Raw genomic sequence first — 144,179 nt, forward strand, 5'->3', positions numbered from 1 at the left:
GGACATGCACACTTTAACCAACCCATCATTTCAGTGACAGGGTCTGCCACACGACTGTGACTGATATGACGGGTTGGTTTGGACCCCCCCCAAAAAAGAAGCAATTAATCTCTCCTTGCACAAACTGGCTCTACAGAGGCAAGATGTCCACCTCATCTTCACCCTCCGATATATCACCGTGTACATCCCCCTCCTCACAGATTATCAATTCGTCCCCACTGGAATCCACCATCTCAGCTCCCTGTGTACTTTGTGGAGGCAATTGCTGCTGGCCAATGTCTCCGCGGAGGAATTGATTATAATTCATTTTAATGAACATCATCTTCTCCACATTTTCTGGATGTAACCTCGTACGCCGATTGCTGACAAGGTGAGCGGCGGCACTAAACACTCTTTCGGAGTACACACTTGTGGGAGGGCAACTTAGGTAGAATAAAGCCAGTTTGTGCAAGGGCCTCCAAATTGCCTCTTTTTCCTGCCAGTATAAGTACGGACTGTGTGACGTGCCTACTTGGATGCGGTCACTCATATAATCCTCCACCATTCTATCAATGTTGAGAGAATCATATGCAGTGACAGTAGACGACATGTCCGTAATCGTTGTCAGGTCCTTCAGTCCGGACCAGATGTCAGCATCAGCAGTCGCTCCAGACTGCCCTGCATCACCGCCAGCGGGTGGGCTCGGAATTCTGAGCCTTTTCCTCGCACCCCCAGTTGCGGGAGAATGTGAAGGAGGAGATGTTGACAGGTCGCGTTCCGCTTGACTTGACAATTTTGTCACCAGCAGGTCTTTCAACCCCAGCAGACCTGTGTCTGCCGGAAAGAGAGATCCAAGGTAGGCTTTAAATCTAGGATCGAGCACGGTGGCCAAAATGTAGTGCTCTGATTTCAACAGATTGACCACCCGTGAATCCTTGTTAAGCGAATTAAGGGCTGCATCCACAAGTCCCACATGCCTAGCGGAATCGCTCCCTTTTAGCTCCTTCTTCAATGCCTCCAGCTTCTTCTGCAAAAGCCTGATGAGGGGAATGACCTGACTCAGGCTGGCAGTGTCTGAACTGACTTCACGTGTGGCAAGTTCAAAGGGCATCAGAACCTTGCACAACGTTGAAATCATTCTCCACTGCACTTGAGACAGGTGCATTCCATCTCCTATATCGTGCTCAATTGTATAGGCTTGAATGGCCTTTTGCTGCTCCTCCAACCTCTGAAGCATATAGAGGGTTGAATTCCACCTCGTTACCACTTCTTGCTTCAGATGATGGCAGGGCAGGTTCAGTAGTTTTTGGTGGTGCTCCAGTCTTCTGTACATGGTGCCTGTACGCCGAAAGTGTCCCGCAATTTTTCTGGCCACCGACAGCATCTCTTGCACGCCCCTGTCGTTTTTTAAAAAATTCTGCACCACCAAATTCAAGGTATGTGCAAAACATGGGACGTGCTGGAATTTGCCCATATTTAATGCACACACAATATTGCTGGCGTTGTCCGATGCCACAAATCCACAGGAGAGTCCAATTGGGGTAAGCCATTCCGCGATGATCTTCCTCAGTTGCCGTAAGAGGTTTTCAGCTGTGTGCGTATTCTGGAAAGCGGTGATACAAAGCGTAGCCTGCCTAGGAAAGAGTTGGCGTTTGCGAGATGCTGCTACTGGTGCCGCCGCTGCTGTTCTTGCGGCGGGAGTCCATACATCTACCCAGTGGGCTGTCACAGTCATATAGTCCTGACCCTGCCCTGCTCCACTTGTCCACATGTCCGTGGTTAAGTGGACATTGGGTACAACTGCATTTTTTAGGAGACTGGTGAGTCTTTTTCTGACGTCCGTGTACATTCTCGGTATCGCCTGCCTAGAGAAGTGGAACCTAGATGGTATTTGGTAACGGGGGCACACTGCCTCAATAAATTGTCTAGTTCCCTGTGAACTAACGGCGGATACCGGACGCACGTCTAACACCAACATAGTTGTCAAGGACTCAGTTATCCGCTTTGCAGTAGGATGACTGCTGTGATATTTCATCTTCCTCGCAAAGGACTGTTGAACAGTCAATTGCTTACTGGAAGTAGTACAAGTGGGCTTACGACTTCCCCTCTGGGATGACCATCGACTCCCAGCGGCAACAACAGCAGCGCCAGCAGCAGTAGGCGTTACACGCAAGGATGCATCGGAGGAATCCCAGGCAGGAGAGGACTCGTCAGACTTGCCAGTGACATGGCCTGCAGGACTATTGGCATTCCTGGGGAAGGAGGAAATTGACACTGAGGGAGTTGGTGGGGTGGTTTGCGTGAGCTTGGTTACAAGAGGAAGGGATTTACTGGTCAGTGGACTGCTTCCGCTGTCACCCAAAGTTTTTGAACTTGTCACTGACTTATTATGAATGCGCTGCAGGTGACGTATAAGGGAGGATGTTCCGAGGTGGTTAACGGCCTTACCCCTACTTATTACAGCTTGACAAAGGGAACACACGGCTTGACACCTGTTGTCCGCATTTCTGGTGAAATACCTCCACACCGAAGAGCTGATTTTTTTGGTATTTTCACCTGGCATGTCAACGGCCATATTCCTCCCACGGACAACAGGTGTCTCCCCGGGTGCCTGACTTAAACAAACCACCTCACCATCAGAATCCTCCTGGTCAATTTCCTCCCCAGCGCCAGCAACACCCATATCCTCCTCATCCTGGTGTACTTCAACACTGACATCTTCAATCTGACTATCAGGAACTGGACTGCGGGTGCTCCTTCCAGCACTTGCAGGGGGCGTGCAAATGGTGGAAGGCGCATGCTCTTCACGTCCAGTGTTGGGAAGGTCAGGCATCGCAACCGACACAATTGGACTCTCCTTGTGGATTTGGGATTTCAAAGAACGCACAGTTCTTTGCGGTGCTTTTGCCAGCTTGAGTCTTTTCAGTTTTCTAGCGAGAGGCTGAGTGCTTCCATCCTCATGTGAAGCTGAACCACTAGCCATGAACATAGGCCAGGGCCTCAGCCGTTCCTTGCCACTCTGTGTGGTAAATGGCATATTGGCAAGTTTACGCTTCTCCTCCGACAATTTTATTTTAGGTTTTGGAGTCCTTTTTTTACTGATATTTGGTGTTTTGGTTTTGACATGCTCTGTACTATGCCATTGGGCATCGGCCTTGGCAGACGACGTTGCTGGCATTTCATCGTCTCGGCCATGACTAGTGGCAGCAGCTTCAGCACGAGGTGGAAGTGGATCTTGATCTTTCCCTAATTTTGGAACCTCAACATTTTTGTTCTCCATATTTTAATAGGCACAACTAAAAGGCACCTCAGGTAAACAAGTGCCGACACAGAGGTAGCCACAGCCGTGAACTACCGCACTGTACTGTGTCTGCTGCTAATATATAGACTGGTTGATAAAGAGATAGTATACTCGTAACTAGTATGTATGTATAAAGAAAAAAAAACCACGGTTAGGTGGTATATACAATTATGGACGGGCTGCCGAGTGCCGACACAGAGGTAGCCACAGCCGTGAACTACCGCACTGTACTGTGTCTGCTGCTAATATATAGACTGGTTGATAAAGAGATAGTATACTCGTAACTAGTATGTATGTATAAAGAAAGAAAAAAAAACCACGGTTAGGTGGTATATACAATTATGGACGGGCTGCCGAGTGCCGACACAGAGGTAGCCACAGCTGTGAACTACCGCACTGTACTGTGTCTGCTGCTAATATATAGACTGGTTGATAAAGAGATAGTATACTCGTAACTAGTATGTATGTATAAAGAAAGAAAAAAAAACCACGGTTAGGTGATATATACAATTATGGACGGGCTGCCGAGTGCCGACACAGAGGTAGCCACAGCCGTGAACTACCGCACTGTACTGTGTCTGCTGCTAATATATAGACTGGTTGATAAAGAGAGAGTATACTCGTAACTAGTATGTATGTATAAAGAAAGAAAAAAAAACCACGGTTAGGTGGTATATACAATTATGGACGGGCTGCCGAGTGCCGACACAGAGGTAGCCACAGCCGTGAACTACCGCACTGTACTGTGTCTGCTGCTAATATATAGACTGGTTGATAAAGAGATAGTATACTCGTAACTAGTATGTATGTATAAAGAAAGAAAAAAAAACCACGGTTAGGTGGTATATACAATTATGGACGGGCTGCCGAGTGCCGACACAGAGGTAGCCACAGCCGTGAACTACCGCACTGTACTGTGTCTGCTGCTAATATATAGACTGGTTGATAAAGAGATAGTATACTCGTAACTAGTATGTATGTATAAAGAAAGAAAAAAAAACCACGGTTAGGTGGTATATACAATTATGGACGGGCTGCCGAGTGCCGACACAGAGGTAGCCACAGCCGTGAACTACCGCACTGTACTGTGTCTGCTGCTAATATATAGACTGGTTGATAAAGAGATAGTATACTCGTAACTAGTATGTATGTATAAAGAAAGAAAAAAAAACCACGGTTAGGTGGTATATACAATTATGGACGGGCTGCCGAGTGCCGACACAGAGGTAGCCACAGCCGTGAACTACCGCACTGTACTGTGTCTGCTGCTAATATATAGACTGGTTGATAAAGAGATAGTATACTCGTAACTAGTATGTATGTATAAAGAAAGAAAAAAAAACCACGGTTAGGTGGTATATACAATTATGGACGGGCTGCCGAGTGCCGACACAGAGGTAGCCACAGCCGTGAACTACCGCACTGTACTGTGTCTGCTGCTAATATAGACTGGTTGATAAAGAGATAGTATACTACTAATATTATATACTGGTGGTCAGGTCACTGGTCACTAGTCACACTGGCAGTGGCACTCCTGCAGCAAAAGTGTGCACTGTTTAATTTTAATATAATATTATGTACTCCTGGCTCCTGCTATAACCTATAACTGGCACTGCAGTAGTGCTCCCCAGTCTCCCCCACAATTATAAGCTGTGTGAGCTGAGCAGTCAGACAGATATATAATATATATAGATGATGCAGCACACTGGCCTGAGCCTGAGCAGTGCACACAGATATGGTATGTGACTGACTGAGTCACTGTGTGTATCGCTTTTTTCAGGCAGAGAACGGATATATTAAATAAACTGCACTGTGTGTCTGGTGGTCACTCACTATATAATATATTATGTACTCCTGGCTCCTGCTATAACCTATAACTGGCACTGCAGTAGTGCTCCCCAGTCTCCCCCACAATTATAAGCTGTGTGAGCTGAGCAGTCAGACAGATATATAATATTATATATAGATAATAGATGATGCAGCACACTGGCCTGAGCCTGAGCAGTGCACACAGATATGGTATGTGACTGAGTCACTGTGTGCTGTGTATCGCTTTTTTCAGGCAGAGAACGGATTATAAATAAAAGTGGTGGTCACTGGTCACTATCAGCAAAACTCTGCACTGTACACTACTGAGTACTCCTAATGCTCCCCAAAATTAGTAAATCAAGTGTCTAAACGGAGAGGACGCCAGCCACGTCCTCTCCCTATCAATCTCAATGCACGTGTGAAAATGGCGGCGACGCGCGGCTCCTTATATAGAATCCGAGTCTCGCGATAGAATCCGAGCCTCGCGAGAATCCGACAGCGTCATGATGACGTTCGGGCGCGCTCGGGTTAACCGAGCAAGGCGGGAAGATCCGAGTCGCTCGGACCCGTGAAAAAAAACATGAAGTTCTGGCGGGTTCGGATTCAGAGAAACCGAACCCGCTCATCTCTAATTTACGTGACAGTGTCAGCTCCTTACAAAAGACGGTTGATGACATGAGACAGCCGACTAATCAGCTGGTCCCTGTCCAGGCGTCTCAAAAACCATCAGGGTCTCTAAAAAGGCCGTTACCTCAGGTGGTGGATACTGACGTCGACACGGATACTGACTCCAGTGTCGACGGTGAGGAGACAAACGTGATTTCCAGTAGGGCCACACGTTACATGATCACGGCAATGAGAGAGGTGTTAAACATTTCTGATACTGCAAGTACCACTAAAAAGGGTATTATGTGGGGTGTGAAAAAACTACCTGTAGTTTTTCCTGAATCAGACGAATTAAATGAGGTGTGTGATGAAGCGTGGGTTTCCCCCGATAAAAAACTGATAATTTCAAAAAAGTTATTGGCATTATACCCTTTCCCGCCAGAGGTTAGGGCGCGTTGGGAAACACCCCCTAGAGTGGATAAAGCGCTCACACGCTTATCAAAACAAGTGGCGTTACCGTCTCCTGATACGGCCGCCCTCAAGGAACCAGGTGACAGAAAACTGGAGAATATCCTTAAAAGTATATACACACATACTGGTGTTATACTGCGACCAGCAATCGCCTCAGCCTGGATGTGCAGCGCTGGGGTGGCTTGGTCGGATTCCCTGACTGAAAATATTGATACCCTGGATAGGGACAGTATATTGTTGACTATAGAGCATTTAAAAGATGCATTTCTATATATGCGAGATGCACAGAGGGATATTTCCACTCTGGCTTCAAGAGTGAGTGCGCTGCCCATTTCTGCCAGAAGAGGATTATGGACGCGACAGTGGTCAGGTGATGCGGACTCTAAACGGCATATGGAAATATTGCCTTATAAAGGGGAGGAGTTATTTGGGGTCGGTCTATCGGACCTGGTGGCCACGGCAACTGCTGGGAAATCCACATTTTTACCCCAGGTAACCTCTCAACATAAGAAGACGCCGTCTTATCCGGCTCAGTCCTTTCGTCCCCATAAGGGCAAGCGGGCAAAAGGTTCCTCTTTTCTGCCCTGGGGCAGAGGAAGGGGAAAAAGACTGCAACAGACAGCCACTTCCCAGGAACAAAAGCCCTCCCCCGCTTCTGCCAAGTCCTCAGCATGACGCTGGGGCCTTACAAGCGGACTCAGGCACGGTGGGGGCCCGTCTCAAGAATTTCAGCGCGCAGTGGGCTCACTCGCAAGTGGACCCCTGGATCCTGCAAGTAGTATCTCAGGGGTACAAATTGGAGTTCGAGACGTCTCCCCCTCGCCGGTTCCTGAAGTCTGCTTTACCAACGTCTCCCTCCGACAGGGAGGCAGTATTGGAGGCAGTTCACAAGCTGTATTCCCAGCAGGTGATAATCAAGGTACCCCTCCTGCAACAAGGGAAGGGGTATTATTCCACGCTGTTTGTGGTACCGAAGCCGGACGGCTCGGTGAGACCAATTTTAAATCTGAAGTCTTTGAACACTTACATACAGAGGTTCAAATTCAAGATGGAGTCACTCAGAGCAGTGATCGCGAACCTGGAAGAGGGGGACTATATGGTGTCTCTGGACATCAAAGATGCCTACCTCCATGTCCCCATTTACCCTTCTCATCAAGGGTACCTCAGGTTTGTAGTACAAAACTGTCACTATCAGTTTCAGACGCTGCCGTTTGGATTATCCACGGCACCTCGGGTCTTTACCAAGGTAATGGCCGAAATGATGATTCTTCTTCGAAGAAAAGGCGTTTTAATTATCCCTTACTTGGACGATCTCCTGATTAGAGCAAGATCCAGAGAACAGTTAGTAGTCGGAGTAGCCCTATCTCAGGTAGTGCTACGGCAGCACGGCTGGATTCTAAATATCCCAAAATCGCAGCTGGTTCCGACAACACGTCTTCTGTTCCTAGGGATGATTCTGGACACAGTCCAGAAAAAGGTGTTTCTTCCGGAGGAGAAAGCCAGGGAGTTATCCGAACTGGTCAGAAACCTCCTGAAACCGGGGCAAGTCTCAGTGCATCAATGCACAAGAGTCTTGGGAAAGATGGTAGCTTCCTACGAAGCGATTCCATTCGGCAGATTCCACGCAAGAACGTTCCAGTGGGATCTGCTGGACAAATGGTCCGGATCGCATCTTCAGATGCATCAGCGGATAACCCTGTCTCCAAGGACAAGGGTGTCTCTTCTGTGGTGGTTGCAGAGGGCTCATCTTCTAGAGGGCCGCAGATTCGGCATTCAGGACTGGGTCCTGGTGACTACGGATGCCAGCCTGAGAGGCTGGGGAGCAGTCACACAAGGAAGAAATTTCCAGGGCTTGTGGTCAAGCCTGGAGACATCACTTCACATAAATATCCTGGAGCTAAGGGCCATCTACAATGCTCTAAGCCTAGCACGACCTCTGCTTCAAGGTCAGCCGGTGCTGATTCAGTCAGACAACATCACGGCAGTCGCCCACGTAAACAGACAGGGCGGCACAAGAAGCAGGAGGGCAATGGCAGAAGTTGCAAGGATTCTTCGCTGGGCGGAAAATCATGTGATAGCACTGTCAGCAGTGTTCATTCCGGGAGTGGACAACTGGGAAGCAGACTTCCTCAGCAGGCACGACCTCCACCCGGGAGAGTGGGGACTTCATCCAGAAGTCTTCCACATGATTGTGAACCGTTGGGAAAAACCAAAGGTGGACATGATGGCGTCACGCCTCAACAAAAAACTAGACAGGTATTGCGCCAGGTCACGGGACCCTCAGGCAATAGCTGTGGACGCTCTGGTAACACCGTGGGTGTACCAGTCAGTGTATGTGTTCCCTCCTCTGCCTCTCATACCCAAGGTACTGAGAATCATAAGAAGGAGAGGAGTAAGGACTATACTCGTGGCTCCGGATTGGCCAAGAAGGACTTGGTACCCGGAACTTCAAGAGATACTCACGGAGGACCCGTGGCCTCTACCTCTACGAAGGGACCTGCTCCAGCAGGGACCCTGTCTGTTCCAAGACTTACCGCGGCTGCGTTTGACGGCATGGCGGTTGAACGCCGGATCCTGAAGGAAAAGGGCATTCCGGATGAGGTCATCCCTATCCTGATAAAAGCCAGGAAGGATGTAACCGTGCAGCATTATCACTGTATTTGGCGTAAATATGTTGCATGGTGCGAGGCCAGGAAGGCCCCTACAGAGGAATTTCAACTGGGTCGTTTCCTGCATTTCCTGCAAACAGGACTGTCTATGGGCCTAAAATTAGGGTCCTTTAAGGTTCAAATTTCGGCCCTGTCGATCTTCTTCCAAAAAGAACTGGCTTCAGTTCCTGAAGTTCAGATGTTTGTCAAAGGGGTGCTGCTTATACAGCCTCCTTTTGTGCCTCCAGTGGCACCTTGGGATCTCAATGTGGTTTTGGGGTTCCTAAAATCACATTGGTTTGAACCACTCACCACTGTGGACTTAAAGTATCTCACATGGAAAGTGGTAATGCTATTGGCCCTGGCTTCAGCCAGGCGCGTGTCAGAAATGGCGGCTTTATCCTATAAAAGCCCTTACCTAATTTTTCATACGGACAGGGCAGAATTGAGGACTCGTCCTCAATTTCTCCCTAAGGTGGTTTCAGCGTTTCACCTGAACCAGCCTATTGTGGTACCTTTGGCTACTAGGGACTTGGAGGACTCCAAGTTACTGGACGTAGTCAGGGCCCTGAAAATATATGTTTCCAGGACGGCTGGAGTCAGAAAATCTGACTCGCTGTTTATCCTGTATGCACCCAACAAGCTGGGTGCTCCTGCTTCTAAGCAGACTATTGCTCGTTGGATTTGTAGTACAATTCAGCTTGCACATTCTGTGGCAGGCCTGCCACAGCCAAAATCTGTAAAAGCCCATTCCACACGGAAAGTGGGCTCATCTTGGGCGGCCGCCCGAGGGGTCTCGGCTTTACAACTTTGCCGAGCAGCTACTTGGTCAGGGGCAAACACGTTTGCTAAATTCTACAAATTTGATACCCTGGCTGAGGAGGACCTGGAGTTCTCTCATTCGGTGCTGCAGAGTCATCCGCACTCTCCCGCCCGTTTGGGAGCTTTGGTATAATCCCCATGGTCCTTACGGAGTTCCCAGCATCCACTAGGACGTCAGAGAAAATAAGAATTTACTTACCGATAATTCTATTTCTCATAGTCCGTAGTGGATGCTGGGCGCCCATCCCAAGTGCGGATTGTCTGCAATACTTGTACATAGTTATTGTTAACTAAATCGGGTTATTGTTGTAGTGAGCCATCTTTTCTAGAGGCTCCTCTGTTTATCATACTGTTAACTGGGTTCAGATCACAAGTTATACGGTGTGATTGGTGTGGCTGGTATGAGTCTTACCCGGGATTCAAAATCCTTCCTTATTGTGTACGCTCGTCCGGGCACAGTATCCTAACTGAGGCTTGGAGGAGGGTCATAGGGGGAGGAGCCAGTGCACACCAGGTAGTACTAAAGCTTTCTATTTGTGCCCAGTCTCCTGCGGAGCCGCTATTCCCCATGGTCCTTACGGAGTGCCCAGCATCCACTACGGACTATGAGAAATAGAATTATCGGTAAGTAAATTCTTATTTTTTCAAACACATGACAGGAGTTGATTGGCTGGGGCACCTTTTAACATTCGTAACGAGTTATAACAAGAATATAACTCGTTAAATCTCCTTAGATTGTAAGATCCAGTGGGGCAGGCACCCTATATAGTGCTGCAGAATATGTATGTGCTATATAAATAACTGTTCATAAATAAAATCACATTAAAGACAAAAAGAAATCTCAGATGACTGTGCAATAACAGCGTTTAATTACACACATAACAAAATAAAAGTGATGACAGTATGCAGGGTGCAGCTTGTTTTATTGTTACTAGTGTATCACAGGTAAGAGTTAACGCCATGTACTGTAGACACAAAAGAACGCAGCCCTAAGGTACTAAAGTCCACACATAATTCCTCAGCCTGGAGAATGAAGCTTTGTGGTGTGTGGCTCACACTCCGCCTTGTTACTCTGCCTCCTATAAACTTGCCAACTTGGTGTGATGTCAGGAATCTGGGAAATGTTGAGAACTCAACTGGTTTCCTGTTGCAAGTGCTCAGGCCGCAGACACCAGCCCCGAAACGTAGTTGCAGAATTCATGTTGCCCTGTGCAAGCAAATCTTCAGAACATGCTGTTACCTGCAGTTACAGCAGCAAAGCTAGAGCCAGGAACCTTGGGTGGGATCCATCCATACAGCAAGTGTAGTATTCTCCTTTCCCTGCTCATAATCACCTGCCCCCTCTACTCTTTCTCCGTCATAGCTGGGAGGAGATAAAGAATTGTTGCAGGCAGCACCACCCATGTTCCTGTCCTCTATGTAGAATTCAGGTGGGCACATTACTGCTGAGCAGACACAGGAAACAAAGGTGAGACACCTTTACTGGGACACTTCTGCTTTGTATACTGTACTTACGTTACCTGCAGTAGCTGCAACACTTATAGGAACATTTCCTGGTTACTTCTAAATAAGATTTATTAACTTTTATTAATGAGGTGCCACAAAGTGTACGCAGCGCTGTACAGGGTAAACATACAATACAGTAATTAATAATAATTATTACTTATAGTACCTCTACTGGTATTTTTTTTCCTAGATCTGGGTCAGCACTACCTGCAAATCACCAATGAGTTCTTTACAATGTCACTTATTCTGTACTTACAGCACAGAGTATTTCAGGGGGTTATACAACTGTTACGAATGTGTTACTGCTTTAGAAATCATTTAATGATCTTATCACCTATTTCATTATCGATTATGATAGAAAGGATCAATTAATTTGCATAAATACAAATGACATGAGTATTCATGACAGTATATATAGACAGACAGATAAAGTAAACGGTTTGTAATGCGTTATCAATTTTGGGTAATACACTTTATAAGGTTATTATAAAGGCAGCACAGAGTTGGGACTCTTGCAATCCTGTGTATGGTACCTTACTGTATTTTACGCCAAGAGGTATATTTTATTTTGTCAAATATCCAATTTACTGCAGCGTTCTCCCGCCTCTTACAGGTGCGTATGCACCACACATATATATTGTACTTTGGGCATTATTTATATTTTTGAATTGGTGTAACTACTGTAGTTTTGGTTTTTAATGGCAGCTGTTACGTGGGTTAGGTCTGAGGGTCCGTTGTGGGGAGAACCTCAATAGAAGAATCCGATTTGTATCAAGGTCCCATCAGTTTTAGCATAATCGTATGGTTATGTTGTTCTGCCATATTGCTGCAGTTGTTAAGGTGTTGCAACCGGTATTTTATTTTGGGCTGCCCAATAAGGGTTGGTATCGTGTGACCGGCAGTTGGGAAATCGCCGGTCACCATACCGACAGCAGGATCCTGGCATTTAGATGCCCGGCAGGGGGGGGTGGGGGTTGGACAACACTGCTACGAGCACGGTGGCGAGCTGCGCTCACCACAGGTTCTATTCCCACAATATGGGTGTCGTGGAATAGTCCCTGCTAGTCGGCATGCCGTCGGTATTGTGAACGGTCACATAACTACATCCCCCCCAATAATTCTAGTACAAGCCAAAACATTTCAGCAACCAATCAATTCAAAGACACACTTGATTTTGTAGGCTTATATGTACTAAAAGAGTAATGCAGTCTACTAAGTAAAATGTTTTTATACGTCATTGTTTTTATGGGAAATAAAAAGCTTTGTGGGTGCTACTTGTAAACACTTAGGGGGGAATGCAATTGGGTGTCAGAATCAGAAAGTGGGAGATTTTGGGAGATTTCTCCTGTTTTTTAAAACTGTCAATTACTTGCACGGCAAAATCAACCTGGTTGTATCATGTAAATAATTGCCACTTTAAAAAAACAGGAGAAATCTCCCAAAATCTCTCACTTTCTGATTCTCACACCCTATTACAATCCCCCCTGTATGTTCAGGAAACGTTTTTGATGGGAAAATGCACCTGTTCCATACATAGCATGTGGCTAGGAGCAGCTCAGCCTTGACCTGATCACTATACATATTGTCATAGGCTCCATACCAAATGTTGGGGTATGTTTTATTTAGTATCACAGTGATACTAATGAAAATGCCATCAGTATTATTAAAAATGGGTGCAGTATGTTAGGTAGATTAGATTTAGGTCAACCACTGTTGGTCGACAGTAAGTAGGTCGACATGGTTCCTAGGTCGACAGGGAATCTGTGTTTTCTCCGTACAGTGACCGGGAACCCCAATTAGTGCACCGTATCCCCTCACAGCTTCGGGCAAGGCGCCTCGCTGCGCTCAGCACAGGTTCCCGTTCCCAATTGTAGTCCATGTGGATCGTATAGTATGAAAAAGTTAAATAAAATGAAAAAAAAAGTGAAAAATTCATGTTGACCTTTTGTCATGTCGACCTAGAACACGTCGACCCATTAACCATGTCTACCTACTTACTGTCGACCAATAGTGGTCAACCTAGACATTGTCGACCGACTTACCGTCGACCTAAAGACCGGATCCCATTAAAAATAACTTACCTCTCCCGCCAGGTCCAGGGATGTCCCCTTCCTTCTCCACTGAGTAACCAACAGTGGGGGTAGTATCGCTCATGGCATCTGTAGATGGAGTAAGCGGTGCGGTCACAAGTCATAACCCCTGCAGTGAGTGCTAAAGGGCTTACGGATATTTCTTACATGGAGCCCTTAGTGCTCTATTTATGTATACTCCATGCTACTTGAAAATCTGTATTGCTGCTTTTGGTAGCACCATTTAGCAATCTGGGACTCAGACGAAAACCATGCACTGCTACCAGCACCCTGTCACAGTGAACTGTGCTTGCCTGGCCTAGGCACACTAGTTTGACTTGGCGGGGAGGAAGTGCAGCCTGCTCGGCTCTGCATGCCCCCATTGCTAGGTATAAATCTTTGCTTCACACCTCTACATAAATTGTACAGACACCGTAGTCCTCACATCAGTATATGGGGATGCAGCAACGTGCTATAATACAGGGGCTGCAAAATAAATCAATGATTTCTCTGTGGTATCCCTGTTGCTAAATATAAGGAAGAAGTGGTCACTGTTTTCTCTGGTAAAACAGACCCCATAACCCGCTAGGGTGAGATATATCTATAAAAAGGTTTTGGTTCTCAATTCCAGTCCTCAAGTACCCCCAACAGGTCATATTTTCAGGATTTCTATATAGAGAAACAGGTGGAATAATTAAATTAACGTCTAGCATACATGAAATGAAATACAGAAAACATAACCTGTTGTGTTTAACTGAGGACTGGAGTAAACTTTATACAGCATGCTGGAGTGCTGGAAGAGAAGGGCAAGTAGGGAGATTATCCCAGGTGCTGTGTGATGTTTGTGACCCCTGTGACCAGACATGTTCAATATACCAGTGCTACAGAAATGAACGTGGGCAATATACCGATACTACAGAAGTGAACGTGAGCAATATACCGATACTACAGAAATGAACGTGGGCAATATACCGATACTACAGAAATGAACGTGGGCAATATACCGGTACTACAGAAATGAACGTGGGCAATATACCGGTACTACAAACATGAACGTTAGGTTAGGTAAGATTATATCACTATTAAACTGCAGGTGGAAGGAGGAGATGATACTTGGAACATAGACGGATGCACAGCAAACTGTATTTACGACAAGGAGTACAGAAATAATACAGTATGTGTTTCTAATATAAACCCGGGTTCTACTTATGTCTAAAAGGGTCAGACCTGGGTTGACAGTCCTGGGTCCATGACCCTGCAATAGACCAGGGTATATGGAAACGGGGCCTGGACTGCACACCCTGGCTTATTATAATGGGATGTGCTACCTTGCTGGGACTAAGTACTGTAGTACTACAACATAGGAACAAAGGGTGCAGGTGCACCATACACCATTAAAATTATTATAACCGTAATATAATATTTGAGGTTCTTGGCATATATTGGCCAGTATATGAGCCTGCCCACCTGCTTCACGGTGACCTCATTGGACAGGCTGTTAATAATAATATAATAATTTTAATGGTGTATGGTGCACCTGCACCCTTTGTTCCTATGTTGTAGTAATAGACCAGGGTAGACTGTCAACCCAGGTAAGTGCCCCAGCTTATGTGTGCAAAGTATGGCCTGGGTCTTGATGACCCGGGTCATGCCTAAAAGCATTTAATTAGCAGCCACAGTTGCGCTTGGAGATTACGTCATTTCCAAGCGTCTACTGCAAGACAGAAGACCTGGGTCACTGGAACACCTGGGTCCAATGTGAAGAGTGACGACCCAGGAATATGTGCTGCATGTCCTGTGTCTTTAAATCCCCTACCTGTAGCTCTGTGTTTTCTAATTTTTCACATAATGCCACCATACTGGCTGTACTCATTTATTTGCCTCTATTGTTTTCCTTATGGCACAAAGTCCCTAATTATCCCTAAAATTGAAAATAAAAATGTGTTTGCTTCTGCAACAAATGTGACCGTATAGTTCTTCTTATAGTTCCTGCGGTTACTGGGATATGTTTTGTTCTTTCTTTCCCCAGAATAATTTATAGCTCCAGGTTCTCCATGTTTCGCTTCTCACTACCAGCAAGCCCAGACTTGCTGCCTAACGAGGCTGAACGTACATTGCTCACCCTCAGGAGAGAGATATTAGGGGTTAGATATAGGAATGCAGATAAACCTGTATATTTGTTGTGTTTCGTTTAGATGTGAAAATCCATATCGCAAAACAATCTTTTTTTTATGTATCGTTAAGAGTAAATAAAATAAAGACACGCAGGCAGAGGGTCCTAATTATCATTGATCGCATATTTAATGTGATTTGGGCGTGATATTAGCGCCTAGGACTGCAATGCAATATGTGATCACTTCGGGTGAATGAACATTATGCACCCTCAGGGACACGGGTTCCGATCGGAGACCGCCCCTGCATTGTGCTACGCATGCTGTCGGGGGTGCTGTGCATGCGCGGTCCTGCTGACCACACACGCACAGCACCAATTTCCGGCAGAGGGTTCCGGGGGGAACTCTCTGGACATACATCCGTGATGTGTAGCATAGGCTACAATGGGCTACCGTAATCTGCAGATGGCGGTAGCTACGGGGGGCCAATTGAGATTGCTAAATCTACCAACATCGCATCTCCCATAGAAATCTATCGGGGATGTGGCTGCCGGTGAGAATGGAGCAGGTATTGGAGATACTTAATATTTGGGGCTAACCCCCGAAAATGGGTGTTTTTTCGGAGAAACTGCCACAAATATTTTTTGATAAATGATCCCCAGAATGCTGTACAAGAAAGAATGGAATATGTTAATTTTTGATAAGAAAAACTTAATGTTGGGCCATCATTGGGTCTGCTTTCTGACAAATATGCAGAACCCCACTACCAATTAGGTTCTCCATGGTCACGCGTAGCTACTGTGTATATTGTAATATTGTACTGTACTGTATATAATATTAAAGTATAATTGCCTACCCCCTAGGAGCACTCTCTCCAGAATATCAGGTGACGCTTACAAAGGCCCAGAAGAGTAGACAAATCTCCTGGAGCCTCCCGCGGCTGATTATGTGATTTGCCCAAAATCCCAATAAAAAAAGCAACTATCTATGTATAGTTGACTGTGTGCAAATCACCACAGGAATCTGGAGAGCTGCATTATGCTGAACAAAGCCTGCGATGCACTTCCTGAATAACAAGTGGAAAGCAGACCACATTAAAGCAAACACAACATCTACAATCTAAGCTCCTATCACTGAAGTGACATTAATTGTAGGTCAGTGAATGAATGCTGAGCTATAATGCCATTCCAGTCATTGGCAGGAACTGTGTTCATTGTGTTAAAGCCTACAGCCAACAAGAGAAGGGGATAGAGGTGTGTCGTGACTAGCAGTGGCTCCTACCTATTTGGAGGAGGGGCTGCCTGCAGGCCGAAGAGGGGATAGCACAAGGCCAGCACTATGGATCTGACATGTGCTGGGACTGGAGCATGTGCACAAGCAGCAGTGGGACTGCGCATTTGCAAAACACCATCTCCTATGGACTCCATCTGCTGCAGCCCATAGAAGCTGGGTAGGGCTGCCGGAGGGCAGGGAATGGCTTCCCACAGGAAGCATGCTCTGTGTTTATTGCAGCTCAGATTGGCTGTCCCAAAAGGAGAAAACATCTCCATGTGGAACTGCCTGTCCTGTGTGTGATTGGCAGGTAGCACTACCAATGGGAAATCACTGCTAGTCACAGTGTAGCCTGTGCAGTCGCGGACTGCAGCTGGTTCAGTAAGGTGGTAGATTTTACTGGGGAGGGGCTGCAGCCCATAGATAAAATCCGCCACTGGTCGTGACCACCCACTATGATTGGTAGGAGAGTGAATCTTGATGAAGTTGACCCTCTAATAAATTAATAATGTATAATTCCAGAGCACAGTGCACAGTCTGGAATCTAACCCCTAGAGGAGGCAGAGGGCCCTCAATCAGTGTTGCCCATCGTTGATTTCCCATGTACTCCTGTTGGAAAGTCCACACCCGCTGTCATAGATCTGATGGTTTTCTGCAATTGATGACTTATGTAGCCCATACACTTGTGAGATATCAGGTACAATCCTTCGATTTCGACCGCAGCTGTGAGATAAATCGAAGGATTGTATGCACATTTTAGGTACCATGTGACGAGATGCGCGGGCACGCCGCTCGAATGTCGCATCTCATGATAGTATGTGCTGCACTTAATATTAATCGCATCGCAGTGCGATCGCATGTGTTTTTTTAACACATGCAATATATCGCACTGCGACGTGTCATGGGCACCCGCCGGGAGCGGCCAGAGGCCACTCCCACTTGGTGGTGACGTGCCCATCATGTGATTACCATGCGATCTATCGCATAATCGCATGGTAATCACTTTGGCAGTTCAGGTGCGATTTCATTGCAAATGAACTGCCGGTGCGATGCCCCGCGATGTTGCGTCGCGGGGCATCACACAAGTGTATGGGCACCATAAAAAGAGGCAGCAGTTGTTCCCTATGTTGCTGTCTGTATATTCTACAAGCTGTAACCTCCATGAGATGATACTGGATTTATTCTATAGGATGTACCCTCCATTAGATAATACTGTGCCCTATGCTGTTGTCTGTAACCTCCATGAGATAATACCATGCCCTATACTGCTGTCTATAACCTCCATAAGATAATACCGTGCCCTATACTGCTGTCTGTAACCTCCATAAGATAATACTGTGCCCTATGCTGCTGTCTGTAACCTCCATGATATAATACTGTGTCCTATGCTGCTGTATGTAACCTCCATAAGATAATAGTGTGCCCTATGCTGCTGTCTGTAACCTCCATAAGATAATACTGAGCCCTATACTGCTGCCTGTAACCTCAATAAGATAACACAGTGCCCTATACTGCTGTCTGTAACCGTCCTCCATGAGATAATACAGTGCCCTATACTGCAGTCTGTAACCTTCATAAGATAATACGGTGCCCTATACTGCTGTCTGTAACCTCCATATGATAATACAGTGCCCTGTACTACTGTCTGTAACCTTCATGAGATAATATGGTGCCCTATACTGCTGTATGTAACCTCCACGGGATATTGCTGTGCCCTATGTTGCTGGCTGTAACCTCCGTGAGATAATACCATGCCCTATACTGCAGTCTGTAACCTCCATGAGATAATACAGTGTCCTATACTGCTGTCTGTAACCTCCATGAGATAATACGGTGCCCTACACTGCTGTCTGTAACCTCCATGAGATAATACGGTGCCCTACACTGCTGTCTGTAAGCTCCATAAGATAACACCATGCCCTATTCTGCTGTCTGTAACCTTCATGAGATAATATGGTGCCCTATACTGCTGTCTGTAACCTCCATGAGATAGTATTGTGGCATATGCTGCTGGCAGTAACCTCCAGAAGATAATACTGTGCCCTATTCTGCTGTCTGTAACCTCCATGAGATAATACCGTGCCATTTTCTGATGTCTGTGACCTCCATGAGATAATACTGTGCCCTATTCTGCTGGCTGTAACCTCCATTACACATAATACCATGTCCTATACTGCTGTCTGTGACCTCCATGAGATAATACCGTGCCCTACTCTGCTGTCTGTAACCTCCATGAGATATTACTGTGCCCTATACTGCTGTCTGTGACCTCCATGAGATAAGACGGTGCCCTATTCTGCTGGCTGTAACCTCCATGAGATATTACTGTGGCTTATGCTGCTGGCTGTATCCTCCATGAGATATTACTGTGCCCTATACTGCTGGCTGTAACCTCCATGAGATATTACTGTGCCCTATACTGCTGGTTGTAACCTCCATGAGATATTACTGTGCCCTATACTGCTGGCTGTAACCTCCATGAGATAAGACGGTGCCCTATTCTGCTGGCTGTAACCTCCATGAGATATTACCGTGGCCTATGCTGCTGGCTGTATCCTCCATGAGAAATTGCTGTGCCCTATACTGCTGGCTGTAACCTCCATGAGATATTACTGTGCCCTATACTGCTGGTTGTAACCTCCATGAGATATTACTGTGCCCTATACTGCTGGCTGTAACCTCCATGAGATAAGACGGTGCCCTATTCTGCTGGCTGTAACGTCCATGAGATATTACCGTGGCCTATGCTGCTGGCTGTATCCTCCATGAGAAATTGCTGTGCCCTATACTGATGTCTGTTAAACATGGAATCTTCTCTGTTCTATTGAATTGTTGATCTCTTTAGAAGGAGATAGAATATTGTATATGTTTCCTATGCTTCAGTCTGCCAACATGTCCTCCATGGACAGTTTGTAATAAGCTCCTGTTGATCTGTTGTACATCACATAATATACTGGTGAGATATTGCCCTGTTACTCTACTACATGTAGGCAGGGTACAACTACTCATAGAGGAGGCAGTGAGAATGGCCATCAGGTCATTGTTCCACACCAGCGGTGACTAAATTAACAAGCAGCCCAGGCTTCTAGAGACTGCATCGGTTGCAGTCCCTAAAACCAGATAAGTTTGCCTCTATAGCGGGATATGGTTTCCCATTGGAAGCGCTCTCTCTGCTAATTGCAGATGTGCCCAGCACAGCCTAGGTCAGAGGTTCATCCAGCAGCTAGGGCACAGCACAGGGCTGCGAACTTTCAGGCTATGGTCTGGGCGACATCCCTATCAGCCATACCTTGAGCAGCCGCTGGCTAATGCCATCTTCAGATAGCATAAATCCATAGGTGTTTCTATAATGGATGCAGTGTGTGCGGTGCACATGGGCCCCTGGGTCAAGGTGGGCCCACACCGAACACCCTGCACCCATATATTATACTTACTCGGAGTCCCAATGCAGCCCTGTAGTGCGGACACAAATCATGTGGAAAATGGTGCCGTGGCCATTTCTGAGTGATTTGCGCAGTATCACGGCCAGATCCCAAGCCTGGAATTAAAGAGGTTGTTGTATTAGCGATCACTTTACCATTATACAATGCAGGGAAGGGCCCAATCTGAGTCCTTGATGCTTGTGAGAACAAGTGTACCAGATCTATAGAATGGCCTTCTATGTGCTTCGTTACTAGGACACAATTAATTATTTATTTACTGGTCAGGTAGCAGGATAATAGTAACAGATTGTTTTCATCCAATAGATTGTAAGCTCTCTAATGAGCAGGGTCCTCCGTACCCTTTGTGGTCATGTCTGCAGTTATTTTGTCTACATTATACAGGTTGAGTTGAGTATCCCATATCCAAATATTCCGAAATACGGAATATTCCGAAATACGGACTTTTTTGAATGAGAGTGAGATAGTGAAAACCTTGTTTTTTGATGGCTCAATGTACACAAACTTTGTTTAATACACAAAGTTATTAAAAATATTGTATTAAATGACCTTCAGGCTGTGTGTATAAGGTGTATATGACACATAAATGAATTGTGTGAATGTACACACACTTTGTTTAATGCACAAAGTTATAAAAAATATTGGCTAAAATTGCCTTCAGGCTGTGTATATAAGGTGTATATGAAACATAAATGCATTCTGTGCTTAGATTTATGTCCCATCACCATGATATCTCATTATGGTATGCGATTATTCCAAAATACGGAAAAATCCGATAACCAAAATACGTCTGGTCCCAAGCATTTTGGATAAGGGATACTCAACCTGTATATACCTGATTTATGTATATTCTGTTCTCCCTACTGTCTGGCACTGTGGCACCTTATAAGACAATGACAGTAATAATACTTAGAATATAGTGACAGTAATATTACTTATAATGCAGTGACAGTAATAATACTTATAATATAGTGACAGTAATAACACTTATAATGTAATGACAGTAAATACTTATAATGCAGTGACAGTAAATACTTATAATACAGTGACAGTAATAATACTTATAATATAGTGACAGTAATAATACTTATAATGCAATGACAGTAATAATACTTATAATGCAATGACAGTAATAATACTTATAATGATGTGACAGTAATTACTTATAATGCAATGACAGTAATAATACTTATAATACAGTGACAGTAATAATATGTATAATACAGTGACAGTAATAATACTTATAATGAAGTAACAGTAATAATACTTATAATACAGTGACAGTAATAATATGTATAATACAGTGACAGTAAATACTTATAATGCAATGACAGTAATAATACTTATAATGAAGTAACAGTAATAATACTTATAATACAGTGACAGTAATAATATGTATAATACAGTGACAGTAATAATACTTATAATACAGTGACAGGCAGTGGCGTAAGTTCGTCCCAGTTGCCCGGAGGCAAGATAAATATTGGTGCCCCCCCATATATAGATAAATACGCAGTACAGCTGCAGATTCTAATTATATGAAGCTACTTAGAACTGTCAATTCAAAAGCATTGTAACTAGGCAGATCTATGTCGTATGCAGCAACACACTACATACAGTAGATCTACTCAGTCTTTCAAAATGCTGATTATTTCTCTAACAATTATTTTATGAGTGTCATACCCAGTGGTGCAAGTAGAAAAAAATGTCTTACGGGTACTGTGCGCGCACAAAAAAATGGGTGTGGCCAAATGTCACATTGGGCGTGGCCAATGAAAATGGGGGCGTGATACACATATGGGCGGAGGGGCAGATACACGTATGACCCCAATAGTGCCAGATACACGTTGCCCCACAGTGCCAGCTATACATTGCCCCACAGTGACAGATATACATTGCCCCAGAGTGCCAGATACACATTGTCTCACTGTGCCAGATACACAAATGCCCCCAGAGTGCCAGATACACAAATGTCCCCAGCGTGCCAGATACACATTGCCTCACAGTGCCAGAAACACATTGCCCCACAGTGCCAGACACACAAATGCCCCCAGAGTGCCAGATACACAAATGTCCCCAGCGTGCCAGATACACATTGCCTCACAGTGCCAGATACACATTGCCCCACAGTGCCAGATACACAAATGTCCCCAGCGTGCCAGATACACATTGCCTCACAGTGCCAGATACACATTGCCCCACAGTGCCAGATACACATTGCCTCACAGTGCCAGATACACATTGCCCCACAGTGCCAGATACAGAAATGCCCCCAGAGTGCCAGATATACATTGCCTCACAGTGCCAGATATACATTGCCTCACAGTGTCAGATACACAAATGCCCCCACTGTGTCAGATATACATTGCCCCCCAGTGCCAGATACAGAAATGCCCCTACAGTGCCAGATATGCCCCCAATGCCAGATACAGAAATGCCCCCAGTGCCAGATACACAAGTATGCCCCCATTGCCAGATATGCCCTCAGTGTCAGATATGCCCCAGTGCCAGATACACATGTCTCCGCAGTGCCAGATATGGCCCCAGTGCCAGATACACATGTCCCGCAGTGCCAGATATGCCCCCAGTGCCAGATATGCCCACAGTGCCAGATATGCCCCCAGAGCCAGATACACAAGTATGCCCCCATTGCCAGATATGCCCCAGTGCCAGATACACATGTCCCCCCAGTGCCAGATATGCCCCCAGTGCCAGATATGCCCCCAGTGCCAGATACACATGTCCTTCCAGTGCCAGATATCCCCCAGTGCCAGATACACAAGTCCCCCCCACTGCCAGATATGCTCCCAGTGCCAGGTATACATGCCCCCCAGTGCCAGATATGCTCCCAGTGCCAGGTATACATGCCCCCCCAGTGCCAGGTATAAATGCCCCCCCCCCAGTGCCAGATATCCCCCAGTGCCAGGTATACATGCCCCCCCAGTGCCAGATATCCCCCAGTGCCAGGTATATATGCCCCCCTGTGCCAGATATGCCCCCAGTGCCAGATATCCCTCAGTGCCAGGTATACATGCCCCCCCAGTGCCAGATATCCCCCTGCGCCAGGTATACATGCCCCCCCCCCCCAGTGCCAGATATCCCCCAGTGCCAGGTATACATGCCCCCCCCCAGTGCCAGATATCCCCCAGTGCCAGGTATAACATGCCCCCCCAGTGCCAGATATCCCCCAGTGTCAGGTATACATGCCCCCCTCCCCTGCTCACCGCTGTCGCTGCCGTCTGTCTGTGTGAGGGGAGGAGAGCGCACCCTGCGCCTCTCCTTCCCCTCAGTCTCCGGCGGGTGTCTCATTTTAATTCAGCGCGAGCTCTGATTGGCTCACGGATCGGCGCTGAATTAAACTGAGACACCCGCCGGAGACTGAGGGGAAGGAGAGGCGCAGGGTGCGCTCTCCTCCCCTCACATCAGCGGCGGTGCGGCGGGGACGGCGGGTGCGGCGGGGAGCAGCAGAGGGAGGGAGGGAAGAGGAGCGGGCGGCCCGTCGGTGTGGGTACGGCGTACCCACGGCTAAATTCTTACGGGTACGCCGTACCCACACACTTGCACCACTGGTCTGGTCATACCCAGGATTAGAACCCACTACCTATTACACTTGTTAGAATTCTCATGCTTCCTATACAGGAGCAAATAGCTCCATCAATAAGGCGCCTATTTTCAGTGTAATAGGTCGTGGTTTCTAATTCTGGGTATGACACTTTTAAAATATGCATCTATAATAAAGAGGGTGTGACTTGTAAGGTGCAGGGACTAGTGGGGAGGGGAGTCGGCCACGGAATATATAGTGACAGCTGTCAATTAACTTAATTAACTTAATTGAATGGTGTCGCTGAACACGGAACGGAAGGAGAGGTGCCCCCTTAAAGGGCAGGAGCCCGGCAGCATCCGACTCCGTTGCCTCCCACAGTTAAGCCTCTTGTGACAGTAATAATACTTATAATGCAGTAACAGTAATAATACTTATAATACAGTGACAGTAATAATACTTACTGTATAATGCAATGACAGTAATAATACTTAGAATGCAGTAAAAGTAATAATACTTATAATGATGAGAAAGTAAATACTTATAATGCAGTAACAGTAATAATACTTGTAATACAGTGACAGTAATAATACTTATATGCATTAACAGTAATAATACTTGTAATGCAGTGACAGTAAATACTTATAATGCAGTGACAGTAATAATACTTACATATAATACAGTGACAGTAATAATACTTATAATGAAGTAGCAGTAATAATACTTATAATACAGTGACAGTAAATACTTATAATGCAGTGACAGTAATAATACTTCTAGTACAGTGACAGTAATAATACTTTTAATGAAGTAACAGTAATAATATTTATAATACAGTGACGGTAATAATACTTATAATGCAGTAACAGTAATAATACTTATAATACAGTGACAGTAATGATACTTATAATGCTGTGACAGTAATAATACTTATAATACAGTGACAGTAGTAATACTTGTAATAAAGTGACAGTAATAATATTATAATGCAGTAACAGTAATAATACTTATAATACAGTGACAGTAGTAATACTTATAATGCAGTAACAGTAATAATACTTATAATACAGTGACAGTAGTAATACTTATAATAAAGTGACAGTAATAATATTATACTGTAGTAACAGTAATAATACTTATAATACAGTGACAGTAGTAATACTTATAATGCAGTAACAGTAATAATACTTATAATATAGTGACAGTAGTAATACTTATAATGCAGTAACAGTAATACTTATAATGCAGTGACAGTAGTAATACTTATAATAAAGTGACAGTAATAATATTATAATGCAGTAACAGTAATAATACTTATAATACAGTGACAGTAGTAATACTTATAATGCAGTAACAGTAATAATACTTATAATACAGTGATAGTAGTAATACTTATAATGCAGTAACAGTAATAATACTTATAATGCAGTGACAGTAGTAATACTTATAATACAGTGACAGTAATAATACTTATAATGCAGTAACAGTAATAATACTTATAATAAAGTGACAGTAATAATATTATAATGCAGTAACAGTAATAATACTTATAATACAGTGACAGTAGTAATACTTATAATGAAGTAACAGTAATAATACTTATAATGCAGTAACAGTAATAATACTTATAATGCAGTGACAGTAATAATACTTATAATGCAGTAACAGTAATAATACTTATAATACAGTGACAGTAGTAATACTTATAATGAAGTAACAGTAATAATACTTATAATGCAGTAACAGTAATAATACTTATAATACAGTGACAGTAATGATACTTAGAATGCAGTAACAGTAATAATACTTATAATACAGTGACAGTAGTAATACTTATAATAAAGTGACAGTAATAATATTATACTGTAGTAACAGTAATAATACTTATAATACAGTGACAGTAGTAATACTTATAATGCAGTAACAGTAATAATACTTATAATATAGTGACAGTAGTAATACTTATAATAAAGTGACAGTAATAATATTATACTGTAGTAACAGTAATAATACTTATAATACAGTGACAGTAATAATACTTATAATGCAGTAACAGTAATAATACTTATAATAAAGTGACAGTAATAATATTATAATGCAGTAACAGTAATAATACTTATAATACAGTGACAGTAGTAATACTTATAATGAAGTAACAGTAATAATACTTATAATGCAGTAACAGTAATAATACTTATAATGCAGTGACAGTAATAATACGTATAATGCAGTAACAGTAATAATACTTATAATACAGTGACAGTAGTAATACTTATAATGAAGTAACAGTAATAATACTTATAATGCAGTAACAGTAATAATACTTATAATACAGTGACAGTAATGATACTTATAATGCAGTAACAGTAATAATACTTATAATACAGTGACAGTAGTAATACTTATAATAAAGTGACAGTAATAATATTATACTGTAGTAACAGTAATAATACTTATAATACAGTGACAGTAGTAATACTTATAATGCAGTAACAGTAATAATACTTATAATATAGTGACAGTAGTAATACTTATAATGCAGTAACAGTAATACTTATAATGCAGTGACAGTAGTAATACTTATAATAAAGTGACAGTAATAATATTATAATGCAGTAACAGTAATAATACTTATAATACAGTGACAGTAGTAATACTTATAATGCAGTAACAGTAATAATACTTATAATGCAGTGACAGTAGTAATACTTATAATAAAGTGACAGTAATAATATTATAATGCAGTAACAGTAATAATACTTATAATACAGTGACAGTAGTAATACTTATAATGAAGTAACAGTAATAATACTTATAATGCAGTAACAGTAATAATACTTATAATGCAGTGACAGTAATAATACTTATAATGCAGTAACAGTAATAATACTTATAATACAGTGACAGTAATAATACTTATAATGCAGTAACAGTAATAATACTTATAATGCAGTAACAGTAATAATACTTATAATGCAGTGACAGTAATAATACTTATAATGCAGTAACAGTAATAATACTTATAATAAAGTGACAGTAATAATATTATAATGCAGTAACAGTAATAATACTTATAATACAGTGACAGTAGTAATACTTATAATGAAGTAACAGTAATAATATTATAATGAAGTAACAGTAATAATACTTATAATGCAGTGACAGTAATAATACTTATAATGCAGTAACAGTAATAATACTTATAATGCAGTGACAGTAATAATACTTATAATACAGTGACAGTAGTAATACTTATAATGAAGTAACAGTAATAATACTTATAATGCAGTAACAGTAATAATACTTATAATACAGTGACAGTAATGATACTTATAATGCAGTGACAATAATAATAATAATAATAATAATAATTTTTGCTTGTCAGAAAGACAAGAATGACATTTTATTGGCTCTTCCACATGGTGCTGTCAGTGATTATCACTGTGTGGAAGAGTTGCTGGACAGTGCTACTGTGCGGTGTCGTATAGTAATCGTATTAGCTATCATCTGTTTATAAACGTTAGCAACAACATAACAAACCATTACTTTGTTTAATCACTTTTCTTTTTCTCCTAGCAGGAGTGTGAGGGTCCCAGAATGACCCACACAGCTGCAGTCGGCCCCGCTTCCTGGGAGCTGTGTGTTACCGTGGATCAACAGAATGAGGCCGAGAACCAAGACGTTATAATTAGAGTGTCTGGAGACCTGCATATTGGTGGAGTAATATTCAGGCTTGTAGAACAAATAGGTAAGTCGGTGTATCACATTATCCAGTACGGGCATGTAACACAGCGGCCATCTGACCCACATTTGTAACCAAGCTGTGGAAATATTAGTATAGGAGCTGAATGGCTGGTACTTTATCTCTCTCCACTTTATTTCTCTCCAAAGTTTAGCACACCTTCCCCTTAGTCTGGTATCGGTTTAGCTGCAGTAAAGGTGTATATATGTGTTCTTTAGTAAGCGCTAAGTGTAACACAACAAAGCAGACATAAAAACAAAGTGAAGCAGAAACACAAACTTTTCTTTAAAAAACTGATCCCAGCAATATTTACTAAGTAATGTTTGCAACTCTTCTAAGGGAGTGTATGGGGGTAATTCTGAGTTGATCGCAGCAGGAACTTTGTTAGCAGTTGGACAAAACCATGGACCTCATTCCGAGTTGTTCGCTCGTTGCCGATTTTCGCTATATTGCGATTAGTCGCTTACTGCGCATGCGCAAGGTTCACAGACAGCATGCGGTTAGTTATTTTACACAAAAGTTAGGTATTTTACTCACGGGCATAACGAGGATTTTTCATCGTTCTGGTGATCGGAGTGTGATTGACAGGAAGTGGGTGTTTCTGGGCGGAAACTGGACGTTTTCTGGGAGTGTGCGAAAAAAACGCTGGCGTTTCTGGGAAAAACGCGGGAGTGTCTGAAGAAACGGGGGAGTGTCTGGGCGAACGCTGGGTGTGTTTGTGACGTCAAACTAGGAACGAAACTGACTGAACTGATCGCAATGTAGGAGTAAGTCTGGAGCTACTCAGAAACTGCTAAGAAATTTCTATTCGCAATTCTGCTAATCTTTCGTTCGCAATTCTGCTAAGCTAAGATACAATCCCAGAGGGCGGCGGCTTAGCGTGTGCAATGCTGCTAAAAGCAGCTAGCGAGCGAACAACTCGGAATGAGGGCCCATGTGCACTGCAGGGGAGGCAGATATAACATGTGCAGAGAGAGATAGATTTGGGTGGGGTGTGTTCAATCTGAAATCTAAATTGCAGTGTAAAAATAAAGCAGCCAGTATTTACCCTGCACAGAAACAAAATAACCCACCCAAATCTAACTCTCTCTGCAAATGTTATATCTGCCCCCCCCCCCCCCACCCCTGCAGTGCACATGGTTTTGCCCAACTGCTAAAAAATGTCCTGCTGCGATCAACTTGGAATTACACCCTATGAGCGGTACAGTCCTGCATGGATGTGATACCTGGGTAGCGTTAATGTCACAATTGAGTGCTTTATAATCCACTATCATTGGTGGTGTAGTGTGATCACTCCAGTCTGCTGTCCCTATCGTACCCTAGTAGCTGTCGTCTCTATCCTTCTCCTGGCCGCCTGCTTTGGTAGGACTGACTTCAGCGGCGTGTTGGAGCTGCGGCACTTGAAGATGACCTCACCAGCAGCATGATGTAAGGAGCTCACCTATTTCCAGTGTAGATCAGTTCTCTATTTTCCATGTAGGCATCCAGGGGTTAAAAAAATAACGCAAAAATCCAGACACATGGGGAGCCATGTGTACACATGCATCCCCTTTTCCCGAATGTCGGGTCCCCTTGTGACCTCTGTCATTTTGGAGATCTGTCAGCCAATCAGGGAGCGCCACGTAATAGCGGATCCTATAGGCTATAATAGAGAAAAAAATCCCGATTGTAGTCTATGATGGTTCCCATAGTGTAGTCTATGGTGGTCTACCACAGACCGCATGGCTAATTGAAAGGTTAATTAAAAATATGGCAGCGGACTGCCTGACAGCGCAGCCGGGTTGCGCTGCCAGGGATCAACCTTAGTTCTGATGCAGACGCAATTTAATTGCGGATGCATCAGGAAGCAGCCTCACACATGCTGGGTGGCCTTGCTCTGTGCTGGGTGGCCCTCAGCATGTGACGAGATGGACGCATATCTGGCTGCGTATGCAGCGATCTGCGTCTATCTCTGAATAACGTCCAGTGTAGTGAAACTCACATTACATTGTGCAAGTTTTCATTCTAGAAAATGTAGTAGCCTTGAACTTAAAAACTTGCGAGAAGGTGCGGGTTTGTCCAGCACATTGGGGGTAATTCAGATCTGAGCACAGCGGGCGATCAGGTCCTAACTGCGTATGCGTATGCACCGCACTGCGTGTCGGACAAATACAACGGGCATCGCGGTCAGCGACGGGATGGTGCAAAAAATCCGAATGCATGGACATTTGCAAGGTGATTGACAGAAAGAGGCTGTTTGTGGGTGGCAACTGAGCGTTTACAGGGAGTGTCAGGGAAAACGCAGGCGTTCCCAAGTGTTTTCAGGGAGTGTATGTGACGTCAGCTCCGGCCCGGATCAGCCTGTTCTCATCGCACTAGAGGAGTAAGTCCTGGGCTGCACACAAACTGCACAAAGTGATATTTTGCAGCACGGCATACACATGCGATCGCACACTTGCACAAGAGAATTTACACTCCCAATGGAGGCGGCGACTATCTGATCACAGGATATCAAAATTAGCAGCCCAGCGATCAGATCTGAATTACCCCCATTAATCGCGCACACCATTACATCCCGCTGCTAACGTGTCAAAAACAACCACTAAATGTGAAGTGTTTTAGTGGCATGACGGAGTTCCTTGTCATTTACGTGTGTGGTTTGTTAGCATTTAGTACTTTCCAGTGCACACACAGGCATGGAAACATAGGGGGGAATTCAAAACCCCCGCTGCTGCTTGTCGACTAGCAAGTTTTACCCTTTGAGAGAACTCCCGCAGTCCTGCGCGTAAGTCCCCGGGAATGGACTGAACCTGGCAGATCAGTCCGCATAAAAACCCAAAACATTGGGTCGCACGGGAAAAAAAAACACTAATTCCGCAGTTTACGCGGAATCTGTGATTTTCTGTGCCTGAATCCCGATTTTTCGGTGTGGGGTAAAGGTTGTTTTATTGAATAGCCTTTCTGCACACCACGGGGATTTTTTAAACCAATCAGTCACGGGGTAAACCACACGGCTAATTGAATAACCCACAAGTCTACAACATTAAATAAAATGAAGAGAACATAAAATGAAGATAAATAATAATTCACAGATTTTCAGTTACTTGAAATGTACACTATGCCCATGTATAGAATCTTGTCACTTCCACCCATATCTTTACCCTTTGACAGGTCTTTGTTTGCCCAGTAATGTGATGCAGAATCAGTCTATCTACCTTTATGTACTGTATATTAGATATTGTTTTACAAAAAGGAAATAGTGGCCTCAAGGTAACGGCTGTAACACAAAGGAAACCTGTCCAATGGTCTTCATCTGTGTTTCAGAAGCTACTTTATCAGCCTGTCCCCTAGGCAGCAGAGGAAATAAAATGTAAGCCCTTTTAAATATCATATTCTCTAAATTATATATATATATATATATATATATATAACTTAGAGAATATGATATTTAAAAGGGCTTACATTTTATTTCCTCTATAGTATATATATATATATCCATGGTCCATGGTAGCAGCCCGGCACTCCGCTATCCCCGTGGGGGTATTGCTCCGGTGCCTTCCTAAGGGTATGGTGGCCCCAACATTTTAACCAGAGGGTACAGGCGGCACTCAGAGTCTTGCACAATCAAGTTGAAAAAGCAAAAGTGCATTTAATGTCAACGTTTCGGGGGATGGACCCCCTTCCTCAGGACACTGCAAACTAGTGACAATTCAAAACAAACAACTTAAATACCTTACCTTCCCAGGTCCCAGCGTCTCCCGCTGCGTCCGCGCCGTCCAGTGTACGGAGCCCGCACTTCCGGTCACGTGTGGCGCCTGGCAGCCGGAAGTCGCGTCATCCCACAGCATGGACCCGCTGATGACGTGGCTGTGAACAGAAGGGAGTGGGTAACCATGGTGACGATGCGCAACTACCACTGTGTGTTGCGCACAGTCCCCTGACACAACAATATGTAAAACCATTACATTATGACATGGACTGTGAAAATCATTAAAAAAGTGCTTACGATAATATGTAATATAGTGACAAAATTAAACACGAGTGATAAGACACACTACCAAGTAGTGTGAAAGTGAAATGACTAAAAACCATATAGTATATACAAACGAAATGCCTAGCACACATCGGTCACTATTTGCCATGACATCAACTTGTTCCAAAAACCAGTTCTTAGTGAGAGGTCTCCCTTATTCGCAATTTCTCAGGGTCCGCAGGATCACAAGTGAACCTGATGATCTTGAAAGACAGCTAGATTCCATGTTTGAAAAATTTGTCCAGAGGGGATATCCCAAGGACATTCTAAAGCAGGCACGTGACAAGGTAATGGCCCAAAATAGAAATGCATTATTGATGAAAGATGGTCCCAAACCTAAAACTGAGAAAGTTACCTGGATTAATGAATTTAATACAACTAGTGTTAGAACCAACGGACGCATCAAACAGATGTGGCCTATGGTTACTACGGATCACAATTTACCTTCTCTCAAATATAGCTGAATTATGCCATGCTACACACGTAGCGCCAACATTAAGGATCTTGTTGTTAAAAATGATGTCACGGGTTTTAAATCAGCCACGACGGCGACACATTTTTTAAGACGCAAACCAGGCTGTTTCAAAAGCTTGGGCTACACTACTTGCAGCTACATGCTTACGGGAGACTTTATTTTGCATCCACACACGGGCAAAAAAATTAACATCACATGGCCCCTCACTTGTAGTTCTTCATTTGTAATTTACGTTCTGATCTGCCCGTGCAGTCTTTATTATGTAGGCAAGACTCAGTGCCTTTTCAAGGAGCGGATGGCCCAACATAGGTCAGCTATTAGGGCTGCCCTTAATACCGGCAAAAGCGACCAACCTGTCGCCTGCCACTTTGTCCAGATGCGCCATAATTTAGCAACAGTACGGTATAAAATTGTGGATCATATTCCGATGTCACCTCGAGGCGGCGATAGGGCTGGCAAATTACTCCAACTAGAAGCTCGGTGGATACATAAGCTAGACACCATTTACCCTAGAGGTTTAAATGAACAGCTGAATTTAAGCTGTTTTCTATAAATGCCTACATTGTTTATTAATTTTTCCAACACAATTTTCTCAATACCATTTTCCATTATATAGTCAGGCATTACTAGTAAACATGGCTTATAGGGATATTGTCAGTAGAATAGTGCTGAGGCACGTCAGTTTTTAGCCCATACATCCAAGATGTTTTAAGGATTCCACAGTCATGGCAAGTCAATCAGTAACTTTACTAATTTGTAGCTGCTGTTTAAGGTATTTGACTAGGTAAATGCATGCCATTCCATACAATCTTGCCATGTAGAACTGGTTTTTGGAACAAGTTGATGTCATGGCAAATAGTGACCGATGTGTGCTAGGCATTTCTTTTGTATATACTATATGGTTTTTAGTCATTTCACTTTCACACTACTTGGTAGTGTGTCTTATCACTCGTGTTTAATTTTGTCACTATATTACATATTATCGTAAGCACTTTTTGAATGATTTTCACAGTCCATGTCATAATGTAATGGTTTTACATATTGTTGTGTCAGGGGACTGTGCGCAACACACAGTGGTAGTTGCGCATCGTCACCATGGTTACCCACTCCCTTCTGTTCACAGCCACGTCATCAGCGGGTCCATGCTGCGGGATGACGCGACTTCCGGCTGCCGGGCGCCACACGTGACCGGAAGTGCGGGCTCCGTACACTGGACGGCGCGGACGCTGCGGGAGACACTGGGACCTGGGAAGGTAACGTATTTAAGTTGTTTGTTTTGAATTGTCACTAGTTTGCAGTGTCCTGAGGAAGGGGGTCCATCCCCCGAAACGTTGACATTAAATGCACTTTTGCTTTTTTCAACTTGATTGTGCAAGACTCTGAGTGCCGCCTGTACCCTCTGGTTATATATATATATATATATATATATATATATATATACACACACACACACAGTGGTGCAGAGAGAGGGGGGGGGGGTCCAAATTACCCGGGCCCAGGTCTAATGGAGGGGCCCAGTGAGGGTCCAATAGGGGCCCCCTCGCCCTTACCTGGCAGCATCTGCAGCTCTTCTTCTCAGCCCAGCACACGCTGCTGTGTACTGGGCTGCAGCGTGGCAATGGAGTTGCTTAAAATACAATTTTTTTCAGTTTTTTATTTCTAAGGGTACATGACCACACCTCCTGTGATTAGGCCACGCCCCTTGAAAAGTACCTGGGCCCAGCCCGGCTCTCGACTGCCCTGTTTATACACAGTATACTTTTGATCTAGATGTGACCTAGGGGTGTTCTTTATGTCACTTTATACTACAGATGAGCGGGTTCGGTTCCCTGAGAACTCAATCCTACCGGACTTCACTACCCGAGCCCGGATCCGAGTCCGGCTTGGGTTTTCCCGACAGACTCGGAAACCAGAACGAGGCAAAACATCATCATCCCGCTGTCGGATTCTCGCGGGTTTTGGATTCCATATAAGGAGCCACACATCGCCACCATTTTCACTCCGGCATTGGAGAGTGTAGCAAGAGGACATGTCTCCACCCTCAGTGTCTATGAGGGAGGGAAAGTAGGGTGGCGATTCCAGTGCTGTCTTGTGCTGCTCAGGCCAGTGTAGTGTCTTGTGCTGCATCAGTCCAGTCACAGTGGTGGTGTCCTCTGCTGCCATATGTCCAGTGTAGCTGTTTAAGTCCAGTCCAGTGGTGCTGTGTTGTCCTGCATCAGTACAGTGGTAGAGTCTTGTGCTGCATCAGCCCAGTCACAGTGGTGGTGTCCTCTGCTGCCATATGTCCAGTGCTGCTGTATAAGTCCAGTCCATTGCAGTGGTGCTGTGTTGTGCTGCATCAGTACAGTGGTGGTGTCCCTGTGCTGCCGTATAAGCCCAGGTGTACTGCCGTATAAGTCTTGGGATACTGCCGTATAAGTCCAGTGCAGTGGTGCAGCTGTATAAGTTTTGGGGTACTGCCGTATAAGTCTTGGGGTACTACCATATAAATCCAGTACAGTGGTGCAGCTGTGTAAGTTCAGAGGTACTGCCGTATAAGTCTTGGAATACTGCCGTATAAGTACAGTACAGTGATGCAGCTGTATAAGTCTTGGGGTACTGCCGTATAAGTCTAGGGGTACTGCCGTATAAGTCCAGTACAGTGGTGCAGCTGTATAAGTTCAGGGGTACTGCCTTATAAGCCCAGGGGTACTGCCATATAAGTCTTGGGGTACTGCAATATAAGTCTTGCATATAATTCCAGTGATACTGCCATATATGTCCAGTGGTACTGCCGTATATGTCCAGTGGTACTGCCGTATAAATACAGTGATACTGCTGTATATGTCCAGTCGTCCTGCAGTATAAATCCAGTGGTACTGCTGTATAAATACAGTCCAGTGGTACTGCCGTATAAATCCAGTGGTACTGCCGTATAAATCCAGTCCAGTGATACTGCCGTATAAGTCCAGTGAAACTGCCGTATATATGTCCAGTGGTACTGCCGTATAAATCCAGTCCAGTGATACTGCCGTATAAGTCTAGTCCAGTGGGGCTGCCATATAAGTTCAGTGGTGCTGTCCTGTGCTGTATTTTATTTTCTCCAAATAAAGGAGTTATTAATATTTAATCCTAATAATTTTTACAGGGTTTTCCCTGTGTGGTGTAAAGGTACGCTCTCCTTTGCTGCATTTTGTTATATAACTCCAGCAAAATAATGGAGAACAAACATTTGGAGGATAAAATAGGGAAAGAACAAGAACCACTTCCTCCTACTGCTGCTGCTGCCGCTGCTGTTGTTGCTGCCGGGAGTCGATCGTCATCCCAGAGGGGAAGTCGGAAGACCACTTATACTACTTCAACTAAGCAAATGACTATCCAACAGTCCTTTGCGAGGAAGATGAAATATGACAGCAGTCATCCTGTTGCAAAGCGGATAACTGAGGCCTTGACAGCTATGTTGGTGTTAGACGTGCATCCGGTAATCGCCATTAGTGCAGTGGGACTGCAGTGCTACTCCTAGATGGGCCAGGCGTTTGTACCACACACTTGTGTCACTTAGCTTAGTCACCCAGCGAGCTCGGTGCACCTCTTTTTTTCTTTGCATGATGTGCTCTTCGGGGCCTAGTTTTTAAAAGTGCCATCCTCTCTGCCACTGCAGTGCCACTCCTAGATGGGCTAGGTGTTTGTGCCGCACACTTGTGTCGCTTAACTTAGTCATACAGACACCTTGGTGCAACCTTTTGGCCTAAAAACAATATTGTGAGCTGTGAGGTGTTCAGAATAGACTATAAATGAGTGGAAATGAATGTTATTGAGGTTAATAATACCGTAGGAGCAAAATTACCCCCAAATATACCCGGCCCAGTAGCCAAATATTTATGTATTACCAGTTACTTATATAGCACACATATTCCGCAGCGCTTTACAGAGAATATTTGCCCATTCACATCAGTCCCTGCCCCAGTGGAGCTTACAATCTATATTCCCTATCACATGTACACACAGACACATTCACACTAGGGTTAATTTTGTTGGAAGCCAATTAACCTACCAGTATATTTTTGGATTATGTGAGGAAACTGGAGTACCCGGAGGAAACCCACCCAAGCACGGGGAGAATATATAAACTCCACACAGTTAGGGCCATGGTGGGAATCGAACCCATGACCTTAGTATTCCACCCTCATTCTTGTAATTACCAAATCCTCGTTCCTCATGTGTGTGTATAATATATATATAAACCACTCACAAGAATGAATCTTCCAATATGCCCATTGCCCTCCTTTAGCCAGCACCCACTGCAGATATAGGTGACACTCTTGGTCTTATGAAGTCACAAATCAGTTGTCAGCCATGTCAGTTATCCAACATTTCAGTTTATTAAACTTTGTTGGGGACATATCATAAGACATAATCTTACCTTAAATTGTCTATACTTGTAGTACAATCAGGTATATATCTGGTGATCTTCACCCTTTATTTATCCAGAGCGGAAGTTGGTTAGAAGATAAAACAATGCTCACATAAGGCACAGTTTTGGAAGTGTGAGCATAAACTGCAGAAGTCACACTTATCACAGGGAACTAGTAATCCACCAGGCACGGCAAGGTGTCTCTATTCTGGTGCAGATAGATCTCTGCATTACTATTATCATGTAAGATGTACAGTATGTTTCTTTTGCTGGTCCATTATGGAGGGCTGCAGGAATTTGTTATTTCTAAAATAAATAGGGGAGATTCAATTGTAGGCAAGAAGGGTAGTAATTGTTGTTGCATCTTGCGCCCCTCGTCCACCTGTCAGAATCCTGAATTTGCACAAGTGGGCTGCCGTCAAGTGCAGCTGTTGCTGATGGCTTTGCCTGTAATTGAATCCTCTCCCATAGAGCACAAGGACTATTTTCCAGAAGTTAAGTGTCCAAAATGGAATGAATTCTTTGCAACCATCAGAAATCAATCAACTAATGAATTCATATATTGGACTATTCTATATATCTAAGCAAGTTGGGAGTATAATAAAACAATTTATGAAGCTGGAGGACAATGTTTACGTATTTACGGAAACTGATGGAGAAGATATAACTTAATTTGAAGGTACCTTCATAGACAGGGCCGAAACTAGGGGGGGGGCTAGGGGGGCAGGCGACCTGGGCGCCGGATTGGAGGGGGCGCCGAGACACCCTAACACCTTCTCCCTGTGCGCCAGTGCAGCGCCGCGGCACTTCTTTATACTTTGAAACCCCCTTCTCCGTCCTCCCGAGTGCCCAGCTCGGGGGGGTGGGGTTTCGCGGAATGACGCGATTGCGTCGTGACGTCACGACGCAAACGCGTCATTCCACGAAACCCCGCCCCCCCCCCGAGCTGGGCACTCGGGAGGACGGAGAAGGGGGAGCCGCGCAGACGAGGAGGGAGAGGCGGCTGAAGAGCGGCGAGAACCGCTTCAAATGTAAGTCAGCCCCTCTCCCTCCCTCTCTCTCTCTCTCTCTCTCTCCCTCCCTCTCCCCACCACCTGCCGGAATGTGTAAAATGGGGACCTGTCTGCCGCAATGTGTAAAATGGGGACACTTTTTCCTGCCGCAATGTGTAAAATGGGGACACTTTTTCCTGCCGCAATGTGTAAAATGGGGACACTTTTTCCTGCCGCAATGTGTAAAATGGGGACACTTTTTCCTTCCGCAATGTGTAAAATGGGGACACTTTTTCCTGCCGCAATGTGTAAAATGGGGACACTTTTTCCTGCCGCAATGTGTAAAATGGGGACACTTTTTCCTGCCGCAATGTGTAAAATGGGGACACTTGCCTGTCGTACTGTGTAAAATGGGGACACGTGTCTGCCGCAATGTGTAAAATGGGGACACTTGCCAGCGTACTGTGTAAAATGGGGTCACCTGTCTGCCGCAATGTGTAAAATGGGGACACTTGCCTGTCGTACTGTGTAAAATGAGGACACGTGTCTGCCGCAATGTGTAAAATGGGGACACTTGCCAGCATACTGTGTAAAATGGGGTCACCTGTCTGCCGCAATGTGTAAAATGGGGACACTTGCCTGTCGTACTGTGTAAAATGGGGACACGTGTCTGCCGCAATGTGTAAAATGGGGACACTTGCCAGCGTACTGTGTAAAATGGGGACACGTGTCTGCCGCAATGTGTAAAATGGGGACACTTGCCAGCGTACTGTGTAAAATGGGGACACGTGCCTGCGGCAATGTGTAAAATGGGGACACTTTTTCCTGCCGCAATGTGTAAAATGGGGACACCTGTCTGCCGCAATGTGTAAAATGGGGTCACCTGTCTGCCGCAATGTGTAAAATGGGGACACTTGCCAGTCGTACTGTGTAAAATGGGGACACTTTTTCCTGGATATGAAATTTATGTTAGGAAAGGCAATTTTTCAGGTAAAAAAGTTCTGAAAGAGATATATATATAATATTTTTATTCATTTATTTATTTATTTTAAAATGTTTAGTTTTTTACTTTTTTATTTATTTATTTATTGTAAAAAAAATAAAACTTTTTTTTTTGGGGGGGGGGGGGGGGGGGGGGGAAGGGGTTTCAAATGACTACCTTGCCCCGGGTGACAAAAATCCTAGTTTCGGCCCTGTCATAGAATTAGTCAAATGCTGACTTTCTGCTGAAGAATTAGTGTCATCGAGTAATCTGTGTTTAAGTGCATAATAATAATAATAATAATAATAATAATCATCATAATAATAATAATAATGATTTTCAGTGTGGCTATGATCTACATCACCCAGTCCTGTTGGCACAGTGGACATTGACTGTTCTAAAGTATCCCACCTGATCTGCCATGTTATAGTAAGGGTACTGCAAGAGCCCACCTGCACTCATCCTCCCAAAGATGGGGCCCCTCAGCCTCTGGGCCCCATAGCAGCGGCACCCACTATTGTTACACCCTTGTATCTTACATATAGTATACCTCGGGAGCGTTTACATGGTCATCAGGGGATTGAGTAGGTGTGTACCCAGCTTTAGTGTAGTATGTATGTATTATACAAATAATTAAAACCCTAAGTCCACTCCAGACCTACTCCTAATAGCACCCTAATGGTGCCCTGATGGTGTGCTAATAAAATGCTAATGGCATATATATATATATATATATATATATATATATATTATTATTTTTGACAAAACTGTCCTCCAGCACCATCCCACACCCTCTCCCTCTGCTCTCCAGTGTGATATGGAGCCCGATCACGAGGGAGGGACTTTTATATGGAATACAAAACATGCAAGATCCGGCTCCGGGAAAATGCAAAATACGTGAGAGCCGACTCCGGGAACATGATGTTTTTCCTCGTTTTGGGATCCGGGTATGGCAGAAACACTAGGACTTGGAAACGTGGATCCCATAAATTCGGGGGTGTTTTGGATTTTGCATTATCTGAACCGCACATCTCTACAATCTAGTACTCTAGTTCAGTGGTTCTCAACCTCGGTCCTCAAGTACCCCCAACAGTTCATGTTTTCCAGGTCACCTAGCAGTTGAACAGGTGTATTCATTACTCACTGACACATTATAAAAGACCTACAGGTGGAGCAAATTATTTCACTTGTGAGGAGACCTGGAAAACATGAACTGTTGTGGGTACTTGAGGACCGCGGTTGAAAACCACTACTCTAGTTGATAGTGACCACAGGCTTTTTGTTTGCGATCAGACTGACTATTTCACTGAGTGATGATGATGATGCCTAATCCATGGAGTATACGGTTAGCCCTTCACAAGCAACTGGCCAAGCCTCTCACCCTCTCCCCAGACTTGGACTATTCTCTGTATTGTGTTTTTTTTATGTGTGAATTCTGAGTCACTCTGAACTAAAGCCAAGACACGCTGCACCGAGCAGCCCCAGTAGGTTAAACACAATAGAATTCAAAGTACTGATATATAAAAAAAAAAAAAAATGAAGAAACTAATCCCACGCAGGCGCCAGGTGTGAGCCTAGCCTTATGTTTGCATTGCCATATTAACCTCATAACACGTTTGAAAGTAGATGGAGACGCAATTAATATCTATCTACCATTGTAATTTGACCTTATGTATTATTTACTCATTCATTTCATTCTCAGTCTTTCTGCCTCTCTACCACCTTTTCCCATGCCTGTCTAATTTTTTTCTCCAAGACCAGCTGTGCAAGTGGGCGGGTACGGGTGGGTACGGCGTACCCTTAAGAATTTAGCCGTGGGTACGCCGTACCCACGCCGATGGGCCACCGCTCCTCACCGCTCGCTCCCCTCCCTCCCTCCGCTGATCACTGTGGCTGCATGAGGGGAGGAGAGCGCATCATTCGCTCTTCTGCCCCTCAGTGTCTTTCTTCAATTCAGTGCCCGGCCCGTGAGCAAATCAGAGCTCGCGGACCGGCAACCAATGCTGCCGGACCGAGAGCTTGGATTGGCTCACGGACCGGCGCTGAATTGAAGAAAGACACCTGCACCGACTGAGGGTCAGGAGAGGCGCATGCTGCGCTCTCCTCCCCTCACACACACAGGACAGCAGCAGCGGTGAGCAGGGGGGGGATGGGGGCGGAGAGGCATGTATACCTGGCACTGGGGGGACATGTGTGTCTTTCACTGGGGGCATATCTGACACTGGGGGCATAACTGGCACTGAGGGCATATCTGTCACTGGGGAACATGTATACCTGGCACTGGGGGCATATCTGGCACTGCGGGGACATGTGTATCTGGCACTGGGGGCATTTCTGTATCTGGCACTGGGGGCATATCTGGCACTGTGGGGGCATTTCTGTATCTGGTACTGGGGGCATATCTGGCACTGTTGGGGCATTTCTGTATCTGGCACTGGGGGCAATGTATATCTGACAGAGTGGGGGCATTTGTGTATCTGCCACTGTGGGGCGATGTGTATCTGGCACTCTGGGGGCATTTGTGTATCTGGCACTGTGAGGCAATGTATATCTGGCACTCCGGGGGCATTTGTGTATCTGGCACTGTGGGGCAATGTGTATCTGGCACTGTGAGGAAATGTATATCTGGCACTGTGAGGCAATGTATATCTGGCACTGTGAGGCAATATATATCTGGCACTCTGGGGGCATTTGTGTATCTGGCACTCTGGGGGCATTTGTGTATCTGGCACTGTGAGGCAATGTATATCTGGCACTCTGGGGGCATTTGTGTATCTGGCACAGTGAGGCAATGTATATCTGACACTGTGGGGCAATGTATATCTGGCACTGTGGGGCAACGTGTATCTGGCACTATTGGGGTCATATGTGTATCTGCCCCTCCCCCATATGTGTATCACGCCCCCATTTTCATTGGCCATGCCCTATGTGGCATTTGGCCACACCCGTTTTTTGGCACGCGCACACAGTACCTATAGGACATTTTTTCTACTTGCACCACTGTCCAAGACAGATATGTTTCCTTGCACTGCAGGCAGGGCAAGGGTAACATGTGCAGAGAGATGAGATTTGGGTGGGGTGTGTTCAAACTGAAATCTAAAGTGCAGTGTAAAAATTAAATAGCCAGTATTTACCCTGCACAGAAACAATATAACCCACCCAAATCTAACTCTCTCTGCATGTGTTACATCTACCCCACCTGCAGTGCCACATGGTTTTGCCCAGTTGCTTGCTTTTTTGATTTGCTAACAAACTTGAATAAGGGCCACAATCTGTAACATGGCAGTTAGGAGCTGATTGGTTTGTACTTTATCTCTGTGCATTATCCCCTATGGGGCATATGTATGGAGAGAGATAAAGTGTAGAGAAATAAAGGGCAGGTTGTACTATGCATCGCATTGGCAATGCGATACACCCTGCCACTTAGCGGGTACATAACGCTGGTACGTACTTAGAAATGTGAGTAGGACAGCTCCTGATAACAGTTGTGCTTTGAAATTAAAGGACTTCCGGATTTAAGACCCCGGGACTCCTTCTGTGCATGTGTGGAATGACGTGGGCACCAAGGGGGGTGCTGGGAGGGATCCTTTTGGGTAACGCCATCTAAAGATGGTGTCACTCGCTGAGTCCAAGCTCAAGAATGTATTAACTCATTCTGGAGCTTGGTATAAAATGGGAATGTGGCCAAAACTCCAAAAACTGCATTTTCGGAGATTGGGCACATTTCTAGGCTTAGTACATTCCACCCAAAGTACCAACCAATCAGCTCCTAACTGCCATGTTATAGGGTCAGGGGTCTATTTACTAAGCCTTGGGTGGAGATAAAGCGGACGGAGATAAAGTTCCATGTCACAGGCTGTGTTTGAAAAAATGACAGTTAGGAGCTGATTGGCTGGTACTTTATCTCCGTCCAAGGCTTAGTAAATAGATCCCTGTGTTTGAGGAATGAAAGGAGCTGATTGGTTGGTAGTACTTTATTTATCTGCACTGTATCTCTCTCTGAGGCTTGATAAATATGCCCCATAATCCTCTTTCCCCTCAGACCTTTCACTGGCCAGCGCCCCCTCATCTTAGTGCCCTGGGTCGGAAAACACATTTTACAGCCAAAGTTGAGAAAGTTTAACAGGAAATACTATCAAAAAATTCTTTATTGGAAGCAATGTCTGATTTATCTAGGAAAAATCTGATCCAAAATACCATTATATATCTGCACTGTCAGCTTTACTGTATATAATACTTTTCTGGGCTGGCTTCAGGGAGATTGGGAGTCTGGGAAGTCATTCATTACATGTAGTCTACTTACTAGCTATTCCAGGATAGTTGCCAAGCATGATTTAGGTGTGTACAAAGGTTCCTGCATCACTGCTTGAGCATAACAAGATGCAGGTACACTTTGTACTCTGAGCTTCTTCAGGTGCATACACACTTGCCAATAAAGTACTGTAAACCACGTTGCTCATTTTGAGCATCCTGAGAGACGTTGTCTACTATATCGCCCAGTGTGTATGCTGCTGACAATGGCCCTAAGTCAGATCTGATTGGTGCTGTGTGTGTTCGCACAGCAGCCGATCAGGTCTGAACTGCCCATGCGCAGGTGCCGCAGTGCGCTGGCGCATGCCAGACAGCCAACAGCTATCTCAGCCCTGCTATCGCCTCTGCCTGATTGACAGGCAGAGGCGGTCGCTGGGCAGGAGGGGGCAGGCCGGCGGCGTTTGGCCGCCATTTATGGTACGCGGTCCGGGCAACGCAGGCGTGCCCGGACTGTTGGGGGGGGGGGGCAGGCCGCTGCAGCTGCGTGACGTCACACACAGCTGCTGCAAACCTCACAGCGACGAGTAGCTCCCTGCCAGCATGCAGGAGCTGCGCTGACTGGGAGCTACTCTTCAAGTACAAAAGCATCGCCGCTGTGCGATGCTACGTGTGCGGGGGGGGAGGGGGGGGGCCTGACATGCGGGCTGACTAGCCCTGTGCTGGGCATCCCCCCGCATGTCTGTGCGACTGATCAGGTCTGAATCAGGTCTGAATTAGGCCCAATGTCGCTCGTCACCCTCCCTCGGCTGTGCATGCATTTCAATTTGGACTATCATCCATGAGCTGCATGCACAGACCGGCCACGGATGACGTTACTGTGTGATATCACTAGCGACATCGCAATGTGTGTATGCCTACCATTCCCAGGAGGGGGGCACACTTGGCGATGTCGCTCACTAAGCACAAGAACTAGTGTGTACCCGCCTTATCTCTCCTTGCAATAGGAACTGTGTCCAAAATTGGAATTTTAATGCATGCAAAAATAAAAATGTCACTTCAAAGTTCTGACTAATTTTTTTGGGACTAAACTTTAAAATAATTTTAAAAAGTTTTATTTGTCTGCAAAAATGCTACTCGTTTGTGTAATTTATGCAGCCGTAAAGGCTTACCTACCAACTGTACCGATCGTGTCTAACTGGCTATACAGTCGCGATTCAAGACTGTGCGTGGAAAGACTTGTGGTGTTGCTGGATGTGATGTTTGGTTTCTTTACCATTTATATCCACATGCATAGTCACATGCAGTCACAGTATCATTGCATAGTCACATGCAGTCACAGTATCATTGCATAGTCACATGCAGTCACAGTATCATTGCATAGTCACATGCAGTCACAGTATCATTGCAGTCACAGTATCATTGCATAGTCACATGCAGTCACAGTATCATTGCATAGTCACATGCAGTCACAGTATCATTGCATAGTCACATGCAGTCACAGTATCATTGCATAGTCACATGCAGTCACAGTATCATTGCAGTCACAGTATCATTGCATAGTCACATGCAGTCACAGTATCATTGCATAGTCACATGCAGTCACAGTATCATTGCATAGTCACATGCAGTCACAGTATCATTGCATAGTTAGTCACATGCAGTCACAGTATCATTTTTCCTTTTTTTTTTTCTGTTTTAAGGAAACCGGCGTCGATATTTCGACTGCCGGGATCCCGACCTCCCGGATTCTAATCTGATCCCATTTTAATCTATGCATTTGTCTAGTATGGAAATCCTGTGTGCTCTATAAACTCTAATCCTCAACATAGTAAGGGATAAATTTACTAAAGCTAAAGACAGAGAAATGGTGATGTTGCCCATAGCAACTAATCAGATGTTGTCAATCAAGACAATAGAGAAATGATAGTCAGCATCTGATTGGTTGCTATGTGCAATTCTCTGTTTTAGAAGCTTTAGTAAATTTACCCCTAAGATTAGTAAAAAAAAAAAAATTGTGTTGCAGAGTTGAGTTAGTATTCGGAGTCACCTGGTTTTGGATTACCTTGTTTCCTTGGATACTGGTCATTCAGCAGGCCCAGTAAAGGCCCGGTAAAGCTTTGATGTTGTTTGTTTAGGCACAGCCAGTTCACACATGCAAGGTGCACTGGAAGCTCAGACTTGGGTTCCATTAAAAAAAAAAAAGAAAAAAAGTAACCTTAAAATATATTTCAATTTGTAAAAATGTTTGATTTAAATAAAAAAAAAATAATAATAATAATTCCCAGGAATAATCCCCTGCTATCGTTATATACTGAGATGGTGATAGGTATAGGACATGGGTCTGCAACCTACGGCTCTCCAGCTGCTATGGAACTACACATCCCAGCATGCCATGCCACAGTTTTGCTTTTAAGGCATGATAAAACTGAGACAGGGCATGCTGGGATGTGTAGTTCCACAGCAGCTGGAGAGCCGCAGGTTGCAGACCCATGGTATAGGAAGTCTGCCTCTGTCTTTGTTGCATAGAACTCACTAGAGAGCCTCAGCTACAGCTCTCGCTGGCAGTGGGTCTTGTTGAATGAGAAGAAGCCACTACTGTATCTGCTTTTCCTTTGAAAACACCCTTATTAGTTATTAGCCAGAGAAAGTGCTTTTTCTCCTTTTCATAAATAGTGGATTAAATAAGGTGGAGATGTACTAAGCAGCGAAAAGACTAGAGAAGTGAGCAGTGGAGAAGTTGCCATGGCAACCAATCAGCTGCTCTGTATAATTTGATAGTATGCAATTATAAATGTTACTTCAGTGCTGATTGCTTGCCATGGGCAACTTCTCCACTGGCTCACTTCTCCACTCTTTTCACTACTTAGTTCATCTCCCCCTAAGAAATTGTTACATTCTTGGCTTGAGATTTATGCTTGAAAACTCACAAAAAAATGTGTTCTATACTGTGGCGTAGCCAGAACTCTAAGGGCCACATAGCAATATTTTGAAGGAGCCCCTGTATCAAATTCCCAATGCTTCCAGAGAGACACCTCTCCACAGTGCCTGACTTAATGTTATGCCCCATAGTTATCCCCTAGTTAATGTTATGCCCCACAGTAGTGCCCTAGTTCACATTATGTCACCTTGTAGGGCTGCCAGTACATATTATGCAACACAGTACCCCCAATTCACATTATGGCATACAGTGCCTCCACTTCATATTGTGCCACATTACAGTGCCCAAGTACATATTTTTGACGGGGACGGGATGTACTAAAGGGAAAATGCGGGAAAACCCACGTTTTACAGCATTTTCATATGTACTAACCCCCGACCGCCACGTTTTCGCCCCGTAGGGTATCGCCATCTTTTTATAGCGATACCCTATAGAAGCCTATGAAATTCTTACTGCCGCATCCCATCGCCGCCCCGCACCGATCACGACGACCCCCCTCCCCCGGCATTCCTGTGTGTCACTGTGAGCTGATGCTGGTGCGGCCTGGCTCCACCTTCTCCCCCACAGCACATCCTTGTCTCCTTTCGGCTGCAGGGGGGAGGAGGACTCCCTGCACACCTCACCTTCCGGGTCTGGGAGGTGACGGTGACCCCCGCCGACCACTGAAGACATCATCGCGCAGGCCTCCTATACCGCATTGCGATACTAATCGCATGTTAGTACATATGCGATTAGTATCGTTGCGGTAGGCGGCGATGACTTATAGTGCATCCCGCCCCTAGTAACATAATGCCCTCCAGTTCATTTTATACCACATTACAATGAATTGGTCCAGGGGCATAACTAGATACAGTATATTGAAGGCCTCAAGGCAAAAGTTTGTAAGGACCCCTATCTATCACGCATGGTGAAAAATGTATATAACACGTGTAACTGTGATAGAAAAGGTGGCCACTCTCAGCTCTGAGCCCCATAGCAGCTGCACTCTCTGCACCTATGGGAGCTACGGCCTTGTTCTATACAATGAAAATGTAAATAATTATTTCATTTTAGTCAACACAAGTTACAAAAGTAGGAACTTTGTTGATTCTGAATATCAACTGCATGGACCACTTAGATGCATAAACAGGGCACTAAGATTTCCTTGATCTGATATTTAGCGACAATTATACAAATTCCTACAGTATTTTTAATTAAGTTCCCATGATTTAATTAGATTAGGTTATTTTTCCCTATCCCTTGTCAGTGGAATCATTCACAATGTCTGTAAACAATTCATTTCCAAGCGTCACTTCTATGCTGAGCACACCAACTGCTACAATGGGGGGCAGGCCCGCCATCAGGGGGGTGCTGCGGGCACAGATGTCCCGGGCCCGGCCTCTATAACAGAGAGTAGAGGGCCGGGGCTGCTCATGCCGCCGTCCGCCCGCTGCGATGCTCCACCCACTTTTTATTACCGAGTTCTGGCAATGGGGTCATTCCGAGTTGATCACTCGCTAGCAGTTTTTAGCAGCCGTGCAAACGCATTGCCGCCGCCCACTGGGAGTGTATTTTCGCTTTGCAGAAGTGCAAACACCTGTGCAGCAGAGCGCCTGCAAAAACATTTTGTGCAAAACAAGACCAGCCCTGTAGTTACTCTTCGTGTGTGTTGATTCTAACGTTGGAGGGTTGGCTTTTGACGTCACACACCCGCCCAGCGTTCGCCCAGCCACGCCTGCGTTTTCCCTGGCACGCCTGCGTTTTTCTAAGCACTCCCTAAAAACGGTCAGTTGACACCCAGAAACGCCCACTTCATGTCAATCATCCTATTTGTGCCATGTGACTGAAAGCTTCACTAGAACCTGTGCAAAACCACAAAGGACTTTATGCCCGTACGTCGCGCGTGCGCATTGCGGTGCATACACATGTGCAGAAATGTGGAAGTTTAGCCTGATCGCTGCGCTGTGAACGGCAGCTAGCTATCAACTCGGAATGACCCCCCCCCCCCCCGTCAAAGGAGGGGGAGAGAGACGCTGCTAGCTTCTATTGTAAACGTCCCTCCAAAAATGGGCACCGCCTCAGAGGAGACAGTTATTAAAGACACTAGAGGAGGCACAGACTTTACTTTACTTTCCCCCTCCTTTGACTGTGCCAGAACTTGGTCATGAAAAGGGGCGGAGCTACACAAAATGGAGGGGGAGGAGCTACACGGGACCAGGCTGCTACAGCTCCGGCCAGCCTGTGATAGGTAAGTTGAGGAACAGTGAGTGGGAAAGAGAAAGTGTGTGTGTGTGTGTATATTATATATATTTATTTTGTATGTTTTTATATATATATATATATATATATATATATATGTGTGTGTGTTTTGGTATTTGTTTTGTTTCGTTTGGTTGGTTTTTTGGTTTTTTTTTTTTTTTGTGGGGGGGGGGCTGCCTATTTTGTGAGTCCCGGGCCCCAGAATTTCTGGTGGCAGCCCTGATGGGGGGTATGCAATTAGCTCCGTTCTTTCGCCTAGGTGAAAAAAACTGCGATTTTTCAGTATTTTTCGTGCGAATAGAGATTCACACTATGCAATAGCAGGGCCAGATTTTCGCCTAGGTGAAAAATGTGGCAGGGGCGGAAAACACGTGGCTCGGCAAATTCACTTGTTTTCCGTCCAAAATGCAGCCCATTTTCGCTGATTTTGAGGCATTTTTCGCCAATTACTTTTCACTTAATAAAAAAGATGACAAGGTATTGGCGAAAATGCCTTCACAACGGCCGAAAACAGCCCTAATTGAATACTCATGTGGGGCGAATTCATTAGCTCCGAAACGATCGGAACTAATTGCATACCCCCCAATGTCTTGTGTCAACCTTAAGCTGCTTTCTTTCATTGTTTATTATCTTTGTAATACAATCATACCTCCGGGACATAAATATTCAAAGTCAAAGAGCAGCCTCAATACTGAGTCTACACATATGGCTGAACAGTGACTATTTATATGGTTCTTGCTACTGTCTTGCTGTGTGTCCTAGAACGGTCCTGAGTTTTCCACATCCAGCACTACACCTGATCAGCCTGGGCTGATGACACTATAACAGGACGAGTGTGGTGCCCCCCTGCCATAGTGCCAACCAGCTCTAGGCCTGTTATTATGGGCCTTTGGGCAGATGTATTAAGCCTGCAGAAGTGATAAAGCTCCAATATGTAAATTGCCAGTTAGGAGCTGATTGGATGGTTCGTTATATCACCTTGCACTTATCACTGCTTTATCACTTCTCCAGGCTTAATACATCTGCCCTCTGGTTCCCTACACAAATGGGGTCCGCAAAAAAACAAAAGTGATAAAGTACTTTATTGAAAAAAATATTCCCCCATACAACCCTTGCACGCCACTATTACGCACCTACAGTATATTCCATAAGTCTCCTCAGTGGCGCAGAGAGGCTGGGAGCAAGTACTAATTATCTGGGCCCAGCCTTGTTGGAGGACCTTTGCAGGGACCCGAATCGCGCAAAGCGCTGCAGTCTGCTCTACCTGCGGAGGGAGGGAGCAATCACACTGATCACGCCCCTCCTCCCGGATCTGCACAGCACCACCTACTGGGCCTGGTCAAGCTCTCTACAGCCCTGATCCTAGTAGGCATCCACGTACTTTGCAAAAAATAAAAACACATGTAACATCGAAGATCTTGGCCTAGTGGCTTCCATTCCATTAAAATGAAACACAACACTCTGATTGGCAAGAGCATAATAACCGCGATTTTGATTGGCTAGTAGTAGCCCGCCCACATAATACAAATAGTGAACATAATAGTATATATTTGCATAATCTATAGTTTTTGTTTTTATGTTTTTTTTATTCTGTTTCCTTTTACTCTTTCTCTAGGTGTTTCTAGGGACTGGTCAGACTATGCTCTCTGGTGGGGACAGAAGAACTTCTGGTTGCTAAAGACTCACTGGACACTAGACAAATATGGAATACAGGCCAACGCAAAGCTGTTCTTTACACCTCAGCACAAGCTTCTGCGCCTCAGGCTACCAAATATGAAAACTGTCAGACTAAAAGTCAATTTTTCAGCGCTGGTCTTCAAAGCGGTTTTAGAAGTCTGCAGAACACTCAGTAAGTAAAACATTGTCCAAATCTTTCTGCACAGTTACAATAAGTGCAATATGGAACATCTGATTGTATTATCAATTCATCATAAGTTGCACAGCTCCGCAAAGACACAATTGTCTGTCTGTATAGGGAGGTCATTGATGTTTGCATAAATTAACAACCAGTATTGGCATACAAAAACAAAAGTATGATTTGGGGGACATTTGTTCAAAACGTATTGCATGGTAAAGCAAGGAAATACTTCCATGATAATGATTTGAACACTGGGTGCACCATGTCATTGCAGTCTCAGTGTATCCTTTATAAACTAGGTGTCCTGTGCATTAGACCTAAGTGCAATTGTGCCATCACTTACAAGCAAGGTGTCTCTAATAATGTGACAGCAAATGGGTATGCACCATAATCGCTTCAGTTAGGTCATACCAAGTTTTCCCCTCTAGAAGAATGCCTGGAGGGGAGAGAGGTAGGGATGGTCATTGACCATCAATGTTTCAAAAGCATCGATGGTCTATGCCTGATGTTAAATACTTTTATATTAATGGGGGGGGGGGGGGGGGGTTACACGCCATCGAAGGCACAGAACCATCAGATAGATGGTTAACCGCCATTGCAGAGACAGAACCATCAGACAGATTTTTTTCTTCCAACAAGGTGCCAGGGCATGGAGCATAGCACTGGCCCCGAGATCCACAAAGCCCCGCCCCCAGGCTGTGATTTGCCCACAGCCCCTTGAATAGAAAAGCAGGGATGACCATCAGTGGGTGAAGCCATCGATGGTTCCCTTGCAGATGGGTTTATACCATCGAGGTTAACCATCGATGGTACTATCAATGGTAATCATCGATGGACTCCTGTAAAACCAGACAATGGGAGTCCAGGGACGGGCTAAATGACAATTGACAGGCTGAGCTGTGTGTTCCATGCTGCTGCGGCTGCTACTGTGGAAGGAAGCCAGGACATATGTTACATACAACTTCACATGTATGTTCTTATGTCCTGGCCAGCTCCCCCTGCACACTTTGGACGGCTCTGCAGCCCAGACGCATTTATTTAATTTCATAATCTTTAATGAATTTCTCAATAAAATTCTTTGGCCTAGATGTGCTGTGAAAGAAATGCTGCCATGATTCAAGGGAGCTCAGGAACCTCTACTACACTATGGATGGATTGTAGACAGTACCCTAAAGGGGACCATTGTTTTAAAAAAAATAATAATAGCTATTGTTTTGCATGATCTACACACTTAACCAAATGAAAGGCATCTAACCATAACAATGTCTGATAACAAGGATGCTGCTTGGGGCTGTGGAATTTCATTGAGTAATGCAGACATGCCTCCAATCACATAGAACATGACTGTGCTTGTTCATGTAAATAGTGCTGTAAATTAGATTTTATCTTCTTGAAAGACTAAATTGCACTATATATGTAAACAAGGCTTGTATTTCATTTATTTTTCATAAGTGTTCAGTAAAACAAGTAGGAGATTCAATTAAATGTAGGTAACTATGATATCTAAGCTCAGGAACGGCATGCCCTCAGCATGGAAAAAAGTGTTGCGTGCTGGGCAGACACGCCTCCTTGTCACAAAACCACACCCCCTGTTCATCTATCTCCATAAATCCAGGAAGTTGGGTATGAGTTAACTCACAGAGGATGATTTTCCTCTTGGCCTCTGGAGGTGTGAGCAGAATCAGCCTATCATAATAGTGCTGTCTAGCTAGCATTTATAAAACATTCTAAAAAATGATAGGTAGAAGCTCATTGGTTGCTATGGGCTACCCACTGCTCCACTTTTTAGTATGTTTAATACCTTGCCCCCATCATTTTACAATAACAGTATAATCTGTTCATTTGTAGTGACAATGGGCCTAATTCTGAGTTGATCGCAGCAGCAACTTTGATAGCAGTTGGACAAAACCATGGGGGTAATTCCAAGTTGATCGCAGCAGGAAATTTTTTAGCAGTTGGGCAAAACCATGTGCACTGCAGGGGAGGAGATATAACATTTGCAGAGAGAGTTAGATTTGGGTGGGTTATTTTGTTTCTGTGCAGGGTAAATACTGGCTGCTTTATTTCTACACTGCAATTTAGATTTCAAATTGAACTCACCACACCCAAATCTATCTCTCTCTGCACATGTTATATCTGCTCCACCTGCAGTGCACATGGTTGTGCCCAACTACTAAAAAAATTCCTGCTGCGATCAACTTGGAATTACCCCCCATGTGCACTGCAGGGGAGGCAGATATAACATGTGCAGAGAGAGTTAGATTTGGATGGGGTGTATTCAAACTGAAATCTAAATTGCAGTGTAAAAATAAAGCAGCCAGTATTTACCCTGCACAGAAACAATATAACCCACCCAAATCTAACTCTCTCTGCAAATGTTATATCTTCCACCCCTGCAGTGGACATGGTTTTGCCCAATTGCTAACAAACTTGCTGCTGCGATCAACTCAGAATTACCCCCAATGTTTATACCTAATACTGTAACTGCGGAATGTTATAAGACCTCAGTGCTTTTCATTTCCATTTCTGCAATAGGGCCTCTCTCTTTAGGGTAATTTTATTTACAAGTCTATCAAATTATTTATCTTGTATAACAATGCGCAATCCACTTTTGATTCTTGGATGTTACACTCTCTCTCTTTTTTTTTGGTGTGATATTTGTTCATCTAATGTACCGCCTAATATTTAAAAAAAAAAACAAAAAAAAAAACAATGCGCAATAACACAATTTGTGCTGCTTACACAGTATGACAGGTATTTCCCAAGAACCTTATTTTCCAAGTTTGAATGGTGTTACAAAAAAAAAAAAAATAATTGCAAAGATCATAAAGTTAAGTATAGTGAAGTATATATTGCGGAGCGTATAATAGCAAAGTGGCTGTGTGGGGCCTAGGACATACTAGGTGTCAATAATACTGCTAAAGCCAATGGCTTATCTATAATGGGTGCAAGATGTGCGGTGCACACGAGCCCATGGGTCACCCCATAGTTGCCTACCCACCTGCATGCTGCGGGAGACTCCAGCTTCTCTGTGAAATCTCCTGCTGTCCCGCATTGTAAGTAAAAAAACAACAACCTGACATGAGTATTTGACAGGGGGTGTGGCCTGTCGCAAGAGGACCCCGAGCCCTGACACCAGCTGCAAGCCCCATCCCTGAGTCTGCTGCTTCCCCCACCCACCCCCATCATGCACCACATGACCAGGAAGCAGCAGAGACCAGAGTAAGCAAGGACCCTCACTTTGCAATCAGCGCTGCAATGGTAAGTACTGCTGATCACCTACAGCACAAGGCATCTTTCCTCTGGTATTAACGTGACATACTCCTTATTGTACCTGGGTTGGCTTTGTACTCCCGGATGCCTGGTTGGGCGCCACAACAATTTTTTTCTCCACAAAAATTGTCAGTTAAGCGGTTAATGTGCCCCTGGCTAAAGCACACAAATTTATAGTCACATTGAGGGGGAGCTTTAACACACATTCTAAAGAGGATAAATACAGATGTTGCCCATAGCAACCAATACGATTCTAGCTACCATTTTATAGACTGTACTAGATAAATGATAGCTAAAATCTGATTGGTTGCTTTAGGACCACCACTTGTCCTCTCTAGAAGGTTTGAGAAATCTCCTCCTCATATGCAATTAGTTATTTTTACCCAAATACAGATCTAATACTTAGAGGACATTACTGTCATCAGAGTGACACTGGGCTTATTACATTGATTCTCTGCTTCCAGATATCAGACGACCAGAAGAGATTTCATTGTTGAAACCCCTGGAAGATTCTGCGAAGAAGAAAAAGAAAAAAGATGTAAAGGAAACTATTTTGGAAGAAATAATAAACTTGGAAACACCACACGGAAATTCCGGATCATTAGGTAAGTACAGTGAGCGCTTCAAGATCATAATAAACTGAGCTATTAAATCAATTTGTCCTGTAATAGAATCTGTCCTATTTGTCCAGATGTAATGTATTATTCCAGTGCGGTACATACTGACACTTGTTTCTTTCTCTGGGAGTTACGTTGTTATTTAGGGCCTCATTCAGAGATGTAGACGAGCCCGATGTTTGCGTACATCTCCAATGTTTTTGGATCTGTGCATGTGCAGATCCGGGGGCTGCGATATCGCTCACAGTGCCCAACACTCAATATGAGTGCCACGCTGCTGGTGTTTAGGGGCAGCAACAGGCGGCGTTACAGAAAATGGGGGGTGTCAGCTGCATTATCTGACCAGGCTGAAGCCAGTGGCTGCATCCTTGGACTTAGCAACACTAGCTCCAGAAGCGTGAATTTCACGGCCATTCTGAATAACCCGAGGGTCACTCAGATGATTTATGTTCACACAGATGATCCAATGCTAAGTATACTTATATACGGGTAAACCATACCTCCCAACATTCTTGCCTACAGAAGCAGGACTCTTTGTGCGCCTGAAATGGGGGCAGTACCTCTGGTAAGGGGCGGAACCTTACAGCACCCTTGGTTGCGTCATTGTGAGGGGTGGCATCTATTCATCCGCTGCTGACCAGCAATATGTGCTCTCCTCATCTCCACCCCCGACCCCACCGCAGGACACTGCAGCCCATAGGTGGGACAACCCCAGGCAGGATAACGGGACTGTCCTACTGAATGCAGGGCAGTTGAGAGGTTGGGAGGTGTGTGTAAAACACAGTGCTATTGGCACAATTCCAAATATTGATTTTATAACAATTGTTACACCACTGTTGTTTTTCAGTAGAATGCAATACAAATGTTATATATCTACACTTTAATTTTGCAGCTAGCCCTGGTTTATATAGCAAGACCATGACGCCCATGTACGACCCTGTCAATGGCACTCCCGCCTCTGCCACAATTACGTGGTTTACTGACAGTCCGCTAGCAGAGCAAAACTGCAACATCTTAGCTCTCGCCCAGCCAATCTCTTCTCCGGAAATACTTAATAAGATGTATCAGCCCCGGACATTGGTTGAAAAGGCAAAGCTGAATTCTGGGTAAGTAGACTTTGGCTAAATACTCATTTTGTGAGTGCTATCCTCAATGGTAAATGTGTCCAGGATTAGCGGCATTTGCGCAATTCCACTTCTCGGCAGGCTTGATCTCAAAATTGAAAGCGCCACCAATATTAAGTGCAAATCCCAGTGTGTTTTGCACCTAATATTACTGCTGCTTTAAATGTTCAGGACAAACACGCCAAGAAACAAGCTGTTACTTCAGAAATATACCCCTAGTCTGTCATGCTTTCCCAGGAGAAAATTTTATTTCTAGCAAAATCCATAAGTAACATTGTCTATTTACTTCCACTGATACACATAACAGGTCTGCTAAGAACAGATATCACCTACCTATTACTGTTTTATTGCATTTCACAAAGAAGATGAGTTATATGTACTTAAAGTAAAGTTTAGGGTAATGCAGTAGGTGCAGGAGATGTAGTCATTAGGTTGATGCCACAATGTAGACAGTTATGTCGGCATTGTTAAAATATCGACAGACAACATATCAATATTCTCAGAATTTCGACATGTGAAATGCCAACATTATCAGAATGTGGACATTAGGGTTAGGCTGTGGGACAGGAGGGTAAGGGAAAGGCACTAGGGGGAGGTTAGGGTTAGGCTATAGGGTGGGGGTTAGAGTTAGACACTAGAGGAAGGGTTAGGGATAGTAGTAGGGATCAGGATTAGGGATTCGGGAGACTGTACTTACCAGAATGCCGCTCCATCAGATGACTCTTACCACCACAGAGGCGCACATCACTAAGGGGAAGAGGCAATCATCACTAGGGTGAAGAGGAGCACATCACTAGGGGGAAAAGGAGCACATTACTAAAGGGAAGAGGAGCGCATCACTAGGAAGAAAAGGAGACATCACTAGGGGGAAGAGGAGCACATCACTAAGGAGAAGAGGAGCACATCACTAAGGGGAAGAGGAGCGCATCACTAGGGAGAAGAGGAGCACATACTAGGGGGAAGAGGAGCACATCACTAGGGGGAAGAGGCGCACATCACTAGGTGGAAGAGGAGCACATCACTAGGGGGAAGAGGAGCACATCACTAAGGGGAAGAGGCAATCATCACTAGGGTGAAGAGGAGTACATCACTAGGTGGAAGAGGAGCACATCACTAGGTGGAAGAGGAGCACATCACTAGGGGGAAGAGGAGCACATCACTAGGGGGAAGAGGAGCACATCACTAGGTGGAAGAGGAGCACATCACTAGGGAGAAGAGGAGCGCATCACTAGGGAGAAAAGAAGCGCATCACTAGGGGGAAGAGGAACACATCACTAGGGGGAAGAGGCAATCATCACTATGGGGAAGAGGAGCACATCACTAGGTGGAAGAGGAGCACATCACTAGGTGGAAGAGGAGCACATCACTAGGGGGAAGAGGAGCGCATCACTAGGAGGAAGAGGAGCACATCACTAGGGGGAAGAGGAGCACATCACTAGGGGGAAGAGGAGCACATCACTAGGGAGAAAAGAAGCGCATCACTAGGAGGAAGAGGAGCACATCACTAGGGGGAAGAGGCAATCATCACTATGGGGAAGAGGAGCACATCACTAGGGGGAAGAGGAGCACTTCACTAGGGGGAAGAGGCAATCATCACTGGGGTGAAGAGGCAATCATCACTAGGGTGCAGAAGAGCACATCACTAGGGGGAAGAGGAGTACATCACTAGGGAGAATAGGAGCGCATCACTAGGGGGAAGAGGAGCACATCAGTAGGGGGAAGAGGAGTACATCACTAGGGAGAATAGGAGCGCATCACTAGGGGGAAGAGGAGCACATCAATAGGGGGAAGAGGAGTACATCACTAGGGAGAATAGGAGCGCATCACTAGGGGGAATAGGAGCACATCAATAGGGGGAAGAGGAGCACATCACTAGGCGGAAGAGGAGCGCATCACTAGGCAGAAGAGGAGCGCATCACTAGGAGGAAGAGGAGCACATCACTAGGGGGAAGAGGAGCACATCACTAGGGGGAAGAGGAGCGCATCACTAGGGAGAAAAGAAGCGCATCACTAGGGGGAAGAGGCAATCATCAATAGGGTGAAGAGGCGCACATTACTAGGGTGCAGAAGAGCACATCACTAGGGGGAAGAGGAGTACATCACTAGGGGGAAGAGGAACACATCACTAGGGAGAAAAGAAGCGCATCACTAGGGGGAAGAGGCAATCATCAATAGGGTGAAGAGGCGCACATTACTAGGGTGCAGAAGAGGAGCACATCACTAGGGGCAAGAGGAGTACATCACTAGTGGGAAGAAGAGCACATCACTAGGGGGAAGAGGAGCGCATCACTAGGGGGAAGAGGAGCACATCACTAGGGGGAAGAGGAGCGCATCACTAGGGGGAAGAGGCAATCATCAATAGGGTGAAGAGGCGCACATTACTAGGGTGCAGAAGAGCACATCACTAGGGGCAAGAGGAGTACATCACTAGGGGGAAGAGGAGCACATCACTAGGGGGAAGAGGAGCGCATCACTAGGGGGAAGAGGAGCGCATCACTAGGGGGAAGAGGAGTACATCACTAGGGGGAAGAGGAGTACATCACTAGGGGGAAGAGGAGCACATCACTAGGGTGCAGAAGAGCACATCACTAGGGGGAAGAGGAACACATCACTAGGGGGAAGAGGAACACATCACTAGGGGGAAGAGGAGTACATCACTAGGGGGAAGAGGAGCACATCACTAGGGAGAATAGGAGCGCATCACTAGGGGGAAGAGGAGCATATAACTAGGGGGAAGAGGAACACATCACTAGGGGGAAGAGGAGCGCATCACTAGGGGGAAGAGGAGTACATCACTAGGGGGAAGAGGAGCACATCACTAGGGGGAAGAGGAGTACATCACTAGGGGGAAGAGGCATTCATCACTTGGGTGAAGAGGCAATCATCACTAGGGTGCAGAAGAGCACATCACTAGGGGGAAGAGGAGTACATCACTAGGGGGAAGAGGAGCGCATCACTAGGGAGAAGAGGAGCCCATCACTAGGGGGAAGAGGAGCACATAACTAGGGGGAAGAAGAGCACATAACTAGGGGGAAGAGGAGCACATCACTAGGGGGAAGAGGAGCACATCACTAGGGGGAAGAGGAGCACATAACTAGGGGGAAGAAGAGCACATAACTAGGGGGAAGAGGAGCACATCACTAGGGGGAAGAGGCACACATACTAGGGGGAAGAGGCGCCCATCACTAGGGGGAACAGGATCACACAACTAGGGGGAAGAGGCGCGCAAACTAGGGGGAAGTGGAGTGCATCACAAGGGGGAAGAGGAGCACAGCACTAGGGGGAAGAGGCGCACATCACTAGGGGGAAGAGGCGCACATCACTAGGGGGAAGAGGCGCACATCACTAGGGGGAAGAGGAGCATATAACTAGGGGGAAGAGGAACACATCACTAGGGGGAAGAGGAGCGCATCACTAGGGGGAAGAGGAGTACATCACTAGGGGGAAGAGGAGCACATCACTAGGGGGAAGAGGAGTACATCACTAGGGGGAAGAGGCATTCATCACTGGGGTGAAGAGGCAATCATCACTAGGGTGCAGAAGAGCACATCACTAGGGGGAAGAGGAGTACATCACTAGGGGGAAGAGGAGCGCATCACTAGGGAGAAGAGGAGCCCATCACTAGGGGGAAGAGGAGCACATAACTAGGGGGAAGAAGAGCACATAACTAGGGGGAAGAGGAGCACATCACTAGGGGGAAGAGGAGCACATCACTAGGGGGAAGAGGAGCACATAACTAGGGGGAAGAAGAGCACATAACTAGGGGGAAGAGGAGCACATCACTAGGGGGAAGAGGCACACATACTAGGGGGAAGAGGCGCCCATCACTAGGGGGAACAGGATCACACAACTAGGGGGAAGAGGCGCACATACTAGGGGGAAGTGGAGTGCATCACAAGGGGGAAGAGGAGCACAGCACTAGCGGGAAGAGGCGCACATCACTAGGGGGAAGAGGAGCATATAACTAGGGGGAAGAGGAACACATCACTAGGGGGAAGAGGAGCGCATCACTAGGGGGAAGAGGAGTACATCACTAGGGGGAAGAGGAGCACATCACTAGGGGGAAGAGGAGTACATCACTAGGGGGAAGAGGCATTCATCACTGGGGTGAAGAGGCAATCATCACTAGGGTGCAGAAGAGCACATCACTAGGGGGAAGAGGAGTACATCACTAGGGGGAAGAGGAGCGCATCACTAGGGAGAAGAGGAGCCCATCACTAGGGGGAAGAGGAGCACATAACTAGGGGGAAGAAGAGCACATAACTAGGGGGAAGAGGAGCACATCACTAGGGGGAAGAGGAGCACATCACTAGGGGGAAGAGGAGCACATAACTAGGGGGAAGAAGAGCACATAACTAGGGGGAAGAGGAGCACATCACTAGGGGGAAGAGGCACACATACTAGGGGGAAGAGGCGCCCATCACTAGGGGGAACAGGATCACACAACTAGGGGGAAGAGGCGCACATACTAGGGGGAAGTGGAGTGCATCACAAGGGGGAAGAGGAGCACAGCACTAGGGGGAAGAGGCGCACATCACTAGGGGGAAGAGGCGCACATCACTAGGGGGAAGAGGCGCACATCACTAGGGGGAAGAGGCGCACATCACTAGGGGGAAGAGGAGCGCATCACTAGGGGGAAGAGGAGTACATCACTAGGGGGAAGAGAAGTACATCACTAGGGGGAAGAGGAGCACATCTCTAGGGGAAGAGGCACACATCACTAGGGAGAAGAGGAGCACATCACTAGAGGGAAGAGGAACACTTCACTAGGTGGAAGAGGAGCACATCACTAGGGGGAAGAGGAGCACATCACTAGGGGAATGAGGAGCACATCACTAAGGGAAAGAGGAGCACATCACTAGGTGTAGAGGAGCACATCACTGTGGGGAAGAGGAGCACATCACTAGGAGGAAGAAGGGCACATCACTATGGGGAAGAGGCGCATATACTAGGGGGAAGAGGTGCACATGACTAGGTGAAAGAGGAGCACATCACTAGGAGGAAGAGGAACACATCACTAGGGGTAAGAGGCACACATCACTAGGGGGAAGAGGTACACATAACTAGGGGTAAGAGGAACACATTACTAGGGGGAGGAGGCCTACATCGCTAAATGTGTGCGGCATGAAACGTCTCAGCTTTGTTGTAAAACTACAGTATGGAGCAACTGGATGAGTAGTGAAAACAGTTGCTTTGTTTACTGTTCACTTAGTAATTGTTTTACTGTATAAGTGAATTAGTATGTAGCATGTGTCCCCATTATATATTGTACCTATTAGTTACTCTTATATATTGTGTGTTTTTCTTAGATGGTTGGACTCTTCTAGATCTCTGATGGAACAAGGCATCCAAGAGGATGACCTACTGTTGCTGAGGTTCAAGTACTACTGCTTTTTTGACCTGAATCCAAAGGTAGGGGACCATGCTTTATCTGTAGATTTTCCCTTTGTTTTTTGTTTTTTTCCCCAAAATATATTTATTGAATTTTTTGCAAAAAGGTTCTGCTTTACAACAAGAAAATCTTCCCTTTGTTTGTGTAAACCTACCTCTGTCATTACAGACATTTAAATTACATTAATGCAGAATCCTCTAGATCCAAAGCTATTTTTTTTTCCTGGGACTGTTAGGACAGTGGACCCATCACCCCATTATGCGTCCTAGTAATGAAGCTTGTATAGTAACAATCATATATTTCATCTCCTTATATCAGAGAAAGACAGCTCACCAGTTGTTTCAAGGACCAGATACTACTCCTTCACGGAAGTTACTTGATTAACATGCTCTCCTATGTTACATTTAAAAAAAATTCAAGAAATAAAAAGAACATCAACCTTAGCCGAATAGTTGTAATTGTAAAACCAGCATAAACCTATGATTAGCCAATGGGGGTCATTCCGAGTTGTTCGCTAGCTGCTTTAGTTCGCTGTGCAGCGATGAGGCAAAAAAAGGCACTTCTGCGCATGCGTATGCGGCGCAATGCGCATGCACAAAGTAATATTACAACGAACGATGTCGTTTCACACAGGGTCTAGCAAAGCTTTTCAGTTGCACTGCTGGGCGCAGAGTGATTGACATGATGTGGGCGTTTTTGGGTGTCAACTGACCGTTTTCAGGGAGTGTTCGTAAAAACGCAGGCATACCAGCAAAAACGCAGGCGTGGCTGGGCGAACACAGGGCATGTTTGTGACGTCAAAACAGGAACTGAATAGTCTGTAGTCATCGCAAGCGCTGAGTAAGTATTGTGCTACTCTAAAACTGCACAAAAAAATGATGCCGCTGCTCTGCGTTCCTTTCGTTCGCACTTCTGCTAAGCTAAAATACACTCCCAGTGGGAGGCGGCATAGCGTTTGCGCGGCTGCTAAAAACTGCTAGCGAGCGATCAACTCGGAATGACCCCCAATGTCTTTATCCCCATTCACCAACTGTAAAATCATTGCAAGTCAGTAAAGCCTCTCATCTTACCTCCCCACATTTTAAAATGTTACTGTTTTGCTCTATTAGGAACTTTTTATACAGTAGCATGTCCCCCTTTATATTACAAAGTGTATGGGCGCTCACTAATGTACTAACCTGCCTTGGCCCACAAATCTCTCAAACAGGCCCTGTACAATGGGCAGAATGGGTTTAGTATATATGTCAGACATTCACAAAGTCAACATGTGGATGATGACAAATAACAAAAGTAGTGGAACCCAAACAGTGCTTCTGAGGGAGAACAGCAGCCTTGGAACACCCGGATGGTTCACCCACAGTATATAGAGTTGGGTGTTTTTTTTTTTTTTTTTAAAGTGTGGGTTTTTAGAAGTGGAGATGTTGCCCATAGCAACCAATCAGATTCTATTTATCATTTATCTAGCACCTTCTAAAGTATAATAGCTAGAATCTGATTGGTTGCTATGGGCAACATCTCCACTAAAAACCCGCACTTTAGTAAATATACCTCTAGGTGTGCCAATGTGGCACTGATCACATGATTGGCACACCAGCTCACTATACTATTTCTAAGGCTCATGGAAAAGTGAACATGATGACAATGTCAACATTTCCTACATCATCATTATAATAATGTTGATATTTTGCAGGTATTAACATTAATGATGTTGAAATTTTAACCATGTTGTCATCTTAAATGGTGGCATAGTGACTGCATACTGGGCAGAGTAAATATATCCTCCATTAAAGCACCTGAAATGCAGAATATTTTAAACTTCCTACGCAGTAATGGAAATTACAAATAGCTGATGTGCCGGGTGGTCTTCAGTTTGCCGGCTGTCGCGGTCTCGGCACACAGTATACCGGCGCCAGAATCCCGACAGCCGGCATACTGACACCATTTCTCCCTCTTGGGGGTCCACGAGCGCGCCACCATGCCCGCAAGGGGCTCATTTGTGCTCGCCACGCTGTTGGTATGCCGGTGGTCGGGATTCCAGCGCCAGTGTGCTGTGCACTGGGACCCCGACAGCCGGCATACCATACTACACCCAATGTGCCCGGTTTCAACCGGGCAAAGGTTTTCTGGGTAGAGCATTTTACCCCTTTTCACCCCCTTAGGAGAGTCAAATTTCGAATTTGGCTGCAAATAACTGTCACAGTTTCCAGACCACCCGGCAGGTCACATGTTCTCGTCAGGTGCAGAGGTAGAGTTCACCAACCGTCACATTTTCCTGAGCACAATAGTGATGCATTGTAAATGGCAGGCAGACATTTTGTCACATAACTCTGAAACAAAGCAACCAATTAAAACACCAATTTTTCTGCAAATCTACGGACCAAGACCTTTAATTTGGTATATGATGTGCCCAGCTCAGACTACGGCATCATAGAAATATGTCACTCGTAAAAGTCATCCTTCTGCTATTAATATATAGAAGATATTCTGTAACGGAAGTTTCATATGTGTTTGTGAATGTTGTCGAGCTCTGTTTCATTTGAACACAAGTTGGGTCATTATCTTGTATGATGCATATGTCTGTTCCCATCCTCTAGTATGACGCTGTCCGTATTAACCAGCTGTTTGAACAAGCGCGGTGGGCTATCCTTTTAGGAGAAATTGACTGCACTGAGGAGGAGATGTTAATGTTTGCAGCACTGCAGGCAAGTTTCCAATATGCATTCTATACATTCTATAATGCTTACATGGGAAATAACAGTATGATATATTAATGGTCAAAGTACAAAAATGTAAACACGCAATGCTTTTCATTTTTATAGGAACTGTGGGTACAAGTGATAGGAACATTAAAGGGGCAGTATGGATGGTATAATGATTAGCATTACTGCCTCACAGTAGAGGTCATGGGTTCGATTCCCACCATGGCCCTAACTGTGCGGAGTTTGTATATTCTCCCGTACTTGCGTGGGTTTCCTCCGGATAATCTGGTTTCCTCCCACCATCCAAAAATATACTGGTAGGTTAATTAATTGGCTCCCAACAAAAAAATTAACCCTAGCATAAATGTGTGTGTGCATGTAGTAGGGAATATAGGGGGTCATTCCGAGTTGATCGCTAGATGAAAATGTTCGCTGCGCAGCGATGATGCCAAAAAATGGCACTTCTGCGCATGCGTATGTGGCGCAATGCGCACTCGCAACGTAATTTCACAATGGCCGATGTAGTTTCACACAAGATCTAGCGAAGCTTTTCAGTCGCACTGCTGGCCGCAGAGTGATTGACATGAAGTGGGCGTTTCTGGGTGTCAACTGACCGTTTTCAGGGAGTGTTCGAAAAAACGCAGGCGTGCCAGGAAAAACGCAGGCGTGGCTGGCCGAACGCAGGGCGTGTTTGTGACGTCAAATTCGGAACTGAACAGTCTGAAGTGATCGCAAGCGCTGAGTAGGTCTGAAGCTACTCTGAAACTGCACAGTATTTTTTTGTAGCCGTTCTGCGATGCAATCGTTCGCACTTTTGCTAAGCTAAGATACACTCCCAGAGGGCGGCAGCTTAGTGTTTGCACGGCTGCTAAAACTAGCTAGCGAGCGATCAACTCGGAATGACCACCATAGATTGTAAGTTCCACTGGGGCAGGGACTGATCTGAATGGGCAAATATTCTCTGTAAAGCGCTGCGGATTATCTGTGCGCTATATAAATAACTGGTAATAAATAAATAAATAATAAAGGGAGCAGTACAAAGTCCTGCTCAGTACCGCTACCTCTCCTACCTCTACGTCTTTCAAGTCTCTTTCATGCTGTCTTTATTACGTGTGACACCTCTGTGGTTATATAATTTGAATAAATGGGTATTTATGCCGGTATAAATTAGCAGCACTTCTTGCTCAACCTGTAGAAATAGTCTAGAAATAAAGTCTGAGGGGGTGATGTATCAAGACTTGGAGAAAGATAATGGGGTAAATTTACTAAAGCTTCTAAAACAGAAAATTGGTGATGTTGCACATAGCAACCAAGAGTGACCATGTAAATGCAGTCTCCACCCCTTGAATCTCATTTACATAACTTAACCTAGAAAAAAACCAGTTTGTGCTTTTGAGCGCGATACAGGTTGAGTATCCCTTATCCAAAATGCTTGGGACCAGAAGTATTTTGGATATCGTATTTTTCCATATATTGGAATAATTGCATACCATAATGAGATATCATGGTGATGGGACCTCAGTCTAAGCCCAGAATGCATTTACGTTTCATATACACCTTATACACACAGGCTGAAGGTCATTTTAGCCAATATTTTTAATACCTTTGTGTATTAAACAAAGTTTGTGTACATTGAGCCATCAGAAAACAAAGGTTTCACTATCTCACTATCACTCAAAAAATTCCGTATTTCGGAATATTCCATATTTTTGAATATTTGGATATGGGATACTCAACCTTTGCCCCAGTTGCCCGGAGGCAAGAAAAATATTGGTGCCCCCCACACATATAAATATATATATATCCACATATTTGCTCCTGCATAGCAAGCCTACAAAACCGTTGCAACTAGGCAGATCTATGTAGGGGTCCAGCCACACACTACATAGATCTGCTCAGTCATTCACAATGCTGATTATTTCTCTGGCAATTAATTTGCAAGTGACATATCCAGGATTAGAACCCACAACCTATTACACTGGAAGCAGGCACCTTACTGATGGAGATATCTGCTCTTGCATAGGAAGTGTGAGAATTCTAACTACTGTATATAGTTACTTGTAATTGAGAAATAACTTCATATAGTTAGAATTCTCATGCTTCCTTTATAGGGGCAAATAGCTTCATCAGTAAGTTGTCTGCTTCCAGTGTATCTATAATAAAGAGGGTGTGATTTGTAAGGTGCAGTGACTAGTGGGGAAGTCGGCTACAGAAGAGATACCGGCTGCTGTCAATTAACTTAATTGATTAATGTCGCTGAACACATGTAACAGGAGGAGAGGTGCCCCCCTGCAAAGCAGGAGCCCGGCGGCAGGTGACTCCGTTGCCTCCCAGAGTTCTGCCTCTGCTCAACCTGTATATGGTTAATACTGTAAGTGTGCCCAGTCTGTATTTCGGTAGAAAATCCCCATTTGTCAAACTCTGGCTAGCAGAAGATACAAAGGGGCTAATTCAGACCTGATCGTAGATGTGCTAAATTTAGCACATCTACGATCAGTCACACTGACATGCGGGAGGATGCCCAGCACAGGGCTAGTCCGCCCCGCATGTCAGTCCCTGCCCCGTCGCACAAGTACAAAAGCATCGCACAGCGGTGATGCTTTTGTACTTGAAGAGTAGCTCCCTACCAGCGCACCTCCTGCGCGCTGGCAGGGAGCTACTCGCCGCTGCTCGGGTTGCAGCGGCTGAATGTGGCGTTGCCCGGACCGCGCCACCTAAACGGCGGCCAAACGGCACCGGCCTGCCCCCTCCCATTCAGCGACCGCCTCTGCCTGTCAATCAGGCAAAGGCGATCGCAGGGCTAAGACTGCCGTCGGCTGTCTGTGTCTGGCATGCGCCGGCGCGCTGCGGCACTGGCGCATGCGCAGTTCAGTCCTGATCGCTGCTGTGCGAAAATGCACAGCATCGATCAGGTCTGAATTAGGCCCAAAATCCCCATGGCCTTAAATATTGACTTCTAAGCACTAATAGCCACTGGCATTTATTTGATTATTTTTAACACTAGTAAGATACGTGACGATGGGTCTGACACTAGAAGCCGTTGCTGTTTCTAGTGTTGCCAAATTGTTCCATTTTCTTCCCGGATTTTAGAAAGTCTGTAGCTGTGAGCTCCTCAGAGCCAGTGACTGTAGTGACCACGCATGTCAACGCATTAATAGAACCAAAGCAATGTCAGTGGATGTGTGGCCTATGACTCTAGGGCAGAGAAGTAGTGTTAGCCATGTCAACAAATAAGATTCTAGCTATTATATATCTCATACAGTCTTGAAAATGTTAGCTGGCATCTGATTGGCTGTTATGTGCAACACCTCCACTTTTCCTTTTTACAAATATTAGTAAATCTAGCTCCTAAAGGGCCCTACAGACTCGGCGACCCACCACCGAGCTGCCCGACCGCCGATACAGCAGGGTAGGTGACGGGGGGAGTGAACTTTCTTCACTCTCCCGTCACCCGGCTCCATAGCAATGCATGCTAATAATATGGACTATATTGTCCATATTGGCCTCAATGTTTAAATGAGCCGGCACTAGCGATGAACGAGCGCGGGGCCGCGCATCGTTCATCGCTGGTGCCTACACACTGAAAGATATGAACGATATCTCGTTCATTAATGAACGAGATCTTTCATATCTTATCTTTCACTGGTATCGACCAGTGTGTAGGGCTCTTTAGTGTCACCTCTTTTACACAGTACCTTGGGCCAGATTTTTCTAAATATACTCCAATATCTTACAGAATATGGGCGAGATGTACTAAGACTTGGAGAGTGATAAAGTGAAGAGAGATTTAGGGGGCTTTCCAATTAGCCCCAATGTAAGAAAATGTCTGATTGCTATAACACCACCTCTTTAACACAGTAACCTGGGAGCAGGGTTTCCTAAATGTCCTCCAAAATCCTACAGAATATGGGCGAAATGCACTAAGCCTTGGAGAGTGATAAAGTGTAGAGTGATTTAGGGTTATATTTACTAAGCCTTGGAGAAAGATAGAGTGGATAGAAAATACCAGACAATCCGCTCCTAACTGCCATGTGACAGGCTGTGTTTGAAATATGACAGTTAGGAGCTGATTGGTTGGTACTTTATCTCTCTCCGTTTTATCACTTTCCAACGCTTAGTACATATCCCCATAAAATCAATGTTATAGTTTTGGTGCAAGGGACAAATGGTATAGCTGGCATACACGTACACATACACAGCGTAACTGCATTCTGTGTCCATTATAGTATCACATAAGCAAGTTATCAAGATCATCGGAAACGTTTGAATTAGCGGAAGATGAGGAAACAGACGAAATAGAAGCTGCTCTTTCTAACCTAGAAGTTGCCCTCGAAGGGGGGAAATCCAACAAAATACTGGTAGGTGGCTTTAACCAAAAAGACTGTATTTACTTCAGTAACAGGCCTTATTGTATGCTTTGCTTATTTGTGTCATGTTTGTATTGTTGTTCTTAACAAACGTAAGTGTTGCCTAATTACTTGTATGTAATAACAACAAAACAAAGGCTGTAGACCAGTGGTGCAAGTAGAACATTTTTCTTAGTGGTACTGATAGCAAAAATGGGCGTGATCACACAAAACTAGGGGCGTGGCTACATGACAATAGGGACATGGCCACATTATGTCACACACCGTAAAGCTCCTTACACATTATGCCAAACACCATAATGTCTATTACACATTATGCCACACACCGTAATGCTTATTACACATTGGGGGTGATTCCAAGTTGTTCGCTCGCTAGCTGCTTTTAGCAGCATTGCACACGCTAAGCCGCCGTCCTCTGGGAGTGTATCTTAGCTTAGCAGGATTGCGAACGAAAGATTAGCAGAATTGCGAAAATACATTTCTTAGCAGTTTCTGAGTAGCTCGAGACTTACTCACAAATAGCGATCAGCTCAGCCCGTTTCGTTCCTGGTTTGACGTCACACACACGCCCAGCGTTTCTCCAGACACTCCCGCGTTTTTCCCTGACACGACTGCGTTTTTCCGCACACTCCCAGAAAACGGCCAGTTTCCGCCCAGAAACACCCACTTCCTGTCAATCACACTCCGATCACTTCAACGATGAAAAATCTTCATTCGGACGTGAGTAAATCTACTAAGTTTTGTGCTAAAATACTAACTGCATGTGCACTGTTAACCATGCACATTTTTGTCTCAATCGCTCCATTGCGAAAATCGGCAACGAGCGAACAACTCGGAATGACCCCCATTATGCCACACACAGTAATGCTTATTACACATTATGCCACACACCATAATGCCTATTACATATAATACCACACACTGTAATGCCTATTACATATTATATCACACACAGGTATGCCACTGACACCATTTTATGTCCCACACACAAAAATGACTCATACAAATTATGCCCCACAGTAAGGCATCTATTTACTTGCTGCCAGGAGTTCCATTTGCAAAAGATGCAGCTCTTGCATCTTCTACTGCAGCGCCAGCGTTCCCAGCACTTCTGGATAACGCTATACATGCAGTTGCGTAATTATACATTTTGCGCCCCCCCCCCATGGCATTTTAGTGCCGCTTACACGCATAATTCCCCCCTGTAGTGCCGCTTACACACACAATGCCCCCTGCTGTGCTGCTTACACGCATAATGCCCCCTGTGGTGTCGCTTACACTCATAATGCCCCCTGTAGTGCCGCTTACACACATAATGCCCCCTGTGGTGTCGCTTACACGCATAATGCCCCCTGTAGTGTCGCTTACACACATAATGCCCCCTGCAGTGCCACTTACACACTTAATGCCTCTAGTAGAACTTACCGCCCTACATGCTCATTGCCAGGGGTTTCTTGCTCGTTGCAGGTGTTACATGATCATTGCGGCCAGAGACCCTGCGGCGCCAGCGGTGGGCTGGTGTGGGTCTGGGACTGAGGGTCGACAGCACAAAGGTCGACACACCTTAGGTCGACGTCAATTGTTCGACATACCTTAGGTCGACATGGACAAAAGGTCGACATGGAAAAAGGTCGACATGAGTTTTTTATGTTTTTTTGGTGTCGTTTTCTTCGTAGAGTAACCGGGAACCCCAATTAGTGCACCGCGTCCCCTCGCATGGCTCGCTTCGCTCGCCATGCTTCGGGCATGGTGCCTTCGCTCCGCTACCGCTTCGCTCGGCACAGATTACCGTTCCAATCGTAGTCCACGTGGATCGTTAAGTATGAAAAGGTTCAAAAAAAGAAAAAAATCGTGAAAAACTCATGTCGACCTTTTTCCATGTCGACCTTGTTCCTGTCGACCTTTTGTCCATGTTGATCTTTTGTCCATGTCGACCTAAGGTGTGTCGATCAATTGGCATCGACCTAAGGTGTGTCGACCTTTGTGCTGTCGACCTGGAGTCCGGATACCGGCTGGTGTTAGGGGATTATAGGCACAGTATTTAGACTTAAACAGATCTAATGACACTGGTAATTACCAAACATGATAGTCTTTGCGATAAGACAATCGTAAACAAAACACCACAGCAGACATTTCGTAGCGACTGAGACCTCTGTAGTGTAGATCAATGAATTACTAGGTATTTAGACCTAACTGCGCCCAACCCCTAGGTGTTGTATGCTTTTATGTGAATGAGCAAGGTAATTGTGCTATCCCTGTGTGTAATTAGGAAGGATACCCGTATGTGACTAAATACTTTTTATTAATATGGCAAGATAGTTCCATATATTTAAATACCAGGATGAATTAATAAGTATGCATGCACAAATCAATGATAGTTCAACTAGAGGGGGATATTCCCTGAGTGTGCATGCACACTTGTTATTAATTCATCCTGGTATTTAAATATACGGAACTATCTTGCTTTATTAATAAAAAGTATTTAGTTACATACGGATATCCTTCCTAATTACACACAGGGATAGTACATTTACCTTGTTCATTCACATAAAAGCATACAACACCTACGGGTTGAGCGCAGTTAGGTCTAAATACTTTGTAATTTTTATATGTACAAGGAGGATTGGATGCCTCTATAACTAGCAGCACACCCCGAACAAACACTTATTATCACCACAGTGCACAGACCACCTGTCTTTATTCCTGTCATTGTAGATCAATTAATTGCTATTTAAGAAGTTTAGTGATTCCTTTTGGAGGACCTCACCCAACACCATAGAATGATATCAAACTCATATTTGATATGGTGATATTATATTATAATATCATGGGCCTTAAGCCTATAAATGTATTCTTTCTATTGAGTTTTTCAGCTTAAAGGGGAAATGTATCAAGGCTTTGAGAGAGATGAAGCGGACAAGTTACCCAAAGAAACCAATCAGCTTGTAACTGTAATTTCAAAAACTGTGCTAAATTAATAATAGTCAGAGGGGGTCATTCCGAGTTGATCGCTCGCTAGCTGTTTTTAGCAGCCGTGTGAACGCATAGTCGCCGCCCACGGGGGAGTGTAGTTTAGCTTTGCAAGTGCGCGAACGCCTGTGCAGCCGAGCACTACAAAAACATTTTGTGCAGTTTCTGAGTAGCTCTGGACTTACTCAACCGCTGCGATCACTTCAACCTGTCCGGTCCCGGAATTGACGTCAGACACCCGCCCTGCAAACGCTAGGACACGCCTGCGTTTTTCCAACCACTCCCAGAAAACGGTCAGTTGACACCCACAAACGCCCTCTTCCTGTCAATCTTCTTGCGATCGGCTGTGCAAATAAATCCTTCGTTAAATCCATCGCCCAGCAACGATCCGATTTGTACCCGTACGACGCGCCTGCGCATTGCGGTGCGTGACCTGATCGCTGCAAAAAACTGCAGCGTGCGATCAGGTTGGAATGACCCCCAGAATCTGATTGGTTGATTTGGAAACATTTCTACTTTATCTCTTTCCAAGGATTGATACATTGCCCACTCTGTTCCAGGAAAATTATAACATGAAATATTTCCTTGTCTCTCAGTAGCTGAAGTGGAGTAGATTGTGGGCTCTGGGTCCAGATCATTGTCTGCCACAAAAGCCATTATGTGGAGCACATAAAAATACAGTATGGAACATGTTGATAGAAGCACATACTGTTTGCCTGGGGAGTTCATTCCTTTTTTCCTAGAACCAATGGTGTACAAAGCTATATAGCAAGTTATATTTAGACTATTATTCTCGCTGTGTATAAATGAATAAAAAATATACAATGCAAAGCAAGTAAATTAAAAACCAGGTGTTTTAAAATGCTTCTGAACCAATAAAATATATATAACAGCAGAAAAATCCATATTTTAAAACAACTTGCCTAATAAAAAAAATGTTGATGATAAATAATAAAATAATTAAAATAAAAACCACCTGAGGAAACGGTCCGTTGCAGAGACCCAAGCACTTTCTTGTGAGAAATCCTTATTTATTTATTTTTATTTTATGTCTATATATATATATATATCTTATTGGTTCAGAAGTATTTTAAAAAATGTGGTTTTGAATATGCTTGCTTTGTATTGTCCATTATGTATGCATTTATACTGTACACTGTGAGACTAATACTCTGTCTATAACTTGCTATATAACTTTGGACGCCATTGGTTTCTGGGAGTGAATGAATATTCCGGTCTTGGCCTGACCGTACAGTATAACTTACATAACTTCATGGTTTGTCCAGATGCAAGTTTGCACCCTTTAGCTACTGTAGCGTTGCTAAATATACCTACACAAGGTGGCATAATGTACTTTATAAAGCATGGCTATGTTGTTAGCTTGTTTTTTATATTGTATTTTGTTTCATCAGGAGGATATCACAGATATACCAAAACTGGCAGATAACTTAAAGCTGTTTAGGTGAGTATTGTCCTCAGAATTTCCTGACTTTACTTTCTTACTATGTTATTTTTATTTATTTTGTATTTATTTATTTATTTATTCACATATAATTATTAATTGCTGGATACGTTTAGTAACAACAGTTTCCTGAGTGTAAAAATCTATAAAACAGGAAGCCGCTACTGCAAATTAATGCTCGGCGCAGCCAGTGGTATTACTACTGGCATGTCCACCGCCTGCGACTCTGATCAGCTGCGGTGCATTGGAAGTCGCACCATCGAGCGGACATTAAAGCAATCTTATTGTTGCTCAGACTATCCAATGCCCTGCCAAGGAAAGCCCCTCATCCCCTCCCTGCAGAGAAAACCCTACCAACATTGCATGGCTCTTTTAAAACATCTGAATCAGACCGATAGTCTCTGGGAAGTTAGACGCTATAGCTTGTGCCAACAGTGTAATGATTAATCAGTCGGCTTTGAACTTTTACTTAAATATATATATATACTGTGTTTCTTTACTAACCTGGTTACACTGATTTTTTTACAGCCTGGATGAATCCTGTTTCCAGCATGTTTTACAATAATAATAACTAATAGTAGCAACTAATAATGGCATTAAATAAATTGTATTTCTCAAATAGATTACTCATTTTGTAACTGTTGTGTTATTGAAGCTGGCCCCCAGCCGGTCTCCTGCTGAAGGGCCCATCATCTTTACTTCCAGCTTTTAATAAATGATGACTGTGCCTGCCAAAGGCGGTTTAAGACAGGAGGTGGCCCGTCTGCAGATATCCGTCTAACCCTTCACCCTGTGTAAATTCCCTGAAGTTAGTACAGACTCTGGTACAGTACCAGAGTCTTTGTAATCTTCTGCTGCTTGCAACATAACTACGACAATTTTCTTTGAAATATCGCACGGTGGCTCTTTCACAATGGTTCTGGCGGCCACGGGGAGAGTAGTTGTGATGGGTGCAGGGTGTACGGTGTATTCCACCCACCCTGCACCCTCTTTAGATACACCAGTGGTAATTGCATTACTATACTGTATATATAAAATGCCCCATACGTGACACTGTTAAAACTATAGCTGTGTATCTTTTGAGTTGTCAGCATAGGTTGACAAGTTAAATTACAGCTCTTACTCATAGGTTTTCATAAAAATAAAAAAAATGACACAGGCTCTAATTATTGGGTAGATATTATGCAGCAGAGAGCAAGCAGATCCAGCTCCCGGGCGTGCCTATATCACTGAAGCACTCATGTCATGCACAGGACTACGTGTGCTGACAGCCTGGCCCGCGGTGTCTCTTGTCCGTCCTGACATCTTTCCCAACTCCGGCTGCATAGAGCTCTCTGGCGTGGCCGGGTATTGACAGGGATGTTGTGTTGTATGCCTGGAAGTGGCTGGTGAGGTTTCTGGCTTGGTTTACCCCTTTCGTTGTGTGGCATGGGAAAGTGGGGGAGCTTACAATATTGCCGACCTCCTCTCCTGCCAGAATTTACATAGCAGCCACAAGCAGTAATGGCCGACCATTACCCCCCCCCCCCCTCCACACACACACACACACACACACACACACACACACACACTTACATTCCAGCCTACAGGCCCACCTCCGTATTACGTATCTCTTTACAGGGAATATGCTGTCCCTGCCCTCATGGAGCTTACAATCTGTATTCCCTATAACAAAAATGGCAATTTAATTAGTAGCCTATTAAACTCCCAGTATGTCTTTGGGTAAAGGAAGGAAACCTATACAAAGTCACTGAGAACATACAAACTCCAAACATACAGGGTCCTAGTGAGAATCAAGCCCAGAGCCCCAGCGTCCCTAGGACCCACTTTTAGGAAATGAGCGAGTCCCACGGCACATGCTGTCAGTTGCCGCCTGCAGGGTCTCCCCAGGCAATTGTCACACCGCCTGTAGTGTCATCCCAGTCAGTCTCCCTGCAGTCTGCAGTGTTTCCCTCCCTCCATGCCCACCAGCTTCTGAATCAAGCTCTCCAGCAGCGTCTCTGCACACCTTACCCGTCAGTACTGCCCCAGCTGATATCTACCCTTACTCCATCCCTTCCCCCAGCACTGCCTGCCCCTAACTCTCTCCTTGACTCCAGTACTGCCCCAGCTGCTTTCTACCATTACCCCATCCAGTAGCGAATCTTATTACGGGCCTGCAGGATTTTTGACCGGGGCGCCGCCTTCCGGAGGGCGCCGCTGCCGTGGCAAGATCCGCTACTGGTGGTGCCCGGCGGTGCTGTGTGACGCGCGATGAAGTAATCGCACACCAGCACTGCATTGTGGTAGTGGCAAATAGACACTAGAGGTCATGATTGACCTCTAGTGTCTATGCGGTGCTAAGGGCTGCCATCAGAAATTGTGGGGCCCGGGACTGACAAAATAGACAGGGCCCTTCCTCCCCCCAAAAAAATATTCTCCCGCACTCCTCCACCCATATGTGGTGTCATACATTGTGATGTTACATATAGGTGGAGTATTGCGGATCTGCAGGAATGGTTTACAGAGAGCTGATGCACAGGGAAGGCTTGTTTTAAGAAGTCCTCCATGCGCATCACCCTGCTGTTGATTCACAGACTGGTGCAGCTCTACAGGTATTGGCGGTAGGAGCCAGGGGTGGGCCCCTCTCTCTGTAAGGGCCCAGGACACCAGTCCCCACAGTCCCCCCCTGATGGCTGCCCTGGCAGTGCTATGGGAGAGACGTCATGATGTCTCTCCCATAGATCAGAGTAGCGGCGCCGGTGGCCGGACACGGAGGGCAGCAGCGGTCTGGAATCAGGAAAGGGGATGGTGAGTATTAATTTATTTATTTTTGTAAGCGGCACAAACTAGGGGGCACGACTATACTGGGGGCAATACTACTGGGGGCCCAAACTAGGGGGCACAACAACTCTACTGGGGGCAATACTACTTGGGGGAACAAACTAGGGGGCACAACAACTTTACTGGGGGCAATACTACTGGGGGCATCACTGATCACGCCCCTTCATGAAGCCATGCCCATATTTTTCTCGCCCGTGGCACCACAAGGGCTAGATCCGGCCCTGACCCCATCCCTATCCCCAGCACTGCCTGCCCCAACCCTCTACCAAATGTACTGACATACAGTAATCATACCTAAGATTAATGAAATAGTTACTTCTTTTTCTTGTTTTACATTATTTTCCCTCTGTAATCTATCAAACAATAAAATGCCACTAAAAGAATGTCTGTTGTGAAAAAAAAAAAAAAACATTACAAACGGTTCACTAAAAGTCTTCTCTGTGTAAATAGCACATTAGACACTGTAAAACTAGTCCTGTTGTTGAGTTGCAGCATACAGCCAGTGATTAAGGGGTTAATGGTAATATATTTCTATCACATTGGGTGAGGTGTGGAGCGCTAAGATAAGAGCTGGCTACAGCCCTTTGTGTTCCCTTTAGCATTGACATTGTTCATCTGATAACATATTTCTGTTTGTTTTTCAGGCCTAAGAAGCTGACACTAAAAGCTTACAAGCAGTACTGGTTCGTGTTTAAAGATACATCAATATCTTATTTTAAAAATAAAGATGCAGGTCACGGAGAGCCAATCGAAAAGTTAAATCTCAAAGGTGAGAAAATGCATAAATGTATATGTGGCATAAGAGGATAGGGTGGCTTGGCACTGAGGCAAAGATCCCGAATTGTGCCCTCCTCTCGTGTCCTCCACACATGCCCAGGGTAAAATCACACTGTGGGGCTGATGCCCAGGTTATAATCACAGTCTGGGTCTTTCTTGGGCTGATGCCCAGGGTATAATCACATTCTGGGGCTGATGCCCAGGGTATAATCACATTCTGGAGCTGATGCCCAGGGTATAATCATATTCTGGGGCTGATGTCAAGGACATAATCACATTCTGAGGCTGATGCCCATTGTATAATCACATTCTGGGGTTGATGCCCAAGGTATAATCACATTCTGGGGCTGATGCCCAGGATATAATCACATTCTGGGGCTGATGCCCAGGGTATAATCACATTCTGGGGCTGATGCCCATGGTATAATCACATTCTGGGGCTGATGCCCAGGGTATAATCACATTCTGGGGCTGATGCCCAGGGTATAATCACATTCTGGAGCTGATGCCCAGGATATAATCACATTCTGGGGCTAATGCCCAGGGTATAATCGCATTCTGGGGCTGATGCCCAGGGTATAATCACATTCTGGGGCTGATGCCCAGGGTATAATCACATTCTGGGGCTGATGCCCAGGGTATAATCACATTCTGGGGCTGATGGCCATTGTATAATCACATTTTGGGGCTGATGCACAGGGTATAATCACATTCTGGAGCTGATGCTCAGGGTATAATCACATTCTGGGGCTGATGCCCAGGATATAATCACATTCTGGGGCTGATGCCCATTGTATAATCACATTCTGGGGCTGATGCCCAAGGTATAATTACATTCTGGGGCTGATGCCCAGGATATAATCACATTCTGGGGCTGATGCCCAGGGTATAATCACATTCTGGGGCTGATGCCCATGGTATAATCACATTCTGGGGCTGATGCCCAGGGTATAATCACATTCTGGGGCTGATGCCCAGGGTATAATCACATTCTGGAGCTGATGCCCAGGATATAATCACATTCTGGGGCTGATGCCCAGGGTATAATCACATTCCTGGGCTGATGCCCAGGGTATAATCACATTCTGGGGCTGATGCCCAGGGTATAATCACATTCTGGGGCTGATGCCCAGGGTATAATCACATTCTGGGGCTGATGCCCATTGTATAATCAAATTTTGGGGCTGATGCCCAGGGTCTAATCACATTCTGGAGCTGATGCCCAGGGTATAATCACATTCTGGGGCTGATGCCCAGGATATAATCACATTCTGGGGCTGATGCCCATTGTATAATCACATTCTGGGGTTGATTCCCAGGGTATGATCACATTCTGGGGCTGATGCCCAGGGTATAATCACATTCTGGGGCTAATACCCAGGGTATAATCACATTCTGGAGCTGATGCCCAGGGTATAATCACATTCTGGGGCTGATGCCCATTGTATAATCACATTCTGGGGTTGATTCCCAGGGTATGATCACATTCTGGGGCTGATGCCCAGGGTATAATCACATTCTGGGGCTGATGCCCAGGGTATAATCACATTCTGGAGCTGATGCCCAGGGTATAATCACATTCTAGGGCTGATGCCTAGGATATAATCACATTCTGGGGCTGATGCCCAGGATATAATCACATTCTGGGGCTGATGCCCAGGGTATAATCACATTCTGGGGCTGATTCCCAGGGTATGATCACATTCTGGGGCTGATGCCCAGGGTATAATCACATTCTGGGGCTGATGCCCAGGGTATAATCACATTCTGGAGCTGATGCCCAGGGTATAATCACATTCTGGGGCTGATGCCCAGGATATAATCACATTCTGGGGCTGATGCCCAGGGTATGATCACATTCTTGGGCTGATGCCCAGGGTATAATCACATTCTGGGGCTGATGCCCAGGGTATAATCACATTCTGGAGCTGATGCCCAGGGTATAATCACATTCTGGGGCTGATGCCCAGGATATAATCACATTCTGGGGCTGATGCCCAGGATATAATTACATTCTGGGGCTGATGCCCAGGGTATAATCACATTCTGGGGCTGATGCCCAGGGTATAATCACATTCTGGAGCTGATGCCCAGGGTATAATCACATTCTGGGGCTGATTCCCAGGGTATGATCACATTCTGGGGCTGATGCCCAGGGTATAATCACATTCTGGGGCTGATGCCCAGGGTATGATCACATTCTGGGGCTGATGCCCAGGGTATGATCACATTCTTGGGCTGATGCCCAGGGTATAATCACATTCTGGGGCTGATGCCCAGGGTATAATCACATTCTGGAGCTGATGCCCAGGGTATAATCACATTCTGGGGCTGATGCCCAGGATATAATCACATTCTGGGGCTGATGCCCAGGATATAATCACATTCTGGGGCTGATGCCCAGGGTATGATCACATTCTGGGGCTGATGCCCAGGGTATAATCACATTCTGGGGCTGATGCCCAGGGTATAATCACATTCTGGAGCTGATGCCCAGGGTATAATCACATTCTGGGGCTGATTCCCAGGGTATGATCACATTCTGGGGCTGATGCCCAGGGTATAATCACATTCTGGGGCTGATTCCCAGGGTATGATCACATTCTGGGGCTGATGCCCAGGGTATAATCACATTCTGGGGCTGATGCCCAGGGTATAATCACATTCTGGAGCTGATGCCCAGGGTATAATCACATTCTGGGGCTGATGCCCAGGATATAATCACATTCTGGGGCTGATGCCCAGGATATAATCACATTCTGGGGCTGATGCCCAGGGTATGATCACATTCTGGGGCTGATGCCTAGGGTATAATCACATTCTGGGGCTGATGCCTAGGGTATAATCACATTCTGGGGCTGATGCCCAGGGTATAATCACATTCTGGGGCTGATGCCCAGGATATAATCACATTCTGGGGCTGATGCCCAGGATATAATCACATTCTGGGGCTGATGCCCAGGGTATGATCACATTCTGGGGCTGATGCCCAGGGTATAATCACATTCTGGGGCTGATGCCCAGGGTATAATCACATTCTGGAGCTGATGCCCAGGGTATAATCACATTCTGGGGCTGATGCCCAGGATATAATCACATTCTGGGGCTGATGCCCAGGATATAATCACAATCTGGGGCTGATGCCCAGGGTATAATCACATTCTGGAGCTGATGCCCAGGGTATGATCACATTCTGGGGCTGATGCCCAGGGTATAATCACATTCTGGGGCTGATGCCCAGGGTATGATCACATTCTGGGGCTGATGCCCAGGGTATAATCACATTCTGGGGCTGATTCCCAGGGTATGATCACATTCTGGGGCTGATGCCCAGGGTATAATCACATTCTGGGGCTGAAGCCCAGGGTATAATCACATTCTGGAGCTGATGCCCAGGGTATAATCACATTCTGGGGCTGATGCCCAGGATATAATCACATTCTGGGGCTGATGCCCAGGATATAATCACATTCTGGGGCTGATGCCCAGGGTATGATCACATTCTGGGGCTGATGCCCAGGGTATAATCACATTCTGGGGCTGATGCCCAGGGCATAATCACATTCTGGGGCTGATGCCCAGGGTATAATCACATTCTGGGGCTGATGCCCAGGGTATAATCACATTCTGGGGCTGATGCCCAGGGTATAATCACATTCTGGGGCTGATGCCCAGGGTATAATCACATTCTGGGGCTGATGCCCAGGGTATAATCACATTCTGGGGCGGATTCCCAGGGTATAATCACATTCTGGGGCGGATTCCCAGGGTATAATCACATTCTGGGGCTGATGCCCAGGGTATAATCACATTCTGGGGCTGATGCCCAGGGTATAATCACATTCTGGGGCTGATGCCCAGGGTATAATCACATTCTGGGGCGGATTCCCGGGGTATAATCACATTCTGGGGCTGATACCCAGGGTATAATCACATTCCGGGGCGGATTCCCGGGGTATAATCACATTCTGGGGCTGCTGCCCAGGGTATGATCACATTCTGTCAGTTGGGCGCACACGCTAGATGAATTCAACTCTGCATATGGCCATTTTTTCAGTACTGTACATATAGTGCAGGTCAGGAGCGTGTTCCATCTCACAGGCCCTAAGTATGTTATAATACATTTACAATGTCTCTGTAGACAGTCAATAGGTCAACAACATATGGCCGACATGCATTAGGTCGACAGGTACAAAAGATTGACAGATAAAAGCTCGACAGGGTGAATAGGTCGACGTGACAAGTTATTAGGGTTTTTAGGATATATCTTATGCATTCCATGTTATATGACCACAATCAGTACAAACGTGTACTCTTGTGTGCTCACTTCACTCACCATACTCCGGGCAAGGTGGCTCAGATCTGTGACTGTGTGTATAACTCTGGGCATGGTGGCTCACTCCACTGTACTCGCCACAGGTAACTATTCCCATTGTCAATGTGGATAGTAAATTGAAAAAATGTTGTTAAACAAGTGAGAAACCTAAAAAATAATGTGTCAACCATGTGTACGTCGACCATTGTCATGTCAACATTTTGTACCTGTTGCCCTAATGCATGCTGAGTGCCGACCAATACATTGTCGATCAACCATCTGGATACTGTGCGCGCGTGTGTGTGTTTATTGTATAATATTAATTTATATATATATATATATATATATATTTTATATATATATATACCCGTATATACTCGAGTATAAGTCGACCCAAATATAAGCCGAGGCACCTAATTTTACCACAAAAACCTGGGAAAACTTATTGACTCGAGTATAAGCCTAGGGTGGGAAATGCAGCTCTAGCCGTACACAGCCCTCATACTGCCAGATATGCCCCCACAGTGCTAGATATGCCCTCATAGTGCCAGATATGCCCCCACAGTGCCAGATATGCCCCCACAGTGCCAGATATGCCATCATAGTGCCAGATATGCCCTCATACTGCCAGATATGCCCCCACAGTGCCAGATATGCCCCACAGTGCCAGATATGCCCTCATGCTGCCAGATATGCCCCACAATCCCAGATGTGCCAGATATGCCCTCATGCTGCCAGATATGCCCCACAGTGCCAAATATGCCCTCATGCTTCCAGCTATGCCCCACAGTGCCAGATATGCCCTCATGCTTCCAGCTATGCCCCACAGTGCCAGATGTGCCCCACAATCCCAGATGTGCCAGATATGCCCTCATGCTGCCAGATATGCCCCACAGTGCCAGATATGCCCTCATGCTGCCAGATATGCCCCACAATCCCAGATGTGCCAGATATGCCCTCATGCTGCCAGATATGCCCCACAGTGCCAGATGTGCCAGATATGCCCCACAGTGCCAGTTTGTTACTTACCCTCCATCGCTCCCGCGCTGTCCCGTCGCTCCCGCGCTGTCTTCTGAAGGAGGGACACGGAGGGCACAGCGCGCGGCTCTCCTGTGTCCCTCCTGCGTCTCCGGCGGCAGCGGCGTGTGTGTGTTAAAGGAAGTGCCGGTTCGTGCACTTCCTTTAACACACACACGCCGCTGCCGCCGGAGACGCAGGAGGGACACAGGAGAGCCGCGCGCTGTGCCCTCCGTGTCCCTCCGAAATACTCACTCGAGTATAAGCCGAAGTGGCTTTTTCAGCACAAAAAAAGGTGCTGAAAAAGTCGGCTTATACTCGAGTATATACGGTATATATATCTGGAGAGAGAATTGTGTTAAACCATCCACAGGATTCTGTGTGCAATTGTGAAAGACATTGCTAATTTTTATTTGTTCGATTCTTCAAAGTGGTAATGCAAAGCATGTCTGATGTATATACAATGACATAAAACAGGAGTCACTAATATAAACACTGTTTCCTAACTTTCATACACCTCCCACAGGAGCAGGACATTCCTCCAGTAATCCGGCAGGCCGGTAGTGAGTGAATGTATCCAACTGACCATGACATGTTTATATTAATCAGTGAATAGGGCACTCGCCATCTAGAGAGTGGTGAGAACATTACACAGGCAGCTGATTAACCATACAGCGTAACATGTAACATGCAAGTTACTCTCCGCTGGGAAATCACTATAATGCAGAGGACCCCAAACTCAGTCCTCAAGGCAACTAACGGTCCAGGTTTTAAAGATAACCAAGCTTGAGCAAAATAAAATTAATTCGTACCTCAGTCAATTTGAATTAACCATCTGTGCTCAGCCATGGATATACTTAAAACTTGTACTGTTAGGGTGCCTTGAGGACTGAGTTATGGGAACCACTGTTATGATGTACAGATGGGTCCACAGTTATCTTGGCTAGTTTGCTGCGCCTAGGCACAACATGGTTTATTAACATAAACCCTTCATCTATTGTTCTCAGCTGCAATACAGTACAGAGAACAATACAGTATGGGATTAAATCATTACAGCAGGGGATTAAGTCTGACTGCCCAGTCTCAGTTAATCCAAATTAAAGGTCAAGATAAACATGGACCCATCTGTATGTACCTTTATACAACTCTTACAAGGGTTCAGTATGATTTTCCGATGGACAGGATGCCGGTTGTCAATATACCGACAGCGGCATCCCATCCACATAATCCCGACAGCCCCCCATTCAGCCCCTAACCCTCATCTTTTCCCTACCCTAACTTTCCATTCTGGGTGCCTAACCCTAACACTCCCTTCCCCGCTGCCTAACCCTCCCCAGTGTGCCTAACCCTAACCCTCCCTTCCCGCTGCCTAACCCTAACCCTCCCCGGTGGTGCCTAACCCTCCCCAGTGTGCCTAACCCTAACCCTCCCTTCCCACTGCCTACTCCTAACCCTCCCTGCTTAATGCCTAACCATGACCTCCCCTTCTAATTGCCTAACCCCAGCCCTCCCTCCCCGGTCCCTTACCCTAACCTTCCAGTCCCTGCTCCCTAACCCCCCTTCACCTGCCTAAATCTACAACCTCCCCTCCGCGGCGGGACACCAGCGCATCCCACTGTGAGGTCGATCAGAATGCCTGCTGTTGGTAATGTGATGCCGGCATCCTGATCGGCGTCAGTATGTGAACGCCGGCATTGCGTCCTCCATAAGGATCCCGGCATCGGTATATTGACCGTCGGGATCCCAGCCGCCATGAAGCTAACTGCTTACCCTCTTACAATATATATTTTTGTATTTTGTGGGCATGTCTTTATATAATCACGCCGCGTTGTTTGTATTCATGGCCCTCGGAAAAGACACAAATCTGCTATTGGGATACAACTGTTTAGAACGTAGAAAGTACAGCAGAGCTGTGTGGTATCCAAGGGCATTAGAAATAGTCAAGTCCTGGTGACATAAATAAACTACTAAGTTAGTATGTGATATGTTTGAAACATATGTAGAATAGAAAGATCAACAATGTTTCTTGATCTTCGTTAAGGGCAATTTAAATAAATATGCAAATTATACTTTAAAGTGTTTCCATATTCAATTTCATATGGGTAGAAGTACTGAATTTGTCATATCTGTCTCTGTTCAGGTTGTGAACTTGCACCAGACGTAAATGTATCACAGAAACGATTTGGGATCAAACTATTAATACCATTTGCAGAAGGAATGAATGAAATTTACTTAAGATGTGATAACGTAAGTATTAAACCATCTGACGGCTGATGTGCTTCATGGGGGTAATTCCAAGTTGATCGCAGCCTCAAGTTTGTTAGCAATTGTGCAAAACCATGTGCACTGCAGGGGAGGCAGACAGTGGCGTCACAACGTGGGTGCGGAGGGTGCGGCCCGCACCCGGGTGTTACCCTCTGAGGGGTGACACCAAAGTGCCGGCTCCTGCTCAGTGACAGGAGCTGGATGCTGCAACCCGGCTCCTGTCACAGTGCAGAAGCCAGCACTGCAGATTCAGCAGTCTCCTGGTGAAGGCCGTATCCCCCAACCCACAATGTGCCGAAAACGGGGGTCGGGACGCAAAGCCACGCCCCTTCTGCGAAGCCACGCCCCTCCGCGGAGCCACACCCCTTTTCACCCGCAACCGCACCGGGTGTTATAAAAGTAAGTGACGCCTCTGGAGGCAGATATAACATGTGCAGAGAGAGTTAGATTTGGGTGTGGTGTATTCAATCTGCAATCTAATTTGCAGTGTAAAATAAAGCAGCCAGTATTTACCCTGCACAGAAACAAAATAAAACACCCAAATCTAACTCTTTCTGCAAATGTTATATCTGCCTCCCCTGCAGTGCACATGGTTTTGCCCAACTGCAAAAAAAATTCTTGCTGCGATCAACTTGGAATTACCCCCCATGTGCGTAGCTCAACAAAATCTAAAACCTTACACAGATGTAGCCACGCTCATCGTGGCTACATTTGCACTGAACATGCACTTCTAGCGCGGCTAGGCAGTTGCCACTCCCATTCACGCAAATGGGGTGCATACGCGTCTAAGATGAGCGCGCCCCAGACGTGCACGCGGCCACACCTAACAAGGCGTGATTGCGGCAAGATGTAGCCAGGATGAACGTGGCTACATCTGTACCTCTAAAATAAAGAAACGGGGACATATAATTTTAGTACAAATTGATGGATATTTATTTTAAAATTTACAAAAATGTGACTATAGTGCATTATATTTATATAAACCACCCATTAAATAAAAGCCACATTTGCATGTACTTCCCACAATGTCATTATAGATTTTTCAGATTTATTCTTATTACCACAGTATTTAATGGTTATCTGAAGCAGGTCCGTAACTAGGGGTCCAGGCATCCCTGGCAAAGTGAAGAACTTGATGTCCTCCTCCCATCATCCATATATCAGGATTTTGGTACTTACCGATAAATTCCTTTCTCCGATTCCACAGGGGACACTGGAGCGCAGTTACAATGGGGAAACAGTAGGCAGTAACTGGGAGCTGGCACTTTAAAACTCAAACACCGTGGCTAGCTGCTCCCCTACTATGTCCCCCCTCCAAGCCAGTCTACGTAAAACTGTGCCTGAGGAGAGCTGGAATAAACTAACGTTAAAGTAGAGGAGGTTAACGCCACCATGTAAACCAGGATAACATGAAACAAACCTGGAACCTAACCTAACAAAAAGGTTAACCTGAACCCAACAAGCAGTCACAATGATCTGCAAACCATTAAGCGAAAAAGGAGGAAACAGCGATGGGTCCAGTGTCCCCTGTGGAATCGGAGAAAGGGATTTATCTGTAAGTACCAAAATCCTGATTTCTCCTTCATCCACTAGGGGACACTGGAGCACACAGAGCTCCCAAGACGGGCGGGAGAGCGCTATGAGTCCTGTAAAACCGCTCGGCCAAACTGTGATGCAGAGGCCGCACAAGTGTCAAATCTGTAGAATTTGACAAACGTATGTCGGCCCGACCAAGTAGCCGCCCGACATAAAGTAGTCATGGATACCCCACGAGCAGCCGCCCATGAAGGCCCCACAGAACGCGTAGAGTGCGCCGAAATTGAAGACGGAGGTTCCCGAGAGGCTGCCAAATAAGCTTGTCTGATGGTCAGCCGAATCCATCGAGACAAGGTCTGCTTAGAAGCCGGCCAACCACGGCGGGCAGCATCGTATAGAACAAATAAGGAATCGGACTTCCGAATAGCCAAAGTCCTATCCACATAGATCCTGAGCGCCCCGACAACGTCCAATGATCTCGAATCTGGAGAGTCCTCCGAGAGGGCCGGAACCACAAGTGGCTGATTGATGTGAAAATCGCACACCACCTTAGGTAGAAAAGACATGCGAGTACGGAACTCGGCCCTATCAGCATGAAACACCAGGTAAGGAGGTCGACAAGAGAGAGCCCCAAGTTCCGACACCCGTCTGGCCGAAGCGAGAACTAGGAGAAGGACCACCTTCCAGGTGAGATATTTCATCTCCACTGACTCCAGAGGCTCAAACAATGAAGATTGCAGTAAAGAGAGGACCAGATTGAGGTCCCATGGCGCTGTCAGGGTGCGAAAGGCAGGCTGTATTCGTAGAACCCCCTGAAAGAAAGTCTGAACTTCCGGCAGCAAGGCTAACTTCTTATGGAAGAAAACCGAAAGAGCCGAGACCTGCACCTTCAGTGAACCCAGGCTTAAGCCTGCCGAGAAACCCGCCTGCAAAAAACTGAGAAGGCGGGCTAAGCGAAAAACTGAAGGAGCAAACTCTCGACGTTCACACCAGGCCACATAGGCCTTCCAAATACGGTAGTAGTGAGACGATGTGACTGACTTTCTAGCCCGAAGCATCGTTGGTATAACCAATACGAGGAATCCCCTTCTTTTTCAAGATGGCCTTCTCAACAGCCACGCCGTCAAACGTAGCCTGCGTAAGTCTGGATAAAGAAAAGGACCCTGTTGTAGAAGATCGTCCCGTAGTGGTAGGGACCAAGGCTCGGCCACTGACAACAGGTGTAGGGTGGAGTACCAAGCCCAGTGTGGCCAATCTGGAGCCACCATGAGGACCAGAGCATTCTCTCTCTTGATGCGTTGCAGAACCCGAGGCAACAGCGGGAAAGGAGGTGGAGATAGTGTCACCCGTTGATGAAGGAACAGATGAGATCCTGACCACTGATATAGAAGACACAGCTGAAACGGTCGAGAGTGGAAGCGACCGTACGGAAGAGCTTCGAACGTCGCTACCATCTTTCCCAGAAGACGAATGCACAGATACACTGATACCCAACGATGTCGAAGTACCGACCTTACCAGCTTCTGCAGAGACAGGATCTTGTCCTGAGGAAGGAAAACCCTCTGACGGACTGTGTCGAGAATCATCCCTAAAAACAGCAACCATTGTGAGGGGCATAAGTGAGACTTCTGGAAATTCAGGATCCACCCGTACCGAATCAGAAGGTCCTGCGTTATCCGGATATTCTGAAGTAACAGGTCTGCCGGGCGCGCCTTTATGAGCAGATCGTCCAGATAGGGAACAATCGTCACACCCTGCTTTCGAAGGAGGGCCATCATGACCGCCATGACCTTTGTGAATACTCTGGGAGCAGAAGAGAGACCGAACGGAAGGGCCTGGAACTGGAAATGAGCGTCCTGAATCGCGAACTGGAGAAAGGCCTGATGAGGAGGCCAAATGGCAAGAAAGAGAAAAAAAAAATTCTTCAGAGAAGACTCAAGCGTGACCAGCTCCCTCTGGGCACAAAACAAAGACTGGCTTAGAGGGGGGACATAGTAGGGGAGGAGCTAGCCACGGTGTTTGAGTTTTAAAGTGCCAGCTCCCAGTTACTGCCTACTATTTCCCCATTGTAACTGCGCTCCTGTGTCCCCTAGTGGATGAAGGAGAAAATAATTTTGGCTTATAACTTGGCCATCCGTGCTGTATAGGACATATTATTGAATACCTTGCCTGTAAGAAACGTTAAAAAAAAATGTAGAAGGAGGGTGAAGATACATTAGGGGGAGGTGGGACAATAGACCTATGGTCATTATGGGAAGCTGAGGATGGTGAGACTGTGCACTAATGGTGACAGTAGGGTAGGAGTATTGGGCAGCAGAGATGGGAAACGGGGAGCTGGAGAGATATAGTAGGATAGGGGGAGAAGAGGGGAAGTACTGAGGGGCAAGATGTGAGACCTTGCAGAATATATACAATCATGGAGCAAATTATATAGAATATAGGAAGGGCATGATCTGAGTTAGAGTGTTGAGAAAGGTGCATTACCTGAGTTAGAGTGTAGAGAGAGGTGCATGACCTAAGCTAGAGTGTAGAGAGAGGTGCATTACCTGAGTTAGAGTATAGAGGGGGCATGACCTGAGCTAGAGTGTAAAGAGGGGCGCATGGCCTGAGTTAGAGTGTGAGAGGGGGGCATGACCTAAGTTAGAGTGTAGACAGAGGTGCATGACCTGAGTTTGTGTATAGAGGGGGCATGACCTGAGATAGAGTGTAAAGAGAGGGGTATGACCCGAGTTAGAGAGTAGTGAGGAGGACATGACCTGAGCTAGAGTGTATAGAGGGGGCATGACCTGGGCTAGAGTGTAAAGAGGGGGGCATGACCTAAGTTAAAGTGTAAAGAGGGGGGCATGACCTGAGTTAGAATGTAATGAGGAGAACATGACCTGAGCTAGAGTGTATAGACGGGGCATGACCTGAGCTAGAGTGTAAAGAGGGGGGTATGACCTGAGTTAGAGTGTAGCGAGGGTGGCATGACCTAAATTAGAGTGTAAAGAGGGGGGCATGACCTGAGTTACAGTGTAGCAAGAGGGACATGACCTGAGCTAGAGTGTATAGAGGTGGCATGACCTGAGCTAGAGTGTAAAGAGGGGGGTATGACCTGAGTTAAAGTGTAGCGAGGGGGGCATGACCTAAGTTAGAGTGTAAAGAGGGGGGCATGACCTGAGTTACAGTGTAGAAAGGGGGACATGACCTAAGCTAGAGTGTATAGAGGGGGCATGACCTGAGCTAGAGTGTAGAGCGGGAGTCATTATCTGAGCTAGAGTGTAGAGAGAGGGGCATGACGTGCGTTAAAGTGTAGAGAAATGGCATGATTTATCCTATTATGCCATTTTATAGTCCTCCTGAACAATGTTCTGCAGGGTATAGTCAGAGCGACATGAGTATTCTCTGTACTATGAATAACAGTGTAAAGAGGTCAGTAAGGAAGCTCAGCCCCACTGTGGCAACAGGGCGTAGCTCACAGTGTCTGCTGTCAAGTTCTAATAGTGACAAGGTCCCAGATAGCAAGATGAGGGCTCTTCAGTGCCAATGTCACTTCCATCATTATTGAAAGAGCCCGAACTCCCTGCAATGTGCTGTCTGAGTACAGCCGCTGGGCCTGCACACTAAGGTACAGAGGTTGTATCCTGACACTAGACATGGGATGCTCCATTCCCTCCCTCTGATTGTCAAGAATCCAGATACCACTGAACAGAGCAAATGAAGCTCAATGTAATAAATAATAATAAAGTTGTGGAATACGTTATCAGGTACAGATGGCCCCTTAGGGGTTGGTAGGCTGAGCCAGGTGTTGCCCCCAATCCCTGAACCTGTTTGTCACAAGATGAAAAAGCAGTCGTCTTGAAGGCAAGACGTTTATTGCTCAAAAAGTATTTGACAATATCCTTCCTCTTTACAAGCATTGCTCAGAGGGTACAGCATACAAGATGTTTACAGCCAATATCCCTCTCTCACTCAGAAGAGATCTCTCTCTCAGAGCTCGCAGACCTTTATATATAGTCAGAAGACACAATAGCATTATGAAATCCTTCCCCATATACCTTTAGGATTCATATATCAATCAGACCAGCTATCTTACAAAACAAATATTTACAGATCACATTTCAAAAGAGTCAACCCAATTTCCTTCTTCCCTTCATACAGTATATCTGTAACAAAGTTACAGGAAATCATTGATTCCAAACCCACTTGACACTTTACATAGAGAACCAGAGGCGAAGCAGGAAACGCTATACCTACACAAATCGTTCAGGTATAATACATCTACCCCTCAGTTCCAGAGACATGTAGAATATGCTGTAACAGGAATTGGAACCTGGTCAAAACCTTGTAAAAAATAAATTTAGAGCACCATTTCCTAGGGTGTACTACGAGTGACCTGCTGTCGGGATCCCGACAGCAGGCCAATGCCGACAGCGGGGCGAGCGCAAAAGAGACCCTTGCAGACACGGTGGCGCGCGCCATGCTATTTATTTTCCCTTACAGGGGTGTTGTGGACACCCCAAGAGGGAGAATAGTTGTCGGTATACTGGCTGTAGGGATCAAGGCACTGGTATGCTGAGAGCCAGGACGCCGACAGCCGGTATATCAAGTGCCACCCCATTTCCTATACTATATATTCCACCTTCCGGACTATTTTACCTGTTTAGTGCTGGTACATGTTGTGCTAAATTCCTTTTACCTTCCAAAACCAGGAAAGCCAGTATGCCAAATGGATGGCTGCTTGTATACTGGCATCAAAAGGAAAGACAATGGCGGATAGCTCATATCGATCTGAAGTACAGAACATTCTCTCGTTTCTCCGGATGAAGAACAGAAATACTACAGCCCAAGTGCCTTCTGACATTGAAAATGTGGACATAAAGCCTGAGTGTTTGGTGTCCCCAAAGTACACAAAGAAATACAAAACAAAACAGGTATTTTGTGAACAATCATGCATAAATACATGTAGAATTTTATCTGTAACACGTTACCCCATTTTTTGGTGCTACTGTTCCCCAAGAAAATCTCAGAATATGACCTTTTTCTATCTAGTCTCCTTGGGGGAGATGTATAAAACTTTGGAGAGAGATAAAGTAATAACCAAATGGCTTCTAACTGTCATTTTTAAAACACAGCATGTAAAATGGCAGTTAGAAGCTGATTGGTTGGTATTTTATCTTTCTTTAAGAGTAGTGCGGATCTTAGAACTTACTTCTAGTAAGTGATGGCAACAGAACTCGGCATTTATACAGCTATTATTCACTATTCAGCTATTATACACAGTCGTTTATACACACTTGTTAGCATTGGTGGATCCAGAAGTGGGGCTGTAGTGCAGTCCAAAATTCAAACAGGGGAGCCACATTAACTGCCGCCCCAAACATCGCCGGCCGGGATTCACTACCAGTTGTTGTGGCTCCGCAGATTGAATTTTGGACTGCACTGCAGCTCCACATATGGAGCCGCCACAACTTGTTAGGGCCACTTTTGTCCTATATTAAAATATTTCTGTTGTCACAGTTGGCTTCCCGTATTCTGGAGGCACAGCAGAACATTTCCCAGATGCCCCTCGTTGAAGCCAAAATGAGGTTCATCCAGGCATGGCAATCGCTCCCAGAGTTTGGCTTGGCCTACTATATTGTAAGGTAAAATTCATATTTTTCATAGGTTTATCCTTTCTTCCTTGTTGATTTCTTCCTTTCAAGAGTAAACGGAGGACAATTGATTGGTGAGGATTCCACCTTTATGTCTTTTAAAATCATAACAAAATAAACCCTTGAATGACAAAATAAGTATTCGTTGGAGCTCATAAAATGAAGATAAAGTCTTACCTAAAGTGTGGTATTATCAGGATCCGCCAGGGTCCCCAAGGCCTCTTGTGGTCCAGCATTGGTCTCCTGCTAATTATTATGTTTAGAAGGTTTGGTTTACTCAGTCACTCAACATCTGTATTGGTGCAGTATGGCTAAAGGGAGAATAATTGGTATGAATCATAAAAAATCTGCACTAACTTCCCCTATACTTGATGGTAAATTGGTAATAGGAATGTTTTCATTATTTCCACAGATTTAAGGATATAAAGAAAGATGAACTACTTGGTGTATCCTACAACAGACTTATCAGGATAGATATGGCAACCGGGGACCCTGTTACAACCTGGAGGTACTCCAACATGAAACAGTGGAATGTGAACTGGGAAATACAGCAGGTATCTTCAGACTCCTTCTTCTAAGTGTCATTTAGAAACATTAATTTTGAATTACATTAAACTCTAGTTGTAAGATTAATGAGCTGATAAACCACCTTAAATGACCCAACATTTCATAATGTCTATGAACTGCAGTTAAGGGTCATTCCAGTTAGGGGTGAAATGCTGCTGTACATTGCCTTGCTGTATGGCTGAGCGCATAATTAGTACCCATTGCGGTACCTCCTACATTGCTGATATTCCTAACCACCTCTGGGGGAGGGGTGGCGGGCACTCAGGAATAACATCGTCAGCTTCACCTCTAATTGAATAAACCCCAAAGAGCATTTAAACATGTGGAGGAATAACTTATTTTGCACAAATGATTCTGTTCCATTCCTCTTACGTCTAACTTTGTTTGTCTCTTAGGTCGCCATTGAGTTTGACCCTAACATTTCCGTCGCCTTCATGTGTCAAAGTGCAAGCTGCAAAGTGGTTCATGAATATATTGGAGGGTATATCTTCCTCTCTACCCGATCAAAAGACCAGAATGAAACTTTGGATGAAGAACTTTTCCATAAACTAACTGGAGGCCAGGAATGAGTGCCTGAAGAATAATTTACTCTTATTTATACAGATATTTTATATATACAGCTTTCATCATAGGGGAAGCAATTCTTACATGCACATCGGACTTCCTGTGTGACAGACTTCTAAAGAGAACTACAAAGAGCACATTTATAACCTCTTCGGCTGGTAACATAACACCACGGCTTGTAGCCTGCTAGCCGCGGGTATACATAGAACTCCAATGTTATGGAGAGTTTTGTACGCGTTTCATGACTTTTTAATCATTTGGCAAAGACTTAACTTTCATTGAGACAATGAAATTCAATAAACTCAGATTTTATACTATTTGGACTATTTTTATTATTCTTTGTATTTTGCCTTAAGCAGTGATACTCTAAAATAAGTGTTAGATACTTTTTATATTAGACTGAATTTATTAAATATGTTGCATACAGCAAAGTATGCTGAAACTCAATTACAATATCAGAAATTTATAGTGAAGTTATTGATATAAGGAAAATAATCAAATGTATGTATAGATTCACTTTTTATCTGCAGTTATAAAATATATTATACATGAAAGTGACAGCTGATTTATATTTGCAGTATAAATGCAAAATACAATTATTGCCCCCTACAGGCTATTAGTTGGAACTTCTCTTCTGAGACTGTAATATTCACATATTGTTTACCGTAAGCCAACAATAATTAACCAAGGGTGTAGCTACCATAGGTATAGGGAATACAGCTGGAATTGGGCCAAGAGCTTAGCGGGTCCCACCTTCCCTGTCACAGTTTCAAGTGTTATATACAAGGGCGTAGCTACCATAGGTGCAGGGAGTGCAGCTACTATGGGGCCCAGAGCTGAGAGGGGCCCACCTTCATTGTCACAGTTACATGTATTATATACAAGGGTGTAGCTACCATAGGTGCAGGGAGTGCAGCTACTATGGGGCCCAGAGCTGAGAGGGTCCACCTTCCCTGTCACAGTTACATGTGTTATATACAAGGGCGTAGCTACCATAGGTGCAGGGAGTGCAGCTGCTATGGGGCCCAGAGCTGAGAGGTACCCACCTTCCCTGTCACAGTTACATGAATTATATAAAAAAAAATTACCATTGGGTGGTACATAGGGGCCCTTACAAATTTTTGCCTTAGAGAATACACTATAGTTATGTGAATTGGGTGTACTATGTGGCTTAATGTGTTCTGGCAGCCCTACAATGTGACATAATGTGTAATAGGGCACTACTATGGGGCATAACATAGCATTAACTAAGCACTACTATGGTTCAGAAAATGAAGTAGGGAATTATTATGGGGCATAAAATTAACAAGTGCTGTGGAGAGGTGTCTCTCTAGTAGCATTGGTACAGGAACCCATTGAAAATGTTGCTCTGGGGCCCACAAGATGATGATTATATTATTATTATTATTATTATTATTATTATTATTATAGAAGATATTTGTACATACATTACTCCATTATACAAATGTGTTACTGAAAGATAATCCACAATTTATACAAAAGTTAAGGGCCCTACACACTGGCAGATAATACTGCACGATATGAACGTTCTCGTTCATTAATGAACAAGAACTCGTTCATATCGTGCAGTGTGTAGGCACCAACGATTAACGATGCGTGGCCCCCCGCCTCGGTAATCGTTGGTGCCCCGTCGCTTATGTATGCAGGCCAATATGGACGAGATTGTCCGTATTAGCATGCAGTGCTATGGAGCCGGGTGACGGGGGAGTGAAGAAAATTCACTCCCCCCGTCACCTCCCCCCCCGCTGCCGGGTCGCCCGTCGGCCATATATGCCGTCGGGCAGCTTGGCGGCAGATCTGCCAGTGTATAGGGCCTATGAAGGGTTACATGCTACAGTACATATTTGAAAGTGCCATTATATTCTGTATATTATGTCGCAGTCATTATCATTATTACTATTATCCTTTATATACGGCGCCACAAGGAATCCGCAGCGCTCAATTACAGCGTACATAAACAAGATAATCAAAACAGCAAAATAGTGACTTTCAGTTGAAGACAATATAGGACCAGTACAGGGTACAAAAACATAGCTACAGCAGCAGAAACCTGCGGGGTTAGGTGCTATCAAAGAAGGTTTAAGTAAGAGAAGGATGAGCACATGAGGGTTTGAGGGCCTGCTCGTGAGAGCTTACATTCATAATGTTGACATTCATTAGGTCGGCATGAGAATGTCAACATGGTCATTATGTCAATATTTACGATATTGACATTCAGCATGTCGACACTTTTGTAATGTCAACAATGTCTTTTTCATGTGATTCTATTCCTAATACTAACCCTAACCTTAATGACTTCTCCTGCTGCTCTCTCTGTTGGGGGCCTCACATTCACACACACACCCCGACCTGGGGGTCGCCATGGGGGTGGTGTTGGGGTCCTTTTACCTTCTAGTTACTCCTACCAACTCATACCACCAGAACCATCCCATACATTCTCTACATTTGAGGTCCATGCCATACGCCTCTTCCAACCATTCCATCTTAGAGAAGATGTCATTTACCGCCCCCCTGGCATTGCTTCCAAATTCATCAACAATTTAGCTTCCTGGCTTCCTCACTTCCTCTCTTCTGACATTCCCTCCATTATCCTAGGCGATTTCAACATCCCTATTGACATCCCCACACAATCCCCGGCCTCTAAACTCCTTAACCTCACCTCTTCACTTGGTCTCTCCCAGTGGACCTCCTCACCCTCCCATGTTAATGGGAGCTCACTGGATCTGGTTTTCACTCACCGCTGTGATATTTCAGATTTTTCAAACTCCCCATTTCCCCTCTCTGACCACCACCTACTCTCCTTTAACCTATCTCTCTCGACTTCCCCATCTCTACCTCCTAAGGCTACCATCACTAAGCGTAACATTGAAGCTATTGACACCACATTCCTTTCCTCCCTGTTTGACTCACTTCTCTCTCTCTCATGCCCTGAACAAGCCACTTCCACATACAATGCATCCCTTACTTCTGCTCTTGACTCTGTTGCTCCACCAACCACTATTCACCCTCACAAATTAACACCTCAACCCTGGCACACCAAATGCACCAGATATCTGCAAAAATGCTCACGTACTGCTGAGCGACACTGGAGGAAATCACGCTCTAAGGCAGACTTCCTCCATTTCTTTTTCATCCACTAGGGGTCACTGGAGTACTCTTGGGGATATGGACGGCTTAGCAGAAACAAAGGCACTGAATATTTAAATTTAGAACTCTCCACCCCTCCATATCCCAGAGTACCTCAGTGTACGACCTCAGTGTTTTTTTCCGTGCTCAAAGCACTAACAACGGCTTGTGGGAGTTCCCACACTTTGTGGAAGATTTTTATTAATTTTTCATTTTTACTTTTTAATTTTCAATTTTTACTATACATCCCTTCCCAGTTTATTGAAAAACATGGGTCCGGGATAGTGCCGCTGCAGCAGCGCATGGCGTGTCGGTCCTCACAAAGAGCACCCTCACAGCCACAGGCCCACTGGCCTGCAACAGCTGGACGGAACTTACATAAAGAAGCCCCGTCACAGCCATAAAACAGTGATCAAAGAGCTGGACGGAGCTTACAGAAAGAAGCCCCGTCACAGCCATGAAGAAGGGATCAAGCAGCTGGACGGAGCTTACAGATAGAAGCCCCGTCGCAGCTACGCCCGGAGAGCTCTGAGCTTAGAAGCCGTCGCATAAGGTATGCTGGGGAAAACGGGGCGGTCAGCGCAGGCGGCCGCCCCGCTGTGTGGGGTCCGTTACATGTGCCGTTCACAGCCGCTCCGTCTAAAGCGACCAGGGCGCCGTCAGAGCTGTATGAGATGCAGCCCCCAGACGGGAGACCCGCCGCAGCTTGGCTAGCGACAGCGGCCCAGCAACCGTCCTCCGCTACTTTGCATCGCCTCCCTGCAGTGAGCGTCCCGGCTCACCGCTAACAGCAGGGAGTACAGAAAGAAGGAGGGATGGAGACCCGCCGCACAGACAACAGCGGGGCTCTCACATAGAAATAGTAGACCCGGGCAGCTTGCCTAGCAACGCCGCGCTCCGGCCAGCCGATTTCTGCTGCTCGGGGTTATGGTCCTTCGCCTCCCTGCAATAACTTCCCAGCTCCCCGCTGAGACACAGCGCTACAGGGAGTACAGGGAAGGGGGAGGGAGTGGGGGACCTGGCAGATTACTGCGTGGCTGCAGCTGCCAGATGCTACAAGTGTAATAGGCTGTTGAGCCTATATATATATATATTTATCTATAGAAGTTATTAATATTAACAGAAGCTATAGAAGATATTTAAGGCAGAGCTTATATTAAAGGTCATCTGCCTGTGATGTTATTGTATCCTGCATGTGATTGTCAACTGGACTGTGATTATCAGTGTATACTAGACTGTGATTATCATGGGCAGCAGGTATTGTAATTTCTCCTATAAGTTACAATGTAAGCATGGCATGGGGGCCATTTTTAATCATGTTTCCTGTTGCTGCCATAATTCCAGAACATTCCTACACTACATCTCTTCGCCACCGGAGGCGCAGGGGTGTTAGTGGGAAAATTTGGTTCAGGTTTCACATAGGCCCATGTAAACTGTATTTAGCCATAAATATATTTAGCCATAAATATATATATATATATATATATATATATTACGCACTTTAAGTCTGTCCTTTGGCTATTGTGGTGTCTGTCTGTATAAGCATACAACACAGACTAAATATAAGGTTTACTATAATGTCTGTACATAAATCTACCGCAAATTCTGTTGGTTTGTACGTTTCCACTCCGAAAGCAGGGTCAGTCCCAGATCCTATGTTAAGCATAACGCCGCTCGACACCAGCGGTAAGATCGGAGTCTCGAAAGTTACTCCGCCAGCTCTAACAAAGGATTCTCAGCTTTCCAAAAGCCCAATATCCCTTTGGGTACCAGGGTGTTAATTTATATGGTCTTATAATTTAATCTGACAATTATACAAACCTCACAGCGGTACCTACCACTGAGAAGGGTACATTAGACCAGCAGTCAGATAGTGCGGGGTTTTGACAACCATACATTACTAATAACAGTGAGTCAGTGTCTCAAATTTTACAGAGATTAGGTAGACTCTAACATCTAATCTGTCGATTTTCATAAACAACAGATTTTCAATGAGTTATTATTTAAAATATCTGACTAACAGTTAACTCTATTTACCCGTTCTAAATGGGACAATACGTCATTGGTAAAGTCGTCTGTGACAAACATTATAAACAGGATACATTTGGGTCACTAGACGCTCTAGGTATGGAAACAATGACGATCACTGTTAATAAAAAGCTGCAGAGTATCTCTGTAAAGCTTCTGCTAACACGATTCTCGCTTTTCATCGTCGCTAGTTTCACCAAAACAAGGACAGAACTTGTTTGATCCTAAATTTGATATTCAGACAAAATATTTTGGCCAACGTTTAATCCCTTTAGACTGCAGTCTTTTCAGGGCTGTGGTACAAAAACAGTCATGACTTGTAATGCCATGGTGCTAAAGTCAACAAGCCAGTGGCTTAACGGCCTCTCAGGCCATCTAGCATTTCCAATTGTGGAAGCGCGCCTTTACACGTGACATTTGCCGGGTTTCCAAACATCCACTCATGGATGTATCCGCTATTTACATCTGCTGGTTTCAGCTGTTTTTATTTCCACACCTGGTACACCAACAGAGTCAGGGTTATTTATTCCCCTCTGTTTGGGGTAGCGAACCGGAGGGCTCCGTCGCAGTCTCAATCAGCAAGTCACTTACTACAGTTGGAAATGGATTTACTGCAGTTAGGACTTGCATAGTTGAAGCCACAAGATTGCATAATTGCGCTTGATCTTTACAATGCGTACCCATTCCAGTTTGGTCACCGCATCACAGGTTCTGGCGTTTTGCAATACGCCACAACCATTAACCATTTCAGGTTCTACCGTTTGGCCTCTTGTCAGCGCCTCGGGTATTCACCAAGGTGATGTTGGTGGCAATAGCTCATTTCAGAGCCCTAGCGGTGACAATCGTTACGTATTTAGACAATCTGCTCATAAGAACTCTGTCTCAACAGAAGTTAATTTTACTTGCGCTACTAACGTACACCACGGTAGCAGGTCAAGTTCGAAAACAATCGCATCTAATCCGTCTGAACGACTTCAGTGCCTAGGTAAGATTATAAATACGGTAAATCAAAGATATTTACCTACTACACCAGAAAGAACAAATATACCATCTAGTACAATAGTGCAAAAGCCACGCACACTAGCGGTACATTGGTGTATTCGCCTATTAGGAACAATGATGTGTTTTCAACGCGCTGGAACAATGATGTATTTTCAAAGCGCTTTAGTTCGCCGGGTTTCAGGGCGAGGGTGTATATACTCTGGACGACAGTCTCAGAGGTTGAGGAGTTGTAGTTAAAAAGACCAGCGACGGGTTCTAAAACGAATCACGACAGATTGCTGTCTATAAATGTCCTGGAACTCCGTGCAATTTACAATGCACTACATGCTTCGCTTTCAGTCTGTCCAAGTGCAGTCAGACAACGCAACGGGAGTTGCATACACAACAACAGGGAGGACCGAGAAGCCGCATGGCAATGCGGCAGGTAGTTCGAATCCTCAATTGCCCAGAACACCATTAGGTGATGTTGTCTAAGGGGATCATTCCGGGAGTGGACATCTGTTAGACAGATGATCTCACCCGTCGGGAATTTTATCCATAAAACTGGGCATTTAATCCACAGGTGTTTCATATGTGAATCCACAAGTGGGGTTACCCTCAGGTATACATGATGGCATCTCGCCACAATTACAAACGCTCAGTATGTGTACAGAACGACAGATCACAAGAGCAGTGGCAGTGGAGGTCTCACATTCGTGTGGTCATACAGCTTCGTGTATCTGCCTCCACCATTTTCCGCTTCTCTCTTTTACTCTCTCCGTTGCTAAAACGGATCATAAAACAGTTCGTCACAGTCATACTAGTGATATCTCATGGGTTTCGGAGAGCTTGCTTCTCGAAGCTCCAAAGAATACTTGCACACGATCTTGGCCCCCTCATAATACGTCCAACCTGTTACAACAGGGACCGTTCGTTGACCCCTATTCACATATGTACCGCGGCTGCGGTTGACGGGGTGGGGGTTCAGACCGCCCTCTTAAAAAAAAATACATAGGGCATTACAGCGGTATACCAACCATGTTATGAGCTAGGAAGCCGCTTACGGCAGCTCATTATTACACAATTTGGTGTGCCTATATAGGTGGGTGTGAAGCTCAGAAGTTTCCGACATCATCTTTCAAGTTACCCGTATTCTGTTATTTACAGACGGGGTGGGATGGAGAACTGCGTTTATCTGCACTGAGGGTGCAGGTATCTGTGTGGTCAATTTATTTTCACAGACGGTTGAATCTATTGCGTAGGTACACACCTTTTTTACAAGGTGTCATCAAGGTGCAGCCTCCATTTATCCCACCTACAGCGCCATGCGACTTGAAGCTGGGTTCAGATTTCTTACAGTTTTCATATTTTTTGAACCCTTACAACAAATGGGGATTAAGTGTCTCAATTGGAAAACGTTTTTCTTCTAGCCGTAGCTTCGGCAAGGGGTTTTGTTTTCATATTTGGGTGCCTTGTATTCCAAGCCACCGTGTTTGAGTTTTATCATAACAAAGCAGAACTTCGGACCAATTCCGATTTCTTATTCTTCACATCAATAAACCAATAGTGGTTCCTGTGTTGACAGTACATTCTAGAATTATGAATGTGGTACACGCATAACGCGTCTATATGTCCCGAACGTCTACAGTACGTAATACGTTTACGTTGTTTGTTATCTATCATGCTGCCAACTGGAGTTAGCCAGTTTCTCAGCAGACATTATCCAGTTGTATAAAAATGACTACAAGTCAGGCTTACTTTAAGGCTAAGTTACAGTCGCCTACGTCAGTAATAGCTCATCAGTAATAGCTCATCCCACAGGTTCTGTGGGAATGTCATGACCAGCTGGTCGTGGAGCGTCTACCACGCGGCTACATAGCCTTCAGTGCACACGTTTGTGCGCGTTTACACGTTATCGGCTACATAGCCTTCAGTGCACATGTTTGTGCGCGTTTACACGTTATGAAACGGTTGCGGCATCAGCATCTAGCTTTGGCCGTCTACTGTTACAGGTGTCAAACAGCTCTCCCGCCCACGAGGGAAGCTTTGGTACGTCCCAAGAGTACTCCAGTGACCCCTAGTGGATGAAAAAGAAAATAGGATTTTGGTACTTACCAGGTAAATCCTTTTCTTTGAATCCATAGGGGGCACTGGACGCCCACCCAGAGCAGTTTTACCTGGGTTGTTTTAAGCTCAAATGAGCTTATGGTAACACATTTTACCAGGATTGTATTAAGCTCAGAGGAGCTTATGGTAAGAAATTTTCACCGATTGGTTCAAATTATAAACGTCTATCGGTTATGGGTCAACTGTTTAGTTGACAGTAACGTTATGGGTCAACTTTGTTGTTGTCCGTTATGTGATAGGAATTCTCCATTGTCAACCTCTCTATAGTCTTGTTCGCTCAGTAAAAAACACTGAGGTCGTACACTGAGGTACTCTGGGATATGGAGGGGTGGAGAGTTCTAAATTTAAATATTCAGTGCCTTTGTTTCTGCTAAGCCGTCCATATCCCCAAGAGTACTCCAGTGCCCCCTATGGATTCAAAGAAAAGGATTTACCTGGTAAGTACCAAAATCCTATTTTCAAACTTATGCTCTCATCCTTCAGTGCTGCCCTTTCTCTTGCTAAACAGTCATACTTCAAGAACCTCATCTCCTCCCAGTCTTCCAACCCCTGGCGCCTGTTTGCCACTCTCAACTCACTCCTCTGCCCACCTCCACCTCGTCTCCCTTCCTCACTCTCTGCTCTTGACTTTGCCACGTACTTCACATCCAAAATTGACTCCATACCTCAGGACATCACATCACAACAGACCATTAGTAACCAGCCTTCTCCCATCCCTTACCAACCCTCCCATCCCTCGCACCAACTCTGACATCTTTCTCCCATGCATCTGGAGAGGAAGTCATGGCCCTCATTCGTTCCTGTCCCCTCACCACCTCCCCACTTGACCCTATCCCCTCTCGCCTCCTCTGCTACCTCTCTCCTTCTCCTTGTTCCCATCTTTCCCACCTTCTCAATCTCGCCCTCTCATCAGGCACTGTCCCCTCTGCCTTCAAGCATGCACTCATCTCTACTATTCTTAAAAAACCTACCCTTGATCCAAACACTCTCTCCAACTACCGATCCATCTCTCTCCTCCCTTTTGCCTCCAAACTCCTTGAGCGTATTGTCTACAAACGCCTTACTTCCTTTCTTTCCTCACACTCATTGCTTGACCCATTCCAGTCTGGCTTCCGTCCTCTCCACTCCACTGAAACTGCCATTACAAAAGTATGCAATGACCTTCATGCTGCTAAATCTAAGGGACACTACTCTCTACTTATTCTACTTGATCTCTCTGCTGCTTTTGACACTGTGGACCATCCTCTCCTACTGCAAATCCTTTACTCCATTGGTCTGCGTGACACTGCCCTCTCTTTGCTGTCTTCCTACCTTTCTGACCGTTCATTCTCTGTCTCCTCTCATGACTCCACCTCCCCCTCACTTCCACTAACTGTAGGGGTACCCCAAGGTTCTGTCCTTGGTCCTCTTCTCTTCTCTCTCTATACGTCCTCACTAGGTAAGCTCATTAGTTCTTTTGGTTTCCAATATCATCTCTATGCTGATGACACTCAAATCTATCTTTCCTCTCCAGACCTCTCCCCTGCTCTCCTCACTCGTATCTCCAACTGTCTCTCTGCTACCTCTTCCTGGATGTCCCAGCGCTTTCTTAACTTAACATGTCTAAGACCGAGCTGATCATCTTCCCTCCCTCCCGCATAACCTCACCTCCTACAATCTCATTATCTATTGATGGCAGTACTATCTCCTCTAGCCCCCAAGTGCGCTGTCTTGGAGTAATCCTTGACTCCTCCCTCTCCTTCAAACCACACATTCAGCACCTCTCACAAACCTGCCGTTTTCATCTAAAAAATGTTTCCAGGATTAGACCCTTTCTGACCCAGGATGCTACTAAGACTCTTATCCACTCACTGGTCATCTCCAGACTGGACTGCTGTAATCTCCTCCTGACTGGCATTCCTGACAAATACCTCTCTCCACTCCAATCTATCCTCAATGCTGCTGCCCGGCTCATTTTCCTCACCAAACGCACTACGTCCACCTCTCCTCTCTTACTAGACCTTCATTGGCTCCCCTTCCCTTTCAGAATCCATTTCAAGCTTCTCACACTTGCTTACAAAGCCCTCACCCACTCCTCTCCCATCTACATCTCTGACCTTATCTCCCTTTATACTCCCACACGTCCTCTTCGCTCTGCTAATGCACGCCGACTCTCCTGCCTACGGATTACTTCCTCCCACTCCTACCTCCAAGATTTTTCACGTGCTGCACCACTTCTCTGGAATTCCTTACCTCTCCGCCTCTCTACAAAACTTCAAACGGGCTCTCAAGACCCACTTCTTCACCAAACCCAGCCAAATCTCATCCTAAACCTCTGTTCCATGCTCTCTATTTACCCCATCTGTCTCACCCCTGTCTGTCTACCCCTCCCCTTTAGAATGTAAACTCTCACGAGCAGGGCCCTCTTCCCCCATGTGCTTATCCTTTTCTTACTCTAATAATATTCAACTGCACCAAATCTAGCAGTCTTCTGCCACCTGTTACTTATTCCAGTGTCATCTGCTGATGTAGCTATGTTTATTTACCCCGTACTTGTCCTATATTGTCGTCAACTGTAAGTTGCTGTTTTCCTGCTTGATTATTTGTTTATGTACTCTGTAATTGGGCGCTGCGGAATCCTTGTGGCGCCATATAAATAAAGGATAATAATAATAATAATAATAATAATAATGATGAGACTAACGTTATCCCTAATGGTAACCCTAACTATGGCCCTCATTCCGAGTTAGTTGCTCGCTGCTAATTTTAGCAGAATTGCTAATAGGCTAAAATCCGGCAGTTCTGCGCATGCATATGCACAGCAGGGCGCACGCGCTAAGCAAATTTACACAAAACTATGCTATTTTACTCACAGGCAAAGCTTTTCAATCGCTCTGCTGATTGACAGGAAGTGGGTGTTTCTGGGCGGAAACTGGCCGTTTTCAGGGAGTGTGCTAAAAAAACAAAGGCGTGCCAGGTAAAAACGCAGGAGTGGCTGGAGAAACGGAGGAGTGGCTGGTCGGACGCTGGGCGTGTTTGTGACGTCAAACCAGGAACTAAACGGACTGAGGTGATCGCAATCTAGGAGTAGGTCTGGAGCTACTCAGAAACTGCGAGAAAATTGCTTTCGTTAGCAATTCTGCTAATAATAGCAGAATTGCTAATCTTTCGTTAGCAATTGCTAATCTTTCGTTAGTAATTCTGCTATGCTAAGATACACTCCCAGAGGGCGGCCGCTTTGTGGGGGTAATTCCAAGTTGATCGCAGCAGGAAATTTTTAGTAGTTGGGCAAAACCATGTGCACTGCAGGGGGGGCAGATATAACATGTGCAGAGAGAGATAGATTTGGGTGTGGTGAGTTCAATCTGCAATCTAAATTGCAGTGTAAAAATAAAGCAGCCAGTATTTACCCTGCAGAGAAATAAAATAACCCACCCAAATCTAACTCTTTCTGCACATGTTATATCTGCCTCCCCTGCAGTGCACATGGTTTTGCCCAATTGCTATCAAAAATCCTGCTGCGATCAACTTGGAATTACCCCCTGGGTTTGCATTTCTGCTAAAAGTAGCTAGCGAGCGAACAACTCGGAATAAGGGCCTATAACCCTAATACCTAAAGCAAATGTCAACATTATGGGGGTAATTCCAAGTTGATCGCAGCAGGAAATTTTTTAGCAGTTGGGCAAAACCATGTGCACTGCAGGGGGGGGGGGGGGGGGCAGATATAACATTTGCAGAAAGAGTTAGATTTGGGTGGGTTATTTTGTTTCTGTGTAGGGTAAATACTGGCTGCTTTATTTTTACACTGCAATTTAGATTGCAGATTGAACTCACCACACCCAAATCTATCTCTCTCTGCACATGTTATATCTGCCCCCCCTGCAGTGCACATGGTTTTGCCCAACTACTAAAAATTTCCTGCTGCGATCAACTTGGAATTACCCCCTATGTCATTGTTGATATGGCAATGCTCCACTTAATTTAAATAAACATTTCCAATTTCCCCTTATCCCCTTCAAAAATGAAAGAGGGTGTTTAATTTACATCCCTGCATTCGCTGGAGCTGAAGGGCCTGGTTTAGAATCTCCTATCTAATAGCCCAGATCTGTGACTTTGTGACTCATTTGCTAACGCACACACTGGGCGGAGTTAGTCAAATGAGTCACAGATCTGGCCAAATCTATAGGAGACTAGGAGCAGAAGCAGATGGTATGGGCATGGCACAGGCAGGGGTGCATACCTCCCAACTTTCTTCAGGAGCTTTCTTCAGGCAGAAGGAGGGACACACACACACACACACACACACACACACACACACACACACGTGGCGAAAAGGGGGGCGTGGCCAACGAAAAAGGGCGTGGCTTCACGGGAGGGCCCCCGTTTTCGTCAGTGAGGGGGCATGCCCAGCGCTCTGTGAGCTGCTGGCATGACCCCAGGGGCTGATTATGAGTCCGGGGGGGCCAGGGCACTTGAGACAGGGGAGCCCTCTCTCATTGCTGTGCCTGCTGTGAATTGGGGGCGTGGCATAATCGCGGGATGCGAGGCCACGCCCCCTTATGCAAATTCCGGGATTTTTATTTTTTTTTATGGGATTTTGGCCCCTCAGTGAGGGCTAAATCCAGAGGAGGTGGTCGCTCCCCCTACACACCCGCACAAGCAGAAGAAAGCAGGGAGGCTGCTGCCTCCCTGCAACACCACAGACCTGCCAACATGCAGCAGCGTGTGCTGACTGTAGCACAATGCTGCTGCTGTTGCTGGCAGGACGTGGGAGCTTCTGAGCTGGGACAGAGCTACTCAAGCCAGGGGGCCCCCTAAAACTGTGGGGCCAATGGTACGTACCCCCTGCCCCCCCCCCCCCCTTAATCCGGCTCTGCTACTGGAACCCCCCCCTTAATCCGTACCCCCTGATGCCCCCTTTCCCTCTGTTTCCACTATTCACCGCTGCTCTGCTAAGCAGAACAGCGAGTGCAGGAGCTTTCCAACTGTCCCCCCCCCCCCCACGCGGGACACTGCGACCCGCGGGTGGGACAGCGGGACAGACCCCAAAAAATGGGACTGTCCCGCGAAAATCGGGACAGTTGGGAGGTATGGGGGTGTGTGAGGGGGTATGCCGTACAGACAGACGGGCACCGGCTCACTGTGTCCTGGACCCCCCACATCAACATACTCAGCAGGGTCTCTCTGGCATGGAGGAGCGTCACTTTCTGGCACACGCCACACTTCTTAGCTGCAGTTTTGTGGGGCACCTGCCGCTGTGCAGGTTCCGTACTGCCTCTGTTATCTCCAGCCCCGGTAACCCCACCGCTAGCTGCAGCGCTGCCACCCGCAGTGAGGTGCGCCCAGCTCCTTCACACACTTTAGTCGGCGGGTAGCGCTGCAGAAGTCTGAGCTGCTTGCAGGCTCCGACCCCCTCCTCCCTCCAGCTGCAGCGTCTCCTGGGGGCTAACCAGTTACTCCCAGTCTCCCCTTATCACAGTGCCCAGCAGCCGCGAGGTCCGCGCCGCGTGCATGCTATGACCCCCTCCTCCCTCCAGCCGCAGCGTCTCCTGGGGGCTAACCAGTCACTCCCAGTCTCCCCTTACCACAGTGCCCGGCAGCCGTGCGAGGTCCGCGGTGTGTGACTGAGAAGTGGGGGGGAGGGACTTCTGTCTGTCACCACTGTTTTGTCCCTAATACCAATCTCTCCCATGCCCTGTGTTCTGTCATGTCCCTGTCACCCCTGGCCTTGCCCTTTCACCCTTATCCTGGCCCTTTCACCCTTATCCTGGCCCTGTCACCCTTATGCTGGCCCTGTTACCCCTATCCTGGCCCTGTCACCCCTGTGCTTGCCCTGTCAAACCTATACTGGCCCTGTCACCCCTATCCTGGTCCTGCCGCCCCTACCCTGGCCCTGTCACCCCTATCCTGTCCCTGTCATTTCTGTCCTGGCCCCGTCGCCCCTGTCCTGGCCCTGTCACCCCTGTCCTGGCCCCGTCACCCCTGTTTTGACCCTGTCACCCCTGTCCTGGCCCCGTCACCCCTGTTCTGACCCTGTCACCCCTGTCCTGGCCCTGTTACTACATACCCTCCAACTACCTTTTTGGCAGGTACAGTACCCGCAGCGCCTCCAGACTCCTCCCCAATGCACCACACCTCCGCACCTTCCCCTCCACCAAATGCGGCACTCCACCCCTCCCTCACACGCTGTGCCTCCAGACCCCCTACACCACCCGTGGCTCCCACTCCTCCGCCCCTTCACCACCCACAGCACCTCGACGCCCTCCACCATCCACCCCCCATATATGTCTCCCCCCACACCTGCCCCCCCTCCACCCGCAGCATCTGCAGACACCCTCCTCCATCTGCGGTCCCCCCTCACCCACCCCTCCCCCACCCATGGCACCCCCGCATCTGCCCCTCCACCACCTGCTGCACCTCCGGACCTCCTTCCCCATCCGCCGCACCACCCGTACCTGCCCCTCCCCTACATACGGCGCCTCCGGACCCCCTACCCCACTCCCGGCACCCCCGTCCCTTCACATCCCATAGCACCTCTGGAACCCTTCACCCATCCGCAACATCCCCGCACCTGCCCCTGTCCCACCCGAGGCACCCCTGCCCCTCCCCCTCCTGCAGTGCCTCCGGACCCCTCCCCCATCTGCAGCCCCCACTCCTCTGCCCCTCCCCCACCCACAGCACCTCCCGACCCTTCCCCATCCGGGCCCCCCCCCCCGTTTCCGCCCCCCCTCCACCCGCAGCATCTACAGACACCCTCCCCCATCCGCAGTCCCCCCCGCACCCTCTACATTCTGTACATCGTGCCCTGCAGGTGCTGTTCACGCCGTCGCAAGGGGCTGCTCCTCCTTCACCATCGCACGCCCTTTCATTCTGCAATATTTAACCACTAACAAAGGAATGCAGGTAATACTCCATATAATACAAATATTGAACCCCAGAAAGGCATGCAAGGGTTAAGGGGGCGTAGCCCCATGCGACGGTGTGAAGAGCGCCCGTAGGGCGCGATGAAGCACCTAGTATTATGTAAGTCTGTACCGTAACAGGGTATGCACATCAGATATACAACCCAATTAGACTTACATACTTCTCCAGATATAGGGGGTCATTCTGACCCGATCGCACGCTGCAGTTTATTGCAGCGGTGCGATCGGGTCAGAACTGCGCATGCACCGGCGCCGCAGTGTGCCCGCGCATGCGCAGGCAGAGGCGGTCGCTGGGGGGGGCACCGTTTCGTGGGTGCGGTACGGCCAAACGCAGGCGTGGACGGACCGAACGGGGGTGGCCCGCAGCAGCTGCGTGATGTCACACGCAGCCGCTGCGGGCCGGGTAGCGATGAGTAGCTCCCGGCCAGCGCGCTAAAGCTGCGCTGGTTGGGAGCTACTCTTGAAGTGCAAAGGCATCGCCGCTGTGCGATGCCTTTGTACTTCTGCCGGGGTGGGTCGGCAGAAGTATACCCTGGATGTGCTGTATCTAGGAGGGAACCACAGCGAAATCTGCTGCTGTCATCCATATTCGATTGTGCAAACAACCTCAAGAACATTCTAGGAGAGTGATATCTGTCAGACCTACAAAGCTCTGGAATTTGAAACATAAGAACTACAACATGTTAAAATTTACTGGAGACGGATCCTTCAGAGCCAGGACAAAGAATTTAAAATGAGCCGATCCCAGACAAAGGCTAAAACTTAAATTGCTTACACAATCACTTCACTTCTGACTGGGTACGCACTCTGCTGAGGTAATGCCATTGGGCCGCACATGTGTGCACAAAGATTACCAGAGAGGATTGCGACAGGAACACAAATTGCATTTGTGGCCCTGTGTCCTGGAATAGGCGAAGGAGTCACATATTTATACTTTAGAACGTTTCCTCCCAAAATATCTGAATGCGCAGGGTAAATCCTGTGATTGTGTAAGCATTCCTAATGTTGGAGAACAAAGATAATAGTTTAAACCCAGTGAATTCATGCCACATTGTAGGTAATTAGGTGTAATTGCCCTGTGGGATGTGAACGGCAGTTCATGGGGCAGATGTGTTTCTGTTTTTATCACATTGGGATCAAGAGCAAGAGATCCGTTTTGTATGCTGAAATTTAGCTAATGCACTTTGACATATACAAGTACAGAACAAGCTATAGCCAATGTACTCACAGCGCCCAGATGGTTCCTGGACGTGAGTATGCCAACGTTCTGTTCAATGGTGATTATTGGCCAGATTCAGAGGATGCAGTGCTGATGTTTGCGTAGATGAGCAATTATTTGACTCTGCACATGTGCAAAAAGTCCTGAAAACTGCCGCTGCGCACGCGTTTCCCCTGATTTACCAACTCTGTACGCTGTTGCGTATGGGATTGCTGGGATTAGGAACAGGAAGGCAAAACCATGGGCATTCCTGGGTGATGACTGGGGGCCTAATTCAGACCTGATCGGTGCTGTGCGTTTTCGCACAGCAGCCGATTAGGTCTGAACTGTGCATGCGCCGGCGCCGCAGTGCGCCGGCACATGCTAGGCAGCCGACGGCTGTCTCAGCTCTGCGATCACCTTTGCTTGATTGACAGACAGAGGCGGTCGCTGGGAGGGAGGGGGCAGGCAGACGGCGTTTGGCCGCCGTTTAGGCGGCACAGTCCAGGCAACGCAAGCATGCCTGGACCATTGGGGGGAGTGCCGCGGCGGCTGCATGACATCACACGCAGCCGCTGCGACTCTCACAGCGACTAGTAGCTCCTGCCAGTGCGCAGGAGCTGTGCTGGTAGGGAGCTACTCTTTCAGTAAAAAAGCATCGCCGCTGTGCGATGCTTTTGTACTTGTGAGGGGGGGGGGTCGGGCCTGGCATGTGGGGCGGACTAACCCTGTGCTGGGCGTCCCCCCACATATCTGTGTGACTGATCGTAGATGTGCTAAATTTAGCACATCTATGATCAGGTCTGAATTAGGCCCTGGGAGAGGTCCTTAAGTGAACTGAAAAAAACATCTCATGGGCGTGTTATGGGAGAGAAGCGAACGACTGCATTCACAGATGCAGTACCGCAGTCAGAGACCATGTTTAGCCGAAAGTAAGAAGAATACACTGCGTCTGCCACAGGCTTGTGTAACTGTCGATGGTGAGAGCGATGATGCAGAGATGGTGGATTTACACCATCCATGGACATTGAAAGTGGGCGCCTCAGTACTTGCGGTACTTATTTCGTCGCACACATGATAACAATCCTAATAATCCTGAACAGCCGAGAACATTAATATATTTGAGACGCTCAGAGAATGCAGCTCTTTTATATGAATATTGTTTCTTTGATACATAAGAGTAATGTATTTATTCATTTGTTATATACATTGTCATATATATATTTTTTATATTCTGTTGCCTTCCGTATGACCTCTCCGAATAGCACTCCTTTATCTGCTTACTTTGCCAGGACATATGAGGATTTAGGGCTTACTGGTATGCACAGACATGAATTACCTTGATTTCCACATGCATCCTTGGACAAGGTCATCAGCATCAGAAGCTGCAGTATTGAAGTCTTTCTTCCAGCAGCAGTGCCAGTCTACAACTGCTCTTCTGCCTCCTCTCTTCCTCCTGGGGCGGCAAAGCACACGTGGATTTGAGAGCAAGGGTGACACAGTTGTGCCTCAGCCTGGAAAGGATTATTAGACGGTCTGAAGGGAGGCTGTTAACTGAATTGTGTAATCAGAGTTTCCCAAACTTCACCATTACAGTCCATGTTGTAAGGATATCCATGCTTGAGTCCAGATGGTTAAATCAAATTGGCTGAGGTACTAATTAAGTCATCTATGCTCAAGCATGGGAAACGCTGGTGTAAGCTATGCGGTGGCCACTGGTTGTTAAATAAAAGGTCCACAGCAGGAAATAGAGTAAATATGGAATAAAGATACATTCTTCATTTTGACAACTGGCCTCTTTGGCGTCTCTGAAGACCCGGAGCCCTATACAGGTGCCTAATCGAAGACCTGGCCCTGGAGGCAGCAGGAAGCCACAGGCTGGGGGATAATGGGGAGAACGGGGTCCAAACAACATAGACTAGTGATGTGAAGCTCTTGTCAAACAGATGCAGACAGACAATGGTTCCAAACAAACCTTTACATCAAATAAAATACAAACATCCAACTTATTTATATAAAGAAGAAATACAATTAATATATACACGGTGCAATTATCTCTCTCTCTCGTGGGATGGATACCCACTGACCATGGAGTATATTTTTATAGGAGAGCTCAGAACATCCAATGTGAAAAGCTAATGTACTGTACAAAAGTCTAAAGTTGTGCAATTGCTTCCGGTACTACTGGGAAGAGTGTGGCTTTGTAGACTATGCTGATAAATATCTGGGAAGCGTCCGGAGTATTGATGTGTTCCAGCTGAGAATAAGCTAAGTGCCTGCTGCCTGATTTTGCATCCACTAATAAAAATGAGATTGTACAAGACAAGATTATTTAAATGAGATGGGTGTAGGGAGGCAGCGGTTACAGGGAAATTGCCAACATTGAGGATGGTATCACACAATAAAAATTAAATGCCTTTAATGACGCGATTTGCACCTTACTATACATCCCCTTTTTTGACGATTTCTTAAAACACTTTGGGGTATATTTACTAAGGTCCCGATTTTGACCGAGATGCCGTTTTTTCTTCAAAGTGTCATCTCGGTAATTTACTAAGCAAAAATCTCGGCAGTGGACACTGGATTATGTGAGTATAATTTTTTCAACAGGTACACCATGGATTCTACTGGAGAAGAGGACCGACCTGCGTGGGAACATAAGGTAAGTATGTGTATATGGAGGTGTGGATGGATGTATTAAAGTTATACTTTCAAGGTGTGTGTGTATTGTCTTTATTGGGGTATTTTTTTAGTAGTAGTACTACAGGTACCGCCGCATGCTGGTACTTGTGGTTCTCCAAGTACCAGCTTGCGGGGGAGGCTTGCTGGGCCTTGTAGTACTGCTACTAAAAACAATATAATTCACTTTGAACAAAGGCTATCAGCCCCCCATCCGCAGCCCATTGGATGGGGGGGACAGCCTCGGGCTTCACCCCTGGCCCTTGGGTGGCTGGGGGGGGGACCCCTTGATTGAAGGGGTCCCCACTCCCCCAGGGTACCCCAGCCAGGGGTGAATAGTTGGATATTTGATGCCACGGCCGCAAGGCACTGTATAAAAGTGACCCCCGGCTGTGGCATTATCTGTCCAGCTAGTGGAGCCCGGTGCTGGTTTAAAAAATACGGGGGACCCCTACGCTTTTTGTCCCCCGTATTTTTGGAACCAGGACCAGGCGCAGAGCCCGATGCTGGTTGTTTAAATATGGGGGAACCCCTGTCCATTTTTTCCCCATATTTCTGCAACCAGGATCGGCTCAAAGAGCCCGAGGCTGGTTTGCCTTAGGAGGGGGGACCCCACGCAATTTTTTTTTTACATTTAAACATTTTTTTTTTTTTTTTACAAGGTGCACAATGAAGCCCAGCACGGATCTCTCAGATCCGGCCGAGATTCATTGTATTAAAGTCGGCAGTGTTTTACAAGTCACTCACGTAAAACACTGCCAAAAAAAAACGAATGACATCGACATCGGAAAACCCGAAAATGCAGAATACGGCAGCTTAGTAAATTAGTCGTAATCAATTCAAAAAGTTGCATATTTACACTTTCGATGTAATTCGTGATTGAACTTTGACCTCAAACGGGAAAATACGAATCTTAGTAAATTTACCCCTTTGAATAAACATATTATTATTAAATAACCAGATTATTTTATCAAAATCCGCAATTTAATTGTGGTTATGAAGTGAAAGTAACGATTGCTATCGCAAAGAGATAATACTAATCAGGGACATGCAGTCAGGGGAGGCAGTGCCATCTCTGTCATAATGATTAAAATAATAAAAAGAAGATATTTATAGCACAGATTCTGTGATAAATATCTTCTTTTATTATTCTAATCATTTCCCCCCTTTGTATATGGCTGCATCTGAGGGTGGGAGGCAGCAGGAGAGGTGCCTCCCGCTGCTAACACTAAAAGTCCGGGCAGCGGGGGGCGGGCAGGGGGCAGGGCAAAGCAATGGGCTGTGAAAGCCCATTGAAAATGCATGGGGAAGCGTGCCTCAATGACAGGGGCGTGCATTCAGCCCCGATGAATGCACGCACCTGTCAGTCCCCCAGATGTGATTGGCCCAGCGGATACAGTGCTGGATCCGCTGTCCAATCAACCACAGGTGGCGGAAGTGGCGGCGCCTGTGTGCCTGAGTGCGATGGCTGGGTAGGAATCCCCCCCCCTCGTTTCTCCTCCGGCACGGCGCCTGTGTACCTGAGTGCAGTGGCTGGGTAGGAATACTCCCCCCCCCCCCCCTCGTTCCTCCTCCGGCGGCAGCTCCGTCCTCCCAGCCAGCAGCAGCACTTTCCCGTCTGTGCTCCTCCGTCCTCCCGCTCTCAGCCAGCAGCATAAGAACCACGTCAGTGAGTGCATAATATTCATTCATTCATTCTCTCTCTCTCTCCTTTCCGCCCCCTCCTGTGTATTACTTCGTTTGTAAGCATAATTTTCATTTTTACAGGTACCCCTATTGGATGAACAAGTGCACGTGACCGGCGTGGGATGTAGGTAAGTAATCTCTCTCTCATTTTTACAAGTACCCCTATTGGAATCTACATGGACAAGTGGACATGATTGGCGTGGGATGTAGGTAAGTATGTGTGAGTGTGTAAGTTTGTTTTAATAAATTTTTACTTTCATGGTGTGTGTGTTGTGTTTTTATTTGTTTTTTGTTGTTGTTGTAGAACTACAGGTACCAGCAGGCCCATTATTTCCCTGCATGCTGGTACTTGAGGTTCTCCAAGTACCAGCACGCAGGGGAGGCTTGCTGGGCCTTGTAGTTCCACAACAAAAAAACAATATTCTTTTTTAAACACACTTATGGCTATCAGCCCAGCACCCACCGCTTAGGGGTGCTGGGGACAGCCTCGGGCTTCACCCCTGGCCCTTGGGTGCCTGGGGGGGGGGGAGACCCCTTGATTTAAGGGGTCCCCACTCCTCTAGGGAAACCCGGCCAGGGGTGACTAGTTGGGGGGTAATGCCACGGCCGCAGGTACCTACATAAATGTGTCCCCCGGCTGTGGCATTATGTCTCTGGCTAGTTGAGCCCGGTGCTGTTTTTAAATATACGGGGGACCCCTACATCTTTTGTCCCCCATATTTTTGGAACCAGGACCGGACTAAGAGCCGGTGCAGGTTGTCTAAATACGGGGAACCCCTGTCCAATTTTTCCCCCAGTATTTAAACAACCAGGACCGGCTCAAAGAGCCCGAGGCTGGTTATACTTAGTAGAGGAACCTCACACATTTTTTTTTACATTTTTAACCCATTGAGACCATTCTACATTAAGTTAATGGAAGCCCTGGACAACAAAATTGCATTCATGTCTTCCTCCCACTCCCTTCCCAGTCCCAAACACTAATTTTATTTTATTTTCTATAAAAATGTACAATATATCACAAGTATGATGAGCAGGCAGGCAGCAGGCATTGGCGGCATTGGACTGAGATGCAACTTAGTGGCGGAGGTCTGGGTCAGTTGATGGTAAGTGAGTTTGTAAGCCATTGGCGGTGGGAGCGGGCATCGGCTCGGCGGCGGTAGGGGTCATCGGCAGGATTCGGCGGACATTATGGCTGTTGTGCAGTCATCATGTTTTGCACCCTGATACTTAGTCAGAAGTGTGAGGAAGGACCAGCGTCTCTGCAGCCTTGTGAAGAGGAAAATGCCACTGAGCTCTGTGAACTGTGAGGACGAAGCTCCACCCCCTTAATGGCGCGCTTCAGTCCCGCTTTAAAAAAAAAATATTTATACTGGCGGGGGTTAGGACAGTGCCTAGGCACTCATGTCCCCTCTTGCCAGTCCATTTTGAGGTTTCTCTGCTGCCCAGGGTGCCCTCCCCCCCGCGCCCTGCACCCTGTAGTGTTGCTGTGTGTGTGGGAGCATGGCGCACAGCGTGCGATCGCTGTGCGGTACCTCATAAAGCCGTCACTGAAGTCTTCTGATCTTCTTCTACTCACCTGTCTTCTGACTTCTGGCTCTGTAAGGGGGGTGACGGCCGGCTCTGGGAGCGAGCATCTAAGCGTACCTAGCAATCAAACCCTCAGGAGCTATTGGTGTCCTGTAGCCAGAAGCAGAGCCTTTGAACTCACTGGAAGTAGGTCATACTTCTCTCCCCTTAGTCCCACGAAGCAGGGAGTCTGTTGCCAGCAGTCTCCCTGAAAATAAAAAACCTAACAAAAGTCTTTTCCCGAGAAACTCTTTAGAGCTCCCTAGTGTGCATCCAGTCTGCCTGGGCACAATTCTAAAACTGGAGTCTGGAGGAGGGGCATAGAGGGAGGAGCCAGTTCACACCCTTTCAAAGTCTTAAAGTGCCCATGTCTCCTGCGGATCCTGTCTATACCCCATGGTTCTATTGGTGTCCCCAGCATCCTCTAGGATGTATGAGAAATTTATATAGCACATGTGACAGGGAAGGTGGGCCCCTTTCAGATCTGGGCCCCATAGCAGCTGCACTGCCTGCACCTATGGTAGATACGCCCTTGAGTGTGTGCAAATACAGTATATCTGGTTAGAGCAGACTAGTTGGGCCAAGTGGTTATTATCTGCCATCAGATTCTCTGTTTCTATATTTCTATGTTATGTCAAGTGAAATAACGTAGAATATTTTAGGTCTGATTCTGAGTTAGGAGCAAATACCTGTACCTGGACAAAACTATGGGGGTCATTTCGACCCGTTCGCACGCTGCTGTTTTTCACAGCGGTGCGAACGGGTTGGTTCTGCGCATGCGCGGCGGTTGCAATGCGCAGGCGTGTCGATGCCCAGCGACAGCAACGACAAGAAGACCAAAGAAAGCGATCGCTGCCGCGATTGCAAGAAGATTGACAGGAGGATGGCTTTCCCGGGCGTCAACTGACCGTTTTCTGGGAGTGCTGTGGCGAACGCAGGCGTGTCCAGGCGTTTGGAGGGCGGATGTCTGACGTCAATTTCGTAACCTGCAATGCTGGAATCATCGCACAGGGTAAGTAACTGTTACCCTGGTCTAGTTCTACACAAAACCTTTTTTGCATAACAGGGCTGCACAAGCGTTGACAGCCTTGCTATGCAAAAAAGCCCTCCCCCATAGGCAGTGTCTAGTTGATCACACGGGCAGCAAAAAGTTGCTACGTGCAATCAACTCGGAATGACCCCCTATGTTACAATGCAAGGGGTGCAAATATATATATATATAATTTTTTTTTTATGCATCAGCTTTTGTACAGTAAATAGCGGCCAGAAAAGCTTTATTATTACACTGCAATTTATATGTGAGTTTGGACACACCGCTTCCAAATCTACATCTCTCTGCAAATGTTACATCTGTCCCACATGCAGTGTATGGATTTGCCAAGGTGCAAAGTTATTTGCGCTGTTTTGCTTTGCTCCCTACTTAGAGGTATATTTACTAAAGCACAGGTTCTCAAACTCGGTCCTCAGGACCCCACACGGTTCATGTTTTGCAGGTCACATGTACATTTTTAAAATGTGACAGTTGGTGATACACAGTGCAGCTGCTGGGTGACATGGAAAACGTGAACCGTGGCCCTCATTCCGAGTTGTTCGCTCGCAAGCTGCTTTTAGCAGCTTTGCACACGCTAACCTGCCGCCTACTGGGAGTGAATCTTAGCTTATCAAAATTGCGAATGAAAGGTTCTCAATATTGCGAAAAGACATCTCTGTGCAGTTTCTGAGTAGCTCGAGACTTACTCTGCCAGTGCGATCAGTTCAGTGCTTGTCGTTCCTGGTTTGACGTCACAAACACACCCAGCGTTCGCCCAGGCACTCCCCCGTTTCTCCAGCCACTCCCGCGTTTTTCCCAGAAACGGTAGCGTTTTCTCCAACACTCCCATAAAACGGCCTGTTTCCGCCCAGAAACACCCACTTCCTGTCAATCACATTACGATCACCAGAACGAAGAAAAAACCTTGTAATGCCGTGAGTAAAATACCTAACTGCATAGCAAATTTACTTGGCGCAGTCGCACTGCGGACATTGTGCATGCGCATTAGCGACTAATCGCTCCGTTGCGAGAAAAAAATAACGAGCGAACAACTCGGAATGACCCCCCATGTGGGGTTCTGAGGACTGAGTTTGAGAACCACTGTACTAAAGTGTGAGGTTTTTTTAGAAGTGGAGATGTTGCCCATAGCAACCAATCAGATTGTAGCTATTATCTTCTAGAAGGTGCTAGATGAATGATAAGTAGAATCGATAAGTAGAATTGGTTGCTATGGGCAACATCTCCACTTCTAAAAAAACTCACACAAATTTACCCCTTAGAATCAGTCCCTTCTGTCTCCTGATACAAAATATAACACAGTGACGTTTCGGTCTACAGGTCACGTTCTCATATTCTGGAAATGCACCTGGTTCCTCATCTCAAGGAAGAATTCTATGCTGGAGACACAGAAACCTGGTACCATTTCCCACAAATGGTTCATGTCAGACTCTGCTTATCTCCCCTGTCAGCCAGGAATGTTTCATCCATCCTTAACATTCCACTGCTTTTAAATGTACAAGACACAGTTGTATCAACTCACAAACAGCAGTCAGATAAATTACAGCAACGCCCCAACACTTTGCTTTCAAAGAGCATACCAGGATATGAGTGTGCAAATGGGTCATATCCATGGATTATATTATTATTATTATTATTATTATTATTATTATTACCTATTTATCTGTTACCACAAGCTAATCGTTGAAATATGTATATATAGTTCATGAGTTCAGATTCAGCAAGAAGTGCAATCTATTTAAAGAAACCACCCTCCTCGTAGCCTTTTGTCTTATAAAACTGCCCCTCTACAATTACAAGGGCAGCATGGGGTCTATACAACAGGACATCCAGCTGTCACCACACAGTGCATTGTATTCTCCAAGCATCCGAGCCCTGAGAATCTTGACAGGAAATTGAACTACGGTTACCAGAGGTGCTGCTGACGGGTATGGGACTCAGGGTCGACACCAATTAGGTCGACACCCATTAGGTTGACACCCATTGGTCGACAGTGGGTAGTTCGACACTAGAGGTAGGTCGATACGGCCATTAGGTTGACATGAACAAGATCGACATGAAAAAAGGTTGACATGAGTTTTTTATGTTTCGTTTTCTCCGTCAAGCGACCGGAAACCCCAAGTAGTGCACCGCGTCCCCTTGCATGGCGAACGAGCGGGCAAGGTGCCTCGCTCCGCTGCGGTTTGCTCAGGTTACCGTTCCCAATCGTAGTCCACGTGGATCGTAAAGTATGAAAAAGTCCAAAAAAAGGGGAAAAACCTCATGTTGGCCTAATGGATGTGTCGACCTATTTCTAGTGTCGACCTACCCACTGTCGACCAATGGGTGTCATCCTAATGGGTGTCGACCTAGAGTCCGGATACCCTGCTGACAAAGGATAGAAGGTGCCTCATGATTTCAGGGAACTAATGAATTTTGTTAAGAATCCCAGAACTTTTCTATTTCAGAGAATGCTTAACACATTTTAAGGGGAGATGTACTAAGCCGTACAGAGTGATAAAGTGGAGAGAGATAAAGTACCTGCCAATCAGCTTTAGCTGTCATGTTACAGGCTGTGTTTGAAACATGGCAGTAAGGAGCTGATTGGTTGGTACTTTATCTCTCTCCATGGCTAAGTACAGTACATCTGCCGTTCTTTGATTGGTAGGGTAGGATCACTCTGGGAAATGTAGTGCATGATAGGCAAGCACTGGGAAACTTATAACTATCAAATGCAAAGGTGGAAATCCCCATTTCTCTTTCACCAGTTACTAGGGTGGGTTAATATATTTGATCTCAGTCGATATAGAGGTGCAGCATGGGATTAGCTTGGAAAACTGGAATCAATGGGGTATATTTACTAAGCTCCCGATTTTGACCGAGATGCCGTTTTTTCATCAAAGTGTCATCTCGGTCAATCTCGGTCATTTACTAAACACTAATCACGGCAGTGATGAGGGCATTCGTAATTTTTTTCTAGTTCAGGTAAAAAATTACGAATGAATACACCATCGGTCAAATTACGCCTGTTTAAGTATGAATCTCGGTCATTTACTAAGAAGTGCAAAGCAAAAAAACCCAAAACACTGCCGTGAAAAATTACAATTCGTAAAAAAGTCCTAAAAAAAAACAGACCTGCTTTTTTTATTCGTGATTTGAGATGCATGCAGGGATCCATGAGATCCGTGCATGTATATCAGTGGGAAGGGGTTGGAAAGTGCTTTTTTTTGCCAAAAAAAATTGCGTGGGGTCCCCCCTCCTAAGCATAACCAGCCTCGGGCTCTTTGAGCCGATCCTGGTTGCAGAAATATGGGGAAAAAAATGACAGGGGTTCCCCCATATTTAAGCAACCAGCATCGGGCTCTGCGCCTGGTCCTGGTCCCAAAAATACGGGGGACAAAAAGAGTAGGGGTCCCCCGTATTTTTAAAACCAGCACCGGGCTCCACTAGCTGGACAGATAATGCCACAGCCGGGGGTCACTTTTATATAGTGCTCTGCGGCCGTGGCATCAAAAATCCAACTAGTCACTCCTGGCCGGGGTACCCTGGGGGAGTGGGGACCCCTTCAATCAAGGGGTCCCCCCCCCCAGCCACCCAAGGGCCAGGGGTGAAGCCCGAGGCTGTCCCCCCCCATCCAATGGGCTGCGGATGGGAGGGCTGATAGCCTTTGTTGTAAAATAAAAGATATTGTTTTTAGTAGCAGTACTACAAGTCCCAGCAAGCCTCCCCCGCATGCTTGTACTTGGAGAACCACAAGTACCAGCATGCGGCGGAAAAACGGGCCCGCTGGTACCTGTAGTACTACCACTAAAAAAATACCCAAAAAAACACAAGACACACACACCGTGAAAGTATAATTTTATTACATACATACACACATACATACATACTTACCTTATGTTCCCACGCAGGTCGGTCCTCTTCTCCAGTAGAATCCAAGGGGTACCTGTTGAAGAAATTCTACTCACCAGATCCAGTGGTCCAGGCTCCTCGGCAAATCCAGGGATAATCCACGTACTTGAATAAAACAAAAAAACGGCTGCCCGACCACGAACTGAAAGGTGACCCATGTTTGCACATGGGTCACCTTTCCACGAATGCCAGAAACCCACTTTGCCTTCTGGCTAAGTGGGTTTCTTCAGCCAATCAGGGAGTGCCACGTTGTAGCACTCTCCTGATCAGCTGTGTGCTCCTGTCCTCACTGACAGGCGGCACACGGCAGTGTTACAATGTAGCGCCTATGCGCTACATTGTAACCAATGCTGGGAACTTTCTGCCCTGCGGTTGACCTAAAGTGACGTCACCGCTGAGCAGAAAGTTCCCATCATTGGTTACAATGTAGCGCATAGGCGCTACATTGTAACACTGCCGCGTGCTGCCTGTCAGTGAGGACAGCAGCACACAGCTGATCAGGAGAGTGCTACAACGTGGCACTCCCTGATTGGCTGAAGAAACCCACTTAGCCAGAAGGCAAAGTGGGTTTCTGGCATTCGTGGAAAGGTGACCCATGTGCAAACATGGGTCACCTTTCAGTTCGTGGTCGGGCAGCCGTTTTTTTGTTTTATTCAAGTACGTGGATTATCCCTGGATTTGCCGAGGAGCCTGGACCACTGGATCTGGTGAGTAGAATTTCTTCAACAGGTACCCCTTGGATTCTACTGGAGAAGAGGACCGACCTGCGTGGGAACATAAGGTAAGTATGTATGTATGTGTGTATGTATGTAATAAAATTATACTTTCACGGTGTGTGTGTCTTGTGTTTTTTTGGGTATTTTTTTAGTGGTAGTACTACAGGTACCAGCGGGCCCGTTTTTCCGCCGCATGCTGGTACTTGTGGTTCTCCAAGTACAAGCATGCGGGGGAGGCTTGCTGGGACTTGTAGTACTGCTACTAAAAACAATATCTTTTATTTTACAACAAAGGCTATCAGCCCTCCCATCCGCAGCCCATTGGATGGGGGGGGACAGCCTCGGGCTTCACCCCTGGCCCTTGGGTGGCTGGGGGGGGGGGACCCCTTGATTGAAGGGGTCCCCACTCCCCCAGGGTACCCCGGCCAGGGGTGACTAGTTGGATTTTTGATGCCACGGCCGCAGGGCGCTGTATAAAAGTGACCCCCGGCTGTGGCATTATCTGTCCAGCTAGTGGAGCCCGGTGCTGGTTTTCAAAATACGGGGGACCCCTACTCTTTTTGTCCCCCGTATTTTTGGGACCAGGACCAGGCGCAGAGCCCGATGCTGGTTGCTTAAATATGGGGGAACCCCTGTCATTTTTTTTCCCATATTTCTGCAACCAGGATCGGCTCAAAGAGCCCGAGGCTGGTTATGCTTAGGAGGGGGGACCCCACGCAATTTTTTTTAGGATTTTACTTTGTTTAATTTAAAAAAAAAAAAAAATACGAACCCCAGCACGGATCACACAGATCCGGCCGAGATTGATTGTAAAAAAAACGGCAGTGTTTTGCTAATCACTGCCGTCAAATTAGGTAAAAAAACACGAATGACATCGACATCGGAAGCAAAGAAAAATACGAATACGACAGCTTAGTAAATTAGTCGTAATCAATTCAAAAAGTTGCAGTTTTACACTGCCGATGTCATTCGTGATTGAACTTTGACCTATTTTCGGAAATTACGAATCTTAGTAAATATACCCCAATGATGGTGGAAATTTAGTTCTGGGACTGGAAGGAAAGGTAGACACAGGAGTAAGAACACAGTGGTATTCATTGTATGATATCATGAATTGTCTGTAACACATCTGAACAAAGGAGAACAGCCGAGAACATACAGTATGCAGAATATACACACTGCTTCCTTCACAGCCGTAATCAAGTCCATTCATTATAAGAGGCCTAATAGGACAACCTAGTATTCAGCAAACTCTGAAAACTGAAAGTTTTTGGAGTTTGTCTTCGGGAATCTACTCCATCGTCAGATGCTCTGGTTCTCGGAGCCCCGTCCTTCCTATGGGAGGGATCCAAGAGAAGGGATCCATCTCCTCTGTAGTGATTGGCCTGCAGCCATGCTCGCACTGAAGGCGGACATGGCACCGGTAAGTATCACTGCTACTGAAGCAGAGGTGTTACTGATCATGGACACAGGTGCTTTCTAGAGCAGCTGCCCCTGCACTCGCTAAAGGCCCATATAGACGGGCCGATGCGGGAGAGATGTGTGCTGAGCGAACCGCTCAGCACACATCTCTCCCGCCGCTCAGCACAGCGCGATCTGTGCTGAGCGTGCAGGGGGAGACGGGGGGGCCGCTCATTTCACCCAGCAGGTGAAGTGAGAGACCCGCTAGATTGGCCAATCTAGCACCAGCGATAGCGATGCGTAGGGCTGCGCATTGCTGTCGCTGTAGGGGGTACACACAGAGCGATAATGCTCAAATTCTAAGCAATCCAGTCAGATTGCTTAGAATATCGCTCCGTGAGTACCCTCCTTAAGAGTATGATACTTAATTATCAGGGACAAATCGCCTCTGATGATGAATAGTCCCTTAAAGAGAGGTAAAGTGAAGAGGTTGCCCAAAGCAACCAATTAGCTCCTAGCTGTCATTTCTCTAGCACGGTTTTGAACGGAGAGAAGTTGGTTGGTTTCTTTGGGCATATTTTGGTCATAGGTATAGTATTGCTATAATCATTTTGAGGGCCCTCCCAGTACATATTTTTGGCTGTTTGATTTTGGGTCTTGCTAACAGGAGACCTCATAGAGAGGAACAACTGTATTCTTATCACTTATAACTTAAGCGCAGGGACATGCAGTGAGGTAAATGACTCAGGAGGCACTGGCTAGTACCAGAGACAGATTTACACACAATATATGAGCCAAAGGGTGCATCTGGGCATTATACACAGGTGCAGCAGTATATACACGTGGGCATTATACACAGGTGCAGCCAGAGCCGGCCCTAACCAATATGATGCCCTAGGCAAGATTTTGGCTGGTGCCCCTTAGCACCACCGCTAGTTCTGCTTCTGACCCTGCACCCCTTTCCCAGCACCATCACCCCCCACTCATAGCAGTCCTTTTTTGTTTCCTACCCAATGTAATTTAAATAAGAACAGTGTGCACATTCGGCGCACAGCCCAAAAAGATATGTGTTTTTGCTAGCAAGGGGCATGACCACACAATAGTACCCCCAATTCAAATTATGCCGCACAGTAGTGCAACTTTATTCTAGAGATGAGCGCCTGAAATTTTTCGGGTTTTGTGTTTTGGTTTTGGGTTCGGTTCCGCGGCCGTGTTTTGGGTTCGACCGCGTTTTGGCAAAACCTCACCGAATTTTTTTTGTCGGATTCGGGTGTGTTTTGGATTCGGGTGTTTTTTTAAAAAAACACTAAAAAACAGCTTAAATCATAGAATTTGGGGGTCATTTTGATCCCATATTATTATTAACCTCAAAAACCATAATTTCCACTCATTTTCAGTCTATTCTGAATACCTCACACCTCACAATATTATTTTTAGTCCTAAAATTTGCACCAAGGTCGCTGGATGACTAAGCTAAGCGACACTAGTGGCCGACACAAACACCTGGCCCATCTAGGAGTGGCACTGCAGTGTCACGCAGGATGTCCCTTCCAAAAAACCCTCCCCAATCAGCACATGACGCAAAGAAAAAAAGAGGCGCAATGAGGTAGCTGACTGTGTGAGTAAGATAAGCGACCCTAGTGGCCGACACAAACACCGGGCCCATTTAGGAGTGGCACTGCAGTGTCACGCAGGATGTCCCTTCCAAAAAACCCTCCCCAATCAGCACATGACGCAAAGAAAAAAAGAGGCGCAATGAGGTAGCTGACTGTGTGAGTAAGATTAGCGACCCTAGTGGCCGACACAAACACCGGGCCCATTTAGGAGTGGCACTGCAGTGTCACGCAGGATGTCCCTTCCAAAAAACCCTCCCCAATCAGCACATGACGCAAAGAAAAAAAGAGGCGCAATGAGGTAGCTGACTGTGTGAGTAAGATTAGCGACCCTAGTGGCCGACACAAACACCGGGCCCATTTAGGAGTGGCACTGCAGTGTCACGCAGGATGTCCCTTCCAAAAAACCCTCCCCAATCAGCACATGACGCAAAGAAAAAAAGAGGCGCAATGAGGTAGCTGACTGTGTGAGTAAGATTAGCGACCCTAGTGGCCGACACAAACACCGGGCCCATTTAGGAGTGGCACTGCAGTGTCACGCAGGATGTCCCTTCCAAAAAACCCTCCCCAATCAGCACATGACGCAAAGAAAAAAAGAGGCGCAATGAGGTAGCTGACTGTGTGAGTAAGATTAGCGACCCTAGTGGCCGACACAAACACCGGGCCCATTTAGGAGTGGCACTGCAGTGTCACGCAGGATGTCCCTTCCAAAAAACCCTCCCCAAACAGCACATGACGCAAAGAAAAAGAAAAGAAAAAAGAGGTGCAAGATGGAATTGTCCTTGGGCCCTCCCACCCACCCTTATGTTGTATAAACAAAACAGGACATGCACACTTTAACCAACCCATCATTTCAGTGACAGGGTCTGCCACACGACTGTGACTGATATGACGGGTTGGTTTGGACCCCCCCCAAAAAAGAAGCAATTAATCTCTCCTTGCACAAACTGGCTCTACAGAGGCAAGATGTCCACCTCATCATCACCCTCCGATATATCACCATGTACATCCCCCTCCTCACAGATTATCAATTCGTCCCCACTGGAATCCACCATCTCAGCTCCCTGTGTACTTTGTGGAGGCAATTGCTGCTGGTCAATGTCTCCGCGGAGGAATTGATTATAATTCATTTTAATGAACATCATCTTCTCCACATTTTCTGGATGTAACCTCGTACGCCGATTGCTGACAAGGTGAGCGGCGGCACTAAACACTCTTTCGGAGTACACACTTGTGGGAGGGCAACTTAGGTAGAATAAAGCCAGTTTGTGCAATGGCCTCCAAATTGCCTCTTTTTCCTGCCAGTATAAGTATGGACTGTGTGACGTGCCTACTTGGATGCGGTCACTCATATAATCCTCCACCATTCTTTCAATGGTGAGAGAATCATATGCAGTGACAGTAGACGACATGTCCGTAATCGTTGTCAGGTCCTTCAGTCCGGACCAGATGTCAGCATCAGCAGTCGCTCCAGACTGCCCTGCATCACCGCCAGCGGGTGGGCTCGGAATTCTGAGCCTTTTCCTCGCACCCCCAGTTGCGGGAGAATGTGAAGGAGGAGATGTTGACAGGTCGCGTTCCGCTTGACTTGACAATTTTCTCACCAGCAGGTCTTTCAACCCCAGCAGACTTGTGTCTGCCGGAAAGAGAGATCCAAGGTAGGCTTTAAATCTAGGATCGAGCACGGTGGCCAAAATGTAGTGCTCTGATTTCAACAGATTGACCACCCGTGAATCCTTGTTAAGCGAATTAAGGGCTCCATCCACAAGTCCCACATGCCTAGCGGAATCGCTCCGTGTTAGCTCCTCCTTCAATGTCTCCAGCTTCTTCTGCAAAAGCCTGATGAGGGGAATGACCTGACTCAGGCTGGCAGTGTCTGAACTGACTTCACGTGTGGCAAGTTCAAAGGGCATCAGAACCTTGCACAACGTTGAAATCATTCTCCACTGCGCTTGAGACAGGTGCATTCCACCTCCTATATCGTGCTCAATTGTATAGGCTTGAATGGCCTTTTGCTGCTCCTCCAACCTCTGAAGCATATAGAGGGTTGAATTCCACCTCGTTACCACTTCTTGCTTCAGATGATGGCAGGGCAGGTTCAGTAGTTTTTGGTGGTGCTCCAGTCTTCTGTACGTGGTGCCTGTACGCCGAAAGTGTCCCGCAATTTTTCTGGCCACCGACAGCATCTCTTGCACGCCCCTGTCGTTTTTTAAATAATTCTGCACCACCAAATTCAAGGTATGTGCAAAACATGGGACGTGCTGGAATTTGCCCATATTTAATGCACACACAATATTGCTGGCGTTGTCCGATGCCACAAATCCACAGGAGAGTCCAATTGGGGTAAGCCATTCCGCGATGATCTTCCTCAGTTGCCGTAAGAGGTTTTCAGCTGTGTGCGTATTCTGGAAACCGGTGATACAAAGCGTAACCTGCCTAGGAAAGAGTTGGCGTTTGCGAGATGCTGCTACTGGTGCCGCCGCTGCTGTTCTTGCGGCGGGAGTCCATACATCTACCCAGTGGGCTGTCACAGTCATATAGTCCTGACCCTGCCCTGCTCCACTTGTCCACATGTCCGTGGTTAAGTGGACATTGGGTACACCTGCATTTTTTAGGACACTGGTGAGTCTTTTTCTGACGTCCGTGTACATTCTCGGTATCGCCTGCCTAGAGAAGTGGAACCTAGATGGTATTTGGTAACGGGGGCACACTGCCTCAATAAATTGTCTAGTTCCCTGTGAACTAACGGCGGATACCGGACGCACGTCTAACACCAACATAGTTGTCAAGGCCTCAGTTATCCGCTTTGCAGCAGGATGACTGCTGTGATATTTCATCTTCCTCGCAAAGGACTGTTGAACAGTCAATTGCTTACTGGAAGTAGTACAAGTGGGCTTACGACTTCCCCTCTGGGATGACCATCGACTCCCAGCAGCAACAACAGCAGCGCCAGCAGCAGTAGGCGTTACACGCAAGGATGCATCGGAGGAATCCCAGGCAGGAGAGGACTCGTCAGAATTGCCAGTGACATTGCCTGCAGGACTATTGGCATTCCTGGGGAAGGAGGAAATTGACACTGAGGGAGTTGGTGGGGTGGTTTGCGTGAGCTTGGTTACAAGAGGAAGGGATTTACTGGTCAGTGGACTGCTTCCGCTGTCACCCAAAGTTTTTGAACTTGTCACTGACTTATTATGAATGCGCTGCAGGTGACGTATAAGGGAGGATGTTCCGAGGTGGTTAACGTCCTTACCCCTACTTATTACAGCTTGACAAAGGGAACACACGGCTTGACACCTGTTGTCCGCATTTCTGTTGAAATAGTTCCACACCGAAGAGCTGATTTTTTTGGTATTTTCACCAGGCATGTCAACGGCCATATTCCTCCCACGGACAACAGGTGTCTCCCCGGGTGCCTGACTTAAACAAACCACCTCACCATCAGAATCCTCCTGGTCAATTTCCTCCCCAGCGCCAGCAACACCCATATCCTCCTCATCCTGGTGTACTTCAACACTGACATCTTCAATCTGACTATCAGGAACTGGACTGCGGGTGCTCCTTCCAGCACTTGCAGGGGGCGTGCAAATGGTGGAAGGCGCATGCTCTTCACGTCCAGTGTTGGGAAGGTCAGGCATCGCAACCGACACAATTGGACTCTCCTTGTGGATTTGGGATTTCGAAGAACGCACAGTTCTTTGCGGTGCTACTGCTTTTGCCAGCTTGAGTCTTTTCATTTTTCTAGCGAGAGGCTGAGTGCCTCCATCCTCATGTGAAGCTGAACCACTAGCCATGAACATAGGCCAGGGCCTCAGCCGTTCCTTGCCACTCCATGTGGTAAATGGCATATTGGCAAGTTTACGCTTCTCCTCCGACAATTTTATTTTAGGTTTTGGAGTCCTTTTTTTACTGATATTTGGTTTTGGATTTGACATGCTCTGTACTATGACATTGGGCATCGGCCTTGGCAGACGACGTTGCTGGCATTTCATCGTCTCGGCCATGACTAGTGGCAGCAGCTTCAGCACGAGGTGGAAGTGGATCTTGATCTTTCCCTAATTTTGGAACCTCAACATTTTTGTTCTCCATATTTTAATAGGCACAACTAAAAGGCACCTCAGGTAAACAATGGAGATGGATGGATACTAGTATACAATTATGGACGGACTGCCGAGTGCCGACACAGAGGTAGCTACAGCCGTGAACTACCGTACTGTGTCTGCTGCTAATATAGACTGGTTGATAAAGAGATGTCGTAGTATGTATGTATGAAGAAGAAAGAAAAAAAAACCACGGGTAGGTGGTATACAATTATGGACGGACTGCCGAGTGCCGACACAGAGGTAGCCACAGCCGTGAACTACCGTACTGTACTGTGTCTGCTGCTAATATAGACTGGTTGATAAAGAGATGTAGTAGTATGTATGTATGTATAAAGAAGAAAGAAAAAAAAACCACGGGTAGGTGGTATACAATTATGGACGGACTGCCGAGTGCCGACACAGAGGTAGCCACAGCCGTGAACTACCGTACTGTACTGTGTCTGCTGCTAATATAGACTGGTTGATAAAGAGATGTCGTAGTATGTATGTATAAAGAAGAAAGAAAAAAAAAACACGGGTAGGTGGTATACAATTATGGACGGACTGCCGAGTGCCGACACAGAGGTAGCCACAGCCGTGAACTACCGTACTGTACTGTGTCTGCTGCTAATATAGACTGGTTGATAAAGAGATGTCGTAGTATGTATGTATAAAGAAGAAAGAAAAAAAAACCACGGTTAGGTGGTATACAATTATGGACGGACTGCCGAGTGCCGACACAGAGGTAGCCACAGCCGTGAACTACCGTACTGTACTGTGTCTGCTGCTAATATAGACTGGTTGATAAAGAGATGTCGTAGTATGTATGTATGAAGAAGAAAAAAAAACCACGGTTAGGTGGTATACAATTATGGACGGACTGCCGAGTGCCGACACAGAGGTAGCCACAGCCGTGAACTACCGTACTGTACTGTGTCTGCTGCTAATATAGACTGGTTGATAAAGAGATGTCGTAGTATGTATGTATAAAGAAGAAAGAAAAAAAAACCACGGTTAGGTGGTATACAATTATGGACGGACTGCCGAGTGCCGACACAGAGGTAGCCACAGCCGTGAACTACCGTACTGTACTGTGTCTGCTGCTAATATAGACTGGTTGATAAAGAGATGTCGTAGTATGTATGTATGAAGAAGAAAAAAAAACCACGGTTAGGTGGTATACAATTATGGACGGACTGCCGAGTGCCGACACAGAGGTAGCCACAGCCGTGAACTACCGTACTGTACTGTGTCTGCTGCTAATATAGACTGGTTGATAAAGAGATGTCGTAGTATGTATGTATAAAGAAGAAAGAAAAAAAAACCACGGGTAGGTGGTATACAATTATGGACGGACTGCCGAGTGCCGACACAGAGGTAGCCACAGCCGTGAACTACCGTACTGTACTGTGTCTGCTGCTAATATAGACTGGTTGATAAAGAGATGTCGTAGTATGTATGTATAAAGAAGAAAGAAAAAAAAACCACGGTTAGGTGGTATACAATTATGGACGGACTGCCGAGTGCCGACACAGAGGTAGCCACAGCCGTGAACTACCGTACTGTACTGTGTCTGCTGCTAATATAGACTGGTTGATAAAGAGATGTCGTAGTATGTATGTATGAAGAAGAAAAAAAAACCACGGTTAGGTGGTATACAATTATGGACGGACTGCCGAGTGCCGACACAGAGGTAGCCACAGCCGTGAACTACCGTACTGTACTGTGTCTGCTGCTAATATAGACTGGTTGATAAAGAGATGTCGTAGTATGTATGTATAAAGAAGAAAGAAAAAAAAACCACGGTTAGGTGGTATACAATTATGGACGGACTGCCGAGTGCCGACACAGAGGTAGCCACAGCCGTGAACTACCGTACTGTACTGTGTCTGCTGCTAATATAGACTGGTTGTTAAAGAGATGTAGTAGTATGTATGTATAAAGAAGAAAGAAAAAAAAACCACGGGTAGGTGGTATACAATTATGGATGGACTGCCGAGTGCCGACACAGAGGTAGCTACAGCCGTGAACTACCGTACTGTGTCTGCTGCGACTGGATGATAAATAATGATATAAAAAATATATATATATCACTACTGCAGCCGGACAGGTATATATATTATATAATGACGGACCTGCTGGACACTGTCTGTCAGCAGAATGAGTTTTTTATAGAATAAAAAAAAAAACACCACACAAGTGAAGTTACACGACGAGTGTTTAACTTTTTCAGGCAATCACAATATAGTATACTACTAACTATACTGGTGGTCAGTGTGGTCAGGTCACTGGTCAGTCACACTGGCAGTGGCACTCCTGCAGCAAAAGTGTGCACTGTTTAATTTTAATATAATATGTACTCCTGGCTCCTGCTATAACCTATAACTGGTACTGCAGTGCTCCCCAGTCTCCCCCACAATTATAAGCTGTGTGAGCTGAGCACAGTCAGATATATAATATATACATAGATGATGCAGCACACTGGGCTGAGCAGTGCACACAGATATGGTATGTGACTGTCTTGTACTCCTGGCTCCTGCTATAACCTATAACTGGCACTGCAGTGCTCCCCAGTCTCCCCCACAATTATAAGCTGTGTGAGCTGAGCACAGTCAGATATATAATATATACATAGATGATGCAGGCATGCAGCACACTGGGCTGAGCAGTGCACACAGATATGGTATGTGACTGAGTCACTGTGTGTACCGTTTTTTTCAGGCAGAGAACGGATATATTAAATAAAACAACTGCACTGCTGGTGGTCACTGTGGTCAGTCACTAAACTCTGCACTCTCTTCTACAGTATCAGCCTCAGGTCAATCTCTCTCTCTCTCTCCTAATCTAAATGGAGAGGACGCCAGCCACGTCCTCTCCCTATCAATCTCAATGCACGTGTGAAAATGGCGGCGACGCGCGGCTCCTTATATAGAATCCGAGTCTCGCGAGAATCCGACAGCATCATGATGACGTTCGGGCGCGCTCGGGTTAACCGAGCAAGGCGGGAAGATCCGAGTCGCTCGGACCCGTGAAAAAAAACATGAAGTTCGTGCGGGTTCGGATTCAGAGAAACCGAACCCGCTCATCTCTACTTTATTCACAATTTATCATGTGATAGTGTCCCTTATTCACATTACATCACACAGTAGTACCAATTTACCTTATATACGTTACTTCTCACAGTAGTGCCCCTCATTCACATAATATCATACTGAATTGCTCCTTATTCACATTACACCACACCATATTGTTCTTTATTCTCATTACACCACACCATATTGCTCCTTATTCACATTACACCACACCATATTGTTCTTTATTCACATTACACCACACCATATTGCTCTTTATTCACATTAGACCACACAGTAGTGCCCTTTCTATACGTTACGCCACACAGTAGAGCACCTTATACACATAATGCCACACATTGGTAATGCATTTATACACATAATACCACACAGTAATGCCCCTTACACATATGACACACATTATTAATGTCCTTATAAACATAGTGCGCCTTACACATTATGCCAACCCTTACTAATGCCCTTATACACATAATTTCCCTTACACATATGCCGCACATTGTTAATGCCCTTATACACATAATGACACACATAATGTCCCTTACACATATGCCGCACATTATTAGTGCCCTTATACACATAATGACACACATAGTGCCCCTTACACATATGGTACACATTATTAATGCCCTTATACAAATAATGACACATATAGTTCCTGGCGTGAGTCAACTGGCAGCTCTACTAACGTTGGGTGCCTATTTTTTATGAAAATGCATCTTATTTGCATTGCTATGTGGCTAGGATGCACAAGCAGCTTCTGCTGATTAAAATGATATGCAGCATGCCTATATACTGTGTGCGACTGTGGCTGTATCTGCATACGAAATGCTGCACACAGAATATAAGCATGCCGCATATCATTTTAATCAGCAGAAGCTGCTTGTGCCCCTAGGCATACCAGATGCCCTAGGCAATTGCCTAGTTTGCCTATGCCTAAGGCTGGCTCTGGGTGCAGCAGTATAAACTCCTGGATATTTGCTGAGTTTTCATCAGAGATGTGCAGACAAGAGTCACTGTCTCACCTGCCATAGACTTTCTACTCCAGAGTTTTAACGGAATCCCAAGCACTAGAAATGCAGACAGTGTACATGCCGACTTTCAGGGACTAGTCCCACTCGTGGGTGTCCGCTCGTTCCCCCCCACCCCCCGGCGGCATTATGGCGGCTTGGATCCCGTCATCGGCATCACATACCCAACCTATTTCTAACATATTCTTTATATATTTCATATACTTTATTAATTAGAACTCTGACACAAACGTTAGTATGTCAGGAAAGGCACTGCACTTCACTGATATACACACACACACACACACACACACACACACACACCCACAATTAGTTTTTTTGTTTGTTTTGTCTTTTACTGGCAAGAGAGATAAATTACACAATTTCCCGGAGACCTGTATTAAGTGCACATTCTGTCATCCCCAAATTAACCTTGTTGTTATTTTTAGAACATGAAACTGGAATCTTGCTGACGGTGTGTAAAAGCAGAGGAGATATTTTGTTAATTACAGGTTGTTAGTGTTTTCATTTGTCATCCTCCTGCGTCTGTGCCCTCAGCATATAATGTCGCTGACATTAAGAAGAATAACCAGAGGATAGATAAATAATGCTCACTTACCGACATTTAACTTGATCAAAGAAGGATCCTTTTTAATTATAGTGTACTTAGTTTTGCTGTGTGTTTGTTGGTGTGCACAACAAGTGTATGAGATAAAGCATGACCTACTATAAACATTTACTTTACCGCAAAGTATTTATTACCAGAACACAGCAGGTGAATATTATACCCCTTTCACATCTCCAGTGCCGGATCCCTCCCGGGAATTGGAAAAAACGGGTCCTTACCGGGTGGGATCCGGCATTGGAGACTCTCCTACCTCTTTCACTGGCTTCCAGACCAGCAATATGCCGTCGGTTGCCATAGCGGCGGGGGGAGGAGCCAGCGGTGGGGGCGGAGGTGGAGGCGGTGCTGGGAGATGAGCTCATCTCTGCGCCGCCTCTCCCTATCTAGTAAACGGGACCCGGGTTGCATCGACTCGGGAATCTGTTTATTCAGCCACTGACCCGGTATTCAACCCGGGAATAACACTGCTTATAACCCGGGTTGAATTACCGGGTCAAGCGACTCGGGAATTCGGACTTGCCGCTTTCAGACTGCACACTGACCCGTGTCGACCCGGCAATATGCCGGGTCAATACCTGGTTATTTGTGCGGTGTGAAAGGGGTGGTATTAGACTGACAAAAGGAAACTATTAAATTATCCACAAAGTGCTGCAGCTGCACTCATGTATAATTGCAGCAATGTAACAATGCCTTTGTTACTGTGCACCCCTCTGAGGGGGTGGGAAGGGGGGGGGGGAGGGCATTGAGGAGCCTGCAATGTGCCGTTTCCATGCTGCTCCAGCAGAACATCATGGGCTTTGTGTCTAATTGAGTTGCCATCTAGGAGGCGCAAGAAGAGGGGAGGGGAGGGTCATGCTACCATTGGGCAATCCTAGCTGTAGTGTGTTGTCGGACTATGAGCAGATACGTCTGACAGATGTTTGGAAATTCATACACATCAAAAAAGTTACACAATTCGATTGCCTCTGGAATTATTATCGGCCCTGAGTGCTATGTACACACTCTGAGATTATCAGTAAACTGTCTTATCAACCTAATTCATACTGTACTTCCATACTCTCCCAGACCCTCTGGGAGACTCCAGAGTCTTGTGCGGATCTCCCAGATCCCCCCCTGTAAAAGTTGGCAAGTCCCCTGTAGACCATCCACCACTGCCGCCACCCACTTCCAAATAAAGTGGGTGGTCCAGGAAGGTTTGATGATGTGATCAGCGCTGAACCACATAAGCGCGGATCACTTAATTGAGCACTGCCCCCCGCACCACCAACCAGGATGTCAGTGATTTTTAGGAGTTGAATCAAGTAAGAGAAACAGAGAGTGAGGGACAGATGTTAGGTCCTACTTACCTACCTTCCTGCAATGTCCCTAAGACTCCTGATGCTCCCCGAGAGAGTGAGTTATCCTGAAGTTTCCCACCCACTTCCTAGTGACGGGGAAGGACAGGGAAAGTAGTTCTGTGATTGGCGGGTGTTGGAGAGAGGGGTAGGGACCAGTATATTTCAAGTCTTTGAGATTTGCATAATTTTGACCTCTCTGCACTTCACATACCTACAATTTACACTGTAATTTAGCTTTCAGTTTGGCCACATCCCTCTCAAAACTGAATCTCTCCGCATTGTTACATCTACCCCACCTTCAGTGCAGCATGGTTATGCCCAGTTGCAAAATTTACTTTCTCTGTTTTTGCATTGCTCCCTACTCAGAATTAGCCCCTGAATGCTATGAAAAGTTATGCCCAAATAGTAATTTTAGGAATGGGGGAGGGTGATGCCCCTACGGCTTTGCCTCCTTTACTTACCACCAAGTATGTTCTTCATACTCCAAGGGGCTGACTAGATAGGCCAAATGGTTCTTACCTGCCATCAAATTTTATGTTTCTATGTTTCATACATATATACTGCAAGAGCACACTACTTAGATTAAGCTTTCATGGGAAGTACTGTAGTTTATTTGTAGATCTACAGTAAATGCTATCGACAGTCAATATAGTGACATCATTATATACGCTAGAGGCGCATCTGTGAGGGCTTTCATTGGCCTATCACTGTGTGAATATAACAAACCTTTACCCTGCTCACTGGCAACTTGTGTAATCTCTAGCAGCCTTATTCTTCTTGCTATCTATACACTGAATAAAAATTATTTTCTCCATCCTGCAGCACTCTAGGGCTATGGCAAAGATGGAGTCTAAGCAACAGTCTGTGGGCAGGATGCACTAAGGTTAAAACTGCGGCCAAACCTCTGAAAGTGCAATTTTCTGAGTTTTGGCTGCTTACCGCATATGCACCAAGCTCCAGAATACGATACATTCTGGGGCTTGAATGCGGTGGGCAATGTCATCTTAAGATGGCATTGCCCTATAGAAGCCTATGGGCTTCTTTCTGTGATTCCCCATGATAGGGATCCAATCGGATCCCTCCCAGCACCCCCCATGGCTCTTGCGTCACTGGACGCATGCACAGAAGGGCTCCTGGGTCCTAAACCCATAAGTCCTTTTATCGCAAAGGACAGCTTTCATTGGTAGAGCTCTTTTTTGTGATTTTCTTCAAGCATACAGTGTTAGTAAATGCCGTTATGCTTGCGATGAGTGGAGGGATGCATCACATGCAAATTGCAATGCATCATGCATCCCACCCACAACGTTAACAGCAAAGTTCTACAGAGATAGGGTAGTGATGTCATGGCTAGTGATGTCATGGCAAGTGATGTCACTGCGTATTTGAAGGGAGAGTAACTTAAATGCTATGCTTTCCCTTTGAAGGATTTTCCTGTGCTAGCATACTGTTGGGAATAAAACGTAGGATGTATTTTGCTGTTTGCAACAGTTGGTGTCAGTGTTTAATCATTAAACATGAAGGAAATTTCGTTAGCAAGAATAAAATAGAAGACAGTAAAAATGTGGCAGCCTCTGCACACTACACACTGCTGGCATCACACCAATGGCTTTGGAACTTATCGAGCAGGCATGTCCAAACTGCGGCCCTCCACCTGTTGTGAAACTACACATCCCAGCATGCCCTGACACAGTTTTGCAGTCAGAGAATGCTAAAGCTGTGTCAGGGCATGCTGGGATGTGTAGTTTCTCAACAGCTGGAGGGCCGCAGTTTGGACATGCCTGCTATAGAGCTATTAAACATAATGTCCATTTATGGATGTCTTCTTTACCAGGGCCGAAACTAGGATGTTACGTAGGGGATACTGGGAATCCATTTAGTATCATGGGATATAGACGGGTCCACTAGGAGTCATGGGCACTTTAAGAAATTGATAGTGGGGGTCATTCCGAGTTGTTCGCTCGCTAGCAGTTTTTTGCAGCCATGCAAACGCTATGCCGCCTCCCACTGGGAGTGTATTTTAGCTTAGCAGAAGTGCGAACGAAAGGATCGCAGAGCGGCTACTAAGTTTTTTGTGCAGTTTTAGAGTAGCTCCACTTCATGTCAATCACTCTGCGGCAAGCAGTGCGACTGAAAAGCATCGCTAGACCCTGTGTGAAACTACATAGTTCGTTGTAATAGTACATCGTGCGTGCGCATTGTGCCGCATACGCATGCGCAGAAGTGACGTTTTTTTCCCTCATCGCTGCTCAGTGAACGAATGCAGCTAGCGATCAACTCAGAATGACCCCTAATGTGCGCTGGCTACTCCCTCTATGCCTCTCCTACCAGACTCAGTCTAGGAAACTGTGCCCGAGGAGACGGACATACTTTGAGAGAAGGATATAAAAGGAAAGTGGTGAGATTCCGAACCAGCACACTCAAAACAAGAGGAAAGCCATGCTAACCAAACTTGAAACATGAACAGCAACATCTGAACAAACCCGAATACTTAACCAACTAACAGTGCAGGAAAAATGAAGCACCGGACGGGCGCCCAGTATCCCCTACGGACTACGAGAAAAGAAGAACCCACCGACCTAGTAGAGTAGGCAGGGGCAAACGCAGGATTTGCAGGAGGGGGTTTCCAGAAGGGGGAGGAGCCAAGCACGGGGGTGGAGACTGAAGTGACTCAGTCTATGCTGGGTTCGTTAAACTATTGTAGATAGACAGACCTAGATAGATAGATCAAATATATTTTGTAAAAGTCCTAGACATAGAGCTATTTCCATTCTAAAATTGAATTCGAAAATCACGGGTCTTCATACCGAATGAATAAAGGACTACTAAGCCAGTTGCTCTTCATAATGGTGGCAACACTGGCTTGGAAGTCCTTTATTCATTCCGTATGAAAACCTGTGATCTACACTGCTATACATGGGGCTCGATTAACCCGGGGTGGCACCAGGGCAAATATTTTTAATGCAGTTCCGGAGTGCCTAATATGGGCCAGATGTAATGACGTCTGAGTTGGCCAGAGGTGCGGGTTCCCAGCCAACATTGGATATTTTTTTTTAAGTGGCAATCATTTACAAGGCACGGTTTTGCCTTATAAATAATTGCTGCTTTAAAAAAACCCTCAAGAGTTTAGCCAGGAACCCGCACCTCCGGCCAACTCAGACTTCATTACATCCGGCCCTACATTAAATATATATGTATATACACACAATGCAATTTGACCGGCACTGCACATAACTTCATAATACCTGGGTGCCTTCCCATGAACCATCAGGGAGCCATGCAGTATATAGAGAAGATGGGCGGCAATACAGACAGCTACACAAGCTTTGCTATCGTTTCAGATGCGTTTTATCCTAACGAAAGGTGCTAATAAAACGCACCTGAAACGTTGATAGCAAAGCTTGTGTAGCTGTCTGTATTTCTTACAGCTGTCTGTATTTCTTACAAAACCGTGGAATGACGCCCGTTTCTCTATATACTATATTATATATATATATATATATATATATATTACACACAGATGGAGCCACGCTAGTCGTGGCTCCGTCTGTGACTAGGTGCGCCCACCAGCATCTCCATCTGGTTGGGCGCGCATACCCGGACGGAGACGCGCGCCCAGACAGAGACGCTTAGAATGGGAAGTGGCTCTGTGCACTCCTGCTGTGACTAGGTGGACGGATCGCCTAGTCACGCTGGGAGTGCACGCCTGCGATCGGGCAGGCACAGATAAGGGAGGCTCCATCTGTATCTGTGTGTGTATATATACACATCACATTATATATATATATATATATATATATATACACATACATACGTGTGTGTGTGTGTGTATATATATATATATATATATATATATGTATTACACATACATGTGTGTGTGTGTGTGTGTGTGTGTGTGTGTGTATATATATATATATATATATATATATATATATAATGATACTGTAGGAGGAAAAAGATATGCAGCGATAATATATGCACTTACAATTGAGGATCAGACAGTAAGCTGTGGAGCAGCAGCCAGTGGGGAGGCTGAGGCAATCGGAAGCAGCTGCCATAACACACATCTGCACCACAGTGCAGGGAAATGCACGACCCGCGGGTGTTTGAAGGGGCGGAGCCAAACCCAGAGGGGGCGGGGTTTAAACAGCTGGTCGCGGGCGGCTTCGGTTTTTTGCTTAAAAAAAATCAACAACAACTTGGTCTGTCAGGGGGGGGTTTCTGGGTACTCAGAAACCCCCCCTGCGTGCGCTAGTGGTAGGCCTGTACAGATTTTGGAACTAGCAAACCTGCCGTGGAGTAAGCATGCTGGATAGTGAGCCTGATCCAGCGTGCAATGGACTGCTTCGAAGCAGGACACCCAATCGTATTGGGATAATAAAATAACAAACAGCGAATACGATTTTCTGTAACAGAATGTTCGCTTTACATACACCTTCATTGCCTTCACAACATCCAAAGACTTTGAAGTAGCAGAGGTGTCCGTAACAACCGGAACCACAATAGGTTGGTTGATGTGAAACGCAGACACCACCTTGGGAAGAAATTGCTGACGAGTTCTGAGTTCAGCTCTGTCCTCATGGAAAATTAGGTAGGGGCTCTTGTGAGACAACGCCCCTAACTCCGACACACGTCTTGCTGAAGCCAAGGCCAACAGTGTGACGGTCTTCCACGTAAGGTATTTTATGTCAACCTCCTGTAACAGTTCAAACCAGTCCTATTGGAGGAACTGCAACACCAAATTGAGATCCCAAGGTGCCGTGGGAGACACAAAGGGAGGTTGGATGCAGGGGTGTATCTTCCTATTGGCCAGGATGGCACTTGCCAGGGGCGCCGGCCAAGGGGGGGCGCCGCCCGGCAGTGCCACTCGCGCCAGGGGGTAGAATGACATAGTACTCACTGAGTACATACCTTAGCAGTGCTTATCCACTGCCGGGCTCTCAGAAGCTTATTGCACTCTGACAAGCTCTGTGACTATAGTCACAATGATGGTGAATATAGCCGGGGAACGGGGCACTTCCAGATATGGGGAGGGGGCAAGGCAACTCCTCTTCCTCATCCACTCCCCTTCTCATTGGTCCCACGCGTTCTGTCACCAAACACCAGCCACTACAATCAGCACCAGTCAGCAGTGCAGCCTGAGCATACCTGTACATTTTCTGCGGTACCGTAGCTGCACTGCATGGTCTGTCCTGGCAGTCTGGATCACAGCTTACAAAGAGCTCTGTATGGAGGGGTATCTAGACCAGTGACTGTCTGTCTGTCCAGCTGTGTTGAGACTACAAGTCCCAGCACACCTTGTCAACTGGATTTGCTGGGACATGTAGTGCCATCACACCTAGAGAGGGTTTTTTTTTAACTATATGTATGTGTGCATATATCCCCTCGGTGTCCCTGTCCCCACCCTCCTTGTAATTTCCCCTCAGTGTCCCTGCCCGCACCATCACTGTGTGATCCTGGCCATACGCTCCTGTAATTCCCTCTCAGTGTCCCTGCCTGCACACTTCCCATAATCCCCCCTCAGTATCCCTGCCTACACCCTCCCCGTAATTCCTTCTCAGTGTCCCTACCCGCACCCTAACCGTAATTCCCCCTCAGTGTCCCTGCCTGCACACTCCTCGTAATTCCTCCTCAGTCTCCCTGCCTGCACCCTCCCCATAATGCCATCTCAGTGTCCCTACCCGCACCCTCGTCATTCCTCCTCAGTGTCCCTGCCTGCACCCTCCTAATAATTCCCCCTCAGTCTCCCTGCCCGCACCCTCCCAGTAATTCCCTCTCAGTGTCCCTACCCGCACCCTAACCGTAATTCCCCCTCAGTGTCCCTGCCTGCACACTCCTCGTAATTCCATCTCAGTGTCCCTGCCCGCACCCTCCTTATAATTCCTCCTCAGTGTCCCTGTCTGCATCCTCCCTGTATTTCTCCTTCAGTGTTCCTGACCTCAGCCTCCCTGTGACTCCCCCCTCAGTGTCCCTGTCCGCACACTCCCGTAATTCCCTCTCAGTGTCCCTTCTCGCACCCTCCCTGCAGTGTCCTTGACCTCAGCCTCCCTGTAGGCCATATCTCTCATTTTCCCTACCCGAACCCTCGCTGTAATTGCCCCTTAGTGTCCCTGACCTCAGCCTCCTGTAATTCCACCTCCGTGTCCCTGCCCGTACCCCCCCCGTAATTCCCCCTCAGTGTCCCTGCCCGCACACTCCTGTAATTCCCCCTCAGTGTCCCTGCCCACACCCTCCCTGTAATTGCCCCTAAGTGTCCCTGATCTCGGCCTCCCTGTAACCTCTCCACCTCATTGTCCCTACCCGCACCCTCCATGTAATTCTCCGTCAGTGTCCCTGACCTCAGCCTATCTGTAACTACCCCCCTCTGTGTCCCTGGGTGGGGGGCGCCAGTTCCTTACTTTGCCAGGGGCGCTCAGACCCCTAGATACACCCCTGGTTGGATGTGCAGAACACCTTTCAAGAACATCTGTACCTCAGGGAGAGAAGCCAATTGTTTCTGAAAGAAAATAGAGAAGGCCGAAATCTGGACTTTTATGGAGCCTAGACGTAGGCCCACATCCACACCCGACTGCAGAAAAAGCAGGAAACGTCCCAGATGAAATTCCACCGCATAATATTGTCTGCTCTCACACCAAGAGACGTATTTCTTCCAAATACGGTGGTAATGTTTAGACGTTACCCCCTTCCTGGCTTGGATCATAGTTGGGATGACCTTGTCAGGAATCACTCTCCTGACTAGAATCAGCCGTTCAACTTCCATGCTGTTAAACGTAGTCGCGGTAAGTTTTGATAGACGAACGGGCCCTGTTGCAGAAGATACTTGCGAAGAGGTAGAGGCCACGGACCTTCGAGGAGCATCTGTGGAAGATCCACATACCAGGCCCTTCTTGGCCAGTCTGGAGCAATGAGTATTGCTTGAACCTTTTCCCTCTTTATTCTTTTTAGAATTATTGGGATCAGAGGAAGTGGAGGAAACACGTACACCATCTGGTAGACCCATGGAGTCGTCAGAGCGTCTACCGCCACTGCCTGTGGGTCTCTCGACCTGGAACAACACTGCTTAAACTTCTTGTTGAGACGAGAGGCCATCATGTCGATTTGTGGATATCCCCACCGACGTGTCAATCACCTGAACACCTCCGGGTGAAGGCCTCACTCCCCCAAGTGCAGGTCATGTCTGCTGAGGAAGTCTGCTTCCCAGTTGTCAACTCCCGGAATGAAGACCGCCAACAACGCCATGGCGTGTTTTTCTGCCCAGAGGAGAATTATGGACACCTCTGACATTGCAGCTCTGCTTTTCGTTCCGCCCTGTCGGTTTATGTACGTCACTGCCGTCGCATTGTCCGACTGGACCTGAATGGCCTGATTTTGAAGAAGAGATGAAGCCTGCAGAAGGGCGTTGTATATAGCCCTGAGTTCCAGGATGTTGATTGGAAGGATGACTTGACCATCTTCCCTGAAACTGCACCCCCTGGGTGACTGCTCCCCAACCTCTGAGGCTTGCATCTGTGGTTAGCAGAATACAATTCTGGATCCCGAACCATCAATTCTGGATCCCGAACCATAAACCCTCGACTAAGTAAGAAGTCTGTAGCCACCACAAAAGGGAGATCCTGGCTTTTGGTGACAGACGGATCCTCTGGTGCATGTGAAGATGCGATCCGGACCATTTGTCCAACAGATCAAGCTGGATTGACCTTGCATGAAACCTTCCTTACTGAAGCGCCTCGTAAGAGGCCACCATTTTCCCCAGAAGGCGAATGCACAGATACACCGATATCCGGGTTAACTTCAGGACAGCCCGAACCATCGACTGGATTACCATTGCCTTTTCCAAGGAAAAGAACACCTTCTGAGACTCTGTGTCCAGTATCATTCCCAGGAATGGAAGCCTCCGTGTTGGCTCTAGGTGAGATTTCGTCAGGTTCAGAATCCACCCGTGATCCAGCAGTAGTCTGGTTGAGAGGCCAATGCTGTCCAACAACCACTCCCTGGACGGTGCCTTTATCAGAAGATCGTCCAGGTACAGAATTATGGGCCTGATTACGAGTTGATCGCACAAAGCTGCTTTTTGCAGCTCGTGTGATCAACTATACTCCGCCTATGGGGGTGCGTTATTTCCCATAGCAAGGCTGCGATCGCTTGTGCAGCCCTGCTATGGGAAAAAAAATTGTGCAGTTTCTAAGTAGATCTAGACATACTTACCAGCTGCGACGTTTTCAGCCTGTTCGGTCCTGGCTTTGACGTCAAACACCCGCCCTGGACACGCCTGCGTTTCTTCAAACACAACTGCGTTTTTCTTACCACTCCCAGAAAACAGCTCCGAACGCTGTGTTGCCGCCCAGGAACGCCCACCGCCTGTCAATCTTCAAGCGATCGCCGCTGCGATCACTTTCTTCGTTCCCTTCATCATTGACCGGCGACGTCTGTCGCCTGGCAATGACGTGCTTGTGCATTGTGGGCGCCACGCAGCCGCAGTCCCGACCTGTTCGCACGACAGCGAAGAATCGATGTGTGTGAACGGGTCGGAATGACCCCCTATGTTCACTCCCTGCTTACGGAGTAGAAACATCATCTCTGCCATCACCTTGGTGAACACCCTCGGTGCCGTGGAGAGACCAAATGGCAGAGCCTGGAACTGGTAGTGACAGTCCTGCAGTGCAAACCGTAGATAAGCCTGATGAGGCGGCCAGATCGGAATGTGGAGGTACGCATCCTTGATATCCAGAGACACTAGGAATTTCCCCTCCTCCAGACCTGAGATCACCGCTCTCAGAGACTCCATCTTGAATTTGAACACTCTTTAAGTACGAGTTCAACGACTTGAGGTTCAGAATCCGTTTTACTGAACCGTCCGGTTTCGGTACTACAAACAAGTTGGAATAGTACCCCTTGTTTTGCAGGTGGGGTGGAACTGGAACAATGACCTGAGTCTGTACTAGTTTGTGAATGGCGTCCTGTAAGGTTATACTTGCCTCTAGTGAAACTGGTAAGCCTGATTTGAAGAATCTGTGAGGTGGAAGCTCCTGGAACTTCAGTCTGTAGCCCTGGGATAAAAGAGCTATAACCCAGGGATCCTGACACAATGCCGTCCAGACATGACTGAAGAATTTTAGCCGGGCTCCCACCGGACAGTCTTCCAGGTGTCGCTGTCCACCATCATGCAGAAGGCTTTGAGGAAGCAGATCCGGAGCTCTGTTCCTGTGAACCGGCAGTTGCTGGTTTGCATGCTTTACCTCTAGAGCCTCTAATGTCAGTAGAAGAACCTCTGGCCTTGCCCCTAAACTTGGCAGTCCAAAAGGACTGCAAATTGGGTCCTGAGTAGGCCTTTCTAGTTGCGGGACCTGCGGAAGGAAAATATATGGACTTACCCGCCGTAGCTTTGAAGATTCATTTGTCTAGTTAATCTCCAAATAAGGCCTCCCCTGTGAAAGGTAGGCACTCCACGGTTTCCTGGAGTCTGCATCCGCAGTCCACTGGCGTAGCCATAGACCTCTGCGTGCAGACACTGCCATAGCCATAGTATGTGCATTAAGCAAGCCTATTTCTTTTATGGCTTCCACCATAAAGTTCTGGATATGTTGCAGGAACAAGACAACCTCATCTTGAGGTAAAGTGTTTAATCCCTCAATCAGATAACCCGACCATTTAGCAATGGTTTTTGTAATCCACCCACATGATATAGTGGGTCTTTGGGCCACCCCAGCAGCTGCATACAAATATTTGAGCGTAGTCTCAATTTTGCGGTCAGCCGCATCTTTTAGGGAGGCTGCACCTGGGACAGCCAATACAATTTCCCTTGAGAGCCTGGATACCGATGCATCCACTATTTGAGGATTTTCCCATTTTTTCCTATCGTCAGGAGGAAATGGAAAGATGATAACAACGGTTTAGGGATTTGAAAATTTTCTATCAGGATTAACCCACGGTTCTTCAAACAGAGTATTGAGTTCCTTTGAAGCAGGAAAAGTGGCTGAGGATTTCTTCTTTATATTAAAATAAGATTCCTCACTCTCCTCTGTCACTTTATCAGGTAGATGCAGAACCTCTCTGATAGCCTCTATGAGAGCCTCTATTCCTTGTGAGAGAGTACCCTCCCCCATCTCTTAGTCCACCTCACCCTCATCCATGTCTGATCCGTCATCATCAGAGTTAGACTGCAAGACATGGGCCAAAGTGCGCTTATGCAAACAAATGGTGAGGGACTGAGATGCTGGCTTGGGTACTGAGTCTTTTTTCATCAACTCATCCATAGACTGCCTTAAATATTGCGTCTCTTTCTCATTTCGAGACAACTTAGTAGAAATGGAGGAAATCATTCCCCTAATGGAGTTGTGCCCCACTAGCCTGGGAAGGGATACTACACTGAGTACACACTAGTGAGGAACACCGTGCCTTACATGAAACACACTCTTTGTCTGACATACTGTATAGTGACAGCACACACAGGAAAATGTTAAATGCACAATTATCCCACAATGAGCCCTTCCAGGAAGACACAGAGAGAGTATGGAGCCAGCACACGGCGCCCTTATCATTAATGCTAAGCTTAGCCGGGTTGTAGACTAAGTATCTAGATTAGGGACTTAGTACACTGATAGCTTCTCCCCTGCTATGACCCCCTGGTACCGCTGAGGTAATCTGGAGTCTCTCCAGAGGAGCTGCGTGTCCCTGTCAGTCAGCATCTGTGTCAGCTGCAGAGGGAAAATGGTGCTGGTGAGCTGCTGGATCCGCTCATAGTGAAGCCCCGCCCCTTCAATGGCATGCGGTCTTCCCACTCTTTTTTATACTGGCTGCATGTGTCTATGTGCATAAAATGGAGACAGACTCCTTTTATGGCTTTGTTGCCAGTCTGGGTACTGTATCCGCTGTTCAGTGTCTGTGTCTGTACACAGGTGCGAGACACACTCCACCCCGGTTAGAAGCCGTGCGTCTCTGTACCCTCATGCCGCCATAATAGCCAGCAACCGCTAGCCGGGATGCTGGCTTAGTACTCACCACTGTTCAGTCTTCTGGCTCTGTTAGGGGTGGCAGCATGCTGTGGGAATGTATGCTCGGCGTGGTGGGGCTTGCGAATAGCTCCCGCAGAAGCTAGTGTCCTGTCAGTGGGGAAGGGGACCATTAACCCTTTGGAAGGTTGCCCCCCCCCCCCCCAAGACCCACGAAGCAGCCAGGCTGGTGCCATCCAGTCCTGCCTGAAAATAACAAATACAGAAAATAAATGCAGAAAACTCATCAGGAGCTTTCAGAGAGAGATGTGACCGGCTGCTCCGGGCACATTTTCTAAACTGAGTCTGGTAGGTGGGGCCAGTGCACCCTATAAATTTCTTGGCCCATGGCTCCTAGTGGACCCCTCTATACCCCATGGTACTAAATGGATTCCCAGTATCCCCTAGGACGTAAGAGAAAATAGTCAAATTACACCACGTTATGTCACACAAAAGGGTCCCTTATTCACAATTTGCAACACAATAGTAATGCCCTATAAAGCACTTTATTCCACCATTAGTATCCCTTACTTATACACCTTATGCTACTTATTACCTTATAAACATAATGCCACATAGAAGTAATGCCGTTTGACTCAAATTCAGAATATGGGACCATGAGGAAAGGATAGGGAGGGGATTGGGGAGAAAGAGATGAGAGAGGGGGGGGGGAGAGAGATGGAAGAGAGGAGAGAGATAGGAGAGAGGGGGAAGAGGGGTAAGGGAGAGAGAGGAGAGGACGAGAGAGGGGTGAGGGAGAGAGGGGAAACAGAAAGAGAGGAGGGTGAGGGAGAAAGAGAAAATGGGGTTGTGAAAGGGATAGAGAGATGGGAGAAAGAAGAGAGTGGTGAGGAAAAGAGAGAGAAAGAGGAGAGAGAGAGAGAGAGAGAGATGGGAGAGTGGTGAGGGAGAGTGGTGAGGGAGGGGGGAGAGAGAGGGGAAGTAAAGAGAACGCGCAAGCCCAGGCTTAGACTGGCAATTAAACTAAACATTTACTTAACAGTTACCACCCACTGCATCACTGATGAAGATGCAGGCAACCTCCAGTCACAGTACACAGCACCCTGCTAACGCCAATAGTAGCAGACAGGATCCAGGAGAAGGTCTCTGCACACAACAATCCACTGTCCCACAGGATCATGTGCTGTGTTCAGCACTTGATTCCATCAGACTGTGGCAGACTATACAATCAATCTAAAAATCCTATTGTCAAG

At 46.2% G+C, this 144,179-nt stretch overlaps 1 protein-coding gene across 3 annotated transcripts; it reads left to right on the forward strand.

Moving 5' to 3' along the window:
- Nucleotides 1-10,762: 10,762 nt before the first annotated feature.
- FERMT1 (FERM domain containing kindlin 1) lies at nt 10,763-91,174 on the forward strand. Of its 3 annotated transcripts, none has more exons than XM_063918589.1 (15): nt 10,763-11,104; nt 27,152-27,323; nt 49,214-49,447; nt 53,194-53,334; nt 54,239-54,452; nt 59,780-59,882; nt 62,457-62,564; nt 66,788-66,919; nt 71,311-71,360; nt 74,828-74,952; nt 82,433-82,539; nt 88,785-89,006; nt 89,593-89,717; nt 90,139-90,280; nt 90,689-91,174. In XM_063918589.1, the coding sequence occupies exons 2-15, from the start codon at nt 27,173-27,175 to the stop codon at nt 90,860-90,862; spliced, it is 2,028 nt and encodes a 675-aa protein (XP_063774659.1). In that variant the 5' UTR covers nt 10,763-11,104; nt 27,152-27,172; the 3' UTR covers nt 90,863-91,174. The 3 variants fall into 3 exon arrangements, with proteins under 3 accessions (XP_063774659.1, XP_063774658.1, XP_063774660.1); XM_063918588.1 differs by having other exon boundaries at nt 27,155-27,323; XM_063918590.1 differs by lacking the exons at nt 10,763-11,104; nt 27,152-27,323 and adding an exon at nt 32,987-33,057.
- Nucleotides 91,175-144,179: the final 53,005 nt, after the last annotated feature.

The sequence above is a fragment of the Pseudophryne corroboree genome, chromosome 4, assembly GCF_028390025.1.
Source record: "Pseudophryne corroboree isolate aPseCor3 chromosome 4, aPseCor3.hap2, whole genome shotgun sequence".
NCBI lineage: Eukaryota > Metazoa > Chordata > Amphibia > Anura > Myobatrachidae > Pseudophryne > Pseudophryne corroboree.

Excerpts from the sequence above, each read along its gene's own strand:
- FERMT1 (XM_063918589.1), top strand. The coding sequence starts at position 27,173 with ATGACCCACACAGCTGCAGTCGGCCCCGCTTCCTGGGAGCTGTGTGTT. Across the intron at positions 53,335-54,238 it reads CGGAAATTCCGGATCATTAG|CTAGCCCTGGTTTATATAGC; the intron begins GTAAGTACAGTG and ends TTAATTTTGCAG. Across the intron at positions 59,883-62,456 it reads TTTTTGACCTGAATCCAAAG|TATGACGCTGTCCGTATTAA; the intron begins GTAGGGGACCAT and ends CCCATCCTCTAG.